At 40.2% G+C, this 122,210-nt stretch overlaps 1 protein-coding gene, 1 long non-coding RNA gene, 1 other non-coding gene and 2 pseudogenes across 4 annotated transcripts; 1 reads left to right on the top strand and 4 right to left on the bottom strand.

Annotated features, from left to right (window-relative positions):
- Positions 1 to 797: 797 nt before the first annotated feature.
- Mib1 (MIB E3 ubiquitin protein ligase 1) lies at positions 798 to 115,817 on the top strand. Of its 2 annotated transcripts, XM_004853166.3 has the most exons (21): positions 798 to 1,176; positions 22,685 to 22,856; positions 24,796 to 24,925; positions 33,627 to 33,731; positions 36,172 to 36,238; positions 39,408 to 39,612; positions 42,132 to 42,315; positions 46,304 to 46,448; positions 48,486 to 48,619; positions 53,708 to 53,815; positions 65,682 to 65,879; positions 68,526 to 68,677; positions 88,964 to 89,096; positions 91,965 to 92,051; positions 93,446 to 93,607; positions 97,139 to 97,320; positions 99,427 to 99,619; positions 101,730 to 101,808; positions 104,737 to 104,850; positions 106,657 to 106,757; positions 110,001 to 115,817. In XM_004853166.3, exons 1-21 carry the CDS (start codon positions 948 to 950, stop codon positions 110,139 to 110,141), a joined length of 3,021 nt encoding a protein of 1,006 aa, XP_004853223.1. In that variant the 5' UTR covers positions 798 to 947; the 3' UTR covers positions 110,142 to 115,817. The 2 variants fall into 2 exon arrangements, with proteins under 2 accessions (XP_004853223.1, XP_021120827.1); XM_021265168.2 differs by lacking the exons at positions 22,685 to 22,856; positions 24,796 to 24,925 and having other exon boundaries at positions 799 to 1,176.
- LOC101715601 (tubulin beta chain-like) lies at positions 9,310 to 11,214 on the bottom strand (annotated as a pseudogene).
- LOC147830153 (U6 spliceosomal RNA) lies at positions 45,009 to 45,115 on the bottom strand. Its single transcript, XR_015445044.1, has one exon. It is a non-coding gene; the product is annotated as a U6 spliceosomal RNA (small nuclear RNA).
- LOC106010034 (ubiquitin carboxyl-terminal hydrolase 1-like) lies at positions 60,120 to 62,583 on the bottom strand (annotated as a pseudogene).
- On the bottom strand, positions 76,046 to 82,028 carry LOC110350831 (uncharacterized). The gene is made up of 3 exons (XR_002397723.2): positions 81,610 to 82,028; positions 81,096 to 81,227; positions 76,046 to 79,653 (listed from the first exon to the last, which is right to left on the bottom strand). It is a non-coding gene; the product is annotated as an uncharacterized LOC110350831 (long non-coding RNA).
- Positions 115,818 to 122,210: the final 6,393 nt, after the last annotated feature.

Below are 122,210 nucleotides of genomic sequence, written 5' to 3'. Positions count from 1 at the left end.
TCCACCTCCACACCAGCCACGCCCCTTCCTTCAGAGCCAATGGGGCGCGGCGTACCATCAGGAGGCCACTCTAGAGACCCACCCCTTCGTCCCTTCAGGCTGCGTTGGGTCTCCCACCCCTTCTCCCGGACGGCGCGCGTGCGCACTGCCATTGCGCCTTGGGGCGACGCTTAGAGATCGGCTTCCTTCTCTTTTCTTTCCCGATCCCGAGACTCTCCGAAACCCTTCCCACCCTCTTTCGGCGGAGGCTCGCCTTCCCCCCTCCACTCCCTGCGCCCCAGAGAAGGTGCCGCTCCGGCCTTGGGCGCGGCAGTCCCCGGATGTGGAGCCGCTCTCGCCCGGCCGGGGCTCTGTGGCAGGGCGGAGCGCGGCGGCGTGCGCGGGGGCCGAGCGGAGGGGGCGCCTGGGCCCGGGCGCTCACCGGACGCCGACGCGCGGAGGAACCGCTGCTGCCCGCGGCTGAGGAGTCGGAGGCGGCGCCAGCGCTCGGGCGCCCAGTCCGGAGCGAGGGCCCGGAGCTGAGTAAGGGCCGGCCACTGGGCTCGCTGCCCGCCGCCCGCCCCGGGCGAGCCTCCCCCGGCCCTGTGCGCTCCCGGCCGGGGGAGAGCAAGGCTTGCTGGCGGCCGTCGCTGTAGCCCGGCCGGGGAGCCCCGAGGGAGCGGGGGAGCCCCGGCCCTCGGCCCCCGCCTCAGGGCGCCCTCGCCGTCGCCCCCGGGCCGCCACACGCCAGCCTCCTCCAGCCCGAGCGGGGGGCGCGGCGGCTCCGACCGGGCGTCGACTCCGGGCTCCGCAGGCTCCGCGCCGCCGCCCCCGTGCGCCAGTCCCGCGTCCCGCGGGGCTCGCTGCCGCCCCCGCCGGCGCCGAGAGGTCGGCCCGGGCCCAGCTCGCTCGCGGGCCCCCCGGCGGCGGCGGCAGCGGCGGCGGCGGAGCCCCCCGCCCGGGCCCCGATGAGTAACTCCCGCAACAACCGGGTGATGGTGGAAGGGGTCGGGGCCCGGGTAGTGCGCGGCCCGGACTGGAAGTGGGGGAAGCAGGACGGCGGCGAGGGCCATGTGGGCACCGTGCGGAGCTTCGAGAGCCCCGAGGAGGTGGTGGTGGTGTGGGACAACGGCACCGCCGCCAACTACCGCTGCTCCGGGGCCTACGACCTGCGCATCCTGGACAGCGCGCCCACTGGTAAGGCTACGGGGCGGCGAGGGGCAGGGTGGCGGGGCGTCTTAGGTGCAGTAGCGGGCAAACAAAAACTTGGAGGAAAGACCCCCTACCCCAGGGGAAATGACGGACGCTCCATCACCGGCGTGCTTTCAGGCTGTCGGACACAAAGCCCCGGCGTGCAACAGACATAATTCCGCTCCTCCTCCTCCGGGGAAGGGGTCCGAGGGGCCTAATAAGCCACGACATTAATCAGTCGCCGAGCGCTGACTGACTGACCTGAGCCCAGCTTGCCTGGCCACATGGTGCAGAGGGGCGTGGGGGCCCCGGTTGTGTTGAAACAACCCTCCCCCCCAGCTCCTGTGACACTGAATGACTTGAATGAAGTTCAGTCTCTGAATGCTTTTTTGGGATTCTGAAGTGACTTTTCATCTAAATATAAAATCTTTTGTGTCAGTAGAGGGACAAGTAGTCTGATCGTTTGAGCTACCCCGTACATTAAGTACTTTTTTCAAGCAGAAGACAGGCGTAGGAGACACCGGATGTTCTTTTTTGTTAGCAGCTCCTGTGAATAAGGTGCTGTGAGGTTCCGACCCATTCACCCTTGGAGTTATCCTTAATTCTCTGCATTATCGGGGTCTGTTTGTTAGTGACTCTGGAGTTTTTTATATGGTAAACTGAAGACTCGGTCTCAAAATAAGCATCTGATTTATTTTAATCTAACTCATTTTCACATGGATTTATCCTTGAAAATTGTATCCAGTGGAAAATAATTCAGGTTTAAAATTGGATACTTTTTAGAATTTCTGAGCTACCTGCGCTCCTTGTCAGGCAGCGCGAGGGAGCCTGAGGAAGCCTAACAAGTCTGGAAGTGTGTGTGTGGGGGGTGCGGTCAGAGTTACTGCTAGCAGCAATGAAGAGGAAACGAGCCTGAGCGAAATCAGCTTATGAGCAGGGGATTTAGAAAACTGTTTCTTAGTTAGCTTTTTAATTTTTTTTTTTGCTACCGGGGATCGAACTCGGGACCTTGCGCTTTTGAGGCAGGCGGCAGAACCACTGAGCTAAATCCCCGGCCGGTAGTTGGCTTTTTAAACATGAAAAGGGATGTATGTGTATGACTTGAAAGCACAAAAGGGATTAGCATTGTTGCCAGTTTCTTGTGTATTATTATTGCAAGCATAAATGTAAACATACTAGAAACAAATCTGTTTGCTCCCCACTTCTGGTATAGAGGATTTTGAATCCAGTCCTTCAAAGTGAGCTACCTCCTCAGCCCTTTCTTATTTTTTATTTTGACACAAGGTCTTGCTAAGTCTCTAAGCAGCTCAGGCTTGAACTTATGTTCCTCCTGCCTCACCTCCCAGAATGTTCACGTTATAGGCATGTCCCACTATGCCTGGCTTTCCACTTTTTAAGCACAAATGTTGATTGCCGGGGATTTAGCTCAGTGGTTCTGCTGTCTGCCTCGAAACTGCAAGAACCCGAGTTTGAGCCCCTGTACCTAAAAAAAAAAGGAAATGGTGATAAACCATGTTCAGTCTTCTGCACTTCTGTACCTTTCCACTTAGTAATTCCTCTTGAGGATTGTTCTGTGTTAGGACCTTGTGCTTGTGAGGCAGGCGGCAGAACCACTGAGCTAAATCCCCGGCCCTAGGTTGATTTCTTGATGGCAGCCCTTCTTTCCAGAGTGAGATGGAATCTTAGCGTTGTTTTAATTTGGGTCTCTTGAATGACCAGTGATGTTGAACATTTTTTCATGTATTTATTTGCCATTTCTACTTCTTTATTTCAGAAGTGTTCTTACTGTAATTTTTTAAACCTAAAAATTAGCGCTTGTACAACGGTACTGAGTAATCTGTTAACCCTATTCAATTTTATCTGTTGTCTCACTAATGTCTTTTCTGTGGTCTGTGATCATACATTGTATTTAGTAGTTTCCTCCAATCTGGGCCACTTCCTTTGTCTTTGTCTTTTATGACCTAGACACCACCCATTAATGGTGTAGACTGTTTCTCAGATTGGGTCTGTGGGATGTTTCTTCATGACTAAATTCAGATTGTGTATTTTGAGCAAGAATATAATAGAAATGATACTTTGTCCTTCCTAGTGCATCTTAATATCCTTTTGCCTCCTTAATAAGAGTGTTAACTTGGCTAAGTCACCAGCAGTATTACCCAATATTGTTTTTGCACTATCAGTGTATGCCAGTATGAAAGACGCATATATAAACAAAACAAAAAACCCCAAACATATACACACACACACACACACACACAAAAGAAAGAGGCATATAGGATCTTACGTGTTCTCATGCAAGTACTTTGGCCACATGAAGCTCCTAAGAGGGTTTTGGGGATTGCTTTAGGGGTTCAAGAACCACACTGAAAGTTACTTCCCTGGCAAGAACTTTTATTGAGACCAAAAAGGTTTGTAAAGAATGTTCACAGCAGTGTTACATGTAATGGGAGAAATTAGAAAAAACTCAAATGTGGATCAGGAAAACAAATAGATGAATGGTGTGTATTTGTTTTTTTTTTTTTTTTTTTTTTTTTTTTTTTGGTACCAGGGATTGAACTCGAGACCTTGCGCTTGCAAGGCAGATGGCGGAACCACTGAGCTAAATCCCCAGCCCTAATGGTGTGTATTTGTACAGTGAAATACTAGTAGTAGAGAAGAGAAAGTTAATGTTAAGCAAATAAAGTTGTAGAAGAAAACCTATCATGTTAGGGCTGGGGATGTAGCTCAGTGGTAGAAATCTCCGTAGCATGTCCAGGCCCTGGGTTTGATTCCAGCACTGCGTGGGGTGGCTGGGTGAGGAAACCTATGGTATGTTATAATGTGAAACTATGTCGTTGAGGGTAGGATTTTTTAACATTGGTATTATGGACATTTTTGTACTAGCTCAGGTAATTCTTTGTTGCAGTTGTGTCACCAGTCTGCAGAGGAATTTTTTTGCTCAGTTCAGATATAAATCATGAGTAGGCAAAGTGTAGCTCTTTTCGAACCAGCAGGTCTGAACCAAATGCTAGCGGCTGTCACCCTTAGGTTTGATGGCCCTCTGGAGCCAGCAGTTCCTGGGATCCTTGGGAACCTCTTCCACTGCCACAGAGATGGCAACTTTTGGCAGTTCTGGTGCTCTTCGTAATTCTCCAGCTGCTAACCGCCCTCTTGTTACCAGACCCAGCCTGTGCTGGTTGCCTTGGTGTTAGAGGCTTTTGATGTTTCCAGCTCTGAGTGTACCAGCTCAGCCTGCTGTACTCTAGGTAGAAGTCATGAGCAGGCAAGTGTGCCATCCAGAAGAGGACTGATGCTGCAGCATTGGGGGCAAGTGCAGGGACTGACTGGGGAGGTTGCTTATAAAGAAGGCAGGCTCAGGCCCGTACAGGATCCCACCTCTAACTGCAGACTACTTAATTGTGAGTAGGGCAGGGGCTTCTTCTGGTACCTAAAAGAGGAGGATTGTAGAGGGATGGAGTCATCTGGGATGAAAAAAGGTTCCTGGAGCAGCCGTGGGATGTCTGATGTAGCTGGGGCTGGCTCTAAGGAGTTCAGGATAACTACAGAAGGAAAAACAGAAAGTACCTCATGGGGCACATCGGGCCCTTCTTTCCTGTCTCAGCTGTGACCTGCATTGTATAGGCCTGCATCCCTGGCCTCTACCCATTAGCTGCAGTAGCACCGCCTCTCTTATGATAATTCCCTTATCCCTGGACATTGCATCCCTTCCTGGGGACATTTAGCAGAATTGCCCCTGATTGAGACTCGCTGATTTAGGGAAGATATATCTGGGTGGTAAAAGTGTGCCAAAAGGTAATGGTAAACAGCAAAGGAACTGTGCTGTGAAGGGAGTGGCATGCAGCTGAGGGAAGAGAAGCAGGGCTTTAACTGGGCAGTGCTTTATGTTTTAAACTGAATGGTGGCTGCACAGGTGTATGTAGACTTTTTAAAAAAAAGATATGGTGTTACGGTGCTTACCAGAAGTGTGGTTTCCTTTGATATTCATTCTTTTCTGTTTACATCCACATTATATGAACTTGAAATTCATTGCAGTATGTTTGGGAATTAAGAAATGGGTAATTTTTGGCAGGAGATATAGCTCAGTGGTCCAGTTTCTAGCACTGCAAAACTAACCAAACATGGTTGGTTATGAAGCATAGAAATAAAAAAAAGAGAAATGGGTAATTTTCAACATAAAATTATTTGAAACTTTCCTGAAAGTTAAGGCATGAAAGCTTTTTTTTTTCCTTTGGGGAAACACATATGTTTGAGTTTATGTTTCAGGATAGTCAAACTTTAGAAAGAGGAGCACATGGTATATATTCAAATGATACAACTTTTGTCTGATTTTTAGATAAAGATAGTGAAAATACATCAATTATTTAGTTTGGTGTTAATTTTGGGAAGTCTAATTGAGTAGGTATAGTTGATTTTGTATTATTTAGTACTGATTTTACAGTAATTGGGAAAAAGTATGTTATTTATGCTTGTTTTGTGATCACTTGACTACAGTATTGTATTATTACTAAAGAGAATGAATTTGGATTTCTTACTAGGATTTTTTTGGTGTGTTTAACAAGGAAGAGGTAAAAAAAATAAGGTTTATTCAAAACTAGCTTCTGGTCATAATGAGTCCAAGCTGTTTGGGGGTATCTCTTTGCCCTTTTCTTCCAACCCTAGCAAAGAATGTTTTCAGGTTATACCTGGAAAATTGCCTCAGATGTTTGTGTTTGGTTAAAGATTTCAAAGTGCTGACCCTAGATAAAGAAAGTAAGAAATGGATTAATAATCCTCGTTCCCTTTTCAGAGGTCTCCTATTCTCCTCTAACCTGTTGGTTGAACAGTATACCAGACCTGGAAAAGATGAGATATGCAAGGTAGTTCTTGCTAGTGGCATCTGCAAGGAAAGCTTGATTTTCCTATAGAGCCTGCTCATCCTGAAGACTTCTGTAAAATGACTTTTTCTTTAATCTCCATCTGGTAAAAAAGTGTTTCAAATGATAAAAATCCATCCAGTGGAATGTGTTTTTCTTTTTGGAACTGGGGATTGAATCCAGGGCCTTGGCATGCTAAGCACAGATGCTCTTATCATTACTGTGGAACACTAGACTGAGGGCCTCAGTAAATGAACTAGCAGATCTCTGTTACTACTCACAAACCAGTAAGAGCCCAGATCACCTGGGGACCTTCTCAGTAGTGCGCCTTTGGGTTCAGTAGGTCTGTCATCTGTAGGGCATTCTCCTGAGCTCCCAGTGCTGGGCCTGCTGCAGGCTCCTGGACACGCTGACTAGTCGGATACCGAGCGACTGTGTCCTCAAGATGCCAGGTTCTCTATTTTCTCCTCTCCCCTCAGCAGACTTCAGATGTTGATTGTTAGTACTCTGTCTCTAAAATAGACTGGCATTCTTAGGAAGAAGAGTATGTACAAAGAAATAAAGGAACATGTAATAGCCTTCTAATGTATGCATTTTTGCAAGTGTAATGGTATCTTAGTGTATATTACCAGTTCTGTACTTTAGTCTCATCCCTCCAGGTAGATTAGATGCTTCTTTTTGAGTGTGTTTCTAGACACCCACCCACCAGGGTCTCCTCTGCCATTTTTGATTGCTGGCCAGCGTGATCTCAGAGAACTGTATTTCCACCTACTCACTGAGCCATGCTGTGTTGTAATTATCTTTTTCACTAGACTACTCATTTGAGGGAAAGGCATGTATATTATTTTACTTGTATCTTTATCTTTCAGGAGAGCTATGGCTGTGAGTAAATACTTTCTGAAAAAATGTGTTTTTCAAGGAGGCTTTATCTCATTTGAGCCGAGATTAAAAAGGTGTTATCCTAAGACAGACAAAAAGTGACTGAGGCTTACTTAGGGAGATTGAGAAATTTGTCCCATTGCCAACCTGATGAGAGTGGCAGCAGTTGAGTGCACAGCCAGCTTGTTTCTCCTTTATTCCCTTTTCCACTCAGTTCAGTAGTTCAGAAGTGACCACCATCTGGAATGCTTTTCTTATGGGAAAATTGACTACAAAATTTAAATCACCAATTTAGAAATGAAACTCATGGTACACCTGCTTTAAGTTGGCAAGTACTCTTTTTTTTTTGGTACCGGGGATCGAACTCGGGCCCCTGTGCTTGCACAGCAGGCAGTGAAACCCCTGAGCTAAATCCCCGGCCCGCAAGTACTCTTTCTAAAAAAAATCTTTTCTGATTTTCATTTTAATGATTATTTCAAAATGCATTTCAATAATAAAAGTATTTATGCTCATCTTTAAAAAATTGGAAATAAATTTTAAAAAGTCAGCCACAATTCTCTGTTGCCTAGAGAAAAGTACTTTAATGTATTTTCTTCAGTTTCTTTTTAGTCACTCTGTATCTTCAGAGAATTAGTTCTAGATTTCCCCACAAATGCCAAAATTCAAGGATGCTCAAGTCCCTTTTAGGAGGTGGTGCAGTATTTGCCTGTACCCCGTGCTTGTCTTTTTGTATACTTTATCTCTGGCTAACTTACAATACCCAGTACTGTGTAAGTGCTATGTAAATAGTTGTTACACTGTGTTGTTTGGGAAATAAGTAAAATCTGTCTGTTCAGTACAGATGCAGGATTTTTTCCTAATACTTTTGATCCATGGTTAGTTGAAGCCACGAATGCAGAAGGTCATTATATAGTATAGTTTTGTTCCATGCTTTTTCCTATTTGACACGTTTTCTGTTTGCTTTATAAATAAAGTGACAAATGTTTTTATGCCTTAAATTTATCCACTTGTAGGGAATATATATATATATATATGTATGTATGTATATTCATGTCTTCATTGCCAAAGGTATACCATATGTGCTTGTTGTAGTCAGGGTTACAAGGGAATAGATTTAATACAGAACACATAATTTACAGGATTATTTTATAATATTCACCCAAAAAAGTCAAATGCAGAGGAGCACAAGAGAGCTATCCACACTCTAGAGACCAGAGGGCCTGGATCCCACAGCAGTGCCTCCACAAGTCCAGCTGAAGGTCTGGAGCCCAAGGCAATGTCGCATGCAAGTCCATATCCAGGATCTGCACTGGGAAGCTAGAAAGTGGGCCGGAAGGGTGAAGGGTGTGTGCCACGAGGCTGAGGGATCTGCACTGGAGCCAGGAAGTGACAGTCAAGTTGAAGACCATGGCTCCCCTGACGAGAACAGCTGCCATCCCTGCGACAGTGAGGACCTGAGCTCCTCTCATGGTGAGAGAACAGCTGAGTTCGCATCAGAAAACCAGCTGCGGCATCTTCTCCAGGAAAATCAACACCATACGATCTTCCCCTCTAGTTCTCCTTTTATGGCATTTGACTCAGTTCAGGTGGGCATTCCAAGTTGACCATTAGTTAATCCACCACAATGCTGTTCTTTTCTGTTTTCTTTTTTTTGTGTATTTTATCTTGAACATTTTTCCACGCTATCACATGAGAATCTTACGCTTTTTAGTAGGTTCGTATATTTATTTATTCTTTGTTTTTCTTTTGTGTTACTAGGGGGTTGAACTTGGCCTTTTCACATCTCTACCCCTTGAAAAATTTTTTTTAGACAGAGTTTTGCTAAGTCAAGTTACCTACTCTGGTCTTGAGCTTGTGATTCTCCTACCTTACCCTCCTAGAGTACTGGTATAACAGGTGTGTGCTACCATGCCTGTCTAGTGTACGTAGTATTTAATAGTTAAAATATATTTTGGTTAACTGTTCCCCTTTATGTTGTTTCCTTTTTTTCCTGTAATTTTTAAACAGTGCTGCAATATTATCCTTATGTGTGTGTGTGTATATATGTAGTGAGCTTTTATGTTAACTTACAGGAATTTCTTTTGTAAATGATATGATTTCACTTATTTTCATATCATTTTTGTAAATGATATGAGTCTTCACTCATTTTGAGAATCTTTGTCTTTTAATAGAGGAGTTTGACATGTTCATATTTATTGTGATAACATTTTTTACCGCTCTCTGGTTTTAGTTTTTTTTGCTTTTACTTTTATGTATGTTTTTTTTTCCTAGTGAGTTGGAAATTTTATCACCTTTTTTTCTGTTCTGCTAAAGGTTACCCTTTAAGGGCCGGGGATTTAGCTCAGTGGTTCCGCTGCCTGCCTTGCAAGAGCAAGGACTGGAGTTCGATCCCTGGTACCAAAAAAAAAAAAAAAATCTAAAGGTTACCCTTTAATATTTAGCAAACTGAAATACTGGTTTTTCTGGGCATGTAGAAAGCTAAGCAATGTTTGCAGTTTCCTATGCCCATACTTGTTACAGTCTCCATTGCCCTGGTTTTATGGAAATTGTCAGGAAAATTAGTCCCAAATAGTTGTATTGCTTTTTCTTTTCCTGCTCCCCATAAATACACAATCCTTTTTGTGTCTCTCTCTTTACACTTAGAGCAATTAAAAAGAAATTTTTTTTTTGGTACTGGGGGTTGAACTTGGGTCCTCGGGCTTGCGAGGTAGGTGGTGGAACCACTGAGCTAAATCCCCAGCCTGAAAACAGAAATATTAACTGGACAATGAGAAGTTGGTACCAGAAGAAAATACAGGGTCACCTAGAATGACAGAAATCTAGGATTGTCAGAGTAGAGAGAAAGAGGAGACATCCAACAAACAAGTATTTATGCAGTGCCTATTATGTGCCAGGCACTGTTCTGTACCCCCCGAAAGAACAAATAAAAAACCCCAAAGAAACCCCAGCAAACCAATTGTGAAGGAAAGGGACAGGTGAAGAGGCCGAGGAGGTGAGAAGCCTGAGGTGAGGGCGACTCCGCCTTAAGCCTCCTTCCCGAAATCCTCTTCCTCCTCAGCCGTGGCGTCCTGGCACTGCTGGTACTCGGATACCAGGTCGTTCATGTTGCTCCCGGCCTGGGTGAACTCTCTCTGGACCTTGCCCCCGCTGGAGTACCAGGGCAGGGAGGCCTTGCGGCGGAACACGGCCGTGACCTGCTCCGAGGTGACCTGCTCCGAGATGACCTGCTCCGAGATGCACTTGAACAGCTCCTGCACTGCGGTGTTGTTGCTGGTGAAGGTCCCGGCCGTCTGCAGGCCTCGGGGTGGGATGTCGCACACGGCCACCTTCTGTTGCTGGGGATCTACTCCACGAAGCAGCTGCTGTCCTTGCTCTGCACGTTGAGCATCTGCTCGTCCAGCATCTTTATGGTCTTGCGGCCCTGAAGGACCGCAGCCACCGTCAGGGAGCGGCCGTGGCGCGGGTCGCAGGCTGCCATCGTGTTTCCGGCGTCAAAGACCTGCTGGGTGAGTTTGGCCCGTGAGCGCACGGTACCGCTGGCCTCCGCGGCTGGTGAGCAGGGCGAAGCCGGGCATGAAGAAGGAAGGGAGACGCGGGAAGGGCGCCATGTTGACAGCCGGCTCGCAGAGGTCGGCATTGAGCCGCCGGGAAAGCGGAGGCAAGGGGTGACCGATCAAGGCGTTGGAGACAGGTGGTTGAGGTCCCCATGGGTGGGCGTGGTCAGCTTGCAGGTGCGGAAGCAGATGTCGAACAGCGCCTGGCTCATTGTCGGCGCAGTAGGTCTCGTCGGTGTTCACCAGCTGGTGCTCTGAGGGTGACGTTGTAGGGCTCAACCACGGTGACGGACACCGGGCGAGGGCACCACGCTGAAGGTGTCCCCATGCGGTCGGGGTACTCTGCGGATCTTGCTGCTGAGCAGGGAGCCCAAGCCGGAGCCCGCTGTCCCCCAGCGAGTGGGTCAGCTGCAAGCCCTGCAGGCAGTCTCAGCTACAGCTTGGCCCCTTCTGTGTAGTGGCCCTTCGCCCAGTTGTTGCCTGCCCGGGACTGACCAGAAACGAAGTTGTCTGGTCTGCAGATCTGGCCAGAAGGACCCGAGCGAACAGAGTCCGTGGTCCCAGGTTCCAGATCCGCAATAGCTCGAGGAACAACTTGCCACCTGTGGCTCCTTTGTAGTACACGGGAATGCTGCAGGTCACTGTACCCGTGGAGGTCGGTTGGGGTCCATGCCATGCTCATCGCTGATACCCTCCCAGAACTTGTCACCAATCTGTTTGCCACATTGACTAGCCTGGATGTGCACAATTTCTCTCATGGTTAAAATTGACTAGTTTTGGTTGCCTCCAGGAATGTACGGGGCAAGAAAATTATGTAAGCTTTTTTCCTTTGCTGGGTGTGGGCTGGAAGGATGGAACATGCCCTGGAGGCTGGAGCGGTGAGATCCGAAAGCCACAGCAGGCTTTATTTTTTTTCTTGTTCTTTCCTTCCTCCTCTCCTCCCTTGTTCCCCTTCCCATTTGAACATTTTCTTTCCATTTCCCAATATCTATTATACATTTTAGACCTTATTTCCACTTTCGGTTTCTCACACCAGAGAAACAATTCAGTATTTTAAACGTAATTTGTTCGATTTATTTCACTCAAGAGTGTGGTCTCAAGGGGCATCCATTCAGGTAAAAATGTCTCAAGCACATCCTCCTTCATGGCAGAGTAGTACTCCAAAAACCCACATCTTTATCCATTTGTCGGTTATAACAACTGTTTCCTGTACTTTGTCTCATCCAGTCCTCAAGAATGTTGTTGTTGGTGGGCTCCATTTATGCTGGAGAAGACAGGACGGGAGAGATGAGCTGCCTTGCCCAAGGCCTCGCAGGGGTGTGTGTGATGGCAGTCTGTCACTGTCTCCCCACACACATTGAACCTCAGTTCTTCACCTGTAGATGATATTGGAGTAGGTCACTGTGTACAGGTGTTTTGCTTCTAAAATTTATTTTTTTGCCAGTTAGTAGTTGAAGTGGATAACATTTTTTTAAATCTATGGTTGGCAGCTTTGTCATTTATTACTATAATTTTTATTAGTGTATGTTTGCAGTACACAGTGATTGCATTTACCGTGGGGGTGTGTGTACCACATCTGAAATCTTTAGTTCTTTACTCCCTTCTCTTCCCTCCCTCTCTGCTCCCTTCAACTCTTGATCCCCTTCCTGTTTGCAGGTCTATTTTCATCATTTTTCCCCTTTAGTTCTTTTTTTTTCCATCCCCTTTCTCTCCCCTCCCTTTTCATTCCCCCCATTTCTTGTTCCCTTTCTAACTGAAAAAGATCTCCTTACTTCCTGTTATCCACCTTTTATTTTGCTCTTTTATATTCTGGGTTTCTCATGTGGAGAAACCATGAGATATTTAACTTTGTGTGTATGATTTATTTCACTTAATATCACAGTCTCAAGGTGCATCCATTTACCCATGAATGATTCACGGTTATCTTACTTTATGGCAGACCAGTACTCCATTGGGTATAAATACATTTTCTTTTCCTCCTCATCTGTTGATGGACATAAAGCCCAAGATTTAGCTGTCACAAATTGTTCTGGTGGAAACAGGTATGCATGTATTCCTGTAATATGATGACTTTAACTCTTTTGGGAAGATACCTGAAAGGGGAATAGCTGGGTCAAATAGAATTTCTCTTTAATTTTTTGAAGAATCTCTACACTGAATTCCATAGTGGTTGTAATAGTTGACAGTCTCACCAACAGTGTAGAAGGGTTCCTTTTCCCCTCAGTCTTGGCATCATTTGTTACTGTTTGATTTCTTGAAGATAGCCATTCTTGCTGGAGTAAGATGGTATCTCAGTGTTGTTTTAATTTGCATTTCTCGAATGGGAATTGAACATTTTTCCAGGTATTTATTGGCCACTTGTACTTCTAAGAAGTGCCTATTCATTTCAGTTGCCCATTTTTTGGTTGGGTCTTTTATTTGGAGGTGGGGAGTGGGTAAATTTTTTTCTTTTTTTAATTCTTAATTTTAGTTTAACCTCAATTTTTCTTTTTTGGTACTGGGGATCAAACTCAGGACCTTGTGTTTGCAAGGCTGGCAGCGGCACCACTGAGCTAAATCCCTGGCCCTTCATCATTAATTTTTTTTTTTTTGGTACCGGGGACTGAACTCGGGACCTTGCGCTTGCAAGGCAGGCAGCAGAACCACTGAGCTAAATCCCTGGCCCCCCTTATTAATTTTTTATGCCTATCTAACAACTGCTAAAAATAACAGATATAGTACTAAAATTTCCAGTTGTAACCCTAGTTTGACAGCTTGTTTCATTTGGACTGTGTGTGGCCTGGTTATAGTTTTATTATGCATGCTTGCAGTAGGCTGCAAAAATAGAGAATGACTTTTCCAAAAGAAATTTACAAAGAAATTCTAGATTTTGGATGAGACACCTATGAAGACATTTTCTTAGCCCATAATAAGAGTTGGTTGGTTTGGGTGTGGTGCCACATGCCTATAGTCCCAGCACTCAGGAGGCTGAGACAGGAGGATTGCTGTGAGCTCGAGGCCAGGGTGGGGTACATAGTGAATTGAAGGCCAGCCTGAACTATGTAGCAAGACCCTGTCTCAAAAAACAAACAAAAAAAAGTGTCTTTGAAATTTATTGAATATTCAAATAGGATTTAATAACTTACATTTTAAAAGTGGTGGGTTAATGAGGATGATTCCCTGGCCATGTAGGGTCTTATTGTTCAAACAAGGTCAGTGCTGTGCATGTGTAGGGGCGCCCTTGGCAGTCGGGAGGTGCTTAAGGGGGATCAGACACATGTGGGTAACGTGACTTCAGGGAAACTGCTGTACTTCTCTGAACCTCATTTTAGCATATAAAATGGGGATAATAATGCCTATTTTAGGATTGTCAGGAAGGTGAAATAAAATGTGTGTAAAGCCCCAAGCTCTGTACGAATAGTAAATAGCATCAGTGTTATTTTCATTAATTAGTGTTTCTCAAGAGTAAGCAATGTGAACTATACTAACCAGCTGGTAGGTCGCAAAGCCCTTGCTCTCATTAGGAATTTTAATTACAGCTGAAACTTTTTAAACCAGTGACATGCTGTAGTTTGATGTTTCTGGGAGAATAAAGCGGAAAGCCGTGGTGCATGTGCCACAGCAGACTGCTTGTTATTATGGACAGCTCTAAGAGGTTCTCCATCCCTGCTCTCGTCGGTCAACTTCCCTTGATCTCTAACACTCTTTGTCACATTTGATTTGGGTTAAAGTTGAATGACTCCATAAATCAAATAGGATTTCTTGGTTGGTCAAATGACATCAATAGTTATGTCACAATAACTAATTATATTTGAATAATGATTAATGATTTGTAAATTCTTTTTAACGCTAGGTAAAATATTTTAATTTGGGAAGAAATTTAGTGGATTAGCTAGGCATCATATTAGCTTATGGGGTATGTTTTTCTTAAAAGTTTAAGAAAGTATTACATAATATTTAAGATATCCAAGTGGGTCAATCAGTAATATAATAAATTCCCCAAACTCATCTAGAAACAAAGCTTTACTATAACTTCCTCTCATAAGGTAACAGTCAAATCAGTTTTTATCATTCCTGAGAATTTCTTTATATTTATGCTGTGTTTTTCTATGTTTGTAAACAATATATAGTAACTTATTTGCAGCACTTTGTGTTCTTCTGTAGTTTTAAAAAATACTCAGCATTATGATTGAAGTTGAATTGTGGGGCTGTTGAATGTTTCATTTTAGGTGTTCCATTGTACAACTAATATATGGCTCCATTTTCTTGTTAATGAAATATGTTGTTTACTTCCTTGCTATTAAAGAGCTAATTTACATACTCTTTTTTTTTCCATGTTGAAGTGCTTCTGTATACTGAACTGCTTGTAGTGAGAACTCTAGTTCTTGGATGTCAATTTATACATTTAATATTTTACTTTAATCAGTGTTTTGTAACTTTGAGCTACTTTTACTGGTTCTCTTAAGAGCTTATGATTCTGATCTTCAGTAGCATGCTTTGCTGATCTCACAGTTTCCAACACAAAGCCTTGCGCTGTTCTCCAGGTTTTTGAGCTTAGGCAAAACACAGAGCAGATGGTCATTCAGGTTTTAGTAGAACAAGTCAAAAGCTATCATCAGGTGGTTCATTTAATGGTGGCAGATGTCTTCATAAAGCTTAGCAAAGGAGAAGAGCATTAACTAACTCTCTAGAGTAATATAACATTCTATAGCAAGGAGAAAAAGCACTAATGGGCTTACTTTGGGGACTAGATTTTTTTGAAATGAAAAGTTTAAAGAATAGCTTTTTCCAGGGCGAATGGTTTTAGATGAGAATGAATTGGGTGGCTACGGTAAAGCAGTAAAGACTTACTGTCCATAAGAGAACTTTAAAATCTTGGCTTTGCTATTTAATGCCCTTTATTTTATGTTGTCTTTACCAACTTTTGTTTTAATTCTCATGAAAAATTCCATAGTGCTCATTTTAATAGTGGATTTTGTTGTTTACTTTTTCCAGTTCTTAGGGCTAGTCTGTTTCACAGCTGTTGTGTGAGTTTCTTGGCATTTGAACTGTGGGAACCAAAAAAGGATTTGGATGTGCTTTTGTGTGCTTTAATGGTTTTCCACAAGTATTCTTTAAAACCGTGAATTGGAGGTTTTTTTTTTTTTTTTAACCAGTTGCCATTGTGTATTTAAATGGTTCTTTTTAAAGAAAACTGGTACACAGATTATGAACTCATGAATATTATCATTGTACTTTGAGGAAAGTGAATTTAGAGATGAAAAATATGCAAGTAGGACAGTAGTTCCAAAGTGAATTTTTTTTTCAAGTGGAGAGCTGGGGACACATTTTTCCTATGTCCTTTTCACAACACCTTTCATGTTAAGAGCTGCCCAGTTAGTTCAGGATAACCTTCTATGCATGGCGATACTCATTTAGTACATTTTACTTTTTTATAATGATAGAACTAAGTTGGATACCTTTCTTAAATATTGATTGGAAACTAAATTATTGTATGGATGTTTACTGTTACTGGTATTTGATACTATTTTTGGTCAGCTTTCCTGTGATAAGACAGATACAGCTATTAGACATAAGGCAAGTGGCATGAGTAGTACACTCTGATAAAGGTGTATGTTTTCATAAGCATGATATAACTCAGTGTAAGGGTTAAAAAATAAGAACTTCTGAGTAACAACTTTATATGCTTACTAAAGTAATTTGAAAGTTGATTACTGTAAATATTTGCTTAGAGTTCCTCATGTTTTTGTTTTGAGTTTTAATTTTATGTGGCATACACAGCATCTCTGATGCTTTTAAGTGCTCCTGCCTGCCCATCTGCTCCTTAGAATTAATACACACTGGGTGCAGAACATTTGGAGATTAAAAGGGACAATCCCATCATCATGTTTTGGGAGTTTTCTTTTGAGTTTTTCTGTGTCTGTGTGTTATGTAATTTTCCCCTCTACACTGCTATACTACAGTTCTTTGCAGACTACTTGATGAGATAATTCATCATGTCCACAACAAGCTTTCTACAACATGTTTTAACTATAGAATTTCCCTCTATGGATTAACATACTCTACATATAAGTAATCCCACATTTTTAACATCAGTTTTGTTAAATTTTGTATTTATCTGCAACAAACAAGTATCTTTGGATGTGCCATTAAAAATGTGACCGTAGGGTCAAAATCTCTTTTTTTGGTACCAAGGATCGAACTTGGGTCCTTGTACTTGTGAGGCAGGCGGTGGAACCACTAAGCTAAATCCCTGTCCCAGGTCAAAGTCTTTTAAGGCAGCTGAAACATTTAGCAAGTGTGGTATCAATATATATTTTTCAGTGGTGTCTGACTGCCTTTCTTGACATATTCTCAATTTACAGTGAGTTAGTATTTTTAATCTGTGCCCCTTTTGAGAGATGATTCCTATTTCTTTGTGTGTGTGTGTGTGTGTGTGTGTCTGTCTGTCTAATGGTGGGATTGCATCCAGGGCCTCACATATGTTAAGCAGGTGCCCTACCACTGAACTACATCCCCAGCCCTCTTGTTTTTTTTTTAATTATAAAATTACCAACATGCTTATAGTAACATTTAAACAATTCCAAAGCATAAAGAAGAAAATATGAACTCCTCCTCACCCCACGGTGCACCCTCACCACTGTCATCAGTCTGTTGTGGCTTTTCCTATTTTTTTCTAGCTGTGCACTCTGCATATTTGTGGTCACATGACACGTGTGACCCCTGGGGTTTGTTCATGCTTAGACTTTCCTTAAAATTGTACAATATATTTAACTTTTTGTTAGCAGTTTTATAGTTCTTATTTTAAAAATCATATTTAGCTTTTTAGCTTCAATTTATTTTTGTGTTTGTTTTTTTTTTTCTTGGTACCGGGGATCAAACTCGGAACCTTGAGCTTGCAGGGCAGGCAGCGGAACCACTGAGCTAAATCCCCGGCCCAGTTTCAATTTATTTTTATTTCATTGTGTTGTCGGAAACTAATTTAACGAACCTCATAACATATTTTCACCCTACTTTGTTTCGGTGACTCTGGAAATGTAGCAGGTTACCCTGAAACTGAGTGGTGTAAAAACAGCTTATGTGCTCTTGGCCCTTCAGGCCTGGGACTCAGTGATGCTGCAGTGAGTGATGGTTTGTGGCTGCTGCACCTTGTCTGGGCTCGGCTCGAAGCGCTGGCAGCTGGGGGTGCCACAGCCGAAGTCCCTGAGGCCTTTCTTCATAGTTAGTCCTTCTGTGACCTCCACAGTGGGGACCTCAGGGTAGCTAGGCCTGCTGTGCTTTGGCTTTGAGAGCCCAGTGCATACAGGGTGTGAATCTTGAGGGACACAGAGAGTACAGCAGATAGAGACAAACACGTGGCACCTGGAGTGGCATTTGTGACTCCTTCAGAAGTCACATGGTGTCACTTCCTCTGCACACTCTTACAGGTTGAAGCAGGATGTCTAGACATCGGGAGATGTCTAGCTAGGTCCGCTGGGCCAGGGTAGCAGTGCATGGCGGATGATGTGGATGTCATTGTCCCACAGAGAGTGTGTGGGTGGGTGTAGACGGGCCTGGCCATCTCTGGAAGATCGGGTCTGGCTCCTCTCTCCTCCGCGTTACACAGATGCTCGGTCTTCCTGGAACATAATCAGTGTATATGCACACGTAGAGCACGGGGATATGTTTATTTCAGTATGAAAATCTGTGAACTTTTTAAAAAGGTCAGAAAATATAGCAATTCTTGACATTTCTCTTCAAAACTTAGAAGTTTTATGAAAATTTAAAATTTACTTAGAATAGTTGTGTATCAGATAGTTATGACAGTTCTTCAGAATTATCTTTGTGAGAGAGCAGTTTACTTTGAAACTTTTGATATTTGTGTTAGAAGTAATAATTATAGAAATAATTACAGAATTATTGTTCCAAAATGGACAGCATATGGAATTTTTTTTTTTCATACTGGGGACCAAACTCAGGACCTTGCACTTGCCAGGCAGGTGTGGTGCCACTGAGCTAAATCCCTGGCCCCAGCATATGGAATTGATGACATCATTTTTTTGTTTTTTGGGGGGATACCGGGGATGGAACTCGGGTACTTGCGCTTGTGCAGCAGTGTTTGTTTGTTTTTTGATGACATCATTTTTTTGTTGTTGGAAATGAGGTTTAAATTCAGGGCCTTCTTGCTAGGCAAGTGCTCTACCACTGAGTTACATATCTGCCCCCTTTAAAAAAATTTAACGTGCCCAAATTGACTTCAAACTTGTGATCTTTCTGCCTCAGTATCCCAGATAGCTGGGATTACAGGCATGTGGCCTCATGCCTGGCTGATTAATAATGATTTAAAGCAAAATGTAGTAAATTCTCACTAATCCAACAGATGAATATGGGTGTTTAATCTAGTTTGTGGACTATTTGGGTACTTTGATTTAAAAATTTTATTTTATGATTAAAAAAGGTCAAGTTCTTTTCTCCCATCCAAGTACTAACCAGGCCCAACCCTGCTTAGCTTCTGAGATTAGATGAGATCGGGCGCACTCAGGGTGGTCTGGCCAGAGACAAGCTCTTTTCTGTGTATTCATTTATAGCCTCAGAAGAGAAGGATAGTTGCATTCAGCCCTTTGATATATATTCTAAAAGACTGAAGCATATAATACTAGTGAAATGTTGATAGCTTTGCGTTGTACAGCTGTAATACTGTGACTTTAAAGTTTGGTTTATTAGATATTATTTAGCTTAGAGTACAATGTCTTTAGGGTTGATGGCTGATGCAAATTTTCATGGTTAGTCAGACTTAGTTTGCCATAGTGTAGAAAATATCATTACTTACTAATGAAAAGTAGTGAATCATCTAACTGGCCTGTGCAGGGCTATGTAGAGCGAGCGGTACGGCAGCTGTGGAGTAAAAACAGTTCAGAGGAACTGAGAAGATGGACCAGTCTGTGAGCACACGAGCCAAATTGCCTGAGCAGCTGAGCATCGGATAACAGTTGTTTTTTTCCTAAACTAAAACCTCAGTATTCAGGTTTAATTGTAGTGTTGGCACTTCGCACTAGAAAGTGGGTTTGGGGTTATAGTTTGGGGACTTGGTCTCTAAAAGATTTGCCATCACTGTGATAGCTTTGGAAGAAAACCTGAAATACATAATACTAAGAGATCAGCCATGGGAAATAGGTAATTTGCTAAACTGGGGCTCACTCATACATGAATAATTGAATATTCCTTAATGTAGTCTCTGAGAAATTGAGAACTTTATTATATTTTTTGATTTCTGTATAAATATTGCAGATTTTACCTGGGATATGTGATTATTTTGATCACTAAATTATTATTATTATTATTATTATTATTATTTTTGGTACCGGGGATCGAACTCAGGTCCTTGCGCTTGTGCAGCAGGTGGCGAAACCACTGGGCTAAATCCCCCGCCCAATCACTAAATTATTTAAGTAGATGACTAGTAAACTTCATAAATCTACATTAAAATTAAACACAATATAATTCTTGTATTTACATTGTACTTTAAGCCCTTTAGAGTGTGTTTACTTCTATATCACCTCAGCCTCCACGGGCAAGGAAGTGTTTGTGCAATTTGCAGTTCACAGTATTGGTTCTAGAGTAGTTTAAATTGATTTTAAATATATAACTAGTAAGTTATAGAACTAGAGTCTTAAACACACACGCTTGTTTTTGCCATTCATTCATTCATTCATTCATGCTGTATGTATTTGTTTTTTGAGATGAGTCTCCCTGTGTTGCTTTAACTCCTGGGCTCAAGCAGTCCTCCTGCCTCAGCATTCCTAGTAGCTGAAACCATAGCTAAGGGCTGGGCTGTTTCTACTATGTAATGTAGCAATATGGTTATATGGGTCAGCAGTCATGTCTGATCTTGTCATTTCTCAGCCCGACTATAATTTATCTCCAAGTGTCTGATTATATTTTATGTTTTTGCTGAAACGTGAAACCTGGTTCATTGAACACTCTGCTCTTTTGTGATTTCTTCTTTTGATAGATTTATTCACCCATCATTTCTGTGTAATTTTCTCCTCATTCTTTTTCTAATTTATTTTAGTTTCCTAGATGAGTTTATTTCAATCAATGGGGACCAGAGGGTGGTTTTGTTTTGTTTTTGTTTTTTTTTTGGTTGTTTGTTTGTTCTGGTGGTGCTGGGGATGCAGCCCAAAGCTTCGTTTTTGTACATGCTAGATCAGCTCTCTGTCACTGCCTCACCACCCTAGGCCTAAGTAGTCTGTTCTTACTTATTTTTTGTTGGTGGCTCTCTTGTCTTTAAGCAGAGCATTTCTAAATTTTAGTTTATTATAGTGCTCAATTGCCTGTTCCTTAACATCCTTAATATTTATCTCATTTATACTCTCTACATCTTTTGTCTTCTGAGCCGTAATCACCAAGTCCTAAATTGTCTCTTTTCAGTTTTTTAGTTTTGCAGTATTGGAAATTGAGCACAGGGGCTCACTTATGCCAGGCAAGTGCTTCACCACTGAGCTACATCCCTGGTCTTATTTATTTTTTATTTTGAGCCAGGGTCTCACCAGGTTGTCCAGGGTGACCTTGAATTTGGATCCTTCTGCTTGTGCCTCCCCAGCAGCTGGGACTACAAGGGTGCAGCACTCACTGCAGCTGATCCTAAGGAGCTCTTGACCATTTCTTCCCACTCTGCTGTACCCACTCTAATTCAAACCACTGTTGTCTAACCTGGACTGCTTCAGACTCCTTACAACTTGGCTCCTCTTTCTCTAGCCATTTTTACTTTCTTCCTGTCTCTTCTCCACACTTACAGCAAGAGTGATATTTGAAAACAACAGAGGACCTGTCCCCAGTAGGAGTAAAAATTTAATTCTGAATGAATCAGTATGATGATGAATGGTAACTGTTGTTTTCTCTGTCCCTACAGTTAAGCATTTGCCTAGTGGGAGACTGAAGCAAGATGGCACATAAAATATATCTGGTGTTGGAGTTTTGTGCCCTTTTGTAGTCCAGTAGAGACCCTGTTTCCCTGCAGTACTCTTTTCCTCTCCCTTCCCCCTCACTTTTCTTTTTTCTTCCACTTAGCCAAGCACAGGCTAATACTCAAGTTTGGTCATTTGTATATAATCTGGTTATCTGGATATAGAAAGTGAATAATGCAAGGTTTTCGCTTCTTACTAGGTAATAGCAATAGTGTACTCTTGTAGAATTTACTAATATTATATTTGTACTCTAGTTCTTACATTTATAATGCACTGTAATTGGATGTTTGGAACATATTGCTCCACCTTTAAAGAACATATTACCTTCTCCAAAGGGGCCTGAGGTTCTGAGAATAGAAAGGACTCCTTCCTTTTACTTTAGAAAATTTCTCAACGTAGACAAAATAAAGAATAATAATTGACTGTCCTTGTACCCATTGCCCAACGTCAGCAGGGCTGATCTTGTTTCATGTAAATCTCACTTATTTCCCTCTACCTACCACCAGATATTTTGAAATAAATACCATTATTTTATATACAAATACTTCAGTTGCAGTGACTTTTTCAAGGGCATAATGACAGCTGTTGACAGAGTCAGAATTTGAATCCAGAACAGTGTCAGTCACTGTTGAGCCTGTGATAATAGCTCTTGCTTGTGGTTCAGTGTCTAGGCCATGTTTATAAAGTGATGGCACTGATGTTTACAACCACATATTATTTAAAAAATTAGTTTTAATTTATTGAACAAGTAGTTTTAATATCACAGGATAATAAAGGAGCATTACCCCCAATTCCACTACCCTAAGATGAAGGTTATTTTCATCACTTTATGAGATATCTTTTGTACTTTGAATGTCTGTCTCATCCATCCATGTGAATAGATTTTTTGGAGGTCATTTTATGGAGTGCTTCTTTTTCCTTGAGGGATAGCACCCCAACATGAGAAGATTGTTTTCCTCTAAACAGGGAAATGTGCTTGCTAATCATTTTCTAAAGTGTATTGTTTATAAGGAAAAAACCCAAATCCTATGATAAATGCTAAAGTTAATTGATAGTTTGTTTCCATGATAGCAGGGTAAAATTATCCTAGAGAATAGGTTGAAATTCTTCCAAAGATTTCTGAGTTTTTCTAGTCTGAAACATTACATGGTGGTAAAGGATTCTTTTTTCTTTATCTGCATCGAACCTGAGTTTCAGTTTATATGTAAAAACAAGGTAAGTGCCACGGAGTTGTAATCTTGGAAGGAAATAATGTGCAAATAAATATTTGTAAGTAATGTAAGTATGTATTTTTGTTTAATAGGCATCAAGCATGATGGGACTATGTGTGATACCTGCCGTCAACAGCCAATCATTGGCATTCGGTGGAAGTGTGCAGAGTGTACAAATTATGATCTGTGCACGGTTTGTTATCATGGAGATAAGCATCACTTGAGGCATCGCTTTTACAGAATTACTACACCAGGAAGTGAGCGGTAGGGAAAATAATTTTTTTCAGTTGTGACTCCTTATTTGTACTCGTTTTACACTTCTTAGCCTCTAAAAAATAGGATTAGGAAATAGCTTCTGACAGTGCTTTTTGTATGAGGAGGTAGGGAATAGCTAGTTAGATGTCTCGTGGAAGGGCTTTGTGACGATGGAACTGTACAGATTTTGCCAAGATCACTGGGCTGTTCTTACTCTAGACAGTTGGCACCACTCAGCAATTGGAAATGTGAGGGCATCCCAAGAAGGGCTAGTTATTTTTTTCTTGCTATGTCTTCTATTCTGTTAATTGCTACCAGATGAATATTAGGTCCCATTGATTGAAACCACATGGCAGCTACTATGCTTGTGGAGACTTGAAGATAAATAAAACAGTATTATTGAGTTTACAATTGGAAGACATGATTATTGCCAGCACTGATTATCATGTGCTGTTTTGGACTATAGTAGAGATATATGTTACATGTCTTAGGAACAATGAGAGGTGTATTAATTATTAATGGGTCTGGAGTTTTGGGTGGTGGAATCTTCTGTCTTAGTTACTTTTCTCGTTGCTAAGACAAAATACCCAACACCTAAAGTTAAAGGAGGAAAAGTTTATTTCAGCTCACAGCTTGTAGTGGTTTCAGTCCATAGCTGGCTGAGTCGAAGACAGGGTGGCATAACAGAGGGGCATAATAGAGGAGAAACAGTTCTTGGCAGACAGAAGGCAGCAGAGCAGCAGCAGCCTCTCTTTCCCTTTTATCCCTTCCAGGCTACCGCCCTTTGGGTGGGGCCTCCCACACTCAGGGTGGACCTTCCCATTATCCATACCCAGAACTATGCCAAACCAATCAGTAGACTAATTTAGTAATCACACACCCTTAATCCCAGCATCACACACTCCAGATCTAGCCACCTCTGAAAAATACTTCCTATGACTGCATGAGGCTTTGGAGGTGGGGGGTATCTAGACATAAGCCAGAACATGTAGATAGGGAAAATCATAGTAGTAAGAATACAGCCAGTTAGAGTGACAGCTAAGAGTAGGAATAAATAGATTTTTGATTCACAGGGTCTTGTCATTTATTAACTAGGTAATTTTAAACAAGTTACTTATTTATCTTTTGCTTACAAAAGCTAAGAAATAAAGACATTCTAAAAAAATAAAAAATAAGATAAAATTAGGAAAAAACAAAACAAAAACCTGAAACTTGACTGAATATGTGAATGAGGAGGAGGATATAGAAGAATAGGGGATGGATAGTCTTGGAGAAGCAAGCTGGTACAGTTAGTTGAATCTGACGTCTTTTTCAGGGCCCATAATCTTCTCTGAGTACGCAGTACTTTGGAGGCAGTGTTGTACAGGTCAGATTCCTGCCACAGACATTTTACTTGCATACAGAGTACTCTGAATTTTTGAATTATTGCTGACCTCGTGTGGATTGTGGATCCTTAGATCACATACTTTAGAAGACTCTCACTGCTGGACCTTGTGTTTGCTCCTTGCTGCAGTTGGCTGAGGTCGAGATGCGCCTGCATTCCCCCAACAGAGTGAGCTTGGGGTTGTCCAGAGCCCTGCTGCTCACGCTGTCTTCCCTACTCTGCGGTCCAGTGCTTTCTGACACCCGCTGTTGCCTTCCCTGGGCCCCTGTTTGTGCTACTCATGTGGCAGCTACAGCAGCATTTGAGTTGCCACCACTAGGTAGTGAAGAGTGTAGTGGTACCCTGAAGTGGTTAGACTGGGTTCATATTTTGACTCTGTGACGTTTTAACTTGTGTGACCCTGGGCAGATTACTTTTTTGAGATTCAAGAGTCCTCATAAAATGGATAATGTCACATTTTTCTTTTAAGGAATGTAACACACTTTACATATGTGCAAGTGCTTTTACATATAAATGACTGTTACCCATTTATACAAACTTGAAGATAAATCATTTTATTTTTAGGGTTCTGTTAGAGTCTCGTAGAAAATCTAAGAAGATTACAGCCAGAGGAATCTTTGCAGGTGCCAGAGTGGTGCGAGGTGTGGACTGGCAGTGGGAAGATCAGGACGGAGGAAATGGGCGCCGGGGAAAGGTACAGCATTTTCCAGTTCCTCAGTGTTCCTAAATACTCCATGTTCAGGAGATTGCTGCTATAAATGAATCTCTCGGCCATTCTTTTCCTGTGCCACTAACAAGTTTTAAATCTTCATTTCTCTCCCTCCCTCCCTCTCTTTCCCCCTCCCTCTCTCCCTCCCTCTCTTTCCCTCTCCCTCTCTCTCCCCCTCCCTCTCCCCCTCCCTCTCTCTCCCCCTCCCTCTCTCCCTCCCTCTCTCCCTCCCTCTCTCCCTCTCTCTCCCCCTCCCTCTCCCCCTCCCTCCCTCCCTCCCTCCCTCCCTCCCTCTCTCCCTCCCTCTCTCCTTCCCTCTCTCCCTCCCTCCCTCCCTCCCTCTCTCCTTCCCTCTCTCCTCTCTCACCTCACCCCCTTCTCTTTCCTGGAAGAAAACAGATAGTTCCTGTATTTTTGTAACTGTTGATGTTTTGTGGCTCAGAATGCTTTCCTGAACACCCTACTTGGGTCAGGCCTCCCTAAGTAACACTTTATGCTCTTGACTTCCATGCTGCTAAAATTTCATTTGAGGGAGTAGCTCAGTGGTAGAGCATATGCCTAGCACTGCATTTAAAAAAAAAAATCAGTTTAGTTAACTTGTTTTATATTCCATTCACCCAGAGACCTATTTCAGAGGGACAATAGGCAACTCCTTTTTTTTTTTTTTTTTCCAGTTTGGCTGGAGACCAAACTGAAGGCCTTGCTGTACTAGGCAAGCACTCTACCACTGAGCTGTAGCCCCGCTATTTCAGCTTCCTGGTGAGCCAGGCTGTGTGGAAGGCCGCTGCAGTCGGGCCTAGCAGTTAGGCCTAGCAGTTACTCTGAAGGGAGTTTTGTGTGGCATGTTTGGCTGAGTGGGGTCAGTGAGTTGTTGGTTGTATTTATTTTGAATGTTGTGTTCTTTTGACTGGTTATTTGTTCATTGATTCAGTCAACAAATATTGTTGAGTGTGTTCTATGCTGTGTGCTACATGCGAGGTGGCCTGAAGTGAGTAGCACTTCACATTGGAGACTTAGGTGTCATCAACATTGTTCCTTGTTAACTCTGTTTTTTTTGGTACCGAGAATTGAACTCGGGTCTTTGCGCTTGGGAGGCAGGTGGTGGAACCGCTGAGGTAAATCCCTGGCCCCTTGTTAACTCTTTGAAAAATAAAAATGATGATTTTAAAGTGTGTATTGTCTGAGAACCTCTTCACAGGAGTTTGAAAGTCTCTTGTACAAACTGGTACTTTGTACATACTTTTCTTTCTTTTTCTTTTTTTTGAGACGAGGTGTCATTGTGTAGCCCAGGCTGGCCTTGAGCTCATGGCAGTCCTCCTGCCTCAGCCTCCTGAGTGCTGGGATTGAAGGTATGTGCCACCATGCCTGACTGTACATACTTCTGGGGTTTTTTTAGTTTCTTATTTTTTTCAGTACTGGGAATTGAACTCAGGATCTTGAGCTTGGCAGGCAGGCGAGGTACCACATCTCCTTGGAGCTACATCCCCGGCCCATGTGCATACTCTTTTTTTGGTACTGGGGATTGAACTTGAGACCTTGCACTTTCGAGGCAGGCAGTGGAACCACTGAGCTAAATCCTTGGCCCCCATGTACATACTTTTACATTTAAGATTTGAACATTTTTCCAAATAATTTTTAAAATTCACAGTAATTCTATTGATTTCATTTTAAATAATGTATTTTAATATTTGGAAGTCAGATGTATTTTAGTGATTTTAAGTACTTCATTTTTGCCAGGTGTGATAGCACATGTCTGTAATCCCAGTTACTTGGGAGGCTGAGGCAGGATGATTACAAGTTCAAGCCCTGGGCAACCTAATGAGACTGTCTTGAAAAAAAAGGGCTGAGGATATAGCATAATGGTAGAGTCCTTGCCTAGCCCGAGTGAGGCCCTGGGTTCAATCCTCAGTACCACCCAAAACAAAAAACAAACCAAAAATTTTAATTCTTATTAAGGAAACAGACTTTTGCCTTTTTGCATTAAAAAATGTATTGGTCGCTTCTTCTGTGCATGGTTCTGTTTCAAGTATTAGAGATGTAGCAAAAAGCAAAGAAGGCAGAGATCCTCCCCTCCTGAAGCCTGTATTCTCATTAAGGGAGAGAGACAGATGAAATGTAGTGTGAGAATGTAGTGTGGTGTGTAGACCAACAGTGTTCATGTTGCCTGACAGCTAGTTAGGGATGTGACAGATCAGCTTAGGGAAGGATAAGCCCCGGGGTGATAATCTGGTGCTAACCCCCCACTCTGCTCCTCCCCAGGCACCTTCACAGTGAGCAGCCTTCCCTTCCCACCAGTCCTGCCTCACTGAATGCATGACTGAGAGCTTAAGTAGTAAAATGAGCATTTTGTCCTCCAGATTAAGAAGTAGACTAAGTACCTTTAAAAGCTTTCTTTGTGTCCTGGCCTAGTTTCAACACCTATCCCCAAGGTAACTAATGTCCTGAGTTTTGTTTTTCTGTTGGGTTTCTGGGATCTAGACTATTATATGTCTAGATGTAGATTTTTTTTGATCATGGCTAGTTGGAGTTCTAGATGCCTCACTTATCTTTATGTCCAATTCTCTAACTCTGTCTGGGAAGTTTTCCACTATTACTTCTGTGAACAGTTTTTTTATGTCAATTGTGCTTTCTCCTGTTTTTTCACGGACTCCTATCAGTCTTATGTTATTCTTCTTTGCATCGTCTAGCAGTTGTTGGATTGATTTCTCTATTGTCATGGTCTCTAACCGAGATCCTGTCTTCTATATCTGATATTCTATCTTCAGATTCCTTTAATCTGCTGTGGATACTTTCAGTGGAGTTTTTGATCTCCTGAATATCTGTTTGAATCTATTTCATGGATTCCATTTCTTTCTTATGTTGGGCGATCATGGTTTCCATTTCTCTCTTATGCTGGGCATTCATGGCTTCCAGCATGTTTCTGAGCTCATCTATTTTTTATCTGTTTCTGTTCTAGATCCTCTAATCATGTCTTTTACTCTGCTCACCATCTCTGTAGATATCTGGGAGATTATTTCTGCTTTGAATTTTTCTAGAGCCTCATTCATCTGTTTTGTTACTTCCTGTGCTATCAGTTCAGGGTATCCAGGTGGTTGGTTATGGGACTTTTCCATCTCATTTCCCCCAGGATTTACCCTTGGTGGGGTGGAAGTCTGAGTTTGTGCCTTGCTTAAATGTCTTCTCATTTTTGTTTTTTGGTACCGTCCTTGGTTTAACTCCTGGGTTGATAGTTTGAAATTGCTTATTATAGGTATCTTTGTTGCTTGTAATTAGAACCCTTATGGAACGATTGCTTCTCAGAGGTGTCTTCCAGATATAGCTGGTCTTTAAGTTTTGAGTCTCTAATGACTCTAAGGCTATCTCATTTTCCTTATACTAGGAAAGTTCATTGACTAGATCAATAACAACACCTTAGCCCAAGTGATACAATCAGCAACACCACTGCATCAAGTACATCTTTGAAAATGACATTTTGTGATAGTTATTAATCTATCACCTTTAGCTGTGTGAATTAAATCAAGATCGAGGACCAACCCAACATACAGTGAATAAACTTTTCAATATAACAACTTTACCCTTTGGGATGGAAAGTTAGAAGGGGTTGAGGAGGGAGGGACAGATGGGAAGAAGGATAGGGGAAGGTTAGCAGTGTGGCCAGAGGACACAGGTGAGAAGAAAAAAGAGAATAATAGGAAAATAAAGAAGAACTCCGAATGAGGACCAAAACAGGGACAAAAAGGGAGGATGAACAGTGTGGGAGAGCAAGAGAGTGAGTGTAAGAGAGAGAGAAAGGAAAGAGAAAAGAAAGAAGAAAAGAAAAGAAAAAAAAGGAGAGAAAAACAAATATTTGCAAAGAGTAGGAAAAAAAGTTAAAGATAAGAGGAGCAAAGGAAAAGAAAAGAGAAAAACAAACTAATAATACTAATTTTGGGAATAAAAAAATAACAATGAAGATGAAGGGCCCCTTTCAGGGTATGTCTCTGCTGTCACAATAGACAACGTGGGTAGTAGTGTGCAGATATAAGTCAATGAGTCTCAGCAAACTAGTCACAGACCCGTGAGATTCAGGCAGATTTCTGGCTGCAAGTCCCAAGTTGAGCTCCCTGTCCTCCTGTAGGGTTGAACTCTGCAGAGTTGTATTGCAGGTTCCAGCTGCCCTTCCCCTGAAGATAGTCCCGGTCCTGATGGGAGGTGAAGATGACTCCAACTTATCCAGTACAGTGGTCCGGTGGTCCGGTGTCCTCTGTGTCTTTGTAGTGTGGAACCAGGTGGCTGTACAGAGAAGAGGCCAGAGGAGGGGGCGGGGTAGGGGGGTGTCCAGTGGATTGCTGCCGGGGCGCGGGCTGATTCGGCATGTTCTGCGCGACTCGCTACCTTGGTATGGCGTCCGCAGACCTGCCTGTCTCTGTCCTGAGTTTTGTATTGATCATTCCCTTGTTTTTCTTTACTGGTTTTTCATTTAGCATTGTAGCCTACAACAATTGGTATTCAAGTTTTCTTTTTTTTTGGTATCGGGGATCAAACTTGAGACCTTGAGCTTGCGAGGCAGGCGGTGGAACCACTGAGCTAAATCCCCGGCCTGGTATTCAAGTTTTGAAAGACCAAGCTATTGTAAGGATGGTACAAAATCTCGGCTTTCAGATGAAGGCTCCAGGAGAATGTGAGCTGGGTAGTTCGGTGGGGCACCTGTCTGGCTCCGGTGTGGCTGGGAGTTTACAGCAGCCCTGCTGGGGCAGTCAGTGTGAGTCCTGGGAACGCAGGGCTCCACACGGCCTGGACCACTGGGTGGGCAGAGCAGGGCCGGTGCTGCAGATTGGGCAGGAGAGTTGTCAGAGCATGGGCTGCTCGGTGTTCTTTGCTTCTGAGCTTGCTTTAGCCCACCTCAGAGTTTTAGGAGTAGTTGGAGCAGCTGATCCGGGTGGTAGAGAATGGGTGGTGGACCGGAGAGCGGGAATGTTGCCATGACAGAGTCCAGACAGACCGAGTGCAGTTGGGATGGGGGCCAGGCTCGTGAGCAGCGTGTGCTCAGGTCGGTAAGTAGCGCAGTGGCAGCTGGAACCCTGGGGGAGCAGCCTGCAAGTCGTCTGGCCAGTGTGCCTTCGCGGCTGCCATCTGGACAGTCAGCCTCTGTGCCTGGCCTGTAGTCACTGGGCTGCTCCAGGGCATCCTGCAGGGGATGCCTTGCACCTTTCCTGGTGTAACTCACGTTTCTGTCCCCAACCCTCATCTTGCTTACCTAACTCTTCTGGGAGAGCACACATTTTAATAACTTTGTTTTGAACGTGCATGAGATCTAAGTTTTTAATACTTCTGTTTTAAAAATGACTTTGTATTTTTTCCCATACATAACTATTATGTGGTTAGAGGATTGGAAGTTATCTTTTAAAAAATCAGCTTTTGAGGGCAGTTGCTGAAGTTTGAAGCCACATAAATGGCACTTTCTTGAGTTTTGCTATATCGGTACTTTTTGGGGGGATAAAAAGTAAGCATCCTTGAGACGTTGAGTCATGAGTATTAAGTTTTTGGTTTGTTATGATTGCACACATGTTGCATTTTAAGAAAAAAATGAAAAATGAAAGCATTTGAGTGAGGGACTTTCATATATTAAAAAATCTTCAGGGTGGGCCAGGGATTTAACTCAGTGGTTTTGCCGCCTGCTGCACAAGCACAAGGACCTGAGTTCGATCCTTGGCACCAAAAAAAAAATCTTCAGGGTAACATTTAAGCACATGTTTATAACCACATACAATTTTTTATTTTGAGGTCCTAGGCATTGAATACAGGGTCTTGTATACCAGCTGAGCTCCATCAACAGGCCTAATTAATTTTTGCCTATGTATAAATGAAGAATGTTAACATTTTCCCCTCATTTCAGTGCTAGCTACTTTATCCCAGTTACCTGATGTGTGTTGTGTATTGTTGTTGTTGTTGTTATTATTATTGGTGGTGTTGGAGATTGAACCCAGGTCCTTAAGCATGGTAGGCAAATACTGTACCACTTAGTTACATCTCCATCCCTTGTTATTTCATTCGGAGACATGCCTTGAACTTGGATCTTCTTACTCCAGCCTCCAGAGTAGCTGGATTACAGGAATTCACCCCCATGCCTGCTCCCTGTCGTTTGTTCTTTTTCATGAGTGTATTACTCATGTTAGTACCTTAAGGCTATTTTTGTTTTATGGGTGCTTTTGAATACGTGCCAGTTAAAATAGATTAGATCATATTTCTTTGTTTTTGAAACACATTTAATGGAAAATCTCAAACATATACCAGAGTAAAAAGAATAGTGTAACATTCTATGTACTCAGTCACCCAATTTTAACAATTATGAACATTAAAAAAATGCTATTTGTTGAAGAAAGCAGATTCTTTACATTTGGTTATATATGGTATTCTTTGTATTTTCTGTACATTTTAGGTGTGTTAGAACTAGAGGCTTAATTAAATTCAGGTTCTTTTTTTGCTTGTTTTGTTTTTTTAGCTTTTTTGAGACATGGTTTCACTATGTAGTTTAGACTTCACTCACTATGTAGCCCAGGCTGGCCTCAAACTCAGCAATCCTCCTGCCTCAACCACTGTAATCAGTGCTGGGATTACATGTGTGTGCCACCAGGCCTGGCAAGGTTCAATTATATTTTGGAACATACACCTCACAGGTCATGGCGTGTTTCCTGTTGCATTGTATTGGAGGGACATAACATCTGATTATCTTACTATTAGTGATATTAAGGTTGATGAATAGCTGGAGGTGGTCCTCATATCCATCTGTTATATAAGGTTTCTCAGTGACCTTATACTTCATGGTTTCAGCAGAAATTCCATGCGTATTTTATAATCAGAATTAGTAGTATGTAGCTAGTTATTTTTTAATGCCTTCCACGTTGTTCCTTTGTCAGTAATAACATATCGTCATACTAACAAATGAAGGAATTTCATTTAATGATTCCGAATTGACTACTGAGCTTGCTTATATTCCAAGTAATTTGAAATTAAGGGTGAATTTGATTTAAATAAAATTAGTCTGTTTTTTAGCTGGTCAAGTGATTTTGGGGGGGGGTTCTTTTTTTCTGGTGTCAGGGATTGAATGCAGGACCCTGCACTTGCCAGGCAGGTGCGGTGCCACTGAGCTACATCCTGCCCTTTTTTGGTTCTTTTTCTAAAAATTTTGACACTTATGGGCTGGGGATTTAGCCCAGTAGCGCCATGCCTGCCTCAAAAGCACAAGGTCCTGAGTTCAATTGCTAGTACCAAAACAAAAAACAAAAACCAATTTAGACACTTATGACAATATAGTGTTTTCTTAAACAATGAAGTAAAATCTGCTGTAGCAGAAGGTGAAGGTTGGGGCCGGGGATTTAGCTCAGTGGCTTTGCCACCTACTGTGCAAGTGCAAGGAACTGAGTTTGATCCCTGGTACCAAAAAAAAAAGAAAGTGAAGGTTGCGTATTTCACTTCAGAGTGCTGCCCTGTAAGGTACTGCGGTGGTGAACTGAGGAAGACCCTCAGGGTGGTGCCGCAGTTACCTCTGTTGGCATCTAAGGGGTATGGAGAGTACTGTGATACTTTATTTTCTTAGGCTGGTAATATGTGAGTTTTCATTTCTCTCTTTTATTCTATAAAGTTCACATGCTATATTTTATCATGTACAATGTATTTAAAAATTAAGAATAAGTGGCCTCATTTACTGATTTAAAATATTTCTCAAATGATTAGATCTTAAACATAAAACTTTTTATTTCTACAAAAGCATCATAAAATACCTGGCTTACAAAACTGTTTACTACAGGGCCAAAAAGAAAGGTCCCTGTATATTTTATGGAAAGTAGCAGTATGTTTCTGAGCTGTGAAGGGTTGCTGGTTCTGTGCCCGAATGGAGAAGCGAGATCTGGATCGCGTGTGCAGCTCCCCACTCATGTTTTAGACTGATTTACTTTGGTGCTTGCTGTGCCATTTTGTGCACTCGAGTTTAGGTCCTCAAGCAGTGACAACCTGTGTGTGTGTGTTTGTATCACGTAAGGTGAAGAATCACTGGGTCGATGCAGGTTGTGGAGGCAGTGTCTGGCATCTGCTGTAGAAATGCTGTCTGGGCTTGCGTGACTCACGCTGCTTGCTGGGGACAGCAGCGGAACACTGCTGCGGGAAGAGACATCTTTGCATGCTGCCATGGAGGCTCTTTAGGATCTTTTGCTTGTCAGTTTGTAGCTAACCAGAGAACCAGCTTATCTTGAGTCATTTTGCATATTTGTACAAAGATACTAAATTTCGTATTGAGTAATTGGTTTAAAAGAATATGCTGCTGTTAATTTAAAAAATGTAAAGATTTCACATCAAATTATTTTCTATTAATCTATTACTGTGATCCCTCAGACACTCAATTTAAAATTCCTATAGTTGTTTTGGAAATTACCTTATAATTATGGAAAAATATGGCTTTAATTATGTGACGTATTTGCCAAAGAAGTAGTTTTATTTATTACACAGTTTGATGGGTGAAATAATTTAAAAGATTTAAATACAATAATTAAGAGAACTAATCTCTTTCTTCCCCTTTTTATTTTTGTTTTTTTTGGTACCAGGGATCAAACTCAGGCCCTTGTGCTTGCGCAGCAGACGGCGAAACCACTGAGCTAAATCCCTGACCTTCCTTCCCCTTTTTAAAAGTTGCTTTCCCCCTCCCTTCTGTTAGGTAACGGAAATCCAGGACTGGAGTGCATCGAGTCCACACAGTGCAGCATATGTTCTCTGGGACAACGGCGCAAAGAACCTTTACCGAGTGGGCTTTGAGGGCATGGTGAGTAGTGAGGACCGCACATATGATGGAGGTGGGGAGGTGAAGGACGGGAAGTACCAGCCTGCATCGTGCTCTTTCATCTTTTCTTTTTCCCTCCCTGTCTGTCAGAATACAGCCGTTTGAATCATGAATAAACATTCACAGGGAAATCGGTAAAGTGAGGATTCAATAAACTTTTGAGACCTTTGCGTTTTTACTATATTTGTCTGAACTGTTTAGTAGTAAATACGATAGCAGTACAGTGGGACACACCTGTAATCCAGTACTCTGGGAGGCTGATAACTTAGTGAGACCTTCTCTCAAAATAAAAAATAAAAAAGGGCTGGGGTTTTAATGTGGTATGAAGACCCTGGATTCAGTCCCCCAGGGTTGCAAGAAAAAAAAATAGGATTTTTACCCTCAGTAAATGTTTGGATACCCTGTTGTGTCTTGAGTGTATAGAGCTAATCCTTTAGGTTAAGTCTAGTTTATTTACTAAAATCTTTCAAAAAGATTTAGAATCATCTGTAAGTCCAGTCCTTGACTAGGTATAATAAAGTTTTGTGGTATATTATTATTCTCTGTTCTTGTAGCTGATAAAAGTTTTAGTAGGTATTCGACTTATTTTTAAGGAGATTTTTTCCAATTTTTTTAAAGTGTAGATTTGATAAAGAATGATTAACCTAGAAAAACCTAGAATTACTTAAGTGTTTAGGAGAATAATGGAGGCATATTCAGTGAATTGCTCTGTATGTCTTCATTTCACGGACTGCTGTTCCAAAATTGACTTTGCTGTTAATTCGTATCAATTCATGCAAACAGTAAAGCTTTTTATGTCCTTTCAATCTTGAATATATTCCCCATAAAAATTATTTAAATTTCATTTATTTCTCAAGGGTCTTGTATCTTTCACTAGGAAAGAGAAATCTACTGTCTCCTTAATATGTTCCATTTATATAGAAAAGCCAGCCATGAGAATTTTAGCAAGTAATTTGCTAAGTTTTATCATTGGATATAGCACCAGTCATCACTTTTTCATCATTGTCTTACGCTTCTGCCTGTTTTAAAATTGTAAATTTTTTGTGGGATTCTGAGTATTTGTTTCAAATGAAGGCTTACGCACTGTGTGTGCCTGCTGGTTTGTGTATGTAGATTGGTGTCTGAGTAGTACTCTTTTCTTCATGTGGTTATGCCATTATTTAATGAAGTTTCTGTTGATGAATATCCTTCCTCTTCACAAGCAGTATGTCAGCAAGCGCCCTTGTGTCTTTCTTTGCCCATGATGGATGTATTTCTTTAGGGTAAATTCCTAAAAGTAGAATTGCTGGGGTAAAGCATCACATTAAAACAATTTGACACATATCTCTGGCCAGGAATGAGTGACACTATGTTCAGCTGGCAAGAGGCTGTACAGAGTCAGCTCCCATGTGTGTATAAAGAGCTCTTTTCCTTAATGGAGTAAGATATACTGATCACCTAGTACGGGTACCAGCATTATTAGGCATTTTAGAGTAAATTGATATTTTCTTTTGAATTTTCACAGTGAACCCCCCATTACTCTCCTAAGTCCACATTTTGGTGCCTTCCTATTGCACTTAAATAATAATGTTTTCTCATAAAAGATAATGAGAGCAGGCCGGGGATTTAGCTCAGTGGTTCTGCCACCTGCCTTGCAAGCACAAGGTCCTGAGTTGGATCCCTGCCACACACACAAAAAAGATGCTGGGAGGCAGGCAGTGGCACCACTGAGCTAAATCCTTGTCAAAAGATAATGAACCTGAGCAATCAAGTTACAGTGAAGCAAGGACTAAGTTGAAGCAAAGAAGAAGATTAACTGGGCAAGGGTTCAAAAGACTGGACTTGGCTGTATCCATATTTACCTAGTCCTCGCTGCTCAGTTCTGGGCAGTTTCCTTTACTGTTTGTCTTCACTTTCCTTATTTATAAAATAAGTTAATATTTGCCCTGTGTTTCATAAAATTGATTGGAAAGTTTACACAAGATTTTTTGGTAAAAGTATCTTTCAGGTTAAATGTGTCACGCACATTTTAAATACTTGTTATAGTTCTTATATTGTCACATGATTTTTAAAATGTAACATTAAAGATTCTATTATAATTCAAATTTTGAACTTTAAAATTAGGAAGCCAAAAGTAGATAAAGTATGACCTAGCTAGGCATGGTGGCACATACCTATTATGACAGGACTTGGGAGGCTGAGGCAGGAAGATCTTGAGACTGAGGCCAGCTTGGACTACATAGTGAAACTGTCTCCAAAAGGAAAAAAATCTGTCTGAAGATCAGATTTATAGCTTTTGAAAGATGTCTTTGCAAGCATTGTTTAGTGTAATTGTTAACTCAGAGGTATTCTTCTGTCATGGCTGTGTTCTGAATAAATTTTTTTGCCTATTTCAGGTATTGAAGTTCTCATGAATGATTTTTCTGGTTTCTTTCCTTCTTAGTCTGATCTGAAGTGTGTCCAGGATGCCAAAGGAGGTTCTTTCTACAGAGATCATTGTCCTGTGCTAGGTATGTTAGCAGATTAGAGAAAATTTCTTAATAATGGAATTGACAGTTTCAATAAAATGTTTATGTTGGACTTACAAAATTAGTCACCATTAGGCTGAGCGTGGTCCTGCATGCCTGTAATCCCAGCACTTTGGAGGCTGAGGCAGAAGGAGAACCAGGAGTTTGAGGTCAGCTTCGGCTATATAGTGAGTTCAAGGCCAGCCTGAACTATATAGTGATGCCCTGACTCAAAAAAAAAAACACACAACAAAAAACCAATTAGTTACAACTAAGGTCATTTAGAAAGATAGTTTCTTGGTTTTATTTTGGTTTTAAAGTGTTTTTTTTTTTATTATTAGACTCAGAGTTATGTCTTGAAGTGGTATGCCATTTATGTCACAATACATATTTGAAACATCTTTTAGCTATAAACTGTCATTGAAAAATTTTACATTAGATTATATCAGTGTTGTATCTCATGCATTATTTAAAATGGGATTTGAAAATTCAGTGCTTATAAATTTCCTTAGAATTTCTGTAAGATTGACTTCTTAATAAAAGATCAGCTCCAGGGCTGGGTATTTAGCTCAATGGTTCCAGTCCTTGCCTTGCAAGTGCAAGGTCCTGAGTTCCATCCCCGACACCAAAACAAAAACAAAAACAGCTCCAAGATTAAGGTAATATAATAAGTAAAATTTCATGTATCATTGCTAGTTTTATTTTTTTCCGGTACTGGGGATTGATACTCAGGGTCTTTGTGCTGAGCTGTTTCCTTAGCCTCTTTTTTTTTTTTGAAAAATTTTTTTTTTTTTTTGGTACCTGGGATTGAACTCGGGAACTTGCGCTTGCGAGGCAGGTGCTGGAACCACTGAGCTAAATTCCCGGCCCTTTTTTTTGAAATTTTGAGACAATGTCTTAAATAAGTTGCTGATGTGGGTCCTGAACTTGTGATCCTTCTGTGTCTGCCTCCCAAAGTGCTGAGATTACAGGAATGCTCCACCTCCTTCATGTATTATTAAAATTTAAAAGAAAGAACAAGAAAATTGAAACTACTTTCATTTTATAGATTGCTTATTTTTACCAAATAAACATTTACCACTCTCTTCTGATCCTTTGGTGTCTGAATGCTTTTTTTTTTTGATACCGGGGATCGAACTTGGGACCTTGTGCTTGCCGAGGCAGGCGGCGGAACCAATGAGCTAAACCCCTGGCCCCTGAATGCATTTTTATCATATGAATTTTATTTTCCTCTTTCTACATCAGTTGGCTTGCCTTTTAGTCAAGAAGTGCTGTGTTCTTGATGCATACTTAAATTTTTTAATAAAAGGACAGTGTTGGAAAAATACCGGTGTTTTTGATGTACTCATGCATTTTTCTTAATTTTAGAAACTTTCTTTTTTCTTTTTTTTTTTTGGTACTGGGGATCAAACTCAGGTCCTTGCACTTGTGCAGCAGGCGACGAAATAAAAACTTTCTTGATTTGTGTCTTGTTTTCTTAAGAAAAATGAGGAATCAACAAACGTATTTTCGATCCCTTAGCACAGAGTTTTGTGATCATGAATCTTTTATCCTAGAACTAGCTATTTAAAATAATATAGGGAATGGGCTTTGAAATAGTGAAAAATGCTCTTTAGGCAAAAATCACAGAACCAACTTATTGAAAAATTATACTGACACCATGGCCTGAAACCTCTGAAACCATGAGCAAAAAATAGATTTTTCCTTCTTAAAAACAAAACAAAGCAGAGCATACTAACAACTTTAGAGAAAAAGAAATCTAGGGCTTTCTTTTCTATGTGTGATTAGTTATGGTGGCTCTGGTGCAGTGATAGGTCATCTAGGCAGAAAAGTATTTTTGTCATCCAGAATTTTGTGTTCTGAGATAGGGTTGAATAGTCTTTTATAGACTCTGCTCCTGCTCACTCGTTATTATGAATCAGTACATTACCAGATTTTTGGTTGTCATGTTTGTTGTCTTGTGCTGGAAATTAAACCAGGGCCTCCTAGTGCTCTGCTGCTGAGCGACATCTCCACCCTGTGTTAGTAAAATTTTTGAGTCTGATGTTTGTTTTTTTTTGTTTTTAAAATCTCTCAGTTCCAGAATCTCATACTTAGCAGTGAATTTTTTTTTTTTTTGGTACTAGGGATAGAACTAGGGACCTTGCACTTGTGAGGCAGGCGGTAGAACCACTGAGCTACATCCCCCGGCCCTTAACAGTGAATTCTTTTTTTTTGTTTTTAACAGTGAATTCTTAAAACATTTTAAGATTAGTTGGCACCTGAAACTAAAATATTTAACATTATTTTGGTTTAAAAGTAGTGGGCCAGGGATTTAGCTCAGTGATTCCGCTGCCTCCCTGGCAAGTGCAAGGTCCTGAGTTTGATCTCTGGAATGGGGTGTGTGTAGGGGAGAGTTGGTGTTGTTTAAAAGTATTACATTTGGGACTGGGGATTTAGCTCAGTGGTTCCACCACCTGCCTCACAAGTGGAAGGAACGAAGTTCGATCCCCGGTACCAAAAAAAAAAAAAAGTAGTACATTTGCAGGTGAAAGGTGGTTCATGCATATAAAATTACAGTTAAGTAGGAGGAATAAGTTATAGTTTTTTTCAGCTGAGTTTTTTTTTTTTTTTTGGACCAGGGATTGAACTCGGGACCTTGCGCTTGTGAGGCAGGCAGCAGAACCACTGAGCTAAATCCCTGGCCCTTAAGTTCTGTTTTTATGTAGCACAGTAGGGCGACTGTAGTTAACAATAATTTATTGTATGTTTCAAAGTAACTGGAAGAGAGGATTTTGAATGTTCTTACCATAAAGGATGAGTATTTAGGTGATAGATACGGTAATTACCCCGAATTGATCATTCTACATTATGTACCAAAATATCATACTGTGCCCAATAAATACATAAAAATAAAATAAGAAATTGGTCTATGAAAAATTAAAAAATTGCAAGGAGATACTATAAATAATGGTAAGCAACAAATGAGGTAAACAGGGTGAAATGAATCAATTCCTAGAAAGATAAAAACTACCAAAGCTGATTAAAGAAGACATAGGAAATTAGAGTAGACCTGTAATGAGTAAAGAGATTGATTTAGTAATCCTGTCCATACAAAATGCAGTTTTATGTTGTTCCTGTGACTTTCTTCTTTCTTTCTTTCTTTTTTTTTAAACTGCCTTTGAAATTACAGGCGAGCAGAATGGCAACAGGAATCCTGGTGGATTGCAGATTGGTGACTTGGTAAATATAGATCTTGACCTAGAAATTGTGCAGTCTCTGCAGCATGGTCACGGTGGATGGACTGATGGGATGTTTGAGACTTTAACTACCACTGGAACTGTTTGTGGCATCGATGAAGATCATGACATTGTAGTGCAGTACCCAAGTGGCAATAGGTTGGTGACATTTCTGTTTTTGATATTGACAAAGTTAGTACACATAGAAAAGGCCCTTAAGGAGAGTAAATAATGTGATTAATCAGAGTCATTCAAGTTCTTAAGTGGGAGATGAAAATGCGAGTATGTTGGTAAGGAACAAGAAGAGAGAGAGAGAGAGAGAGAGAGAGAGGGCTGGGGATTTAGCTCAGTGGTTCTGCTGCCTGCCTTGCAGGCGCAAGGACCTGAGTTCGATCCCTGGTACCAAAAAACACACAGAGGAAAAAAAAGAAGAGAGATTATGTATTTATGATGCAAAATTTTATATACTTTGATTTTTCCTCTAGGAGTGGAATACATTATATCAGTATCAGGTGCAAGAATAGCTAAAAAATTCTTTGTTCAAAGTGGACCATAGCAATCTGTGAATCAGAAGGGTACTGTTAAAACTACTCTGGGCTGTATTTAGTCATCACTTGACAAAACAATTCTCCCTCCCATGCTTTGGATATGTGCACATACACTAATTCTTCTTCCTCTTTTTTTTTTTTTCCCCTCAGTACTGGAGATTGAATCCAGGACCTTTGCACTGAGCTTCAGCCCTTTTTTCTTTTGAGATATGGTCTTCCTAAGTCCCTAAATAGCCCATGCTGGGGTTGAACTTGGATCCTCCTGCCTCAGGCTCCTGGAGGCCTGGGGCTACAGGCGTGCACCACCATCCTCAGCACACACTTAATTCTTACCAGCAATATAGACTTGTACGCATTCCTACTTGGTACCTTTGTATGTTACTCACTCCTCCTGGGATTCCTTTCCTCATTTCATACCCTCTTCCTTGGATTTAACACCCCTACATCCTATGAATTTTGAATTCATGTGCTAATTTAGGGCTCTCCACTCTTTTTTTTTCTCCACTCTTGCCAACCACCCTGGTACTCATCTATTTATGTCTCCTATTATCAATTAAAATGATTATTTGATTTCTTGGTTTCAGGTTTCTTGGAGACTCAGCTTATTCCTTTTATTTTGGCTCTAGGGACCAAAATATCTTATTTACTAGTATGTTTATAATACTTTAAGATAAAAACAGTAGTTAATTGAATAATTGTCTTATTGACATAGAGAAACTAAGGCCTAGTTCTTTAGGGAAGGGATTTTGTGTAGAGAAGAAAAATTAACATGAAATTGCTTACCTAAGTATAGAATTAGCTCCAGTTGTACCCAAATCTCAAGAGCACACACAGTCTTATCAATAGATGCAAAAAAAGTATATGACAAAAATCTAGTACTCTGTGATCAAAACAGTAAACAGAAGGCAATGTCTGCAGCTTGATTAAAGGACCTGGTAAAGGGATCTACAAGAAACTCACAGATAATATCATACTCAGTGGTGAAAGACTGAATACTTCCTTCCCCTTCACATTAAAAATAAGAAGGTCCACTTTCCCACTTGTTTTCAACCTTGTACCTAGAGGTTCTAGCCAGGGCAAGAAAAAAGAAATGAAAAGACGAAGTGAGAGGAAAGAGGATATAAAACTGTTCACAGGTGATGTGGTCTTGTGTATTGAAAAAAATAGGGAGACCACAAAGCTATAGTAAGACAGTGTGCTAGTGACACAAAGTTAGACACACAGATTGAAGAATAGGGAGTGCAGAAGTAAGCTCTCGCATTCAGCATAGATTGATTTCTGTTCAGAGTCCAAGATAATTTAGTGGTACTGAGACAGATGAATAGCCACATGCAAAAGAATGAAATTGGACCCCTGCCACACATGATATACAAGTTTTGAGTCAAAATTGACTATCAAACTAACTCTAAGAACCAAAACTTTAAAGTCTGGCAGCAAAAAGGTGTAAATCTTCATGTCCTTGGGTTAGACAGTGGTCGTATAGATAAGACCCTAAAACAAAGAAAAGATAGACTAGACCTCATCAAAATTAAGAACTTTTACTTTTCAAAGGAGACTACCAGGAAAATATAATGACAACTGGTGGACTGTCACTCAGCATATTGATAGATCTGTAAGGATATGTAATGAAGTGTTAATGTTTCTAGTGATCCAGGTGTTTGTGTCATATGGAACTTTCACTTTACATGCTTCTCAAATGTTTGAGCTCTTTAACAATGGTTACATTACTGTTACAGGTTTTAAAAACACGTAGAGAATAAATCTAGACAAAAGTATTACTAAAAGTATTGTATTAGGATGGTGAGATCAGAGATGACTCTTTCCCCAAATTTGTATAATAAAATTATAAAATCAGATACATTATGAAAAGAAATACAGGGGTGGGGATTTAGCTCAATGGTGCTGCCACCTGCCTCACAAATGCAAGATCCCAAGTTCGATCCCCAGTACAAACACCCCCCCCCCCGCCGTCTCCCCAAAAAACCCAAAAGAAATACAAATCACTCGAATGTAATTTGAAAGGATTGCCTGGCTTTTCCCTCTGTCTTAGGTGTCTCCTCCCACAGTGTTAGGAAGGAAAGACAGTTAAGTAAGTTTGCCTGTTTCTGAGCTTTGGCTTTGCTTTTGCAGGTGGACATTTAATCCTGCCGTCCTCACCAAAGCCAACATTGTTCGCAGTGGGGACTCTGCACAGGGTGCGGAAGGAGGCACTTCGCAGTTTCAGGTGGGCGATCTCGTGCAAGTTTGTTACGATCTGGAAAGAATCAAACTTCTGCAAAGAGGACATGGAGAGTGGGCTGAAGCAATGCTACCAGTAAGTACATATCAGTTTGGGGCTAGAAACTTTGCCTACGTACTCTTGTTTAAAAGTAAATTCATTTTAGAAACCATATTGGCAGCTAGATATACTTGTGCCTTTTGTTTCTGATTTATTCCATTTAAGTCAGCATGGGAAGGTCCAGAAAGGGTTAGGGTTAGTATTGGGGTTTTTTTGTTTTTGTTTTTGGTACTGGAGATTGAACTCGGGTCCTTGCGCTTGCACAGCAGGCAACGAAACCACTGAGCTAAATCCCTGGCCCAGGGTTAGTACTGTTGATGGCTCTGCTAGTGGGAAATTGGATGCCCTGCCAGACAGCAGAGGCTTCCCTGATACTTTGCCTGGTGCCACGTGGAACCTGGGCGCGGCCTCTAGCGGTGCAGGACTACTGCAGCCTTCCCGGGGGCAGCGACCTGAGGACCCTGCAGACTCTAGTGTGGGCTGGCAGTGGTAGGTCCTTGCTAAAGATTCAAAACTAACCAGCTCCCTCCAAGGCAGTGCCTTGCCTCAGGGAGAAGGGTCTAGGAGTGGACACAGATTCAGTGGGATGGAGACAGGAAGGGCAGAGGAGACCAGGTAAAAGGTGACAGGGGTCAGTTGAATTCTCATACACCATTGTTACTGAAAAAAAGAGAATAAAGAACAGAATAAGAAAGTTATTTTTGCCGTTAAGAAAAAATCTGATCTCAATGTTTTATGTTAGGAAACAATGAAATAGCATTTATTTTCCAACATCCTTCAGAAAATATGTTAAAAGGCTACGTATTGATATGAATACATAAAAGTTCAAGAAATCTAGTTTCCACAAACCCTTTCTGAGTAATCTACCTAAGAATGTATTTCATACAGCTAAAATGATTGCAGAGAGATAAGCTAATCATGAAACAATGTGTTGTTGCACGAAGATTAAATGATGGTTTTAAAGGAAAGGAGAGTGTACATAATGATTATGTTCTCTAGCAGTGTAATGTACAGCTGTCAAATGGAATGGGAATAGGAATTGTAGAAAAAGTTTAATAGGCTGTTCAGTTGCTTTTTAGTTATGTTAACTGGGTTGGTAAGGAGGACACATGAATGACTAATTTCATTATTGCACATACTAGAGAACACACACACACACACACACATATATATATATATATATGGTTTTAATAAGAATTATTAGGACAATAGAAATTTTATATTAAAACAATGAAAGAATAAACCATGAAATTAAAAAAAGTAACCCATATTAAAAGGGAATAGGATATAGAGGACAAAGGTAGAAGGGAGATGTCTTACAGTATATCTTGTTTTATAAATTTGATTTGAAATTATACACATTTTATACAGTAGTGTAAGACAAAATTTAAAAAGACTCCTAAAAGTGGAAAATAAAATGAAACAAAAGAAACTAAATATGTTTCTTGTTGATATAAACCAAGAAAAATTCAAGGTGATTTTTAAGCATAGTAATTTGTTTTTAGGTCCTTATTGGAGAAATATACCTTAAATAACTGCTTGGAAAAGAAATATTTAATTTTCAGAAATCTTACTGTAAATGGTGGTATTTATACTAATACTCTGAGATTTTTTTATGTGATGTAAAGCTAATAAGCACTTACATGATAATTGTAGTGGTGTTGGCCCCAATGACCTTGAGAACCAAAACAATCAAAGTGGGAAAAAGAGATAAAAATAATATAGGAGTGAAATAAAAACATTATACCCTTTGATTTGAATTGGAATATTTGAATTCATGACTTATTTCATCTTTAAAAACTTAACAAAATGAAAAATGTTTAAAGCTAAACAAAAGAAAACAAAAATCCTGTGTCTTAGTTTTGTCCATGAAAGGCCTACCATGATGACCATTCTAGTAACAGTAGCCAGCATCAGGGCTGAGGTTATGCTCTTGAAATAGCCTTGCCCTTAGTAGAGAATCAAGGCTCTTTGGGAAGTGGGTAATTGTGGCTCTTTGGCAGGAAGTGAAGAAGGGAAGCCTCATACCAGATAGCAAGAAAGCTGTGAAAGATTTCTGGGGCCGTGTTTGAAGAGTTAGTAGCCAACTGACGAGGTTCTCACTGACCAAATAACATGTTCACCTAACACCAGTTAACAAAATTCAGATCATAAGCCTCATAGGTCAAATAGTGCTGTTTTTTCCACACAATTTGCAAAGAAAAAAATATGTATGGACTTTGTTTGGATCTTGATTCAAACAAACTTTAAAAAATGATCACATTTATGTTATGATTGGTAATTCAAAACACTGATATTTTGTATTTTATGATAGACACTTATTTTGTTTTGTTTTTTTTTTGGTACTGAGGATCGAACTCAGGACCTTGCGCTTTTGAGGCAGGTGGTGAAAGCACTGAGCTAAAATCCCTGGCCCTCTGATAGACAGTTATTGATAACTTTGAGTTGAAAACAAATGGTATTACAGACATGTAAGGAAACGATTTCCTGGTGTTGCAGGTGCATAGTAAAATGCCACAGGAGTGGAGAATGGGTAGGGGTAGATGAGACAAACTTGGCCATCCACTGATTGCCGTTTTAACAGCTTGATGGGTGTAAGACTTTACTGTAGTGCTCTCTACATTTATTTGGAGTTTTCTGTGGTAAAATGTTAAAGTGGGAAAAGAGAATAGCCTCGTAGAGTTGAAGATTCTGGTGGAAGATTGCAAGTGAAAGTGTCTACTGAGAAGTTGGATATTAGAATCTTCACGAATTTCCGTGTCATCCTTGTGCAGGGGCCATGCTAATCTTCTCTGTATCATTCCAATTTTAGTATATGTGCTGCTGAAGCGAGCACAAGAAGTTGGATATTAGAATCTTGTGTGTGTAGCAGAAGAGAGGGCTAAGTAGGTAGAGAATTGTCCTTTGGTGCTTTTGGAAAGAAGGTGATAGTTTTTATAATGGATTGAATTTTCAAGAAAGAAGAGAAAAAAAAAACTAAGGAAAAAGTTTGGGGACAATGATTCAGTGTAGGGACCTGAAGAAGGAGAAGGAGTAGGTCAGTAAAGAAGGGGAAGAAAGTGGCTTAAAGATTAGACTGTCATCCAAAAATCAAGGGAATAGTTTCAAGAAGTTGGAAAAAATCAAAGGAAAAACATTGGAGGACAACTTTTCCCTGGTTTAGGAATTAGTTAAATATTACTGCTGTTCTCATCAGCTATCCACTGTTGTGATTTGTGGTTGTGCATCAGAGATGGGTTTTGAACTTGAGTTAAAATAGGCCCAATAGCCAGGCATTTAGCTCAGCGGCACCACTCCTGCCTCGCAAGCACAAGGTCTGGAGCTCAATCTCCAGTACCGGAAAAAAAAAAGGCCTAATAATATTTGTTTCAGGATTAAATGTGTAGATGAGTTCATACAGAAGGTTGCTACTGCTGCCTGCTAGGAATTTCAGCAGCTGCTGGTTGCAGTATGCCCCAGCGTCCCTCCGATTCCAGTCCAGTGATTGCATGTGATTTCTGCATCCTGTTGTGGAATCAGGGGTGATTATACATAAATAAGGAAAGGAGGAAGGAAAGAAAGAAGAAAGAAAGAGAGAGAAGGAAGGAAAGATAGATTTAAGCATAGATGTAAGCTTGAGCCCTTTGGTATTAGTTTTTCTTTAGAAATCAGACTTCCTTTTCTTAGGCTTTATTGATGATTGATTTTGAACTATTTTAGTTGCAAGTTCTCAAATGTATTTCATGAGGTTAAAAAAAGCGGGTTGAGTATCAAAATAAATTTTTATGAACTTTATGAAGAAGATACATTTTATCATTTATATTCTTGTGGAAATATAGTAGTAATTATTAAATATTTTAATATAATATTAAAGTATTTTTAAGTTACTCTTTAAAGTTTATAACTAATCCACTAGAATTTTAAAAATTACAAACAAGTAAAATTTAAAATTACAAACAAGTAAAATTAATACTTTATAAGAACTAATGATTGAGTTTGTTGTTTACCTTAACCTTGGAAACATGAATCTAATTTTTTTTTTAAGACTTTAGGTAAAGTTGGCCGAGTACAACAGATTTATTCCGACAGCGACTTAAAGGTGGAAGTATGTGGAACATCTTGGACATATAATCCAGCAGCAGTTTCCAAGGTGGCATCTGCAGGATCAGCCATCAGCAATGCCTCTGGTGGTAGGTTTCGTGTTGTGTGTCTTTAAAAATGATATGGTTTGGGGCTCAGGATTTAGCTCAGTGGCACTGTGCCTGCCTCACAAGTGTGAGGTCCTGAGTTCAATCCCCAGTACAAATAAATAAAGAAAGGAAGAAAGAAAGTGATATGGTTTATGTTAGAACCTTTACTAATTCCCTAATTTCCTTAAGCAAATAATGTTGTATGTGTGCTTGGCTTTCTCCCACATTACATAGGCTCCATTGAATGTTGATCACTTTAAAAACTTTTACTAAAGGGTTTTCTTTTTCTTATGTGGTGAGCCTTTATTCTAGCTGAGGGAATCCCTAGAAAAGTTCCATAAACATATGCTTTTATATCTTTGCTTTCATCCCTGGAAAAGTTCCTTAAACATATGCTTTTATATATCTTGGGTATATCAGGGCCTTCTCTATATCAAGCCTGATATACCTGAAATTCAACATTCTTTTCACTAGTCAGAATTTTTGTCTTCTGCAGAGAACCATCACCTTCTTAGAATGCTTTACTTTATATTTCCAACATTATTGCTAACAAATGGCTTTCTTCCTGGAGATTTTTACACATCAGCTCTATTTTTTCCCTTGTCATTTAATAAGAGTTATTGCCCCTGCCGTAATGAGTCAAAAACCCTGTTAAAATATGAACTTGTTGGGTGCTTGGATAGACGTTTTACCCAAAGCCTTTCCTGCCTGTGCGCCAGCTTTACATACATGGGCACAGTTCCTTCTGCAACCTGTTACACATTTCTGTGTGTATACTATTGTCATCCAGGAAAGAAGATAGAATCGTAACTGTAAATGGAAAGATGAAAAAGGAAAATGCCAGGTGATCTTCATTTTATTTTTGTACTGCTTCTTACTTTCTCTGCTTTTCTCTCTTTGGCTGTAGTTTGCTGTGTATTTAAAGTTTAAATAATATTTATTTTCAAAGTGGAGGTTAGATAGCATCACACTAGGCGACCACAAGGTATAAGTGTGAAAGATGATTAATATCCTACTCTCAATAATGTGGCCCACTGTGTGGTTTTTTTCCTTGCCTCAGTTTGTGATTTCTTTGCTTCCCATTAAGTACTCCAGGAATTAAGGAGTAGAACTTGGTAGCTGTATTGATTGATACTATTTAGGAAAAAAAATGTTATGAAAGGGTTGTATATCTGCTCCTACGTGGTTCTTGATTTTTTCAAAAACAATCAGTTGGCTGGGCATGGTGGTGCCTACTTATAATCCCAGCTGAGGGAGGGGATGGCAAGTTTGAGCCCAATCTGGGTAATTTAGTGAGGCCCTGCCTCAAAATAAAAAATAAAAAGGGCCCTAGAGCTCCCCTGAAGCTATAATTGAAGGCCCTGGATTCAATCGCTAATAATACACACATACACAGAAAATCAGTTGGCACTTAATGAAGTATGTTGTTAGCATTTAGGTGTCCGTGTTCAACTAAAACTCGATGTTCTCCTAAGCAAATCTCCAGAGATTGTTACTTTTTTTTTTTTTTTGGTACTGGGTATCAAACTTGGGACCTTATGCTTGCGAGGCAGGTGGTCGAGCCACTGAGCCAAATCCCTGGCCCCTGTTACTTTTTTTGTTTCATTACCTTTGAATCGTAATCATTGAGAGGTTGAACTATTCTGAGGTCTGCAGTATGAACTCTGAGAGTCATTATGGTATGCTTAAAATCCAAAAGAAAGTTTGTACCATCGTCGTACTCCCATCCTGATGTGTTCATTCATAATATCATTAGGGCAACTTCTGAATTATTAGTGTGTAACTCTGCTTTTTTCTCTTATAATAACTTGAAATACACAAATTGAAGGAAACGTGGAATTCTGTGGCCTTGAATCTGATGCAGCTTGACAGAGTAGTGGTTATAACTTACGTGGATAGTTATCTGTAGTACAGTACAAGAATAACACTAATGATTGAAATAACAAAGTAGATTATAGGGATATGGATAATACTTGTTTCGTGGTAGTTAAAGTTTGAGACCCTCCTAAATTAGCAGCTTTATTTCATGTGTTGCAGAAAGACTCTCTCAGCTCCTGAAGAAATTGTTTGAAACTCAAGAATCTGGTGATCTGAATGAAGAATTAGTTAAGGCTGCTGCCAATGGAGATGTTGCTAAAGTGGAAGATTTGCTGAAAAGACCAGACGTGGATGTGAGCATTTTAAAATTATTTTGATGCCTACACAAAAATAGTATAGTATAATGAGCTTTTTTTTTTTTTTTTTTTTTGGTACTGGGGATCAAACTTGGGACCTTGCGCTTGCGAGGCAGGCGCTGGAACCACTGAGCTAAATCCCCGGCCCTATAAGGAGTTTTGTATTCAACAATTATTAAGATTTTTGCCATATAGCTGAATAATTATTATGATTGTGCCACATGTGTCTCATCCATTCATTCTTGTTTTTCTGAAGTATTTGAAGCAGGCAACAGCCATCATTCATAAGTGTGCATTGAAAAATAGTCGTATTTTCTTATTTAACTCTATGACCTTTTATATTTCATGATGGACGATTTGCATTTAGGTTTTTAAGTGCTTTGTGTTCTGTTGGGAAATTTAATGAATCTTTCTCTAAATGTCATTATGTGACATCTTTTAAATATATTTAGTAAATTTTATAAGCAACTTTAAATCTATTTAAAACATTTAAATTTTTTGCCCTCTTCTATGAAAGTTGACCATTTCACAGTTTATAATGAAGATGAATTAGAGGTCATGTTTCTTCTGACTCCTCATAGGTTATGGTGTAGCCATTCACACAAGGCATATTTTGTACGGACTATTTATTTTGACTGTAGTTGTCATTGTCCTTTGGCTTTGCCATTGGTACCACGCTGGCACCAGTGTTAAGTAGAGTGCCGTTGCAGAGGGTGTAGTGGGAGTGGCAGTTTGATCGTCTTCATTATGTTGAGAGGGCTTTTTTACCACACCTTTATGTGCTTCTTTTTAAGTATGCTACAGTTTAAAGATCAGATCTGTAATTTTAAGGTGTTAATGTCTTATTCCTCCTGTAAAATTCATGTAATCATCTACCTTTATTAGAGAGAGATCAGTTGCAACAACCCAACACAGTGATTTCGGGATTGGTAATGAAACAAGCCACACAAAATTTGTTTTATATGTTGAAATACCAAATGTTTTTTGTGTTTGAAATATAGAGTTAGACTTCCACATTATATTCAGCCAGGCAGGTTTGTATTTTACTACATTTTATATTTATTACATTTATTATTTTTATTTTATTAAATGTTTCCTTCAGTTAATTACTGGTTTATATTAAAATATATTTTAAGAGTAGGAAATATTTATTGAGGGAAAGATAGCTTCTGTCTAAGAGACAGAATGGGCCTGGAAGGTGGGTGGCCCTATTAAAAATATTTTTGAGCATGCTTTCACATATATTTTTTATTTGATCACTATGTATTTAACTTTTTAATTTAAATTTATTGTTTAACTGATACATAAAAAGAAAAATGGTACATATTTATGTGAAATTATGTGGTTTAATACATGTATACATAGAATTTCTTTCCTCAAACATTTGTCATTTCTTTGTGGAGAACACATTGAAAATCCTTCTGTTGTGTTGAAAGATACAGTATGTTATTATCTGTAGTCACTGTTGTGCAATAGCATACTTGAATATTTTACTGCTATCTATAACTTAATAACCATTGATTAATTTCTCCTCATCCCTCCCTTCCACTCCCCTCCCCAGCCAGTGATAACCATCATTCTATTCTCAATCTCTATGAAATCGACTTAGGATTCCTCATATGAGTGATACCATGCATTACTTATCTTTCTAGGCCTAACTTATTTCATCTAATATAATGATCTACAGTTCCATCCATATTATTACAAATGGCCAGATATTATCTTTTTTTTATGGCCGAGTAGTATTCCGTTGTATATTCCTTGGCTGAGTAGTACATTTGTTGAAAAGGATTGTGCCTTGTTCTTTCTTGTGGCAGGCTTAGGTCTGCTATCCTTAGTCTTGTTCATCTGCTTTCAAGTGTTCATTGTGAATGAGGTGGGGGTGGTGGTGGTGGTGGGCAGGCACAAGAGAGTGAGAGTGTATCTCTTCCTGCATTGTACGCATGCTGTTTTCTTTGTTTTAATTGTCTTTGTGAGTTGAGGCTTAAAAAAAGTAAAATGTCAAGAAGTAATGGGAATATCTATCTATCTGTCTATCTATCTATCTATCTCACACTACTTAAAAACCATAGTTTCTAGTGGATTTTTTCACTTTAGTTTTCCTATTTTTCATAGCATCCCCCCCCCTTTTAAAAGATGAGTATTCTTGAACATCTTTAAGTGAAAATTTGCTTCCAAAGTTTTCTTTTAATTTTTTTTTCCACATTATTTTCTCTTTTTGTTTTGAATTATTTATTGTGTTGTGTCCTTTTTTTGTGTTTGAGTCAAATCTCTGAACTTTGCTTGTTCATTCCTATTTAAATAAGATTAAAATGCTGATCAGGATCCAGTTTTATGGCACTGCTTCTGGGGCTCTGGGGCAGGAAGATCTTGGGCAATTTAGTGAGAACTCAGTGTGAAGGTCCTGGGTTCAATCCCAGTACCAGGGAAAAAGGCTGATTGGTCCTCCCATTATTTGTGTGGAACTTACTGACTGTATTATGGTGACAACTAAATAGAGCTTTGGGGGATCTTCACATGCCATTATTGAGAGGTCTATTCTCTATAGCAGTTTGGTTTTTTTTTAAAGAGCAAGATGCCTCCTTTTTCCTGTCTATAGACTGACAGGCAGCTAATGCCTTGTCTTTGAGTTTGAGGACTGCACTTTGTGTTAGTTACTTTTCTCTCATTGCTGAGACAAAATACCTGACACCCAAAGTTAAAAGGGAAAGGGTTTATTTGGCTTACAGTTCATAGAGGTTTCAGTTCATAATTGTTTGGCTCCAAGGCTGGGATGGCAAACAGGCCTCGCAGAAGAGAAACAACATGGTGCGTGCAAGGTAGCAAAAGTAACAGAGAAAGAAAGAGAGAGAGAGAGAGAGAGACACGGATGGACAGACAGACAGAGACATGCATACAGACTTCACCACGTCTTTCTGCCTCTTTTATCCCATCCAGACAACCGGGATTAGGACAGTGCTAGACCACTCACTCATGTGTAGTGGTTTAGTAGTCACATACTCTTAATCTCAGGAGCCACACATTCCAGATTCAGCTACTTCTGAAAATGAAAGTCCCACCTCATCTGCATGAGGCTTTTGGGGGGGGAGGTCATCTAAACACAGACCATAACACACTTGGAGTGTGGTGTTGTGTGTCAGACTTAGGCTTTGGATTCCTCGTGAGAACCCTCTGAAGATTTGTTTTTGAGCAGGTGTCTTAGTTACTTTCTCATTGCTGAGACAAAATATCTGACACACACAAGTTAAGGAAGGAAAGTTTTATTTAGCTCCCAGTTTGTAGAGGTTTTAGTCTGTAATCACTTGGCTCCAGGGCAGTGTGGCATGGCAGAAGGGCATTGCGGCATGGCAGAAGGAAGGGCATTGCAGAAGAGAAACAATTCATGGCATAGCAGGCAGCAGGCAGCAAGCAGCAGCAGCTTGCCTTCTTTCTGTCTCTTTATATTCCATCCAGGCTACAAGCCTGTTGATAGGTGCCACCATATCCAGGATGGGGCTTCCATCATCTACACCTTTAATCCCAATATCACACCTTAATCCACATTCAACACCCTCTAATCTAGCTATTTTCAAAACTCCCCACCCTATGACTGAATGAGGCTTTAGGGGGGACATCTAGATATAAGTCATAACAACAGGGGTCTTATTTTGTTGCCCAGGTTGACCTCAAACTTGAGATCCTCCTTCCTCAGGTTTCCATATAACTAGTATTACAGACCTGTACTACTTGGTGTACTTGGCTTTTGTTCACCCTCTGATGTGCTTGTATTTGTAGGATTTTAGTTTATTTAGAGTTCTTTGTGCTCTTTGGGCTTTGGCTTCCTCTTCCCTATAAAGTTCTGACTCTTAAGCCTCATTGTCAACTTGATTGCTGTGGGAGCAGTGCAGGGGGTTAGTGACCAGCATTCTGGGTGGGTCATGGCCATGTGACCTGGGTGTTTTATCTTGCTCTTTGTTGCTGTTCCCCTGCTCGGCTCTCTGCCTGTCATGAACCAGGTAGCTTTGCTCTGCCATATCTTCCTACCACGATGCTTCTGCCTTTGAGCCAGTTGATCCAGGACCAAATTCTTTGAAAGCATGAGCCACATAAACCATTTCTTCCTTTCAGTTATGAGTGTCAGGTATTTGGACCTAGCAAAAAGAAAGCTGACCAACACAAAAGTCAGTTCATCTTTCTCTGTCTGTTGTGTTTCTTTCACAAATGTGTTGCTTTTTTTTTCTTCTGATATAAGTTGCCTTTTCCCTTTGTCTTTATGAATTTTTACATTTTAATTTATTTTACTGTCATTTTAGTGTGGTCTTAGGAGGGATAGAATATGAACGTGTGGCCAGGCCACGATCTTTAATCATCTTCTGTGGTTGTAGGGATGGGAGTGAAAGGGTTAGGATTAAGGAGTTGCTCTAGGCCTCAGATATGTCCACAGGTAAGTAAAATGTGAGTACACAACCTTGCAAATGAAAGAAAGGTTGGAAATTACTGCTTTATAATATAATAGTTTTGTATAGCCAGGTGCCTCACTCATTTATGTATCCTTCATGGTAGTTTGCCGAGTTGGTATTTGGTATATTGAATTGAATTTATTTATACTGTAGTTTCTAATAACTTTTTGTTTTGGTACCAGGGATTGAACTTGGGTCCTTGCACTTGCGCAGCAGGCGACGAAACCACTGAGCTAAATCCCCAGCCCTATGTAATAACTTTTCTAAAAGTTTTTCACTCACTTCAGTCCCTTTTCTCATTTAACCATGGTGTCTGAGATTTAATAATCCAAAAAAGAAGTATGTATATATTATATACAAAATTAACTTCACCCCCCCCCCCCTTTCCTGTTTCCTTTCTTTCATCTTTATAGATTGGCTAAACAGATCCTTTATATCTCTTTGAATAATGAAATTCCATTTAAAAAGTCTTAGCCTTCTGTAAATGGAAGAGTTTCTGGTGGTCTGTGCTATCAGCCATGGAGCATCAATTTAAATTTCCCATAGATTACCCATTGTATTAGATTTAAACCTTTAATGTTGGTGTATATTGGGTCTTTCTGATTTGTGACATATGTTCATTCTTTTTGAACTTTTTTGAATTTAGGTGAATGGACAATGTGCTGGCCACACAGCTATGCAAGCTGCTAGTCAAAATGGACACGTTGATATTTTGAAGTTACTTTTGAAGCAAAATGTGGATGTAGAAGCAGAGGTAACTAAACTAAACCTGAAAAGCATTTAAAGTACAAGTTACTATCCTACAAATAAATTATATGAGGTAGATTTTCATTCCTGAAATTTAATATTCACCTAACACTTACCTGATTAAAAATGAAAAGTTAACAAAAGACAGCTTAAATCATTTCTTCTTTTTCTGTGTTTTCTATTTTAAGCATATCTTTAGGTGAAGATATGGATTTGAGTTACCCGTCACTGGTAGAACCATTGTGCTCTTCGGAGCCGAGCTGGTCACCCAAGAATCTTACTAGGGATATTGAGGGAGGTGACTTCAGACTCATGAGTCAGTGTTTTTTGCTGACCTCTAAGACACTCAGAGGCCTTGCTTTGAGGGTCTTTTGTTATGTCCATAACAACAAATTAGCATTTCCTAGTCTTAGCCTTTCTTGACCTTAATGTGGATCTCTGAAGAGTTTTCAGTGCATGTTTTCACTGTACATGTGTGTGTTTGCTTATTTTAACTTAAAGTCTTGCAAAAGGAAAATAAATATTTATTGCTATCATTGAAGTTTCAGTTAGAAATCTGTATGTATGGTATAAAGAGAGACTTTTGTTAACTACAGTCTCATTACTAAAAATATATTAAGATTTTTTTATTTTAGTGGAATGAAAGATTATTTAGAATAAGTTAGAATCTAGCACATTTAGACTAGACAGGCTGCTGCAGTGTTGATCAAAAGACTCTCCTATCTGGGAGAGTTTAAAGACTTGAATTGTTGGGAGCTAAATAAGTGGATCATCTTATTTTTACTAATTAAAAAATTTTTGACACATAATTGAAAAAAGTTTTCTCTAGTGTTATGTTAGTTTTGTTTTTTTCTCTAATTGTATGTATTTTTTTGGACAGCTCCTAAAGAACTTATGGTGTATTAGGAAGAAATAATTCATCTTTAATGTTGAAATTTTCTGTTGCCCAGAAAGAGCTTGAATTTTAAATTAGCATATTAGACATCTATGAACTGCATGATAATTTTATTACCTTGATACTTTTATGAATGGGATATATAATGTGATTTTAAGTTGCAGCTTTCTTAGCTGTGAATTTAGAAACTCCAATGTATGCTATAAGATTATTTTGATAATGCAAGAAAGACTTAAGGTAATTTTAGCATTTTGTAAATGGAAAGCAATTTTATTTTGTTATTGTTTAGTTAGTTTGTTTGTTTTTTGGTACCAGGGATCGAAATCAGGACCTTGGGCTTGCGAGGCAGACAGCACCACCACTGAGCCAAATCCCCAGCCCATGTTATTGTTTAGTTTGATTTTGCATAATTGAGTGAAATTTGCTGACCTGATTATATGATTTTTTTAAATTTAATGAGTCTAGAAACTATAATAGCAACAACTACTAGAATACCAAGGCTCTTCTAATTATAGCCACAAAGGCAAGAGGCTGATTATTTTTGTCTTTTTTTTTTTGGTGCTGGGAATCAAACTCCGGTCCTTGCGCTTGCAAGGCAGGCTGCAGAACCACTGAGCTAAATGCCCAGCCCATTTTTGCCTAAAGATGTGTGCTTTCGTGCCCAGCGTGTAATCACTGACACTGGCAACCCAGGGCCCCCGAAAGAGCTTTGTGTTTATGTTTGGGGCTCTGTCTGTGAGTTGGGAACAAAGTTGGCATTGTTTTTCAAGGGTAGATTTTCTTTCTTTTTTCCTACTTGCTTGAATTAAAACATAAAACAAATGTTTAATACTGTACACATGTAAAGTTGGAGTTGAGTGAGGCCAGATATTTGTAAATAATGTATCTTTTGTTCACTAGAAAAGGGAGATTCATGGAGACTTTCATTCCACTCCTCATTTGGATTTCCATTCTGTGTTTCTTCTGTTTTAAAAGTTATTGTAAGCAGATGTAATTCGTAGAAGTAGTGTGCAAAAGGGATATTTACATGTCAAGTTAAATTTAATGACAGTTTGTATTCAGTTGATAAAGAAAAGGGCCGGGGATTTATCTCAGTGGTTTTGCTGCCTGCTGCGCAAGTGCAAGGACCTAAGTTTGATCCCCGGTACCAAAAAAAAGAAAAACTGTGTTTAAAAATTGAATTAAAAGGGCTGGGGATTTAGCTCAGTAGTGCCACTGCCTGCCTTGCAAGTGCAAGGTCCCGAGTTTGATCCCTGGTACACCCCCCAAATTGAATTAAAAATAAAAACACAACATATAGCCTAGGATTAAAGTGAAAATCTCTCATTTTTCTAGGATATAAGAGTCTTGTCTGTTAAACAGGGATACTGTTTGTTTAAAACATTGATTCTCAGTTCTGGGAGGGGGCAGTGTTTCCCCACAGGGAACCTTTGGAAATGTCTAGAGAGGGCTTTGTTCCATGGGGTGGGGTTGAAGGTTGACTGTGCGTCTCTCGAGGGAGGAGAAGGTGCTCCTAAGGCCCCTGCGGGTGCCAGTATGGCGCCGAGTAAGGACTCATCTGCCTAGAGTGGCAGTAGTGCTGACACTGAGAAAATAGCTAATTGTATAGATGCACTTACATTTGTGATTCACCATTTGCTGTTATTTATAAAATGATTTTGTTTTTATTAATCTATGTATTATTGGAAATTTTTAACATTTATAAAAGTAGAAAGAATAGTGTAATGAATCTCGTGTACTAGTCACCCCATTTCAGTTATTATCCATGACCAGTTTTGTCTTATCTGTACCCTTTATTTGCCTTTCCTTATACTGCACTATATAAAGCACATCCAGATGTATTATTTCATCAGCAAATATTTTAGTATGTATCCTAAAAGATAAGGGCTTTTAAAAAATACTTTGCCATACCTTTTATCACACTAAAAACAATAATAATTAAGATTTTTGTTTGTTTTATTTCTGGGGACAAGGTCTCGCTTTGTTTTATTTTTTGAGACTGCCTGGAGCTCACTATGTAGCTCAGGGTACCTCAGGGTGGCCCCTGAACTTACAATTCTCCTGCCTCAGCCCCCCAAGTGCTGGGATTACAAGTGTCGTCACACGCCCACAAATGTTGATTTTCCAAAATCCAGTTTACTAAAAATGTTGGAGTTAACTGAAGAATAAAGAGAACATTGTGTTTTGTTCTCTAATTACCACATTCTATAATCCTGCACTTTTTTCATCTGGATTAGGAAGTGGGCTCAAGATGGTACAGATCAGGGGTTTGTAAACTATCGCTGGCAGGCCCACCCCATCCCTCTGTGTGTATTGTAGAGTGGACTGGAGAGCAGAAGGACCACTCCCTCACAGATTGTCTGTAGCTGCTTTTCTGCAGTACAAAATTAAGCAGCTGTATAATTTTGCTAAGAGACCATACAGCCTCAAAACCTAAAAATTCTTAACTTTCTGGCCTTTCACATTAAAATTTTTGTAGCTCTTTGTGAAGGTAATTATTGCACATTTTTCATTTGATTTAAGTCTTTACCAACTAAATTATTTGGGATGTATAAGGTTACATTTATTCTTCCCTCTTTCCTAAGGAAAACTCAGATACATCTTTTGGAAAGTTGGTTGTCTCCAGGTCCCACCTCCTGAGTGCAGTAGGGTTACATTCTGCTTCCTTCTCAGTGTATGGTAAAGACATTAAGGACTGTGAGAGCTTAGGTGTGTTAGCATAGGTGGGTGGTAATTTTGGATCTGCCAGGGATTCCATATTGTTTTACCATTGCTGAAATAAGAATATTAAAGGTGAGGAGATTTGGATGGATGACCACTTTAAAAACATGTCTTTTATGATATTTTCAAACAGTATAAAAATGTGCTCAGTTAGGTGGAAAAATGGGGTGATTTTATCACTTAAGGTTAATGAAAACTGCTTTGGAGGGTATTAGTAGTAGGGCACAATACTAGAGTTTGTCATATAATCCAAGTTTTAATGATATTTTTACTGCTTAAATTAAACTGGGTCAGAAGGTTAATTGGTAAAAGATACAGTTCCCTCATTTGTGTTAATAATTCAGAAGGTTGGAATGTGGAGTAAGGAAAATAATTTATAGTATGTGACGCCTTATATCTATCTCTGTATGTGACTGTTCTTATTGAATACTTCTTTCCATCTGGCAGAAGTAGACAGTCAAGAAACTTGCTGCTTCTGACTCATTAATGAAAAACAAAATGGCAGAAACAATTTTTCGGACTGTAAAATTGAGAAGGAAAGGGCAGATAGGCTTCAAGATTGGCCAGTTTAAAGGAATTCTTTTGTGAAACACAAATCAGGATTCAAAATAGTAACCACCAAAGTGGCTTTAGGTATCCATAATTCCTACATAGGGATCTATTTTAATTTAGGTTGCTATTAGATGCCTTCCAACCTCCCCCAAACCCATACTGTCAAAAACATGGTATGTCAAAAGAAAGCTTTGGGGTCAGAGGAGAGAAATGTGTTATAAGGCAAGAGGGAGGGGGAGGGAAAGAGAGAGGGAGGAAGGGAGAGGAGAGGAAGGAGAGAGATGGGGAAGGAAAGAGTGGTAGAGGATGGGGGAGAGAGGAAAAGGAGGAGGAAAAGAAGGGGGGGGTCACATGATGAGAGAGAAGCAGAAACAAGACCCGGAGGAGGCAGGATTGCTCTTTTACAATAACTCCATCTCCTGTGAGACCTGCATTAGTCCCTTCTTGACGGTAGGGCCCTTGAGACCCAGTCATCTTCCCTAGGACCCTCTTGACGATTTTCCGGCTTTCAGTACTGTTGCTGTTACATTGAGGATCAGGCTTCCAGCCCAGGAATTTTTAGGGGACAAGCTATATCCAAGCCATAGCTGTCACAACTTAGGTCTTGGTAGATTTAAGAATGTAGACATCATAGAAGAAATGTCTTCTCCAACAACCATGGGTTGAAGTTAGAAATCAACAACAGAAGGAAAGCAGATGTATACTTAAAAGGTTTGTGTTTTTTTTAATAGTGGAGAGACATATAATTTGTGTTTTACAGAGAGAATTCTGTCTTTAGTGTGAAGAACAGTTTGGGTTAAGAATGAGGTGGAAGCTGGGTGAGCTGTGGTAATAATTCAGGTGAGTGTGAGTGAAGGCCTGAATTAGTGGTAGAGATGGTAGAGATTTGAGCATCAGTTGAGAATAAAAGCTTGAGATTTTTGTGAGTGTATCTGGAGACTCAGAGGGAGAAACTAGATGAATATCATTGAGGGATGTTACTGCTTTAGTTAACCATATGGTTTGTGGTTCCATCTGCTTACACAGGGGAGACGGGCGGGCATAAGAGCAGGTTTTGGAGGGTTGAGAGGAGAGAGAAGTGGGCAGGTGGAAAACTAGAAATCAGTTTCAGATTTCACTTGGTGCCCCTTTACAAATTCTTTGATATGACTGTGTCAGTTACAGCCTTATCTCTTGAAATTCCCATTTTCTTATCAGTTAACAGAGTCAGGCTGTGCTGCAGGTTTATTTGGAATATTTCAGATGAATTCAGAAAACAACAAAACTTACAAATTAAGGTCATGGTCCATCTGCGGCTTTCTAATTTAGAAGAGAAGACTGGAGGTAAATTTAATTGTAGTGTCTTAGTGTATGTATGTCCTATAATCTTTAATTTTTTTGTATACAATTTACATTTTGTTGACCTCCCCGTTTTAAAAAAAGTTAAATTTAAGATCATACCTCTCTTAAGTTTGATGTATTATACACAGATCATGCAGAATATGAGTATGAAGAGATACAAATTAGTCCATGCCCAAAAAGATGTACTAGTGTACAGAATCATCTTCATAAATATATATAAAATTCTCTTGAAGATAAAGGGGACCATCTGGGTTTTTCTGGGACTCTTTCCAAAGTGATTCAAGGCACGAAATGCACACCCCAAAGTGAATTACACACATTCTAGGTTTTGTGCCTCTGCTATAGCCCATCAGAGATCAGGCTTCACGACTGATAAAACTAAATGTACTGACTGAGATTCTGCTTCTTAAGTGAAAAAGCACAGACCTATAAACGTCATGTAGATAATTTCTCCAAAACATGGAGGATACAAATACAAGCACTTTATTTTAAAAAGCAGACAGAAAAGATTGATGTAAATCCAAAAGGTTTAAATGCTTCCATTTTGAATAATTCAGTTCAGAACCTATACAGGTTTGTTCCCAGGAACTAACACATCACTTGTCTCTGTGAAGGAAAGTGAATTCTAAAAATTAACATGGTTTTTCAGTATTTCAAATCTCACTATTATATAAAAACCTAGAGAGACCCATAATATCTAATAGCTTTAAGAGATAAGCTAAAAGACTTGTTTGCTGTAATCAACATTACCAGTTGATTGGCCAGGCCTGTTTAATATATACACAGGGAAAATACACCCACTCTATAATTTCTTATAACAAGGAGTAGATGTAGGAGATGTAGAAGGGGAAAGAGAATTGAAAAAGTCCTCTTCGGTAACTTTCACTTCAGAATCATCAGAAAGCAACCACTTCCCCTCATACCCCTTTAAGCTTTGCACTACATAGGAAATTTTGTTCTCAAATCCACTCATGGAAATGCCTGTTTGGTCGCTGGATTCCTGGTTCCTGTCCACTTCATGGGTCCCATTAATACTGTTAGTCTCAGAACTTCTTTCAGCAAATGCTGTACTGGCAGCCTTATCAGGATTACACGCTTTGCTGTACAGCTCATAATCTGCTTTGTTCTTTTGTCCTCCAAGAAGTCCTATAGTTTCTACATTTTTTTTGTTGTTGTTGTTCAAAACTTCACTTGGGTGTGTATTTCCACCAACTCTCATGGACATTTCTTCATCATCATAATTTTCAACTGCACCCCTTGCTTCCTCCTCATTCAGTGGCTCTGGCTTAGCCACTTTACACATCTGGTCAACCTCAGAATTCTCCTTGTCCAGTTCTAAGCTGTTGAGGTCGGTGACTTTAACACAAGCTGTGTAATGCCCCCTGTTAATTGTAATGCCACTGTGCATTACAACTGCAAATAATCCATAGCTGTCATTGGTTGGCCTTGTGCTGCATTCTTCTAGCGACAGCTTAAGAGCTGTCAGTAAGGGAGTGTTGATCTAGGAAAGTCCACCACCGTAACAAACTCCAAGCCACTAGCAGCAAAGCACTTCAAATGAATGGTTATAACTTCAGGCATTTTGTCAATAGAAGACTTCGTTTAGCTTCAGTGTAATGATGGCAGTTTTCACAGAAATATTTATCTTCTCCTGAAATCCTTTCCACTGAAGCAAACTGTGAAATTGCCCATCTCATGGTCTTCATTTCTGCTTTTGGTTCTGGAGAAATTTCAGAACTCTCCTCTACTTTGGAAAGCTCATCTTCTTGTACTGGTACACTGATGTCCTGGAAATCATCTCTTCTTTCTGTTCAACTTTGGCATTCCAAGCAACGAGTCTTTAATACCAGCTAACCTTGAAATAGTTTTTCCACAAGTTCAAAACCAATTTGCTCTGCATATTTGTTTATGGGCTTAACTTCATTAACATGTATGTATAGGTTTGATATTTTCTGGAGATTCAAGTCCACAATCATTAGTTGTATTATCACTTTCATACTTCCCAAAGACCTCTTCAAGATCATACTTATCTTCTTTAAATTGTCCTTTGGATCCTTGGTTTGTTGTTAGTTTCCCCAGACTACAGAATTTAGGAAGAATGCTGGGTTGCTTCGTTGCAGACTTTAACCAGTTTAACTCTTGACTTCTTTTGTGAGGGTCTTAGGCTCTCACTTTCAGAAACAAACTTGGGGATTACTTTAGGAGGACTCTCCCGTGTATCCCCAGTAGCTTTTCTTTCTGATCTAGTTTGTCTCTAGTTCTCATCCAAAGACTGGTGTTCCTTGGAAACTTTGACTTTTTTCTTCATGCTACCAAATTCAGTGTCACTTTTTCTTTTCCCATTCCTTTTTTGGAGGTTTTCCTTTATAGTCCTCAGAATCCTTCATACTGTCCATTTTCATGCTGTTAATTCTACTCTCCTCCTCTTTCTGATGAGGTTTTTCTCCTACCTTTGTAGATAATTCTGCCACATTTTTTTTACTTCTTTTCTTGGGAGTTGGCATGTTTCTTGATTATTTCCCAAAATACACTGTAATGCTTCCTGTGCATCATGCTATAGATATCTATTGTACATAGGGTTGAGTTCCCTGAGTGTGTTGAGTAGTTGTTTTGGGTGAGTAGCAAGCTCATCCGTGTGTTTCTCTGGATTTAGGAGGAAACTAGCCTGAAGATGTTCCATTGAAATGATTAAGGATTGTAAAGTGCATATGAGTTCATAACTTGTCAAAGCATCTTCTTTGCAATTTCCCTTGTCTTTTTTTTTTTTTTTGGTACTGGGGATCAAACTCGGGTCCTTGTGCTTGCGAGTCAAGCAGCAGAACCACTGAGCTAAATCCCTGGCCCCCCTTGTCTTTTTGATTAGCTTCATCCTTTAGTGCCTCTTTCTTCTTTGAAATAATATTAAATAAGTTCTTCACTCCAGATTTAAAACCAGGACAAAAATATAATACCTGAAGTATACTATTAAGATGACTGTATTGCCAAGATTATTCAGTCCCACAAATGCCAGCAAGTTTTCTCTATTCTCACAGTTTATAGGTGAGGACTGTGCTGCAGGAACAACTTGGTCAATTTCTGATCCTCTGTATTCAGAAGCTTTTTCTTCATTTTCTTGAGAGTCTGTAAAATCTAAGGCTCTCTTAATTTTTCTTTTTCTGAAAAAACTTCAAGGAAAGTCTGTTTTTCTTAGATCGACTACCTCCTGAAAGCCCATTACTTTCAGTAGGTATGACACTGGGCATTTTCTTTCCAAATCCCAAGGAGCTGACAAGAATTTATAGAGGGCAGGTGTAATCAGCAATTTTATCCGGTCATGTCCCAGCCCGCTGAGTGCAAGTAGTGGAGCCCGTCCTGTCCTGACCGTCCTGTCCTGACTGGCACTCACATCCTGGGTGGCACCTGCCAGGCTGCTTGTGAGCCGCTTGGTCCCCACTCCATGCCTGCTTCCCTAATCTTTAATTTTTTCGGGGAGGCGGTAACCAGGGATTGAACTCAGGACCTTGCACTTTCGAGGCAGGTGTTGGCACCACTGAGCTAAATCCTCAACTTTTAATTTTTAAATGTCATTCTTTTTGGTATGCGTATAATGGGTTTTTACTATTTTAGCATTTGTTTTTATATAAATAAACTTGAAGGGATCTGCATATGTGTTTCACTCTGTTGCTTAACAACTACAAGTAGGTGTTGCCCTCACAAGTAGTTGTAGGGAAAGATGAAGCCCAAGATGGCTGCAGTATGGTTCAAACTGGGGGTGGGGCAATTTCCGGTGGACATTAAGTTCAAGTCACCAAGATTTCCGCTCAGGCTCACCTCATTGGTCTCAGTGTAAATAACTGGGTTGATTTTGGCTGGTGGAAATAACTCATGTAACTAAGGTCATTCCTGGCACCTAGCCACTGTTGTATAGACTCCTGTATAAAGCTGTACTCCCACAAGGGCTAATGACAGGATAGGGGCCTGAGGACTGCTATGGAGTGCATGGCTGAGGGACACCTGAGAATAAAGATGTCTCATCCAGCCCACAATTCTGCATCTCTTTGGGCTGCCTGAATCTCAAGTGAACCTCCAGTCTAAACTGGTGACAAGGCAGTAGTTTTTTTTTTTTGGTACTGGTGATCGAACTCGGGTCCTTGCGCTTGTGAGGCAGGCAGCAGCACCACTGAGCTAAATCCCCGGCCCCAAGGCAGTAGTTCTTATCTGCATCCAGTCAGTGGTAGTGGATTGATGTTCCCTTTTTTAATAGAAAGGTAACCATACAATAAATTTAGAAATTATAATAGGAAGAAAATCCAAATTGGAGGTTAGGAAAATCTTAAGATTCTGAGATACTGAAATGTGTAACTATATAGGTAAATATATAAGAGCTTGTTTTTCTGAGATATTTAAATACAGTGCTGCTTAGAAACGTAAGAGTTGACTCTTAAATCTTGCATGTAGTTACTTGTCAGTCCCTTCATTCTCAAGATTGATAGGTAACAAAAACTAACCTGTTTCAGCTGGGAATATTAATAGATAGTGCTGGGGACTGATCAGACCCTTGGATCCCTGTAGGCGAACAACGGGGAATAAAGAGAGACAGAGACAATACTCAAGGTGTAAGAGAGACCAGGAGGAGCCTGCCTCTGGCAGACAAGCTTGATAAACTCCACAGTTGATCCAGTTTTATTAGCCAGCAAGAAGCAAAGGTGGAGAGGTAGTGTACTTTTCCTGAAACAGTGACTGCAGTAAGGATGGAGCAATAAAAAATGAGGAACAGGTCCTTCTCCATACCTGGATTCCTGCATTCTTTTTGCATTGTCTTTAGCAGATATTATCTTGCTTTAGGAGTGCTGAGATTATGAGCTTTTCCCACACAGCCAGGAAACATGCAGCCTTCCACATATTTCCCCATTGCTAAAGCAGGTCATACCAGCCTCGAGACTGTGGGAGCTAAGTCACATAGCCTGGTCCCCAACAGTTCCTCACATAGCTTGGTCCCCAATAAGATCGGAATTTCCCTCAGTCACAGTTTCCTACTTTTTTTTTTGGTACCGGGGATCGAAGTTTCCTACTGTTTAAGGATGATTGTCCAGCTGTTGTGGATTCCTGCATAAGTTACTTGACCTTTCCAATATTGGAGAAAATAGGGAAAAATAAAAACTTTGAATTCAGTAGCTGTTTTGAATGATCTGTTCATCTGTATTAAATGTGTTTAATCATAGCAATATGTATTTGTGTTTCCTTTGAAAAGTAGTTCAGAAGACCCTGGGTGCCATATGGATTTTTGGACCCCTTGCAAAATTTAGAGTCCAGAGGGGCTGGCACCATGGATTGGGAATCACTGCTCAGGAGGAAGTCTTTCTTACTAGTGTGTATCAGAATTGAGGTGTAGAATTTACATAAAGACAGTGCCCTTATTTTTATTTTTATTTTTTTCCTGGTACTGGGATTGAACTCAGGAACTTGTGCTTGGGAGACAGGCATGGCATGACTGAGCTAAATCCCCAGCCCTGTCCTTATAGTACTCTTCTCTGTTTGCATCTGCCTCTGCTAAGGTGATGAGACTTCTTTTGGGGATGAACTATGAACTATATGTATTATTACTTTCATGCTGCAGTTCAGGCATTTCCCTTCCTCTTTAAAATGTAGTTTCTTATATTTTAAAAAAAATTTAAAGCAATTAGATCTTTCCTGTCCTCTCATCTCTTTAGAAATATGCCTATCCCAGAAATTAGGGAAAACTTGTTTTGTTTTTTTTTAAAGCAAAACATTTATTGGTACATTTTAGATATACATAATGATAACAGTTGTCATAGGGTGGAAAACCTATTTGATTCCTCTGAAAATTTTGGGATTTGGGGTGTATGGAATTTGATTGCTTATGCTTCATTTTTGTCTTTTAAAGGTATTTCTGTTCTCAGATATACAGAAAAGTGTATGCTCGTCTCTTAACAATAACCAATATTAACGTATTGATGTGGTAATCTCCTTAAGGCTAATTGAGACACTACTGTTAGGCTTCGTTTGTTTTAAACCACTCAATGTTAGTGTAATTTTTATGTCATTAAAAAGTCTTTATAAAATTTTGCAAATATCAGAAAATACGTAATTTATTTGACAATTTCCTATTGTTGGCTTAGTATCATAGCTGATAAATCAGGAATAATGAAGAGTTGGTGATAACTGTTGGCCCAGTGTTATGTGTAATATATCGGTAAGGGTTTCCCATTTATCTTTGAAGGGAATCACTGTTCAAATCCATTTCTAGTTTTTGTTGGCTCCACTATTTTCTCACATTAACTTGGTCCTTGGTGTATTATTCTAGCTCCATGCTTTGTTTCTCTTTCTTAAATATCCACTAATTCAGATTTAAATGCACATTTAGGATAAAGATGGAGACCGAGCGGTTCACCACGCAGCTTTTGGAGATGAAGGTGCTGTTATTGAGGTGCTGCACCGGGGCAGTGCTGATCTGAATGCGCGCAACAAGCGCCGCCAGACGCCGTTGCACATTGCAGTCAACAAAGGTCACCTGCAGGTTGTGAAGACGCTCTTGGACTTTGGTTGTCATCCCAGCCTCCAGGTACAACTCAGAGGGAAGCACTCAGTTCTGTGCTAACTAATCCTGTGTTACCATTTTTTGGGGTACTATTAATCATGATAAAAGATACTAAAGGTATAGGATGTTATAAAACTGCCAGCTTTGCTTCCTTAGAAAAAGCCTGCAAAATAGAATGTCAGTAGTTTGGGGGTAGAAATAAGGACTTCTTGCAAAAAACATTAGCTTATGCATTTATTTGGTTTTATGGATCCTGACAGTGAATTTTAGCTCAAAGAATAAGTCGTTATTACAGGCCTTTTTGGGGGGGGGGGTGGCTGGGCTGAGACAGTGTCTTGCTTTATAGTTTAGGCTGGCCTTGAACTCACTTTGTAGCCCAGATTGGCCTCAAACTCGTAGTGATCCTCCTATCTCAGCCTCCTAAACTGGGATTACAGGTGTGTGCTACCACACCCAGCTAAACCGTATTACATAATAATCACTTTATAACTGTCTACATCATTTTCATGGTTGCTTATTTTGTTTTATGGTCTTGGTCTAGGTATTAGTCTAGTCCTGGGAGGTTTTCTATTTTGGAATGTGTATGTCATTTTTAGGATTGATGTGCAAAGTGACCTAATTTTTTGAGGCTGAGAACCTAATTTTTGAAGCAAAAAAATCACCTAAGAAATCACTCTTCCTGGTCACAGTTTAGCAACTAACTAGTGTATTAAACCACACATATAAGGGGAACATGGTTTCTGTTTGTAAACTCTTTAGTTCAGTTCGAATTTGGTATGAATGCCTATTAATTTCATAGAATAGCATATGATCATAGTGCCAACTTTTGGTTCCTTTTTAGGCTATTTTCTATCATGATCTTAACAGAATAGGCTTGAAATAGCATATTTTAAAATAAAAATGGTCCTCAAAATACTATTTTAATATGTAAAAAATACCTTGTTTAAATTGGAACCTTAACACTTAAAGTAAAAGGAGGACTAAAGAGGCTGTTGCCTTGTAAATAGGTGGCAGAATTGGAGGATGGAGGGAAGGATTGAGTGTTTTAATCTTTTGTGGGGAGAGGGAGTCTTTATCTGTTGGTCTTTTTGTCTGACATGAGAGGCAGGCTACATATTGGGAGGGTAAGTTGGGGCTGAGGGAGAGGAAGGGAGGTTGAGGCTTGGAATAACCATTTTGGGGACCTGGAGGCAGAATAAACCAGGGACCTGTAGAAGAATCTTGAGAGCTCACCTCAAGTTAAAGACCACACATTTTTAGTGCCTCTAGATTCAGGAAGATAGAAGGTGGATGGTTGGGTTGAACTTGGTTAGGAATTCCTTATGCAGATGGACAAATATATGCCTGTGATGGGCATTCTTTTTCAGGAAAGGGCCAGACAGTATTGTGAGTTTTCATCTTTTCAGTCCCAGCTGTGCAGCCTCTGCCATTGTAGAATAAAGCAGCTGTAGATGATACATACATGAAAGAGCACAGCTGTGTTCCGGTAGAACTTAATTTACAAAAACAGGTGGCAAGTTGGATTTGGCAAATGTGGTATATGGCACAGGATAGGGTGCATATGACTTTCCTGAGAATCTGAGAAACTATGAATTAAGTAAGGTCTAAATTGCTCATTGATGCAGAATAGGAACTTCCTGCTAAATCAATTGATCACTGTAAAAAATAGCTTGCAAGGGCTGGGGATTTAGCTCAGTGGTTCCGCCGCCTGCCTTGCAAGCAGAAGGACCCAAGTTCAATCCCTGGTACCAAAAAAAAAAAAACAAACCAACTTGCAAAAATGGTAGACTAAGACACCTGAATTTACATTTACATTGTTTCTGCTTTGAACTAAGTAGCCACTTTTCGGCCTTTTCTTTCTTTCTTTTTTTTTTGGAGGCAGGGTCTCATGTAGTGCAGGCTGTCCCTGAACACACTGTGTAACCCAGGCTGGCCCCGAACTTTCATTGATCATCCTGCCTCTGCCTCCCAAGTGCTGGGACTACAGGCATGCACTACCATGCCTGTCTTCTGCCCTTTGAAACACTCTTAGGTTATGATTGTCACGTGTGACTCCGTAACACGTTCACCTGGGGAGCCCTGAAAGACTGCTGATGGTTACATGTTGCCCCCAGAGATTTGTTGGTCTGTAGAACAGCCTGGGTGTTAAGATTGTTTTGGTTTTGGGGAGATGGTACTGAGTGAATGCAGAGAGGGCTGAGCTATGTCCCCAGCACTTTTTATTATTTTATTTTGGGGCAGAGTCTTAGTAAGTTGTCTATGCTGATCTCTTAACTCACAATCTTCCTGCCTCAGCCTCCAGCATAGTTGGTATTGTAGGGGTGCACCACCAGGCATGGTGGTGTCAGGATTTTTAAGAGCTCTTTAGCACATTCTAATGTACAGCCAGGGTTAAAAACCACTTGACTTTTAATTCTTTGTTGAGGGACCTGAGGCTAGTATAGGCTCAAAGGAGAATTTAGGGGTATAACAGTTAGTGGTATGACTTTATTTTAGTGTGTCTAATGTTTCTACATTTTTGTATTTTATACAACAGAATACGGTCACTGATAGATCATACTCTGTTGAATATGACCTGTATCTGTTTAGTAGCTCTGTATGAGTATTATGACTAGATGTGATAATTGAATTGAAGGAGAACTAACAAAAATCTCTTTAAACTTAAAAAAGGACTCTGAAGGAGATACCCCTCTTCATGATGCCATCAGCAAGAAACGCGATGACATCCTGGCCGTCCTCCTGGAAGCTGGAGCAGACGTCACCATCACAAACAACAATGGGTTCAATGCTCTGCATCACGCCGCACTCCGGGGAAATCCCAGGTAAAATGCCACCTGTCGCTGAAGAGCCAGGGAGAAATACTGCTCTCTTGCTGCTTCTCTTCCGGCTACGGATGAAGAAATAATTTCAGTATCTTTAATATTAATTTTAGTATCTTTAATAATTTTAAAGGTCTGTGGAGGTTATGCCATCATTCAATAATTAGTTTTATAAGCATTATGAAATGATTGTTTATGTATAAATGCAGGTATAAAATACAGGAATATTGGCTTATATCTAAAGATTTAATTAAAATGCATTCCGTTTTGAAATTTTTGTTTCTTCAAGATCATTCTCAGGTTATCTTCTAATTCATGTTATCCATTTGTGTGGTAAGTAAAAAACTTGTGGCCAAATAAACATAAAGTTATCTGATTCCTTATTAATAATATAATCAGTTATATAAACTCTTAGTGTCGATGAGCTCAGTTACCATTACAGTAACAGGTGTTGCACTGAGAAAGGGCTGGCTGAGTAGAGTTTCAGAGTGGCTGCCTTGGAGAGTCACAGTATTCAGAGAGGAGCTGTGCAGTCCCCAGGAGAGGAAGTGTTTGTGTTTGTTTAAGTTTGAGATTTTCATGAACTCATGTTTTGGAACAGTGTACTTTAAGATACATTTTAGGAAATTCTGCATTAGTTGTCTGGTCTCTAGTTGAGTCAAGTTTATATGTCTTTTTTAAAAATCAATTTTATTGGTACATTTTTTTCCCCTTAAATTCTTTTATTGGTACATTTTAGGTATACAGTACATTTACATTTATCATTGGGAACTTGTACCTTTACATGATGTATCTTAGTCTTATTTTTTCCCCATTCCCCTGCCCACCCTTCACCCCCTCCACCCTTCCCTATTTACAAAGACTCTGTTTCCATTTTTTCCTTTTCTCATATTTTTTCCTTTCCCTTTTCTTTCCCCTACCCCTCCCACTTCCCCTACCCCTTTGGAGCTTTTCTTCCTGTTTCACATTATCAATTATTCATTCTAATCCTTATTTACACTTTCAGTTTCTCACACCAGAGAAACTATGGTATTTACACATGTGTGTCCTGTTCATTTCACTTAAAAGTATGGCCTCAATGTGCATCCATTTAGCTATAAATGTCTCTAGTTTGTCATTCTTTTTTTTTGGTACCAGGGATTGAACTTGGGTCCTTGTGCTTGCGCAGCAGGCGACAAAACCACTAAGCTAAATCCCTGGCCCTAGTTTGTCATTCTTTATGGCTGAGTAGTACTCCATTTTATAAAAAAAACACATCTTCTTTATCCAGTCTCCAGTTGATGGGCAATTGTTCCCAAGCTTTAGCTATTACAAACTGTGCTGCTATAAACATAGGTGTGCATATATCGTGGGCTGATTCTTTTAATTCTTTTGAGAAGATACTTTAGTCCTAGTTCTTTGAGGTATCCACATTTCTGCAGTGGTTATACCAGTCTGCACTCCCACCAACAATGGAGAAGGGTTCCTTTCTACCCACAACCCCACCAACATTTGTTATTGGTTGATTTCTTTTTTTAAAAAAAAATTTTTAAATTTTTTATTTTTTTGGTATGGGGGATTGAACTTGGGCCCTTGCGCTGGCGAGGCAGGCAGCGGAACCACTGAGCTAAATCCCCGGCTCGGTTGATTTCTTGATAGGAGCCATTCTTTCTGGGGTGAGGTGGAATCTCAGGGTTGTTTTCATCTGCATCTCTTGAATGACCAGTGATGTTGAACGTTTTTTCATATGTTTATTTGCTGCTTTTATTTCTTTGTCTGAGAAATGTCTGTTCATTTCAGATGCCCATTTTTGAATTGGGTCTTTGAATTTGGGGGGTCTGATTTTTTTTAAGTTCCTTATATATTCTAGATAGTCCTTTGTCTGAGGTACATTTCTTTCCTATGTTGGGCGATCATGGTTTCCATTTCTTTCCTATGCTGGGCATTCATGGCTTACAGCATGGTCCTGAGCTCATCTATTTTTTTATCTGTTTCTGTTCTAGAGTCTCTAATTGTGTCTTTCATTCTGCTCACCATCTCTGTAGTTATCTGGGAAATTATTTCTGTTTTGAATTTTTCCAAAGCCTCATTCATCTGTTTTGTTACTTCCTGTGCTATCAGTTCAGGGTGTCCAAGTGGTTGATTATCATATTTTTCCACCTCATTTCCCCCAGAATTTGCCTTTGGCGAGCTGGAAGTCTGGGTTTGTGTCCTGCTAAAGTGTCTTCTCATTTTTAATTGTGTTGTTGGTGCTGTTTTTGCTTTAATTCCTGGGCCGATACTTCAATATTTCTTATTGTGGGTATCTTTATTACTTGTGTTTAGAGGCCTTATGGAGTGATTGCTTCTCAGAGATATCTTCCAGGAATAGCTGGACTTTTTCGGCTTTGAGTCTTTAATGTCTCTTAGGCAATCTCGTTTTCAGTATACCAGAGAGGACAACTGATTAGATCAATCTCAACACCTTAGCCCAGTTGACACAGTCAGCATCAACAATAGCATCAAACACTGTTTAGAAAAGGACAATTTGTGGTAGGTAGCAAGTTAATCTGTCACTTTTAACCAAGCTATAGAGCTAGATCAGAATCTAGGGTCAGCCCAAAATATGTTTGTAGTAAATAAACCCTTCAATACGGCAAATTTACCCTTTGGGACAAGGATTTAGAAGGGGTTGGGGAGGGAGGGATAGAGAGATAGAAGGAGAGGGAAAGGTTAGAGATGAGGCTAGAGGACATGGGATGATCATGCAAATTGTGTGAATCTGTTGAAGACAGGAGGAAAAGACCAAGTGAAGGAACACAGACAAGTACAGAACAAACTGACAACAATAGGGAAGCTAGAAATTGTATTCACCTTCCTATAATAGTGATAGTTGAGAGGACACAGAGAGAGAAACAATTCAAAATGGGACAGGAATAGGAACAAAGAGGGAGAGAAATACAGAGCCAGAAGGGAGAGAGTGAGAGAAAAAGAAAAGAAAAGAAAAGAAAATATATAAAAAGGTCTCCCTCAGGATATGTCTCTGCTGTCCTGGTAGATAATGTCGGCAGCAATGTGCAGGTCTAAGTTGATTAGTCTCAGCAAGCCAGTTGTAGTCTGCTGAGATTCAGGCTGATTTCTGGCTGCAAGGCCCAAGTTAAGGTCCCTAACCTCCTGCAGGATTAGACTTTGCAAGGTTCTACTGCAGGTTCCAGCTGTCATCCCTGCTAAGCTAGTCTGGGTTTCTATGGGAGGTACTGATCCCACCAACTTACCAACCTCCATGGTCCTTTGTGCCTTTATTGAAGAGATTTTCATCACTTTCCCAGTGGGCTTCAGATTTCATTGAGGAGCCTCAGAGAGGCCCTCTCTGTTGTTCACTTCTGCTCTGTCTTCTGGGGCTCATAACCATGGCCTTTATTCCCCCTCCCTGCTGTGTGGATTCAGATGCTGAGCGAGTGGCGCAGGCTTGTGTGGTGTGGTCCAGCCGGGCTGCTGCTGGCATCTGCACTACCTGTTGGTACACTTTTTTTTTTTTTTTTGGTGCCGGGGATTGTGTTGGTACACTTTTGATGAACATAATGATTACATTCGTCATAGGGAATTTGTACCTGTGCATAATATATCCTGATTTTTCTTTTTTTCCCATTCCTCTCCCCTCCTTTCAACCTTTCTTCCCCCTCATTTACACAAGCTCTCTTTCCATTTTTTTCTTTTATTCTCTAACCCCCCCTTTCCCCTTCCTACTTGAACATTTTCTTCCTGGTTCCCAATATCTGTCATCCATTTGGACCTTATTTACCCTTTTGATTTCCCACACAAGAGAAACAATGCGTTATTTAAATGTGTGTCCGATTAAGTGAATATATCTTGAGTGAGGAAAATATTTATGCTGATGTTTATTTTGACAATTTTATGTATCCTGAATTCTCACTCTCTGTGGTTCCTTGTTGTGTTTAATGTTTCCAGTCATTCATTCATTCTTAGAATCATCACTAGAGGGTAATCATTGAAAACAAGACTTTGAGTGCTGTTGCTTGTTGGTACCCATGACAGTGGGCATGTAATGTAGGATGTAATGGATAACGGTATTTCATGTCTTGAATATTTTCAAATTATGAATATTCAGGCACTTCATATGTTTGTACCATGAAGGAGACAGAATAGTATTATATGTCCTGAGGCTTTCAAATAGATAATTATTTCAGTGATAGCGCTTGGCACATGCCAGGCCTCTGCTCAGTACTCCACATGCATTATCTCCCTCAGTGCTTTGAATACTGCCCACCTCTCCTCTGGTGCTGGGGATCGATCCTGGGCCTTGTGCACGCTAAGCAAGGGCTCTGCCCTGAGCCACACCTCCAGCCCTTTCAGCAGCTTTTGCAGCGGGGGTTAAAATCTTCATCTTATAGATGAAGAATGTGAGGCTTATCGAGGTGAATTTGCTTAGCCTTGATTATGTAGCTGATTAGAGAAATGGCTGGAACTTGAGCAAGTTCCGTGTGACTTGAGAATCAGAGCTCTTACGCCCTTCTTAGTACCATTTATGCTTTGTGGTCTGTGAGGTGAGACTCCTGGACAGTGAGTAATTTATCTGAGTATGACAATTCAATGCATCTTTCCTCTTGGTGTGTCATTGCTTACGGTTATCTTTGCTCTCACGAATTTCAACTCAATTCCTCTTTTTTTTGGTACTAGGGATTGAACTCAGGACCTTGGACTTGTGAGGCAAGTGCGGTGCCACTGAGCTAAATCCCTGTCCCTAAACAGTTGGCACTTCATGAATTTTTTTTTCTGGTACTGAAGATTGAACTCAGGACTTTCAAGGCAGGCACGGGTGCCAATGAGCTACATCCTTGGCCCTGCTCCTTTTAAAATTCAATCTATTCGGCTAGTCTTTTCAGTCTGGCACAGTCTTTCTATTCCTATTATTGCTGACCTAATAAGTTCTTACCATTTTTACCTCGACTGTTACAGTGTCTTATTATTCTCCTGATCAAATAATTATCACTTTAAAATTCCCCTCACTGTTCCCACACTTTCAGTTGTTTCTCGTGTCCATAGTAAAATTTATACGTCTTGTCATTTGAACCTTTTTTTTTTTGGTACTGGGGATCGAACTCAGGACCTTGCACTTGCAAGGCAGATGCTGAAACCACTGAGCTAAATCCCCAGCCCAGAACCAATTTTTGATGTCTCAAGCCTGTTTAGCTTCATCTCCCACTAATTAAACTCCCTCCACCTGCCTTACCCTTTAGCTACATTATTACATTGCTGCCCTTTCCTAAAATACGTTGACGCTTTCTTCCTCCATTTTCCATTTTCTCTGTTACTGTATGCATATCTTTCTTTCTGTTAAAATTGTGGGTGCTTGTATTCATCTGTGTATCCTCCTCAGTGCTCTGAATCTAGGAAACAAATGTTGACAATAAATTTGACAATAAGGACAGTGAAATTTCATGTGTAGTACATGACTAAGTACAGAATTAAGTCTTTAAGGAAACTGTTATATTGCAATTATACATAATTACATAGTGGCTTAACTATTGGACCAGAGCAGAAATGATTTCTGCTGATCAAAGTAAGAACTAAATGTCTTTGGATTCCTGAGTCAGCAGGTTACTTTGCTCTGTGTGTGGGAACGTTTCATGTGGAGTTGTTAAGTTGTTGGAGCTCCCTGCAGGCTGTAGATACATCAGTCAGCAGGGTTCTCTGCAGAGCTGGCGAAGACAATTGATAGGTCTTTTGGGACTACTGATAATGTTATTTATATTTTTTCTTTATTATAAATTGAATGTCAAAAGTAGCAAAATATGAGCGACCTATATGCTGTGATGCTATATTTTCAAGTTAGTACTGGGTGACTTCTTGTTTACTCATGTATTTATTCCCACACATGATAAATCTTACGGAATCTGTGAGCAACTCGTTTTTCCCTCTAGAACATTATGATATCTTGATCTCTAACTCTGTCAGTTCCAAAATGTGATTTGGTAAATGAAAATATGTTGAATATAGGAGATTTGATAATCTGGACTCTGTTGGTATTCATTTTTTTCCTTTTATAATTCTGAATATACTGGGTATTGAACAAAAATCAGCTGAGAATCTGTTGCCTGATGATACAGTGTGCCTGTTATCTCTCTACTTCTGCATGCATCTACTCTCAAACAGGATTCCCTTGGAACACTCACTATTTTCACTTCAGTTTCTTTCTGCTGAAAGACCTATGCGTGTGTTCATGATTTTTGTAAAGGACAAAAAAGGCAGGGAGTAATAGAATGTTACTACCTTACAATTGAGGAAATGAGGAGGGAGCATTGAAATATTCTTATGAGTAAAAAGTGGTGACACTTAACATTTTCTTTAAGCATTAAACACCTTTGGTTCAAAGTTGGAAGAATTGCAGAACTAGATGCTTATTGCTTAAGTCTCTCAAGGTATTCTTCTGTGGTATTACCTCCTTTTTCAGTTTTCCTGTTAGCATTCAGGGATTTAGTGGTAAAAGTAAAGGCTAATCTCATGGAAGACAGTGACTCGACGTTTCTAGAGTATTATGTTATGTAATAGTGTGGTTTTTGGTGTGGTATACAGAAATACATGTGTGGCTGTCTGATCTGTGCTGAGACATTCCCCTCATATTTTCACATGGGTTTTAGGTGAACTTTCCAGGTAATTCCTTCTTCTGAGGAACTATGTTTTTATTATGAAGTGTAACCTACTTTTTATTATTCTTTTCTGAAGAACAAGAAATTTAATACCAGGAGACCATACATGAGTAAAATTATTTTATTTGAAATTCATGAGTCATCCACACATCTTTCATAAAGCTTTTTATGAATGTCTTTGACCACTCTAGTTCTTCCAAGTAGAACAGTAACAAGTTATCTAGTGTTAATCACAGTCTGAATAACTTGAGTTAAAATTAGTTGACATGGAATTGATATTCATAAATGAAAGCGCTGGCTCTCCTGTAGTAATCAATGCATAGCTACAGCTGGTTGAAGGGGACCAAATCCATTGAAGAGGCGATTTGGTTCCATTTTACCAGCTTTAGCAAAGCATTGTAGTGTGCTGGTTTGGGATCTAGAACAGTTAAATGCTTTTCATTTGTAAAAATATGGTTATGGACCATCCACAAGTGTTAGAAGATCTCATTATCAGTGCTTCAGTCACTAAATATAAAATTTCTGCCTTGATGGCACTTTTCCTACTCTTAACAGTTAGAAATCTTTTCCTTTTAACACATTGTCAGTGCATGACTTTTTCAGCATTTATGGTTAGTTCTTAACTATAAACAATAAGCTGCTTCAAAACCAACAATATTTATAAGAAAAGGTAGCCTTGACACATTTCAGAGTGATGTTTTCTATTTACTTATAGGTAGTAAACCATTCCGGCAGTAGTTGGGGAAGAGTAATATTAATCACACATTTCTACCATCACTACTTTTTTTAGTATTGTAGTTGAGGGCTCCTAGCAAGTTGCTGACAGAGGTTGGAGGAATATGAATGGCCTTAAGAAAAATACCTCTGCCCTTTGAGTTATAAATAGATCACACGTGTATTTAGTATATTCCTTGGACTTGTGTTGGGAAGAACTCCCGGGCATGCCACCTTATTTTTCTTTGTTGTTACTCATTTAGGGTTACTAGTCATGGGTCAGTAATTTAACCCTTTTAAAGGTCTATTTCTTTGAATAAATTCTCTTGTCATTTTGGGTACAGATTGTCTGGTTACTTCTCATTTTCAGTTTAATTGTGTATTGACTTGTGGTTAGCTACAATCATGACTTTTTAATATTGAAATTTACCATGTAATATTTAAAAAATTTGATAGTTTTAAGTTTTTGTTACAATGGTGGGTTTGCTGTAGTTTCAATATCAGGAGAGGAATGTCTTCTGAAAAATACTTGCAGAAAAATACAAGCCTGTTAAATTATAGTTTGTTTATAAAGTAAATGAAGTGAAATATAAAGAGTGAACTGTTCTTTATAGTTACTGGTCAACACTAACTTGGGCAATATGCAAACAGTTCTTACATTAAGTGTATTTCTCTATCTGTTGTTTAAGTGTCTGGCTGCTGGTAAAATTAATGTATCTATAGTCTTTCCACGTTTATTCTAATAGAAGTGAAACAGGTGTTACATTGCATGAACTTAAGTGCTGAAGATAGCAGTAACACCGGCTTCTATTTTTACTAGTTATATGGGAACCATTTAGCAGATCCAGTTGCTCAAGTGTGCTTTTGGACAGCAGTTCAGTTTCATATACTGGCCATATTGGGGCAAGGAGAGGCCATGGGAAAAAAATAGTACAGCATTTGATAATGTCAGCATCTGTTATCCCTGTCAGGGAGACAGTTGAAATGTTTGAGTTACACCAGTGTCAGCAGATGTCCAGAGTTTAACATGTACTCAGTTAAAAATGAACAGCTGATCTAAGTGATAGATGTGACATTTTAGAGTGATTGAAAATACTCTTAGATATGTTAAGTTAAACTAGTAAGCACCACAGTTTATAATTTTACTTGATAAATGAATAAGGATTATATACTCTTAATATTATAGCAAAGAGATTCTTAGTTGCTGGAATGGTTAAAAAGAATTATTAAAACTTTTTATACCTGTAAAATTACTAATGTAATTGTTCATTACAAAGTATTAGGAGTATAGTACCCTTTGAGCAGTTTTATAGAACAACCTCTACTTTTGAGGCATCTGTTTTTAGTTTTTGGTATTTAGGACATATACAGGTAGAAGTAACAAATGGAACCTGAAATGCTGGCATTCTTTTTGGTAGGTAATCAGAAGGGCTATGCTTAAGTGAGTTCACTAATTTATTTGAAATGTAAAATTAAAAAATCATACTTTTAATAATTTCCAATAAATGTGCAATAACATGCTACTTATTAATTTTCTCATTCAGAATAATCTGATAAAATGAAACTCATTTAATAATGAATTGTCTTATTAAACAGAAAATTAACAGTAGTTAAACTTGTCATTTCCATTCAGTTTTTAACACGAAAGTTTAAAATATTACTATGCTTTTTGTAAAATGTTTTTATTGAAACAACTTTTAGTAAGAAATAGGAATATATAAATAGTAGTATTTTCTTTTTTCTTTGTAATATTATAGTAGTTTAAAATAGGTGTTGCTTATTGATTGTTGCTAAGAACTTTTAAAAAAATTTCTTTCTTTTCAATACTGAGGATTGAACCCCGGTCCTTGGCCCTGAGCTCTATCTCTAGCCAAGTTTTTAATTAAAAAAATTTTTTTGGTACCAGGGATTGAACTCAGGATCTTGCACTTGTGAGGCAGGTGGCAGCACCACTGAGGTAAATCCCTGGCCCTAGTTTTTAATTAAAAAAAAAATTTTTTTTTTTAAATTTTTAATTTTTGGTACCGGGGATCGAACTCAGGTCCTTGTGCTTGTGACTCAGGCAGGGAACCACTGAGCTAAATCCCCGGCCCTAGTTTTTATTTTTTTGACGCAGGGTCTCACTAAATCTAGGCTTGAGTTTCCAATCCTCCTACTCTGTGTCCCAAAAAGCAGGGATTACAGGCGTGTGCCACCTGGCCTAGCTTATGATTTTTGTAAATGTACATAATAGATTATAAAAAATACTTTGATATTCCTAACATACTAAATACAGTGGATCTGTTATATCTATAAAATTGAATTATAATTGCATAGTACAGTACCAATAAAAATGGTTATTCTGTGTGTATAAGTTGGTTCTTGACTATCATGTTTTCTTTTTTTTTGGTACCTGGGATTGAACTCACGACCTTGCGGTTGCAAGGCAGGCACTGTGCCACTGAGCTAAATCCCTGGCTCCATCATGTTTTCATTTTATATGCTCCCTCAGGAGAAAGCAGATTCAAAGATAATACAGTCTGAAATTCTTCTAATATTGATAGATTCTAAACTTCCTACATGTGAAGAGAATAGCTATTAAAATGTGAGTGAAAATGAAGTCAGACTTATTTTTGGGAAGTACTGAGGATTGAACCCAGGGCCTTTGTACTGAGCTACATCTCCAGCCCTTTTAAATTGTTTTAAATTTGGAGAGAGCGTCTCTAACTTACTGAGTTGCCCAGGCTAGTTCCAACTTGGAAGCTTCTTCCCTCAGCCTCCCAGAATACTGGGATTACAGGTACGTGCCACCACGCCTGCCTCGAAGCCAGCTTTTTTTTGTATGTTATTTTTCTTACCAAATCAGTTGATGTACTTGAGTTATGATCAAATTGTGAAGAAAATAAATTGCTAGTACTGTTTTTCCTCTTATTGTTAAATTTCAATTATGTGAATATTCACAAGATGTAAAAGGCAGTATGTTTTAAACTGAAATGCTTTAAAGAACTTTTATAATAAATTGAAATCTACTTCAGTGGAACTTTTACTTCACTGAATATAAATCATAAGGATTCTGAGTTTCCATCTATAAGTAGTAAGGATTTTTTTTTTGGTGTTAGTGTTGCCAAAGGTCATCCTCATGATAGTAGGTTAATTTATCATATGAAGGTCATTCTTGGAGAAAAGAAGCAAGGGCTTCTTTTAGCTGCCATTTAGTTCCTCGTGGTGGCTTATTACCTACCAAAAATACATACTTCTTTACATTCCATAGCATTGTATGTTCATATGGGTACATAAAGAAGTATGTGCTCTGAGTAGGTATTACTGAGTGGCTAGCTGCACGCATTTGTAAAATAAATATTTGTTAGTATTTAGCTCACTGCACAGAGCAGTGGTGGATCATTTGCAGAGACTAATTTATCACAGACTATGCTTTATAACCAGTTTACCTGATTGATCAGGGTTCCTTGTTCTTGATGGACATCAACATTTGTAAACATTTGACCAGTTTTCTGTTGAACTTTGTCTCAGTTTGGTTCTTTTTGCAGGAGATCATAGAATCAGTGCAGCTTCACAGGGTGTTTCAGAAATTGGTAGTTGCAGCTTAGACTCTTCAGAGAGAGATGCTTCTTTCTTTGATTTATTATTTGTCACTAGATCCTACAGGTAGATAGTAGTTTAGTTCAAATTTTTTTGCAAACCTGATATCTTATTCAAAACTTAAATCAATTAGTACTTTTAGAATTGACTGCAGTTGAAGCAATAAAGAGAAAACCCAAGTCATTTCAGCATGGGAGTGAAAGCTATTTTTTTTAAAAGCAGTGAATTTTTCTTTAGTTTCTTTTTTAAGGTCGCAGATAAGAACTCATGATCATTTGAAAACTTTGTTGTTCCTTTGTCTTGATTAGTTCCTTACTTAAATTTTATATTTCTGTGCTTCTGTTCGAATACAAATTCAAATAGAGGTCTACCTACTGAATTTTAGTGAGTTTAGTTCTTTTGATTTAAAAAATTTTTCACTATAAAACAAAACTACCCAATTCACTTTTCCAAAGACTTATCTAAAAGGACTAAAAGGTTGTAGCCTATGATCACCTGGGTTTTAGCACAGTCATGTAGCATGAGAAAAAAATTATAGCTGGTCAGTAGCTTTTTAATTATTGTGACACTAAAGGGTTAATTTAAAAAGAAAACTCCAAGAAATGTTCAGATTTGGCAAAGTAGGGAGGGGAAGAGAGAGAAAGAAAGCAGGGGAAGTAGAATCTCTGCAGCCTGTGTAGGAGTGAGCGCAGCTCATTGGAGCAAATTGGGGGGGCGCAGCAGTCAGGAGAGGCTTGGGGTCACACCACACGCCTTCGGAGTTATTTTGTGGTTAATTAATAGTAAGCATTGTAAAATCTGTGGTAATGTCTCCTAGATCTTGATATTGTAATTTAAAAAATGTATAACTGATATTGTGTAACAGGAAGAAAAGGTCTAAAAGAGCAGGGGAATTGGGAGGGGTAGGGGAAGGGAAAAAAGAGAAAGGAAAAACTATGAGAAGAGGAAAAAAAAATGGAAACAAGGTCTTTGCAAATAGGGAAGGGTGGAGGGGGTGAAGGGAGGGCAAGGGAAGGGGAAAAAAAATAAGAACCAAGAGACTCATGTAAAGGTACAAGATCCCAATGATGAATATAACTGTATTGTATACTGAAAATGTACCAATAAACTTAATGGGGGGAAAATAGTAAGCATTAAAAAGTATTTTATAATCTGCCAAGTTGCTTGTTTGACTAACTCTTGAAATACAATTTTTAGAAGATAGCATACTTTGGTGAAGTGAGGGATACAGATTTACTGGGGTTGCAAAAACAATTACTAAAAAAGGCTAAATCTTTAATAATGTAATCAGTAATAGTTTTGTACATTTTTGAGATTGAGTTATGTTATGAAAATATTTGAACAACATTCCTTTTTCATACTACCCAAACTGTCATTTTGTACTGTGAAATTAGGCTCTTCCCAGATAGACTTTAACAATCAGAACATCTGTGGAGTCGACACTAGAGAGGCATGCAGAAGGTCTAAGCACCCTTGAAAGTGCAGGCGGCATGGTGCGTTACCTGTCAGCCTAGTGTCATGCAGCGCTTGCAGCAGGATAGCGGCAGTGACCTAGAGAGTCGCATCGCAGCAGCCATCTCCTCCTATGGGTCCTGTGCGAGCTCTACTTGCTGATCGAGCACTTCTTTTATGAGCTGAGTGAAGTAAGGGAGGGAGGGTGTCAGCAAATACGCAACCTCACCTTTTAAGATACATTTGAGAAACAAATAACCTACTTTTCTCCCCCTTCCCCTAAAAGAAAAAAAACCCTGCAATAAATTTGAATCAACATTGGCCATTCGATTTGGAATGGCATATACCAGTCATTGCAGATGTGTAGAGAGAGTTAAGTCACCGAGGAAGGTTGCTACAAAGACCACAAAAATATACCTAGCATATTCATCAGATGAAATGCTTCAGAAGAGGGGGAAGAGTTACAGAGGAAGTTAATTTTACAATCTAAAAAAGACACAAAAAATCCCAAAAACAAACCAACCCAAAGCACACCTCACTCCCCCCAAGTAAGTAAACATTCACCCTGCTTTCCTTTGCCCACCAGAATACATTGAGTTCTTCTGACTCCTCGGGAAATACTCTGCATCTTTCTTGGTTTGAGTTTTTGGGTCTGAGTCCCAAGATTAAACTAAATGGTAGATCTGTAGTAAAGCTGCCTTGTCGTATCCAGAGGTTAAGTCTGCAAGCGAGGACAGGACTGCGCATGGCCACCACAGGGGCCACTTATATTCTTCCTTCGGTGGCCACAGGCTACACTCTTACAGCTTTATAGGCAGCTAAGCATTTGAAACACGCACTCCCGGCAAACAGGCTCTCTTGTGCCTCTCTCTTCCCTGACCATATTTAGTCAACCATAGCAAAAAATAGTCTCTCAGCTGTCGATTGTCGATCCAAAAGCTGAGGAAGCCTCTATCTTGCTTTCTGCCTATTGATTGTTCATCCTGTGGCCCAAACACTGCTTTGCCATTTGTCCTACCCCCCCACCCTTAAGAACTGCCAAATAAAGTGTTCTCTCATATTTCCACTTACATATCCCAAATTTTCACTGAGCTAGTGCTGAGACTAGGAAAGCCTCATGCGGCTGTCACTATACTTAGAAGCACTGCGGAGAAAAAAGGAAAGAGGAAGAAATTATCCTGGCTAGTAGCAAGACAATCTTTAGATAGATATGGAACAGTAAAGTCCCTCTGCTGCCAAAATGTATTTCGTAATCTGATTTTTTTTTGTTTGTTTGTTACTGGCAAAGATATTACGAATGGTGATGTGTTTTATGGCTGAAGGCCTAAAGGGATTTTATAGGGTTATATTTAGGGCTAGTTATGGCTACCCATGGTTTTAAAATTTATTGAATAGTATTTGAATGGGAAATTTATAGAAATGTTAAGTAGAACTGATGTTGGTGCTAGAGAGAAGCCATTGACTAAGAAGAGTAGTGGATTAATGAAATACTGTAAATGTTCCTTAAAACTTTAAATTCAGTGTCAGTTTTAGTCTTTTAATAGTGCTTAGTGAAAAACAAGATCCAGAATGCTTTTGAGTAATTACATGTTTTTTATATTGCAATTAAATACCAAGTAGGAGTACAAAATTCATTTTATTATGAATTCAGTTCTAGTATGAATTAAGTTTTTCATTTCAAATGTGATGTTTCTTTTTTTCCTTTTTACATTGGTATGGCTTTCTAATTTTCTGAAATAGCATTTAGGTATGATCATTGCATATTTTGCCACAGATTAAAATAGTTACTAACCTGTGTATTACTGTGCTATATATATAATATACAATATATCTCAAAAAATATTTCTAAATTTTAATAGCGTATTCACAATAAATTTTAATAGAGAAATTTATTTTTTAACTAAGGAAAAACAGTATTAAAACAAAAAAATCCAATAAATCTATGTAAATATAATTTAAAATCTCACAAGCCTAAAAATGCCCAAGAAATTAATCATACTTTGTTCTTAATTCCAGTATAGTCTCCTAAGTATTGATTGAGTGGAGAATCAAGAAAAATCATTACCAATTTTCAGAGCTCATTGTCCTGCAGGGAAGGTCTGACCTTGACATTCTTTTTGTTTTTGGTGCTTAATACCCTAGTAGTTTACTTATTTTGGATAGTATTTTAAAATAGTGACAGAAGGTGGGCTTCTGTAGATACTTGGCAATTTTGAAGAACCAGCTTTCATAGATACTGAAATAATTTTACTCATGAGGTGACAAACCTCAGAATGTAAAAGAGGTTAATTTTCTGGTTCTTAAATTACCTTACTTTTGCTGTTTTGAAGTAATGGAAGTTTTTTTTTTTTTTAAGCAAGCACTTATATAATGTATTATGTGGTGGGGACTCTTCTAAGCCCTTTTAATAAATATTAACTCATTTAATTCTTATAAAAACTCAGGTATAATTTTTGATTCTTCTCACATTTTATTGATGAGGAAACTGAGGCATAGCAGTTAAATAATCTGCTTAAATCACTGCTTAAAACACTCATTCTGGCCGGAGCTAGAATCTGAGCTCATGGCTTGGCTTCAGTCTGGAAGCTGTTTACCTCTGTGCCTTGCTGCCGCTCTGGTGTGTAGCAGTGAAATGAGTTAGAGAATTACTGCTCTCGGGGACTCAGCAGTCCACCACTATGTCCTTGCCTCTGCATGTTCAGAAAGATGACTGTTCTTTGCTTGTTTCTGTATTCTTTCTATTGAATAAAAGTCTGACCTCCACATGCCAGTGTACCTTTTTAAACAGGGAATGTTTAAGTTGTGCAGATACCCGTTTTTAGCATGTCCCAAAGAACTATTTGCAATTGATCAACTTTTTAATAAATTCCTTTCTGAATTTTGGATGCCCTGCTTTACCTATTATTTGATAGTGTTGATTAACTGAACAAGCATTTATTGAACACCTATGTGCCACAGTGGTATTCTAATGTCTTTTCTTACATTTTTTTTTTCTTGGTACCGGGGATTGAACTTGGGACCTTGTGCTTGCGCGGCAGGTGCTGGAACCACTGAGCTAAATCCCTGGCCCCTCTTACATTAATTTTAATATGTAAGGCTCCCATAGTTAATTGCTATGGTTTGTTTGGAAAAATGTTGCTTCTCTCTGAGGAAAGAGACATTAGTGACGACCTGGTGACCCCTAAAAATTGATCCAGTGCCATTTGTATACTGCATACCAATGTAGACAGCTGCTTGTCCCCTGTACTTCTTAGAACTCATTTGTTCATCGTTCAGCAAGCATTTGAATACTACCATGTGCCAAGGATTATGCTAGGCATCGCTCTTAGTTGTTCCGGAACTTAATACTTCTCTGGCACAATTCACAAATGCCTGCTTAACTGGTAGTAAGATCTTATCTTTAAAACATCCGTGCCCTTACCCTCTTAGAAAACAACCAGTTGAAAAATTAAGAACTATGTTTTGGGCATTAAGGAAAGTGTTACCAAGTCTCACACCCTCCATAGGCAAGAGTCTGGCTTGGTGAGATCAGTGACTTACCAAGAGCCAGTCACAGCTGTGTACCAGTCGCTCTGTGGACCTTTCTCTGCACAGCGTAGCAGCAGTCTCTCCTCTTAATTGGCACCCTAGAACTGCCCTTCTCGGTTCCCTGGGTGTTCCTAAGATCACCTGTCCCACAGAGAATGGAAGCGGGCTGCCCTGAGCTGCTGTCGTCAAAGGAGGCTGAGGTGGCCAGGGTGGCTTTTGCTTCACATTTCCTTAGCTCCCCTTGCAGGCTGGGCCCAAAGATAGGCTCTATCTGTGAGGCCCTGTATTATTTGTGTGGGGGGGGGGTTCTGGGAGGGGGCCAGCGATTTCTAATTAAGATAAAAGGGTTATGGTCTCCAAACAGAGACAGAAGTGTGGAAGAATTGTGAATACTTTTTGTTGGTGCTCCACTCTCAGGAGATGGAGAGGAACTGCCCACTCCTTAAGTGTGGGCTGAGCAAAGTGACTTCTTCTTTAAGATTGTGGTAGAGAAATAGGGAGGAAAGAGTAACTGCAGTGGAGGCACCTAACAGACCGCTTCAGCGGGGTGATTGAGGGCAGCCCTGAGAGTGATCAGGCAGGTTGCTAGCACCATATTTCCCCGCAAATAAGACCCCATCTTATTGCTCCAAAAGGCACTGTAGGGCTTATTTTCAGGGGATGTCTTTATTTTTTCATGTAAACAATCTACATGTATTCATTTATTCATGTACAAAATCTATTCAGAGACAGTGCTGTCATCATCATCTGGAACATCATCACAACTCTCCAAACCCCAAATCCCAGCCTGCATTTCTTGCCACTCCATTTCCTGTAGACCCATTGGCCCCAGTCTGTAGCCCAGCAGTGGCGCTCTCCTTGAATGAGCGCTTCTTGTCCATGTGGCTTGCTCTTGGCGCCCTGGCAACCCCGCTGTCAGTGATTTTAGCCCATGAATTCTTCACCTGAATCACAGCCTCTTGCAGGCTGGGCTTCACAGAGTTTGCGTCAAATCAGGTGTGAATTGAAGACTTACGACACAGGAGTGGCAACAGAATTGATGACCTTGAAGGGTGATGGTCCATGCAAAAGGGACGAAAAATTGCACACACCAAAAATCAGGAAACCTTTCTTTATTTCACACAAGTGCATGAAGTACGTCCGTTACAACACACGACGTATTGAATTATAAAGATTCGTATCAGAGACAGCCACGTCCCTTCACTGTCAGGTGTGCACATTATTCGCATGTAGTGTCTGTGTGTGCTCTGCTCATTCAGCAGTAAGGCTCGAGGTCATCTGTTTACATAGGTAGTTACCTCTCATCCAAAGGAGCCCCCTCATGTATTTACAAATGATTAATTATAATTTATATTATTCATTTTAAATATCAGTGTCAATACTATTTATATTTAGTTATACATTAGTATTATTTTATGATTCAATATATCCATGTGTTGCAGTGGACATATTAAATGTGTCCATCTGGCTGATGATCTTAACTGTGGCTTATTTTAGGGGTAAACCAAGAGATTATTATGAGCATTCTGAAAAATCATGCTAGGGCTTATTTCCAGTTAGGTCTTACTTTTGGGGAAATAGAGACTACTCCATGGTGTGACTCGATGAAAGGGCATTTTACCTCCATGGGCTTCCAGGAGCCCATAGCCCAGTGTAATCGTGAGACAAACAGACGAACCCCAACTGACGAACATTGCTCAGGTGGCCGAGTGTCCCTTCCACACCTCTCGGTCATCAGAGACAAGGGAAGCTGTCGGAGCATAGGGAGCCGTAAATGTATTTCGGTGTGCTGCAGTAGAGAAAAATTAATTTTCTGTAAATCTGAAATTAAAATTTTATTTAAAAAACATGGGGCTTGGGGTGTATTTCAGTGGTAGAGCTTTTGCCTAGCTTGCTAAAAGCCTGAGTTTGATCCTCAGCACTGTTTAAACATGAGTAAATGAATTAATGAATAAAATAAATAATAATAAATTAAATAAACAACAGTAAAATAAATAAAAAACTAATCTCCTTACTCTTGGCTACATATAACTGACCTTGCTCCACCCCTCCCCCATGCTGGGAATTGAGCCCAGCCTTTCACACAGAGCTACCAGGCTGGGCTCAAACTCAGGCTCCTCCTGCCTCAGCTTCTCAAAACTGGGATTACAGGCTTGTGCCCCATGTCCAGTTCCTTGCATTCATTCTGAATGGGGCTGTTTGCAACGCTTCTCCACAGCTTATACCAGTAAACCAAGAGTTGATTTTCTTTTCTTTTTTTTTTTTGATACCTGGGATCAAACTCGAGTCCTTGTGCTTGCGCAGCAGGCAGCGAAACCACTGAGCTAAATCCCCACCCCAAGAGTTGATTTTCTAACATTGATTTCAAGAAAACATTAAATAAGACTCATGTTCTATTAAATATAGACTCAACATATTATTGTGGAAAGCTATATTTTAGAATAATTTTCTTCAATATCAGTCTGATTAGAAAGATTTACCTTTTTAGGACATCTTTTTGCTGGATGAATGTTGATAATTTTGAATTGGTGAAAATCATGAGATGGCATATTTGTGTGCAAGTGATAGGATAGGTTAGGAAGGGGGGTGGCTTATTTAAAGGATTCTGGGGCTTTGGGGAAAGGTAGTTTCAGTAGGGAAAATCAGTAGGACATACTGAGTATCAGGCATGATTCCAGGTTCTGACTCAGATGGCTGATGTGAGGAGGGGTGTTGGGAGGGAGGAGGGGATGGAAGAACTTGTATTAAGAAGGCCTTAGGTCTGCAGTCTAAGAGTTGCCGTGATATAATTATATCGAGGCGTTTCAGACCCTGTGATGAAAACATTTTTACCCTGTTTGTTTTATTTAATTCTTAGAGCAACTCTTACCGGATGATCCTGCCTCAGCCTCGAAGAGTGCTGGGATTAAAGGCATGTGCCACCACACCTGCTATAAAATCTTTTTGTTAAGAAGAGTTGCCTCTAATTTTACATTAGTTTTTCAGAGATTGCTTTTAAACCTTTGAAGCGAACTTTGTACTTTTTTTTTTGCTTTGGAAATACTTTATTAACAATTCTTAAATTTTAGGTTGTAATTGTCATTTTATGTATTTTGTGATAACTAGTAAATGACTTACATCAGATTTTAAATCTGTCATTCATGACACTCTGTCAACTATGTAAAGTTTTATCACTCTTTTCCTACTCTTAGTTTGTTGTTACGTAACTATTCTTTAACTTTTTAAATAGATACTGTTGAGGGCTGGAGATTTAGCTCAGTGGTTCTGCCACTTGCCTTGAAAGCTGAAGGACCTGAGTTCGATCCCCAGTACCAAAAAAACCAAAATAGATCCTATGACTTAAATAGATACTGTTGAAATTAAACCTTAAAGATTCCACAAAGCCAAAATTGTGTTCTCATTAGAGTACATTCCTTTCTTCTTTGATTTTTTTTCTCCATCACTCTTTTTATTTTAAATTTTTATTGGTACATTTTAGGTATACAGAACAGTTACATTCATCATTGGGATCTTGTATCTTTACATGATGTACCTTGGTTCTTATTTTTTTCCCCATTCCCCTGCCCTCCCTTCAACCCCTCCACCCCTCTTTATTTGCAAAGACTTTGTTTCCATTTTCTCATGTTAATTCCATTCCCTTCTTTCCTTTCCCCAATCCCTCCCACTTCCTCTTCCCCTTTTCCCCTTTTCTTCCTATTTCACATTATCTGTTATACCTTTTAGTCCTTATTTCCACTTTCAGTTTCTCACACTAGAGAAACTATTTGGTATTTACAAGGGTGTCCTGTTTATTTCACTTAAGAGTATGGCCTTAATGGGCATCTATCATTTAGCTGTAAATGTCTCTAGTTTCTCGTTCTTTTTTTGTTTTTTTGTACTGGGGATCGAACTAAGGACCTTGCGCTTGTGAGGCAGGCGGTGGCACCACTGAGCTAAATCCCTGGCCCTAGTTTCTCTTTCTTTATGGCTGAGTAGTTCCAACAGTTTCTTCTTTATAGCATTTCCATTCTCTTTTAAGTCTGTTCTCAAAGTAGTGATTATTTACTTTTCAAAATATAAAAAACTACACATTGAGAATTGGAATAATTAGATTTCTTTTTGTTTTTAAGGAATGATTTTATTTATTTGTCTTTATTTTTATTTTTTTGAGACAGGGTCTCACTATGAAGTTCAGGCTGGCCTTGAACTCACTGTGTAACCCAGGCTGGCCTTGAACTCTGTGCGATCTTCCTGCCTCAGCCTCCCAAATTCTGGGAATGATTTTCTTTAAGAGTATCTTCGCTTGATTTCAAAAGTTTCTTCTGAGTATAATTTTCTAAAGAAAATAATAAAAAGATCAAATTAAATATAAACAATGTAAATATGAAAATAATATGAATTTGATTTTCAGTGCAATGCGTGTTTTACTGTCAAAATTACCAAGACCATGGATTGTGGATGAGAAGAAAGATGATGGTTATACTGCCTTGCATCTGGCTGCCCTTAATAACCATGTGGAAGTGGCTGAACTGTTAGTACACCAGGTAGGGAAAGCAGTTTAATAATTTTTAAAATAATTTTGGAATATTTGTATTCATGCGTTTAATTCTCCACCAAATGCCTGTTAGTATGTTACAATAGACCCCATGATGATGATAATTTGGACATAATGCCAGTCCTATCTCCTGCCTGTATTGGTCAGCTTTCCTGTTGCTGGGACAAAATCCCTGACACCACAGCTTGAGGAGGCGAGGTTGAATTTGGGCTCTTGGCTTAAGAGGATTTAATCTGTGATTAACTGGCTCCAGGGTAGAAGGGTCTGGTGGAGGAAAGCTGCTCAACTCGTGGCAGCCAGGAAGCAGAGGGAGGGATGGCATCAGAGAGGGGGGTGCCGGGGGTCAGGGCCCAGGGCCCGGGGCCAGGGGCTGTGCCAGGGAGCCCAGGCCACTACCTTAGGCTGCTTCTTCAGTGAAGGGCTGTGTGGGTTGGGTGCACAGGAGCTCAGAGGCCTCAGCTCTCAGCATTCTTTCTGCACATCTTGGGTTGGGCCAGTGACATAGGCCTCAGCTGACAGAGATTTTCCAGAGCCGCCACTGCTGTTGCAGAAGTAGCAATGATCCGCAGGACCAGCAACCATCCCTGTTAATACTTTAGCTGGTGTGGCCAGTGGCCTTAGACTGCAGCCTGCAGCCAGCTTGGGAGGACATTCATAACTGCTGCTATGTGTGGAGAAGCTCGGGGCCTACAGAGAGCATGGGCCATAGAGATGCACAGAGTTACCAAGAATCATCCCTGGCTCCTTACTTTGAAGGACTTACAGTCTAGGTTAAGATAAAACAACAGAGCAATTTAGTAAATACTATTTATGTGTAACTAAGTACCAGGTTATAAGACACACATCCCAAAAGGACAGAAATTTAAAGAAATAATTCACCTACCTTTTCCCTGCCGTTTTAATCCTTTTCTGTTAAAATTAACCACTCTCTTCATTAATTATGAAAATTCCTTTTTGGGCCTGGGATTTAGTTAAGTGGCACCATGCCTCCCTCACAAGCTCAAAGTCCTGAGTTCAATCCCTGATTTTTTAAAAAAAATTCCTTTTTATTCAATTCTAAATGTCTGGACTTACACCAATACCACACTGCCTTGGTTATTGTTGCTTTATATTCAGTTTTGAAATCAGATAGTGTAAACCTCCACCTGTTTTTCTTCTTTCTCACAATTACTTTAATAAGTCTAGATCTTTTGTATTTCCATAAACATTTTAGAATGAACATATCAGTTTATTAAAAAGTCTCTTGGGAGTTTGCTCTTCCATATATTAGATTTATCCATAGATTGCTTTTTTTAGGATGCTGTTGTAAATTGAATTGTTTTTACATTTCAGTTTCCAGTTATATATTGCTAAGTATATATAAATACAATTATTTTTATTTTTATTTATTTTTTGGTACCGGGGATCGAACTCGGGACCTTGAGCTTGTGAGGCAGGCGCCGGAACCACTGAGCTAAATCCTCGGCCCTACAATTATTTTTATATTTTACCTATGCACAGTGGATCCTTGACTTATGAACTCAGTTGGTTCCCAGGGGCTGGTTGTAACTCAAGCTGGTTGTAAGTTAATTCAGCTGAGATCAGGTTTACCTGGGTACACGCTATAGGTAACAAGAGGCAGATGAATCTTCTATTAACCTAATTAACCCAAGTTGTTCGTATGTTAGGCTGGTCATAATTTGAGTGTTCACTCTATCATATGTCTTTGCTTAAACTTACTATTAGTTGTAGTAGATTCATTATAGATTCCTTAACATTTTCAATATAAATAATCATACTGATCAAAAGAATAGAAAATGCAAGTAGAATCACACACACGTGGTCAAATGTTTATTTATTGTTTTAGTAAAGTCCCTTGTGCATGCTAGGCAAGCACTCTACCTCTGAGCTGTTATCCCCAGTCATTCTTGCTTTTTATTTTGAGACAGAGTCTTACTAAGTTGCCCAGGCTGGCCTTGAACTTGGGATCCTCCTGTCTCAGCCTCTAGAGTAGCTAGAATTACAGGCATGCACCAGCCAGCCCAGTTTTATGAGTGGTTTTAAGACCCAGACAAAATAAGAGTACATCTTTTGAATCTTTAGCTCTTTTCTTAATTTCATGTTTTTTTATTATGTTAGAAAGTGTGCTAGGCAGTTTGACATTATTTTTCCTAGTCCTCACTTAAAGCCTGTGAGATGGATTGTAATGACACCATTTTGGAACTGAGGAGATGGGCAGGAAATGGTGTAGTGCAGGCCACAGTTGCCTCACTTACAAGTGGTGGAGCATGAACCAAGGTCCCCTGACGTCCCCCAACGCTGAATTCAGTTGCTTTGCTCCTCAGGCCCTTCCTGTCCTCGGCTTGGGCATCGCCTGTTCCCAGGTTGTCCTTCGGCTCTCCTAGCCCTGGGGAGGGATTCTGGTCTCCCTTTAACAACGCCTTTATATACTGATTAAACACCACCTTCTCCTCAGCTCAAGTGAAACAGGGAAAGTCAGTTTACCAAATTATTAGAGTAAATCTAAGGCCAATACGAACATCTGGTAACTTTGTGGAGTATTTGCGTTCAAAGAAGTGATCAGGATTGCTTTATAATAGGGATTGGAAGAGAGTTGTGTTTGAGCTCTGTCCTGTGCCTTATTCTTGAACTGTTCTTAGTTGGAATCACTATAACAGAAAAAAATTTTTAAACGATTTGACTTCAGGAAGTTTGCTGCTCCACCCGTTTTGTTACCATGTAGGAATAATGTTGTAGCACCTTGGAAAGAATAGAAAGTGTTCAAAAGTATCCGTTGTTACTTAGTCCTCTGAATACAGTTTTCATGTCTTTCACTGTTGTCAGAATCTAACCACGTATAACATTTGTTCCTGTTCAGGGTAATGCAAACCTGGATATCCAGAATGTGAACCAGCAGACTGCCCTACACCTCGCCGTTGAGCGACAGCACACCCAGATCGTTAGGGTACAGTACCAACTAACGTACACATCAGGTCACGGCTGTGTCTTTGTGTTTTTAACCAAACTGAGTTTTAGAATCTCTTGAAAGTTGATAAAGTGTTAGATTTCTTAAAAAATCGCACCAGGCGTGGTGGCACACACACTTGTAATCCCAACTCTTAGGGGAGGCTGAGGCAGGAAGATTGCTGTGAATTTGAGGCCAGCCTGGGCCATATAGCATCTCAAAAAAAAAAAAATTTATAAAACACATAGTTTGCTGCAAAACAGGATTTTAGGCTAATGTTTTTTATCAGTTGAGTGGAATTTTAATTTCTTTTTTTTTGGTACCAGAGATTGAGCTCGGGACCTTGTGCTTTTGAGGCAGGTGGCGGAACCACTGAGCTAAATAAATCCTTGGCCCCTGGAATTTTAATTTCTAATAGCAAAAATCTTAAATGTTTGAGTCCAAGTCTATCATTTTGTTGCCAGATTTGTGAGCTCCTGGAATATCAAATGAGAAAATTTCAAAAAGGAATTTATAAATTAGCTTTAAAAGTACGTTAGAGAGAATGTAATAGGCGTTATTGAGAGTAAACTACAGACTAAAAGCGTTCCCTCAACATTTGGTGCTGCAAATTCCCAAAATGCTGAAACAAAAACTTTCTTCTTTTACTTAGTTTGGGGATTTCAAACAAAAATAGTTGAAAGAGTATTAGTTTCAATATTTTTGTAGAACAGTGATTCTTAAAGTTTAGCAGCCGAAGCAGCAGTGTCAGCATCACTGTGAACTTGGTGGAAGAGTGGTGGAAGAGCCCAGACTGCCATTTTATGTAACCTGTTGGAACAAAGAAAAAAGTACGTAATTTGCCAAGTCAAGACCATATGCTTAAGAGTGGTTTCTATAGATACTGTTTTTCTAAAGCTCTTTGATGGAATGTATTTGTAGAAAGGAGTAGGAAAATTGTTAACTCATCATAAGCAAAATGTTAAATAAACTTTACCTTTACTGCATAAGTTGTCTATTGAAATATGTCAACTGTTTATTTTCTCTGGGAGGGTGTAGTTAAGCAACGTACTGATTCACATTTCTTTCATTTTGCTCTAATTCAGTATTTTTTTTTCTTTTTTTTTTTGGTACGGGGGATCGAACTCGGGTCCTTGCGCTTGCGCAGCAGGTGGCGAAACCACTGAGCTAAATCCCCGGCCCTCTAATTCAGTATATTTGAGTCACCAGAACATGTCCCTCTTTGTAAGGAGCTGCAGGGTGTAGAATGGTGGGAAGCAGAGACATCAGAACCATTGGCCGTAGTGGCCAATAGTCCTTCAAGTAGGACCAGGGCGTTCTCCCCGTTCCTCAAGATTCGGTGGCTCCTTGGGGCTGTGGGCACTTTACCAAAATGAGACCTGTTTCCCTTTTAGCTTTTGGTCCGTGCTGGTGCCAAGCTGGATATTCAGGATAAGGATGGAGATACTCCTCTGCATGAAGCTCTGAGGCACCACACTTTGTCCCAGCTGCGTCAGCTTCAAGACATGCAGGATGTGGGGAAGGTAGATGCTGCCTGGGAGCCATCGAAAAACACAGTAAGTGAAGCTAAGCTTTCACACAGTGCCAGTGGAGCATCTTTTAAGGCAAGATTGTGTATTTACTGCTCATCTGATCAGTACCTGGTTAAGAAGGGTAGTGTTTTTTGAAATGTGATATTGTCCATGCCTCCAGCCTCCCTGTTTTTGCTTAGGATTGCTTTGACTATTCTGGGTCTTTTGTTTTCATATGAGCTTTTAGGATCTTTTCCCCCTACTTTTGTGAAGATTGTCATTGCTATTTTGATGGGGATTGCATTGAGTCTGTAGATCACTTTTGTTAATGTGGCCATTTTGACAATATTAATTCTACCAATCCCTGAACATGGAAAGTCTTGCTGTTTTCTGATGTGTACTTCAATTTCTTTCTTCAGTGTTCTGAAATTTTCATTGTAGAGGTCTTTCACTTTGGTTAGATTGATCACTCGGTATTTAAGTTTTGGAAGCTATTGTGAATGGAATTGTTTCCTGAATTCTTTCTCCGCTAGTTCATTATAGAGCAGCTATTGATTTTTTAAATGTTGATTTTATATCCTGCTACTTTGCTGAATTCACTTACCTGTTCTAAAAGTCTTTTGAGGGCCAGAGATTTAGCTCAGTGGTACCATGCCTGCCTGGCAAGTGCAAGGTCCTCAGTTTGATTCCCAGTACCAGGGAAAAAAGGATTATCTGACTTCCTCCTTTCCTATTTGTATCCCTTTTATTTCTTTCTCTCTCCTAATCACTGGAGCTAAGATTTTAAGAACTATATTGAGTAGGAGTGCTAAGAGTGGGCCTCCTTGCCTTGTCCCTGATTGTAGAGGAAAAGCTTTCAGTTTTCCCCGTTCAGAATGATGCTGGTTATGGGTTTGTCATATAGGACCTTTACTGTACTGAGAGGTGACCCATTCGTACCTGGTTTCCTCAGAGCTTTCAGCATGATAGGATGTTGAATTTTGTCAAAGGCTTTTCTGCATCAGTTGAAATGATCATGTGATTTTTTTTTAAAGTCTGATTCTACTTATGTGATATATTGTGTTTATTGATTTACATATGTAGAACTATCCTTTCATCCCTGGAATGAAACCAGTTTGCTCATGGTGTATGATCTTTTAAAATGTGTTGTTAAATTCAGTTTGCAAGGGTTTCCTTAAGGATTTTTGCATGTATATTTATTGAGGATGTTAGTCTATAGTTTTCCTCTTTTTGGAGGGGGTCCTTGTCTGTTTTTGGTATCATGGAAAGCGTGTGTGTGTGTCACTGGTGACTGAACCCAGAGCCTTGGCCCTGAGTTACAGCCTTAGCCCTTTTAAACATTTTTTTTTTGAGACAGGGTCTTGTAAATTTTCCAGGGTTGGCTTGAACTTGATGATTCTCGTGCTTCCATGTCCCAGAATCTTGGGATTACAGGCGTGTACCATCATGCCCAGCCGAGGGTTCTTTGTGTAACCAGAGTACAAGTTGCTTATCAGATGTGTGACATGAACATATTTTCTTAGTCTGTGATTTGTCATGTTTTTCTTTTCTTCACTTTTCTTTCTGTCACAATAATTGATAAAATCCTATGTTAATTTATTTGGAATAGGAATGATAGCTTAGCAACAGTGTTCCAAAGTGGCTTTCAAGAGCCAGGTGTGTAATTAGAGGTCCTATAGCATTGGCACAGGGGACCCCTTGTCCTCCCAGTGGTGCAGATGCATGGCTGAATGGCTGCCTGTGATGGATCCACAGATCTTTTCTCCATGTAGAGGGCAATCCAAGGTGAGTGCTGCCTTCTTTATAAATGGGGCCCTCACTCTTCTGAGAAGGCTCTGAGGTAATCCTTCATTCAATCCAGGTTTCCCCAAGGTGCTTCTGGATCTAAATGGATCTAGATGTGCCAGGTCGGGACCGCTTCCGGTGTTGGCCTTGCTGCCACGTTCCCAGTTGGTATAGGTCTCATGTGGCAGGAGACGAGGAGCATGCATGCTCGCCTCAGCTTTTCCTTCCTTTAATAGTGTTTTGATTTTTGAGATGAAGTCTCTATGTTACCCATGCTGGGCTCAAACTCTCAATCCTCCTGGCTCAGCCTCCCAAGTCATAAGGATTCCAGGCAGCTGTCACCAAGCCCATCTTTTAACAGTGTTTTTGGAAGAGCAGAAGTTCTTAATTTGATATGTCTAACTTTAATCAGTTTTTTCTTTTATTTTTTTTTGGTACCGGGGATCAGACTTGGGTCCTTGCGCTTGTGAGGCAGGCAGTGGAACCACTGAGCTAAATCCCCAGCCCAAAATGTTAGGTTCTTATTTTTTTTTTTTTTGGTACTGGGGATTGAACTTGGGACCTTGCACTTGCAAGGTAGGCACTGTAACCACTGAGCTAAATCCCAAGCCTCAGTTTTTTCTTTTATTGTTTGTGCTTTTTGTTTCTTGAGAAATTTGCCAAACCCGAGATAACTAAGGTTTACTCTTCTTTTGTACTAGAAGTTACTTTTGGGTCTGTGGTTCATTTTGAGTTAACTTTTGTGTATTATGTGATATAGGGCTCAAAATTCATTTTCTTGTTTGTGGATATCCAATTGATCCTCCACCTTTTGTCGGAAAGACTGTCTTTTTCTACTGAGTTAACTGTGTAGCTTTATCTAAGATCAGTTAACTAGACATGTAAAGGTTTCTTTCTGGATCTTGTCATTTGTTCCTTTGGGCTATGTGATGCTAGCCCAATTGTCTTGATCACCAAGGGTTTATAGTAAATGTTGAATTCAGGCATTGAAGTCCTTCAATTTTCTTCTTTTCATATTTCCATTTCCATTTTGGAGTCATTTTTAAGTGTCAAGTGGTTCTGAGACCAGAATGTTTTTAATTGCTCTCTTACAGTGTGAATGTGGGTATATTCTATTAACTCCTTTGAGCCTCTTTTCTTCTTATATTAAAATGGAGGAAGGGGAGTACCTGCCTATGTAAAGTTGCTATAAAAATCATGAAAAGTACTTAAAATAGTACTTTGTCCATTACAGATAAAAAATCTTTTTTTGTTTTGCTTTGTTTTGTTTTCTGGTACCGGGAATTGAACTCAGGACCTTGCACTTGTGAGGCGCCGTACCATTGAGCTAGACCCCCAGCCCCAGATAATAAATCTTAACAATTATTGTGACTATTTTCAGATATGATGTTTGAATCAGTAGTCAGATATTTTCAGAACCTCATTTGTCTCACTCCAGTTTTTGGCTCAGTTTATGTGTACTGGTTCTTTTCTCAGTTGTCTTTCCTTTCATTGTTTCAAGTTGATTGCTAGCAGATGCAGAGCCGAATTGAGTAGAAAAGAGTACTATTTCTTTAATACCATAAGCAGAGCCAGGCAGAGCCACCGCCAGTCCTTCCACCTCTAGGGCTGGAGAGTGAATCAGTTCTCACGCTGCATGCCTGAGAAAATTGAGGAAGGGACAAGAGGAGTGGGTAAGACTGAAACTCTTAAGTGCCCGTGACACACATACTCATATAATTGAATGGATGGCGGGAATATTGATAGCAGATTCCCACAGGGAAAAGCATGACTCTTCTCATTTGCTTTCAGTTGATAATGGGACTTGGAACCCAGGGGGCAGAGAAGAAGAGTGCAGCATCTATTGCCTGTTTCTTGGCAGCCAATGGAGCTGACCTTGGCATTCGGAATAAGAAGGGTCAGTCACCGCTCGACCTCTGTCCTGATCCAAGTCTCTGCAAAGCACTGGCAAAGTGTCACAAGGAAAAAGTCAGGTTTGTATTATTTATTATCATAAAACTTATTATTCTGTGCATAAAGTATCCCATGGTTGCATAATGGAGGAGCTGACCATCTGAAAATCTTTACCTGTGCTGTTGAGTTCCTATTTTTTTTGAGACAGGAGCTCGCCATGTAGCCCAGGCTGGCCTCGAACTACCACAATCCTCTTGCCTCAGCCTCCTGAGGGCTGGGATGACAAGCGTGCACCATCACCCGCTTAGTTCCTGTATCTCTTTGTTGGCTTTTTCTTCCTTGAAAACTTCCCTCCAGGCAGCTTGTCTGGCACTTTGTGTTGTGTAGCCCTCATCTTTATTTATTTATTTATTTATTTGGTACTGGGGATCGAACTCGGGTCCTTGCGCTTGCGCAGCAGGCGGCAAAACCACGAAATCCCCGGCCCTAGCCCTCATCTTTAAATACTCTTCCTTATGCAGAGTGAGTCCCCGAAGCTTCTAGCCTTGTCTCATCTTCTAGGGATCCTGTGCTAGGAGGACTTTAATGTAAGGAAAGTTCCACTAGTACAGTTACTGTGATGAATGTTACATGTTTGAATGCCTGTGAACGGGGTGTGTCTTACACAAACTAACAGTTCTAGCATCTCACATAGAGCCTGGCAGCCACTCAAGAAGTATTAGTAAAGGATTGAAAGAATGAGTGAATCTGTTCAGTGTGGAGTTTTTTCTAAACATGATCATTCCCATTTCTCTTTTTCCTGAAAGTAAAATGTCAGTGATTTTATTATTTATGACATAAATAATTTTCTTATAATGAGATGTTATAGACATACAAAAAGGTACGCATGTCTACTTTTTTATCTGCACAGCACTGTGCAACTATTATTGTCTTTTATACCAGTTTCTTACACAGAATGTGTCAGTAGCTGGACTTCAACATATGTGTTCTCTCACCCCTTTGTAACATGTGTAGTGATGAACTGGTGGCTCTTTGGAATCCACACAGCTGTGTTACAGAGAGAGTAATGTCTAAGGTATATACACTTCTTTAAATCTGTCTGTAGGAGCAAAAAGTCCTGTTGCAGAAAGAATAGATTCAAGGTACTGCACTGCAATAATTACTGCAATGGCAGCAGTGGAGTTTAAGATGGGACCTCTGTGTTTGTGTGAATGCATGAGTTTCTGATGCTTGTGGTAGAAACAAGAGTGTTCCTAAGCCAGGTGTGGTGGCACATGGCTATAATCCCAGCTCTTGGGAGGCTGAGGCAGAGGATTGCCGGGAGTTTGAGGCCAGCCTGGGCTACATAGTGAGCTCAATGATAGCCTGAACTACAGAGCAAGACCCTGTCTCAAAAAAAACCAAAAAAAAAACCGGTTTCTGTTTTTCAGCTGTAATTAGCCGTTTATATTTATATATACATAGTTCTGTGCATTGTATTCCTATATTTATGTATGCATTTTATCTTTCTGTAACACATGTTCCTTAAGGATATATTCAATGACATGTCCAGACATTTTCCAAAGTGCCCCCGTCTGTTGGGCTTTGTCTTTGGTTAGTACAATGTGGTTGCTAGTTAGGATTTTTGTTTTATTCCTATCCCTTCTGTGTCGATATATTCAGTATAGATGTTTGATGTAGATATGCCAGATGTGGGGGAGGGAGATGCTGCTTGAGGACCATACACACAAAACGTGTGTCCTGTGTAGACAGAACAAGTCTGCAGATAAAAAGCAGCAACCCACTCGAGGGCCCTCCTGTCTCTCAGGAGCTGTTCCTATTCTCAGTAAACCTTTCCTACTCTTTAAAAAATGAACAGTTCCGGAGTTAAATTTTGTTTACATTAAATTATTTTTTTACTGGTGTTTTTCACTTCTTTGTTAGAAGATTCACCCTTTTCCACTGAGTGAGGATGATTGAGTTTGAAGTTTGAATGGAACTAGATGTAACAATACAGAGACACATAAATGAATGAAAAAATATAATTTACAGGGTTTCATATAAAGATGGTAACACTTAATTTTAAAAATAACCAGAGTTGTTTTTATGTATACTAATGCTCTAGATGATTTTTAAAACATTTTGATTAATGAATTTGTTATAGAAGTGTTTTGGTGAACTTGATTTGAGGTATTTTTTCTCCTTAGTGGTCAGGTGGGTTCTCGGAGTCCTTCTATGATTAGCAATGATTCTGAAACCCTAGAAGAGTGTATGGTGTGCTCAGATATGAAAAGAGATACACTCTTTGGCCCATGTGGACACATTGCAACCTGTTCCTTATGTTCGCCACGAGTCAAGAAATGCCTCATCTGTAAAGAACAAGTTCAGTCTAGGACAAAGGTAATAAATATATTTTTATGTAGTATTTTATGAAGTTCTTTGAGGCTATAATTATAAATTAAGATTATATGTATCATTTGTTTAATTTTGTTGTTCCATGTAATGGTTTTAAAATATAGGAATATGTAATTATATATTTATCAAGCAATCAGTCCAGAATTTCATAACTTCACTACTAGTTTACAGTCTTACTAGAGCACTTATTTTTCCAAGTTCATTATTACCTGAATTTAGCAATACTGTTTTGAACACTCAGAAAACTTTTTACCTCTGTTTCTTTCTTTATACGTCTTTATGCAAGTTGTCTACTATACAAGTTGTCTTTATACAAGTTGTCTACTGTTTTCTTTCAGAGCCCTCTATAACCTTTAGATATATTTTAATTTTACTTTGTATTGTATGAAATTTCCAAACCTGTAAAATGCAAAAACTTACATGGCCACCCAACAAATTTGCTCTGTTGATTGCAAAGCCTTTGGTTATAAAGAAATAGTGACCCCAAGTGGTTAAAAGATAATGAACATCCTCACTGAAGAAAAATAAACTGTAAGATTAGCATTTAAGCCAGAACTGTTAACACACACCCCTGTAATTTCAGCACTCTGGAGACTGAGGCAGGAGGATCACAAATTCAAGGATAGCCTGGATTACAAGTTCTGTCTCAAAAAACCAAAGGAAAAAAAACCCCAAAACTAGTACTTGGAGGGAGTATAAGTCAGGTTGAATGCTTTAGTAATTAGAGCAATACAAATAAACTACAAATGAACAAGAAGTGTTTTTGTTTAATTAGCCAAAACAAGTTTTTTAAAAATGCTAATGAGGAAAGTGGGAAATGACCATTTTCTAAACACAGCTAGAGGCTGGAAGGTCATCCTTAGTGTATACAAACCATTTCACAACAGCATGCTTTGTTTGATTACTGATCCACTCCTGGGAGTGTAACCCCAGGAAATAATCCAGAAGTTGGAAGAGTTGTGGTAACAATGGTTTTTCTTTTTAATAGGAGTATGGGTGAATTGTTAGATCAGTTTGCTGTATTATTTTAAATTCTAAAAACAGTGTTAAGTAATTTGTTCGTGCTGGAGGTAGAGTTAGAATCCAGGAATGTCAGGGTCCTGACCTGTGTGGTTATGCATTCTGCTGTCATCACTGAATCCTGTGTAGATGCAGGCATGTAACTTGGGAGAACCCTCGAGCAGGAGAGGATGTGGTGCCTGGTTCTGTAGGTGACGTTATAGGTGAGAGGTAGCCATTGTTTGGGGAGTAATATTACATGGCGCTACCCACCTGTAATCCCAGCACTCAGGAGGATCACTGCAAGCCTGGTCTACATAGTTAGTTCAAGGCCAGCCTGAAGTACATTCTCAAAAAAACAAAAAACAAAACAAAAGAGAGTGATGTGATTGCAGGTGACTGTGCTAGGAAGGAGCATAAGCGAAAGACAGACATGAACCCAGGGGCAAAGGTGTGGGGCAGGGTGAAAAGGAGACTAGAGCCAAGGTTGTTCCTAGCTACACATGCAAAACTCAGTGAAAAAAAACTAGTGAAGTGGAAAAGGGCAGGAAATTGTGGTTAGGCTGTGGAAGACTTGGGGCATCAGAGATCAGAGAGAAAGGAGAAGCCATAGTGTTGGGCCCCAGCCAGCATGGGGTCGACCATGTTCTGGGAAAGGGGTGCTTTTATCAGGCAAGTTCCTCAGCTGGAGGTAACAGAAAAATCCCTCTTGGACTTTAGTAAGCTGACTCATCTGGCTAGGTTTTTATTAATGTTGCAAATCCACCTTCTCTTTGCCATTTGTATGTTTCTTTGCTCATTATCCTTTTAGTTCCCTTTCCAAAGTCATTTAAAAAAAGGGAAAGGAGAATTGAAGTGGAGCCCCGCCTCGCTGATCTCAGAGGGAATGGAGATTTCTGTACCATTCTTTAGGACTGGTAGGGAGACTAATGCAGCATAGTCTTGCTAAGCTGGGGCACACAAAGATGTGGAAAGGTGCAACCATGAGCATAGAGGCTCGCTGTGCTGTGAGGAAACGGATTAGGACGAGGAAGGAGCTGTGGAAGAAGCTTGGCTTACTGTGGGTACTCACTGTGCTTTCCTCTCATCGCCATAGATCGAAGAATGTGTGGTGTGCTCTGACAAGAAAGCAGCTGTTCTTTTTCAACCCTGTGGACACATGTGTGCTTGCGAGAGTAAGTTGTCTTTATGAAGCTCCCCATGTGATTATAGAAATATAAAGTGAAACAAAAGTCACATAGTTGAAGGTTTTTGTTTCTTTTGTCTTTTGGGTAACCCACAGATAATGTTGAAAGGCCTTCCTCTCTATCTCCCTGACAGTGCCAGGTCCTTCCTTTGCTGCTCCTGGGCACTAGAGAAGACTGAATGTGCTATGCTCTTGGATTTTCATTTCAGTTGTATTATTGGCACAAAGTGATCTCTTCACAGACAGTAGAAATGTATTTCCAAAAAAGGAGTATGGAAACGTGTAGTACAGCCCTTTCTGCATGTTCAAGTGGTGCATCTTCCTTGGTTTTCATCTGAATATTGCTTATCCTGTGTACTTGTCCCATTCCCACACAACTCCCAGCACCATTTGGAGCTGTGATATCTGGCTTTCCAGTAACTGTATATCAAGAGGATTTATAAAATCTTTCCTTTGTGAGGACAATATTGAATTTCAAGAAATGTTTAAAAAAAATTTTTTAACTAGATTCTCTTGGAACCCTTTGCCTTTTACATCCCCTTTGTCCTTTTCACTTTCTCACATTGTTTGATATCCTCCCCTTCCCTTTTGCTTTTTAAAGTTTAAATCAATGAAAGATTTTAAACAAGTTTAACAACTTACACCTTACATAAATGATCCAGGATAAATATAGTATTTCATGTTATAAAATAGTTCAGCCACTTAACTAGAATAATATACAGACAGGGTGATAGTGTAATCTCATTGGCATAGATTTTCTTAAGCCCTGATGTTTTGTTTTGTTTTTCCCTCCATTCTGATAGAAGATTAAATAAAGAAAGAGTCAAGGGTTGTTTTTGGTTTTTTTGATACTGGGGATCGAACTCCTTGCACTTGTGAGGCAGGTGGCGGAACCACTGAGCTAAATCCCCGGCTGGAGTCAAGGGTTTTGACTGTGACAGTCGACTTCAAGTAACTGTTTCTGTTTACCAAAGACTAGTGTAATGTCAAAGGGGCATGAAGAAAAAGAGTTCTATCTTAAGTAAAAGCAGCTCTGATTAAGTTTTTGTAGACTAGAGGTTGGCAGACTTTTTCTGTAGAGGGTCAGGTAGTAAATATTTCAGGTTTGTAGGCCACTTGGCTTCTTTAGTAACCACTCAACTCTTGTACTCAACTCTGACGTTGTAATGCAGAAACAAGAAAGGAAAATATGTGAATAAATGGATATAACTATGTTCTTTTAAAACTTTATTTACAAAAGCAGCCAAAGGTCAGATTTGCTGATCCATACCATAGATCAGTGATGGCGAACCTTCTAGAGCTTTCAATGATATAAACAGCCTGCTGTGGCACGCGTGCCATTGGTTCACCACCACTGCCATAGACTAAAGTGATACTCTCACGAGTCTTGAAAGATGATTGTCATTATTCATTGATAACACAGATTCTTGAGCTTTAATGTATATTTTCCTCAAGAGCCTCCAAAATTTTTAGTTTTTGATTTAAAATGCAATGAGCAATGACTTTTATTGAGCTTTAACTCTGTACTAAACATTTTAATCTCTTTTAATATATTTCCTCATTTATTTTCAGAACAGTCCTAAGAAGCAAATGATTTTCTACATTTTATAAACATGTTCTTTTTTTTTTTTTTTTTTTTTTTTTCCCGGTACTGGGGATCGAACTCAGGTCCTTGAGCTTGTGAGGCAGGCGGCGGAACCACTGAGCTAAATCCCCAGCCCTATAAACATGTTCTTAAACACTTACTTGAGAAGATGAAGTTGAGGTTGAAAATATCTCTTTCCCAAAAAGTACACCAAAGTATTAGTCCTGTACCCACATCATAGTAATGTTAAGAGTGTTGGAGCCTTGAAGAGTATAATGTGCCTTGGCAGGGCAAGGGAAGGAAGGGTTGAAGGGTTATAGCCTTTCTGAAAGGGCTGAGGAAAGCTCTTGTAGAAACAATAAATACCTGAACTTAAAACAGTCTCAGGAATTTTAAATAATTGTGGTTATATATTATGTGTTGAGACAATCCTCAATTTAAGAGAAAACTGTGCCCCCAAATTGAAGACAAATTCCAAATAGATTTCTATTATCATTAACTTCTACTGCATCTTAGCATCTTGCATAACCAAGCATCTCAGCCTGTTATGTTTTGGCTTTGGTGTCCCCCTTTGGAAATGATTCTCACCCCAGTGGAGCTGTTGGCATGGCCCAGCCTGTCCACATCAGTGTTTTGGAGCTTTGTTAAGGTTGTCTGTGGTAGCCTGCCATGTTCTCAGTACTTTTCCTCATATTAAAATGAACAACAAAGGGAAAGACTCTTGGTATAGGCTAAGATACGGAGTGTATTTTCATATTAAATGCTAATGCCAAAGAATGTATTGACTGTTGGGCTGGGGATTTAGCTCAGTGGTTCCGCTGCCTGCCTCACAAGTGCAAGGTTCTGAGTTCGATCCTTGGTACCAAAAAAAATAAGTATTGACTGTTATTTTATAATCAACTTTATATGTAAGGTAATATTAACAATTTACAAGTTAGAGCTTCACCTAGTTAGTTGGGGGCGGTGAGAAAGCTTCTACTGAAATACAGCTTCTACCCTTTTCAGAGTAGTTATTAGAAAGATAGTGTATCATGAAAAAAATGTTGATGCTTTCCTGAACTGCTACATTAAAAATTGTTGCCAAGCACTTTTCTTGTTATATTGCACCCCTTTGATAGAAGGAAAAGGAACGTTCAAGTGTATTAGAAAACGTCATCTTTTCATTGGAGAATGCTCATTCTTAGGTTGGCAGGACTTCAGCCTGGTGGAATTGGGTACTGGTGTAGCTTGTTTAATGTTTACTTCGGCGTGAAGGTTGAGCTGTAGAAACACAGAAAAATGCAACACTTTGATTCAAGTTCTTGCATCTGAGAAATCTCTGCCGCTTTTCAGACTGTGCCAGCCTGATGAAGAAGTGTGTGCAGTGCCGGGCGGTGGTGGAGCGGAGGGTGCCCTTCGTGCTGTGCTGCGGTGGGAAGAGCGCCGAGGACGCCAGCGATGAGCTCTGTGAGCCGCTGCTTCTCCAGCGCTTTCTTATTTTGTCTTCGTGTTGATACTTGCATGAAAACAACTTCATTTACAGTACTGTACTGTTGCTGTGTAAAGAAACATGATGTGTGGAGTTGGGTTGACAGAAATAATTGTGGTTTTCTGGCACTTTTGTCACAGTATAAGAACCTGAAAGTATATTTTTCTAGTTTGTGTTACGCTTGCAGAACTTTGAAAATACTGTGGGGCTGTTGTTTATTCTTTGTTTTGGTTCTGGGGATTGACCTGGGGACACATGCTAAGCAAATGCTCTATTGCTGAGCTACATCCCCAGCTCTTTTACAAAAAACTTATTTTGAGACAAAGTCTCCCTGGGTTGCCCACTCTGGCCTCCAGTTTGTGATCCTCTTGCTGTAACCTTCTGAGTAGCTGGGATTGCAGGCGTGCACCACCATGCTTGGCAAGAATATTATGTTCTTACCTAAAGAATGTTTGCTCTCAAAAAAAAAAAAGAATGTTCTCTTAAGATGAAATTTAGTGTATTGCCTCCCCTCCTTGGAAATGCCTCACTACTGAGTTATTTCCTCAGCCCTTTTTCTGGTTTTTGAGACAAGATCTCGGTAAGTTGCCTAGGCTAGACTCTAACCTGTGATTCTGCTTGCCTCAGTCTCCCAAGTAGCTGGTTTACAGGCATGTATCACCACACCTGACATCTTTTGTGTGTATGTGCATGTGTATGCATGTGCTCCGTGTGTGTGTGTGTGTGTGTGTGTGTGTGTCCGTCCATGTGGTACTGTGGATCAAATCCAGGGGCCTCATGCATACTACACCACTGAGCTTCACCCCAGCCCGATTTAGTATAGCTTGAGGAGGGACATCATCTTACAAATTATTTTTGCAGTTTACCAAAGTAATAACCTGGCTCCTTTTTATATTTTATGGAACAGTAATTATTTGGGACAGAGTAACTGTAGGCAAGTTGGATTGTAACATAGTGAACAAGTGGAGGCATGAACAGTAATATGTTTACCTTCACCATGGTCTTTACTTTAGTTGTATTTTTTTGCAGAGCTAGGGATTGAACCTCGGTCCTTGCTTCTGCTAGGTGAGCGCTCTCCCACGGAGCTATACCCCTGACCCTAACCTTGCCTTTTTCAACAGCACACCTTAAAGAATAATTGTCTTTATAGTAGATAACTGGCTAAATGGTTTCTTTGATTTCTTTGTTCTTTAAACATGCTTCATGAATAAATGAGGGACATTATTGTACCTGTTTCTACCGTTTCTGCTCTCTTTTCACCAAGAGAGCAGAAAAATCCCAGGAAAAATTAATTGAAATTAAAGACCAAGAATATGAAATCAAAGGTTGCCCTCCAGTTTTACAGACTGCTAATCACAATCTTTCTTGAGCTTCAAATCTCAGAGAAGTAACAAGAGGGGAAAATTCTAAGTGTTGCATATCTTCATAAAAATTGCCTGAGAGATTAATTAGCACTGCCAGAACTCTGTGCTGCCCACCATCTCGAGTTCCTGTGGTCCAGGAGCAGAGAAAACACAATGGGTTTGTGATCTTGCCAGAGGCAGCAAGCAGAGCTTTGGAAACCTGTGTCTGTGTGGATTGTTGTCTGGCTGCGTTAAATGTAACTAGAAGTTAATGTGCAAACCTGTGTATTTGGAAGATTATAATCAAGGAATGTAACGTGAGTGTCACTACTGTATCTATTGTCCTGATATAGTCTTTTAATAAACAGAATAGTAATAATTTTAGAAACAAAGGGATTGTCAAAACAGTAATAACTTAAAAAAACTGTATCTATATTTTAGCAAGTGGGAATATTCCAGTGTTACAAAAGGACAAGGATAATACCAATGTCAACGCAGATGTGCAGAAGTTACAGCAGCAGTTACAGGACATTAAGGAACAGGTAATGATTTTGTTAAACAGTGATTCCCAGAATGATAGTCTTTTTCTCTGAAACTAGTAGTATTTTCTCTAGTAAACATAGTTTATAGTAGTGTGTCATTTGTAGTATTTGAATATCTGCAAAGAGTTATACTATAACTAGGAGCCAGGGATTTAGCCCCGTGGCTTGCGCCTGCTTCCTAAGTGCAAGGTCCTGAGTTTGGATCCCTGGTACCAAAAAAGAAAAAATATGACTAGGAGATTTAATCAGCTATTTTCCAAAATAGGAAGCACAAAGGATCAGCAAACATGAAAAAATACTCAGCCACGTTAGTGACTGGGAGATGAAAGTGCAAATCATAGGAGCCTTAGGGCTGTTGGTGTCGAGTGTAATGCAGACTGCATAGCAACTGCACCTCTGATGCTCCTAGTGGGAATACAAGTTAGTAAAAAATTGGCAAACAGTTGGTTATTGTCTGATAAAGCTAATGGTATTATTTGGGAATATAAACTTGAGGGGAAATCACACAGATGGTAGTTACAACCCAAAGGCAGTGGGGTTTTCAGGCTGGGGAAGGCTGGGAAAGGGGGCACAGGGCAAGTTTCTGGAGCTGCTTACATGAATTTGGTCCATTTCTAAATTTCCATGGCTTGTGTATGCTTCTGCACATGTGATGCTTTGGTAGGAAGGAAAAGGTGTGTGTGGGTGTAAAAAGCAAGGGCAAGATAAATGCAAAATTGAGAATGGTGGTTATTCGTGAGAAGTGGACAGAAGGGATTGGGGAGGGTTTTTGGAGGGACTTCAAAGATGAGGTCAGCATTCCATACTTTAAACTGGGTGCTGGTTATATTCTCAAATATATAACAAAAGCACTCTTTTCTGTCTGTTCAATACTAAAGCAACAATGAGATAAAGAAACTGGTGGAAACTTGTAGCTACATGGTGAGTAAGAAAGCAGGTGTTTTCTGAGCCATCGTGTGCCGAGACCAGTGACCTGATCTGGCTCTGAGGCTGGAGCAGCAAGGGCTCCCACTGTGGCTTGGCAGTGCATCAGTGATATCCTGCACTGTCAGCGTCCTCGCTCCTGAGTGTGCTGTCTGCGTTTATAAGAGAGTAACAGACATAGCTAGCAGATAGTACCTACTTTAGAATTGAATATATTTATTTACTAGCATTTAAACACCTGCCTGAAAAGATGAAAGCTTTATAATGGGGCCAGTTTTTCTTTTGAAATCCAGCATGTAACAATACTTATTATATAATAAATAAGTAAAAATAAATAAGGATTTAATGATTCTTTTTTAAGACAGGGTCTTGCTTTGTAGTTCATGCTGGCCCTGAACTCATATGTAGCCCAGGCTGGCCTTGAACTCGAGGGGATCCTCCTACCTCTGCCTCCCCAGTGCTGGGATTACAGGCATGCACCACCATGCCTGACCGATCCTTTTGTCTTTTTTTTTTTTTTTTTTGGTACTGGGAATTGAACTAAGGACCTTGCACTTACAGACAGGCACAGTGCTACTGAGCTACATCACTGCCCCCTAAAGGTTCTTAAGTAGATGGGAGCATATTTGGTATATCTGATATAAAGTGAAATGGTTTTTAAAGTCTTTGTTCCTTTTCCATGTGAACGCTTACTGAAAGATGAAGCTAATTTTTTAACATATCTGGGAAAAGTGTTTTATCTTCTAATTGTGAATTTAATTGTGGGGGGAGCCACTGGGAATGGAATCCAGTGCTTGACCCATGATAGGCAAGGAGTTGCCTCCTTAGCTCTTTAAGTTGTTGTTACAATGAATAATGAGACTTACTGAGCCCTATTATGGGTCCTGAAAGAATAATTCAGCTCTGCTTCTAGCCTAAGTTTTTAGCATCCCAAAATTTATTCTCTCGTAAAAATCCACATCACTGAGGGTGTATACTGGTTTGAAATTGGGTAAGATACATTAAATGTGTGTACCAATTCCCCAAATAAACCTCATTATGATCTAATATTAGCATACACCAATAAAATTAAAAATCACGTCATCATTAAACGGTTGAAATAAAGGTCATCTCTGAGGAAGGGTGGGATTTCTTGCAGAGAGCCCTTCAGCGTTCTCAGAACCAGAGAAAACATCTGAATGCCTCTTTTCACTTAAATCTTGGATCTCTCCATTACTTCTTTGTCTCTCTGACAACAGAACTTAATTTTACTTGATATTAAGGCCATGTTCAAGTAACAAAAGATGTGACTTTCTATAGCTTTGCTTCTCAAAACTTAGGACAGGTAAACAAGATAGTTTGCCCTGGGGGATGTGGCTGATAATTTATGACTCTGGTTTCTTTTTTTGGTACCGGGGATTGAATGTGGGACCTTGTGCTTGAGAGGCAGGAGGTGGAACCACTGAGCTAAATCCCCGGCTCATCTGGTTTCTTTTTTTATAGCAATCTCTTCCGTGGTCAAAGCTGGTAACTACATTATTCTGTTGGCCTCAGGGCTGGTTTATTAATCTAGGGATCCCTGTTTATTTCACTATTTGGGAAAGATATTCAGAGTGAGGTATTAAGGTAAAATATGTTTTTGTAAATGTAAGTATGTTTGATGAATAAATACGACTTCCTAGAGTGTTTTTACAGAAGTATACCTAACATACTTCTAATTTTCCACGTTTATGAGATTTACACTTATTAACCTGTAACTGATGAGCCTGTTTTTAGCTCAGGGGATCGGCACTGGTAGCAGAGCACGGTGGCACCGTGCTCAAGAGAAGAGCGCTGGATCCGCAGACCCCAAGGTGACCTTCCAGCAGGCCATGTGGAGGATGTAGAGCCCACAGAGCCCCAAATTTGCTCTTTTATAAAGGGGCAGTGGTACAGTTCCAAGACAGGACGGTGTCTACCACGTGCCTGGCAGGCGCTGGCTGTGTCGCTGTGCTGTGCCCACCCCAGTCCACCTGATTCTTGGGGCAGTCTTCATGCAGCAGTGGCTGAGAGCCTGGAAGCGAGGGTGCCATTTTCATCCATTTCCTTCCTGCTCATGTCATTTTATATAGGGTTTATTTTATGTAGTACCTTTTATACTACCATGAAAGAACAAACAGTATTTCTGTTGTATAGCAATGGCATTTTAACTATTTAAAATTTTTAAAAACTATTTTTAAAAAGCAACAAAATATTTGACTAAAAGAACAGAAGAAAGTCAGTGATGTAACAGTTGTCACGTGTTACGTTTTCAAAATGTTGAATGTCTCAGCATTTACCACTTTGTCATCTCCATTACAGACGATGTGTCCCGTGTGTCTGGACCGCCTGAAGAACATGATCTTCCTCTGTGGCCACGGCACGTGCCAGCTCTGTGGAGACCGCATGAGTGAATGTCCCATTTGTCGCAAGGCCATCGAACGGAGGATTCTTTTGTACTAAGAAACTGTTTGTTAGCTAAAGGATATGGTTATGAGTCTTAGCTTCTAAGCAGGTTGGAAGTTCTAATGAATTAATTTCTAATGTCATAGTTTCTTTTCTAGAGTGTAATTAGATTGTAAATGTACCAGAACAAAAGATCTCTACAAAAAGTGTTTGAAATAGAAATCTTGTGTTTATTTGTTTGGAGGGAGGGGTATATTTTTCTTTTACATTTGAAACATGTAATTTTCTTTTGGTTTCGAAGGGGGAAATCCTTTGAGGAGATCCTTTTGTGTTTTTTTTGTATTTTCTCCTACAGATTATAAATTCATTAGACCTCAAAAGACATAATTCTGTATGATCAGTTATTACGATTTTACATAGTGAAGTGACACAGGTACCCTGAAAAGTTGTGCATTGAATGAAAGGGGCCAGTCAGACTGCTGTGTCACACATTAAATGATGAAATTATGGTACAGATTATGCATGGTGAAGGGAATATTGAAGGGAAGTTTCGGTTTTTAAGAAAACAAGAAGTTATCTAAATGTTTTTGAATTCTTAGAGTAATGCAAGCATAGACTAAGAAAATGACTTTGTAGTTAGCTTATTTCCTAGGTTTTAAAGAAAAACTAACTTGAATCAAATTACCTGTTTCAAAATGACAGAGTGATGTGAAAAGGAAAACCAAGCAATCATAGTGGAGCTGAAAATCAAAATCATAGTGGGGAAAAAAATAATAAAATAATACCTATTAACCATTAACAGTCACATCTTATATTAGTTTATGCACTGCTTGATTCAGCAACCCTTTAAAAAAAAAACCTGAGAAAAGTATGCTTAGGTTTTCCTGGCGAAAACTCCCCAGTGGGCTAAGGAGGGCGGTGACCCTGCCTCCCGACCGGGTTCTGCCCCTCGGGATGGGCCAGGTGTCGCAGGGAGGTAGCAGTCTCCCTTGCTCTGCATAGCGTCCAGAGCCTTACTGCGCTCTCAGATAGCAGCTCTTACTGGAAGGTGTTATTTAAACTGCCGACAGTATCTAAGATACTGTGAATGACCTCATAGTAGGTAGGTACTTAGAAAGAGTGCCAGTGCCGTATAGAAATGTGTCTGATTAACCTTTAGATTTGTTTTTTTCTAGTGGAGGGGCAGCCTTTGACTGTAGAGCATCTGATCATTTTCTCTTCTCTGACTCTTTTTGAGACAAGGGTACATATATACCTAACTAGAAATTTTTGGGTTTCTTGCTGCTGGATTATATTAAAAAAAAAAAAAAAGCAGCTGTTTATAATACTGTCTACTACATATTATGTATAAGGTCGCTCCTAACTAGAATGGATCTCTCACAGTTTTTTTCCCCCCTTTAAATCTGGCTAGCTTTTCTTATTTCAGTTTTCCTGCTTTAATAACTAACAATGTGTTGCCAGGCATGGTGGCACATGTCTGTAATCCCACTTGCGGGGCTGAGACAGGAGGATCATTGTGAGTTCGAGGCCAGCCTAGGCTACATAGTGAGTTAAGGCCAATCTGAACTACATATCAAGACCTGTCTCCCCCTCAAAAAAATAATAAATAAATAAAATAAATAAATAAAATATATATATAGTACATCGTGTCTAACCATAGCACTGTTTCTGGCTACTTAATTGCTACTGCCTTTGCCAGTGCTGGTGACAGCAGTGGTGAGCTTTGGGGGCTGCTTTTATAGTCTCAGCAATTCCATATATATGTTTAGCTGAGAAATTGTTACACTCTGAATAGTAGAATTTTCACACATTTCAAATGTGAAACTTTGTTGACTCTTCAGTTATCTCGGAGGCTTCTGAGACTATTTTTAAAGTATATTTTGAAGTTATAAGAAGGTCTGATTGATAATGTCATGTAAGGAGACATTTCTAAAGACAGCGGGAGTCAGGATTTCTCCCCGTGTGCCATAGGCCACCCCCACCCACACTGGGAAAGGGGGCCACAGCTGTGTTTCACTTCAGTCCCTTTGTTTTGTCTTCTGAGTTGCAGTGCTAAAACATATTCCCAAAAGGCAATAATATCTTCCAGACTAATTCTCCATAGTAAAAATAGAGCTTCAATTGTAGAAGTCATAAAGTCACTATAATTCTAGTGCTAAGTACTTGTGGATTTTCTCTATTTGTATCACTTTGAAATTTGTTTTATGAATAGAGAATTTTTCTGTAGTCATGTTTTTAAGTACCTAAAATTATTTTGAGTTTGCAAGAAAGAAAAAACTTGCTCTTTCTACACATCTCTCAGCAGTGCTTTGCAGGTTAGGTGTTTCCCCTTGTGTAAAGCTCTATCTTGTGCCTCTAGAGAGCTTTACCTTTCCTAGAAGTTTTTTTTTCCCAGTACCAGGGATTGAACTCAGGACCTTGAGCTTGCGATGCAGGCACCCTAGAGTTTTTTAAAATGACATGCACGCATTCAAAAAAATGTATTGACTGGGGCCAGAGATTTAGCTCAGTGGTGTCGCTGCCTGCCTCAAAAGCACAAGGTCCTGAGTTCGATCCCTGGTACTAAAAAAAAAAAATGTATTAACTGGGCTTCAGGGGCTGGTACCCAAATTGGGAGGAAAAAGAAGAAATCAGCCTCAGCACACTCAAAATGCATGCTGTGGCAGTTGAGTATTTGGTCATCTTGGGACAGGGAGGAGGGGACCCAGAGACACTGACAGCGTTTCTTCTCGATGCCCCCAAAGTGTCGGCGTTGATACCCGGCCTCCTGTGCTCCTCACTACCACCTTCTCTCCTTTCATTTTTCTGAGTCTTGGCGTTGTTACTCCAAAAACACACAGCTTACTGATGGTGCTATCCTAATTGTGTTTGTTCACACACTATAACATTCTTACTTACATACATATTTAATTTTGTTGGGAGCAAGATTTTCCAGAGAAGATAATTTTGTATGAGTGTAGGAATATTAGACAGTGTTTAGTTATGCTGGCCAAGTTATGATTAATTAAGCATTGCAAATGAACCAGCTAGCTACTGAGGCATAAAATTAATTGACAGATAATGTTGGAAATAACTTTCTTGAATTTGTATTTCGGATGGCTTTACTTGTGAGAGCATTTTGGCGTATTGAAGTGTATGCTGCTGACGATTTGTCCCGTTCAGATGGCAAAGCTTGCTGGGTCATGTTTGACACACCAGAACTATGCTGCCTAGTTATGTGTTGCCCACTTGCTATTGTTTGTTTATTCTGAATTCTGGATGCTTTTTGGACTCGGAATGAAGTTTATGAATGAAGAGAATTAGGGCTGGGGCAGGCTCAGGTCAGGACACTGAGGCTGCAACAAGTAGGAAACAGAAAAGTCAGTGTTACAAGTGAAGAGGAGAAAAGAGGGCCATGTGGATTCCATTAGAGCAGTACTGGAGAGAGTATATTTAATTGAATAATAAGAAGTGTACTTTAACCAGTCTGTCTTTAGTATAGTTTAATGGATAGTCTTTTGTAAATTATAGACTTTACTACAGCTTGCTTTTTTTTAATCCAAAAGGAAAAGCACTTCTCAAAGTGTCTAAAATGTTTTATAGTAATAATTTGTGTAAAAATTGAATTTTGGAATAGATGTTTTTGCATTTTTGTAGTGTGGTAAAAAAGAATAGTTTGCCATCTTAACTCTTTCTGAGTATACAGTTTAGTAGTGTTAAGTGTATTCACATTGTTGTGAAACAGATCTCTAGAACTTTATCTTGAAAACTGAAACACTGTACCCATTAAATAATTCCCTTGCCCCTTCCCCTCCAGTAGAATAGAGTTTTAACCATTTGTAAATCAAATACCTGAATTATTCAGTAGTTAGTTTGTGTTTGCAAGACCTCAAGTCGTGGTAAACACCGTGTTCCTAAAACATGGGTGTGGGACAGCATTTCTCTCCCTTTGCTCCAATTGTTATTAATAATAACTGGATAGGCTTTAAATGTCTGTTAATTGGAAGAGTTTATTTCAATTTAAGCCAAGGGAGAGAAACACATTTTAAATATCAGAATTAGGACCCGAGTTTGATCCCTGGTACCAAAAAAAAAAAGATTAGGGGATTAAATATCAGAATTAAGTTAACTTTGAATTTATCCTAAATTGGAAAGATAATAGATTTTTACAGATGATGTGTGCCTTGTTGAAAATGTCAGTTGTCTTTTAAGTCTGCTTCTCAAAGTTTCAGAAATGAACATTTCACTTGCTTGAATATTATGATAGGAATGCTGACTGATATTACTTGATGATATATATCTCCCCTAGGAACTTTAACATATATATAATGATAGCAGTATTAATAGTGAGTTGTACTTCTTTAAAATATTAAATTGAGGAAACTCATGTTGTCTCATGTGTGTATTGCTTTGCTCCAGTGAGGGGAGTCCTGTAGGCTGAGTTCAGTGTCCTGATTCACACCTGGTTAGTAGTGGGTGAGACAGACTACACTGTAAAAATAGGAGGTAGACAGTGGAGCTGACACATTAAATTGTAAGTTGCTACATTGGCATTTTCTACCTCCTCTTCTGTCCGAGTATTACTTTTTCCAGCATTTATTCTTATTTGTGACTAAAGAGGAATTGAGAACCTGAGGTTAAAATTGAAAGTGTTGTTTTATTAAAAATCAAAGCAGTAGGTACAAAGAAGTGAATTGTCATGTTCATTTGGTGCCTGAATCCATAGCGAGAAGTTATAATTGACATGTACAAAATGTCCAAGAAGGTACTATTTCTGAATTTTTAATTTTCCTGTATGGTCCTCAGTTTTGTTTCATAAACATGATTTGTTTCCTCCAAAATCAAAATGGCCTTGTAATTTTTAATAAAATAGACATGCCATTTTGTCTGAGATACATAATTTCAGGAAGCTATTGAAAGTTCTGACTCAGGGCTTTTTAACAGTTTAAGCAATTATTAGTTGTATTTTGGAAATTCCATCTACATAATTCTTCAGTGCCTTGAAAGAATTATCAGCTTGGCAGCGCCGTGAAAGCTTCCTAGAAGGTGGGTTCTGGTGCACGTGTGTCACTGCGAGTCACACTGTTAGCCCCTGTGACAGTGACCCTGCACTGTGCTGGGTTATGTAATTCTTGAAAGGAAGAGTTTTAGATTTGCACTTGATCCTTGTTTGTGTTTTGTTTTGTTTTTTAAACTGATCACTTTTCTGGCCATAATACTGTTACCAAAAAAGTGATTCTGTTATCACAGTGCAGAGCCATCGATGGTTTCTGGGAAGAGTAGAGCCAGCTTACACAGGGTGCTGCTCAGCTTCGGGGGGTCAGCTTGGGAAATAGCCTTCCCCTCAAATGTAAACACAAAAGCCTTTGTTCAAGGGATTCACTTAAAAAAATTTTTTTAAAGAAAATCATGAATTGCTTGTCATTCTTAATGCTGGTCTTAAGAGACTAAATCTATAAAATTGTTTTTAAGTTCTGTATGCTTGTGTCATTCTAAATGCAGTATATTCAATGTCAGAAGGTGGTTTAAGTGACTCAGTGTTTTGCTTTGTACGTTTTCCATATTTTTAGATTTCAGGGTTGGATTAATTTGAAGTCAAGTCTTATTGGTGGATGTAGTTTCTGCATGGCAAATGATTCTTGCTTATTAGCTTTTGTTTAAAAATGCTTAGCGAGAGCTAAGCTTTTAAAAACAGATGGGAAAAAAAAAAAACAGATGGAAACGTTTACCAGTAATAAAACCTGTGGTATATCATCTGGTGCTTTTCTCTGATCTTTTGAAAACTATCCTTTGTAGTAATGTACATGAATTTTTATTTTTAAGGCATTTGAAAACAAATCTCAGTACATCAAAAAATCTATTATTGTTGGAAAGGAAATTACAATATCTCTGAGAAACAAGGACATTCATGTCCAGGTCAGTATGAGAAGTAGCATCCCCAGCTGTGTCTCCCACTGCGGTGGTTTATGTCTCGGGGACCTCTGTCTAAGGACCAAAGAAGTTTTTGTATTTTAACACCTCCACATTCTTTCAGGCTTATGATGTATTATGAAAATGGTCTGAGTAGAATATACTTGATAAAAAGTAAATCAAATAGGAAGATTCAGCTTTTATTTTTTGAAAAGAAAACTTACTCCTCTTCACAGCTTAGGTAATAAGGATTTTAAAGCATTGGTTTATTTGCCTTTTTAAGAAACCATATTAGTTATTGAATGGCTTGGGGTAGTTTTATTTTTCAAATTAATAGAAGCACTTATTTGTGAGGTTGTCAAGAGGTTGTCAGGTTCTGGTTCAAAAGAAGTGTATCTTGGATGTTTGAGAAAAAAATCTGTTCATTTGAAAAAAGCATATGTATTCCAACGTTAAAATTGTAAATTTATTTTGGATAACCTCTAACTGTACTTTTTGTTTATTCTGTTGCTGTATAATTAGATATCTGGTGGTAATATTTTTATCAAATTGAAACCGTATAGGTTTTTAAAATAAAGACATTTTAGAAAACCTGCTGTTTCTCATTGACAGCACACTTCACCGGGGTCGGAGGAGGGCGGTCCCCAGCGCGCGCTGCCGCCACCGCGGGTTAGGTGCGCCACCGCGGGTTAGGTGCGCCACCACCGCGGGTTAGGTGCGCGGGCGCCTGGCAGCAGGGCTCGGGCGGGGCCCCGCCCAGAGGACATTTGGCCGTTCGTTTCTCCCTCGGAACGGAAAGCAAGGAGTTAAGATCTTTTCTTTTATCGGAGACAGAAGATCACAGGCATAAAAGGAAACTAAGGCCAGACTCCAGCCGAGCTTGCCCGCCCCCTGGGCTGCTGGACGCCTAGCGGCCCTGGCAGAACCGGAACCGGGCGCCTGCTGTCCGCGCTAGAGCGTCCCGGGGGCGTCCCGGGGGCACTGACAGCGTGGTGGCCCCTGTGGGGCGGGGCGGGGCGACCATTTCTCTGCCTTCCCGTCTTCTTGTTTAAACACCCAAGGTCCGCGTTCCTGCCGTGACAGCCTGCGTGGCGGGAAGGACGCCGAGCGGAGCGGAGGCTGACTGTGGCGGCCGGGTCCGACGGGACGCGCGCCGAGGAGGAGCCGTCCGGGCGGGGTCTCGCAGGCGCCCACCTCCGCTCCGCCAGGGGCAGCAGAGTCCTGTTTGCGAGCGCAGGCCTCGTCCGTCCGGCCGACTGTTGCGGCCCGGCCGGCAGGGGCCGCTGTCTCCCGGCCCGCCTTGCCCTGTGCTCCCCTCCATCTCCACTGAGACCTGCACACTGTGTGCTTGCTACCACATGGTGGGAAAGGAGGGAAGGAGGGGAGTGCCTACCCACTCTCAATGAAGTGGTGTTTTAGCTAAAAATCGCTGTACAGAGCCACGCCTGGTGCCGCACGCCTGTACTCCCAGCACCCCAGAGGCTGAGGCAGGAGGATTGCAGGAAATTGGAGGCCAGCCTGGGCTACATAGTGAGTTCAAGGCTAGCCTGGCCTACATAGTGAGATCCTGTCTAAAAAAAAAAATAAATAAATAAATAAATAAATAAATATATATATATATATATATATATGTATATAGTATATATATATGTATGTAGTATATATATGTGTGTGTATATATATATATGTATATGATACCTGTTTTCCTTAGCTTCAGGTAGATCCCGGGATTCACCCTTGGGCAGCTCTTGCACCCTAGCCAGGAGAGTGCTTGGGGAGGATTCAGCAGACAGCAAAGCAGTGTCCCCAGCTCTCAGCACGCAGGCAGGCAAGTCACAAAGTGTCCTGGTGTCCCCTATCACTGCAGCATCTGCTGGGGACAAAAGGTCTGATTTTTACCATGAGTCACTCATAAGAAAAGCCAGGGCACCTGGGTAGCGAAGAAGTGAGCGATCCTCGGGCCCTCTGGCCCCAAGGATCCACCTCTCCCAGGCTCGGAGCAGGAAAAGTGGTGTCTGCTCAGGGCCCAGTGTGACATTTCCATGCACAAAGCTGCAGCAATGAAGTCAGGCCACTTAGCGTCCTGTCCCCGCAGTCACATTTCTTCACGTTGAGAACATTCATAATCTCTCTTGTAGCTCTTTGGAAATCTACAACAAACTATTAACTGCAATGCCCTACAGTGCTAGAAACCCTAGGACGTCTCTCGCGGTCTGTACGTTTATACCCACTAACCAACCTTTCTCTGTCGCTCCTCCTCCCACCCCCATCCTCTGGTAACCACTATTCTACTTGTGCTTCTATGTGATCGACTCTTTCACCTCTGCACGTGAGGCCAGGCGGTGTCTGTCTTTTTGCCCTAGGCTCATTTCTCGCAATCAAATGTCCTCTGGGTTCATGTTGCTGCGGATAGCATGATGTTATATTTTTTATGGCTGAATACTATTCCACTGCATCTACATCCCGCATGTTCTTTATCCTTCCATCGCTGATGGACGCCTGGGATGGGTCCATGCCTTGGTATTGTGAGTATGTGTCAAGCACAAGAGTGAAGCTATCCTTCCTGTGCACCCGTCTTATTCCTTTGGCTACATTCTCTGTCATGAGCTTGCTGGTCATACTGTAGATCTGTTTTTGGCTTTTGTGAGCAGTCTCCGTGCTGTTTTCTTTCTTTATCGCAATTTTTGTTTTCAGTACTGGGAATTGAAATCAGGTCCTTGCACTTGCCAGGGAGGCACGGCACTGCTGAGCTACATCCCGGCCCTCCGTGCTGTTTTCTGTAGTGACTGAGCTAATTTACACTCCCACCAATTGTGTGTAAGTTTCCTGTCTCTACCAGGTATGGTGGTACATGGTGGCACTCAGAAGGCTGAGGCAGGAGGATCACAATGAGTTCAAGCCCAGCCTGGGCTACATAGCGAGACCCTGTCTCAAAAAGACAAAAATTAGAAAAGGTTCCTATCTCTTTATCCTCACCAGCATCGGTTATCTTGGTCTTTTTTAGAGTAGCTGTTCTTCCTGGGATGAGATAATATTTTAGTGCGGTTTTAATGAGCGTTTTCCTGGTGATTGGTGATTCGGAACAGGTTTTCATACAGAGTCCATTGGTCTATCTTCTTTTGAGAAATGTCTGTTCAGATTGTTGGCCCATTTCCCACAGGATGATTGGTGGGTGCTGGGGTTTTTGCCATCGAGTTGAGTTCCCTTCCATTCCCTTGGTGGAGGAGGAGTGTCAGCGCTCTCCTAGGGGATGAAGCTTCCCAGCAGCTCCAAGCCCCAGTGCTGCTCCTGCTAACAGAGCATTCTATGCTGGCTCTCCGTTTAGTCCCATTGTAAACAAGGGTGACACAGACTGGTGTCCCTGCAGCTGCTCAGTGCTACTGAATCCTGTGTGTGCCATGCGCTTCTGCCTCCTGAGGACCGAGCCTCTTTCACCTCCCCTAGGGCAGAGTGGAGAGGAGACAGCTGGGTCGTCTCCTGCACAAATTCCCGCGGAGGCCCCTAAACCAAGCTCTGCCCGGCCAGGCAGGCTGTACCCATAGCTGGGCCACATTTTCTTCTTCAGCGAACTGCTTAAAATCTTGGTGTTTGCTGGGCATGGTGGTGCATGCCTGTGACCCTAGCGCTCGGGAGGCTGAGGCAGGAGGGTCTCCTTGAGTTTAAGGCCAGCCTGGGCTACACAGTGAGACCTTGTCTCAACCTCCTCCGCCAAATTCTCTTTCACTCTGCTGATTTAACTCCAGGGCAGAGCTCATAGAGCCCTGCTTTTCTCTCACCTTGGGAGGCTCCTCTGAAAGTTTTAGCTGGGTCCTCATCTGTGGCTGAAGCCAGCATGGATGCTTTCATCTGGGGCCAGGTGGGCTTCCTGTCCTGTAAAAGGGCACCCTGGACAGCTGTCTCCCAGGGCACCCGGGCTCAGTAGGTGCCTCTCCATCTTGGTCAATGGCAACTCTGCCTCCTGTTGCTAAGCCCAAGTTTGGCTCCATCCTTATTTTTCTCTTTCCTTTTTCCTTCTTTGAACTCAGCAAATCCTGTTGACTCTTCCTTGAAGATCTTCCCAGGCTCTGACCCCTTCTCCCTGCTTCCACCACTGACCTGGACCAGGTCACCCTCCCTGCCTGGAGGATGCCAGGCACCTTCAAGAGTGATATTTTATCTTGTAAAGTACATTAAATCTGCCCCCCTTTGAAACCCAGGGTGTTGCATCTCTGAGAGAAAAAAATCATGTTTTTGCACCCACACCAGAGCAGGTCCCTCCCTGGGCTCCCCTGAGTTCCTGCCTGGCTCCCCCTGCTTCAGTGCCCAGCACCTTCCCACCCAAGGGCCTTTGCACCTGTGGCTCTTTCTCCCCGAACCCACTCCCTGCAATTCTTCTTCCCCAGGCTCTTTCTCTTATTTCTTTCAAGTATCTGCTCAGATATCAACCCAGGAAGAAGGGCAGATCCCCCTCCCCACCCATCCAGGTCCCTCCCTCTGTCACAGCTTCCTGTCTGTCATTTCTCCTGATCGTTTCGGACAGCACACAAGAAGGCTCCATGGGTTGTGTGTGGCCCGTGAGACCATGCAATTCCCTCCATGGCCAGAGGGAGCAGCTGCCTCCAGCAGGCAACACCAGTGGGTGACAGCGACATCCACAGGTCACCTACTGCAGCTGTCCCTGTGGTCAGGGTTCTTCCCGTTATTAAACCACTCAATCCTCAAATCTCAGCGACCGTGAGAGATACAGCATGAGGCCCAATATTTTACCTATTAGAATCACTTTTTTTTTTTTTGGTACTGGGGATTGAACTCGGGTCCTTGCACTTTCCAGGCAGGCAGTGGAACCACTGAGCTAAATCCCCGGGCCCCAGAATCACTTATTTTTCATAAGAGAAATTACTGAGAAGCAGGCATCCGTGAGAAAGCGTAAGTGCATCATCAGCTGCTCCATGTCACAAACCCACACTCAGAGTGGCCCTGGGCTCTGGACACCTGGCGCGACGGTGCCACCCGCGTCTGTGTCCCCAGACCCACTGTGCTGTGTGGAGCCAGTGTCCCCTCTGACCCGGAGCCTCTAGGAGCTCTGTCCCTGGAGAAAAGCTTCGGGGACCTGATACAGCCTGGGGTTGTTCATCTAAAGGGCAAAACGGCCCTCAAGGTCCCCGACTTCTCCCTACCCCACCCCTCTTTTTTTTGCCATCCTGGGGTTTGAACTCAGGGCCTTTGCACTGAGCTACATCCCCAGCCCTTTTCCTTATTTTTCATTTTGGAGACAGCACCTCCCTAAGGCTGGGTTTGAACTTGTGATCCTCCTGCCTCAGCCTCCCAGAGTCCTGGAATTATAGGTGTGCACCACCAGGCCCAGCTAACTTCCTTCTTCCTTTATCACAGGAGGAAATTTAACACTCAGAAAGGCAGGCATAGATGGGATGGTCCTGTCCCTCCCTCCCTCCCTTCCTTCCACAGGGTCTCACTATGTAGCCCAGGCTGGCCTTGAACTCATGGTGATCCTCCTGCTTCAGCCTCACCACAGCAGGCTTTTCCTTCCCCCCTCCTCCCATCCCTCTCCCCCTCTTCCCTCCTCTTTGAGGCAGCGCCACGCCCTGCTCTGAGCTCCCAGCAGCCTGGTCTGTAGGCCCCGACCATGACCATGATCACCAGGCTTGTCTGTGGCTCCTGAGCTTTGTTAACAAACGGCATGGGCAGTGCTTGCTTCGGCAGCACATATACTAAAACAAACGGCGTGGGTGTGATGGGTTTAAGGGCCAGAAGGCTGTGCTTACTCTAGTTTTGCTGACTTCTTTCTGCGAAGCTGATCTCAGGTATTTTACTTAGATTTTTTAAATTATGTGGGGTCTTGCTCTTCCCCTGAGTGGGAAGTGGGCATCTGTTCTGATGATGGCCAAATAGTGGTGAAATGAAGGGCCCACCTCTCACTGCCAACGGCCCCTCTTCCAAAGCCTCAGCCAGAACCTGCATTGCTTTGTTGTTGCTTTGTTTTTTTGAGGCAGGGCCTTGCGATGTAGCTCAGGCTGGTCTTGAACTCACTATGGAGCCCAGGCTGGCCTCGACCGCACAGTGATTGTCCTGCCTCAGCTTCCTGAGTGCTGAGATCACAGGGTGCCACTATGCCTGGCTTCTCTTCCAGAATCTATTCTCACTAATCAGAAACCCTGAGCTGGCATGGAAAGTGTCCTTGAAAAGATCTACAAGCAGCAGGCTAGACAGTTTTGCTCAAAACCGTGGTGGAGGATTTTT

The sequence above is a fragment of the Heterocephalus glaber genome, unplaced genomic scaffold (genome assembly GCF_053883595.1).
Source record: "Heterocephalus glaber isolate CG9 unplaced genomic scaffold, H.glaber_assembly_v1.0 deba00000331, whole genome shotgun sequence".
Lineage (NCBI taxonomy): Eukaryota > Metazoa > Chordata > Mammalia > Rodentia > Bathyergidae > Heterocephalus > Heterocephalus glaber.
The sequence above is the reverse complement of the archived record's forward strand: the minus strand, read 5'-3'. Positions and strand labels throughout refer to the sequence as shown.

Excerpts from the sequence above, each read along its gene's own strand:
- Mib1 (XM_004853166.3), top strand. The coding sequence starts at position 948 with ATGAGTAACTCCCGCAACAACCGGGTGATGGTGGAAGGGGTCGGGGCC. Across the intron at positions 92,052-93,445 it reads AGCACACCCAGATCGTTAGG|CTTTTGGTCCGTGCTGGTGC; the intron begins GTACAGTACCAA and ends TTTCCCTTTTAG. Across the intron at positions 97,321-99,426 it reads TGTCACAAGGAAAAAGTCAG|TGGTCAGGTGGGTTCTCGGA; the intron begins GTTTGTATTATT and ends TTTTCTCCTTAG.